The sequence below is a fragment of the Leptosomus discolor genome, chromosome 17 (assembly GCF_034619465.1).
Source record: "Leptosomus discolor isolate bLepDis1 chromosome 17, bLepDis1.hap2, whole genome shotgun sequence".
Lineage (NCBI taxonomy): Eukaryota > Metazoa > Chordata > Aves > Leptosomiformes > Leptosomidae > Leptosomus > Leptosomus discolor.
Genome location: NC_141407.1, coordinates 3,240,577 through 3,383,239, shown reverse-complemented (window position 1 = coordinate 3,383,239; position 142,663 = coordinate 3,240,577). Strand labels below are relative to the sequence as shown.

At 48.0% G+C, this 142,663-nt stretch overlaps 1 protein-coding gene across 1 annotated transcript; it reads left to right on the top strand.

The window, feature by feature from the left end:
• Window positions 1-41,202: 41,202 nt before the first annotated feature.
• Window positions 41,203-127,298, top strand: RALY (RALY heterogeneous nuclear ribonucleoprotein). Its single transcript, XM_086474688.1, has 8 exons — window positions 41,203-41,228; window positions 108,854-109,118; window positions 114,026-114,098; window positions 121,010-121,057; window positions 121,307-121,467; window positions 122,128-122,241; window positions 122,796-122,941; window positions 127,254-127,298. Exons 2-8 carry the CDS (start codon window positions 108,863-108,865, stop codon window positions 127,296-127,298), a joined length of 843 nt encoding a protein of 280 aa, XP_086330814.1. The 5' UTR covers window positions 41,203-41,228; window positions 108,854-108,862.
• Window positions 127,299-142,663: the final 15,365 nt, after the last annotated feature.

The following is a 142,663-nucleotide window of genomic DNA, read 5'->3' as shown; positions in this document are numbered from 1 at the left end:
TCAGCCTGGAAGGGAGTGCGTTACTGACTTGTTATTTAGGTGCGTGGTCACCCTTGTTCCTGTAGCACATTCCAAAATGCTGGTGAGAGGAGCTCCTGGAGGGCTCAGGGTGCAGAGGATTTTGCCCAACTGAAGGGCACTAAGTGAATGGGTGGTGCAGCAGCCTGAGCAGTGGGAGAAGAGGCTGTGTGTGCACTTGTGATACAGTCTGTCCTCTGCATTCCTTGCTTTTATTATAATTTCCTTCTGCAGTTCAATTTGCAGATGCTGTATAACCATCCAATTTTGTGTGCTTCCAGCTGATGATGTGTGCCTGTTCAATTACTGGTTTGCAAGAGGGGGAGAACACAGTGCTTGGAATTAATAGATTTTAGCCATATATGTATCATAAACACCTGTATTTTATGGTTTGTGAGGTATTGGTGCATGGGATTCTGTCTCAGCAAGTCATAGGCTTTTACCCGTTGTGAGTGATTTGTAGCTTGCTCAAAGTCTCCATAGCTGGGTTGCTGATCTATAGCGTGTATGGGGAGTAACTATTGTGTAACTTACACAAAGCCTTTTCTCTAGAAGTCCCAAAAATGAGGATGAAGTCCGTGCTTCAGCAGCCTGCTCAGGCCAAAATATTGTCATGTCTTGAGGCAAAATGCTGTTGGACAAAGTAGCCTGCCAGTATCTTATAAATACAGACACTTTATTTCTTTCCTTGGTTGTAACAGAAGGGGAGCGTTACCAAGCATCTCTGCAACCTGCAATGATGCACAGTGATATGAATGAGAAAGCTTTGTGCAATGATGGAAAACAGCCTTTAGATCCGATGAGTTACTGTTCAAGAAAAGAAAATGCTGTTGGTAGTTCGTGCCTGCTGCACTGCTGTTGTTGTCTGTAAGAAACAGGCTGATGCTGACACGGTGCTTGTGGCTGGTTGCAGAAAGTGAGGACTTCTGCTTCCGCTGGCTGGTTTTTAAATTTCCAGCCAAGAGCAGGCAGTAAGTTGGGATTATTTTTTTCCTTACTCTGAAGTTTGTCGACTTTTTATATCACCTTCAGAGGCTCACAGTCATGAGCAAGGGGAATCTCTAGCGAGTAGACTGAAGACTAGCTGATAAAATAGATGTAAACATGAATTTGCCTTATTATTGTTTATTCCGTGAATTTTGTTTGAAGTTTTCTAGTAAGACTAAAGGAAAGCAGGAAGTATTGATAAGGCTTCCCACCTCTAGAGTTACCACCATCCTGGTTCTTGTCCCCTCCCTGGAAAAAAAAAAAGTATTTTTTAACAAATATGAAAAATCTAGAGGACTTGCTAGCCACTCTTTGACGTCTTCCCTTACAGTAAAATGGTATCTGAAGCTCTGTGCATATAGCTCGTGAGAAGTAGTCATGGCTCTGGAGTTTATGCTCTAAATAGATAGAAGGTAGGAGGGCGTGTGACTTGGCCTGACCTTGGGTGGTAGCAGAGCTGGGAATAAAGCCAGGTCTCCTTGCTCCCAGTTCCCACTCTTTGACATTAGTTACACTGCTCTGTTGTCTGTCCTCCCCTAAAACCTGCCTGCAAAAACCTGACTTGCAGCTGAAGTGGGCAGCAATGTCCTGTGTGCCTGAGCCCAGCCTTCGAAGCCTGCTGCCTCTCCCTGTGATTCCCATTCCTAGGGGCTTTACCCTGTCACAGCTGATTTCCTCGCAGAGAGGACTGGACTCTGGGAAATGCATGGCATGTGATATTTAGCTTGGAGCAGGAGCATAGCAGCCATTTTGCAAGGCTTAATGTTGGCTTGTAAGGAGGTAACCCTCTGCTAGGCACCTTTCTTGCTATGAACTTGGCAAATCTGGCTGGAGTGCCCTAATTTTGTTTCGTCTTGCTGCATCTACTTATTTTCCTGCTTAAACTCCAGGATTCTCTTATGACACCTAATGCACTTGGGCTTTTGACAGGTCATCTGGATGCTGCAGAAGCAGGCAGCTTTTTTTTCTTAAGTAAAAAGGGTGGTTTGCACTAGTGCTAGAGCTGATCTAGTTGCCTGCTTGAGCAGATCCAGTGGTCTGTTCTTGCACTTGTGCCGTTAGCCATCATGCAAAACTGCAAAGGTCCCTGTGGGACCTTCAGACTCCTGTCCAAAATTAGCAGTGCTTTTAGTCTTGGTAACAAAAGCTGCGTCTTAATCCTGAAAATGATCCGTTGAAAGGTGTATTTAGAAAGATGGACATGGTGATACTGAGCTCCAGTCTGAAGCCTGCTGCAGCACTCCGGTGTACAGCTGGCTTTTGTTCCTGCACATTTCCAGGCAAAGCAGGTGGTGTTTAATTTTTCTGTGTTACAAAAAAAAAAATCTATGGAGTGCTATGTGAGGCTACTCACATCTGTGTGCTCTATGTAGGTCAGATGTGTGTTCACTTCTTTATGAAGACTAAACTTGACAGCATTTCCTTTCTGCAACCAGGGAGGGAGAATCGCAAAATTTGCATGCTGGCTCCATAAGGAATGTCCTTAAGGGGAGACCCCAAAGGGGATACGTGTGCAGGTGAAGTATGTTAGCTTTACCATGTGCTTCAGGTTTGTGACAATGGGCTTTATTGATGAAAGATTTATCTAAGCAGTGTATCCAGGGTTGGAGTGTCATATCAGATTAGCCTTACAGTTCAAAATACTAAATGCTTCTATGTCATGCTTCCAGCAGATGCCTCTTGCTTTTCTCAGACTAAAAAGCCTGTTTCCTAATCTCTGAAACCTGCATTTCTACTGCTGTATTTCTTAAAATGCAAATCGCTCTCCCTCCTCCTTTTTTTTTTTTCCCCCCAGCCAATCCTGTTCTGGTAATTCTTGACCTGTTCTGACTCTGGCAGTGGTGGAGGATAAAATGAGTTGGAAACAGACAACCTGCCTTGCCCGGAAGCACGTTAGGAACCTGATCTAACACCCTTTAAAATGGCTGAGAGTCTTCCTTTGCTTGATGGACATAGCCTCATATGAGGATATGTTTGGTCTTGTGGAAGATGCTCTTCTACTAGGGTGAAACTAGGGGAGATCAAAGGTGCAGTTCCTCCTAATCTACCCACTTGAGCGTTGTCCTCTGACCTCCTTAGTTTGACTCCAGTCTGTGGAGTAGGGGGCCTAAACCAATCTGGCTGGTTTCTACATGTTGCAGAGTTTCTTTGTTTTCAGTCCTGAAGTTATGTGATGATGTAAGAACTTTTTCTCACAGAAGGAAGCTTCTAGCTTTGTGGAGGAAAATCTTGAAAATATGACCCCATGGGATTCTGAGGATCCATTAAAAACTGATAAATAGAGGATCTAGGGTTTATTTTAAAGCTGAAGAGGGAACTGGCTCTGCTATCCAAATTATTTTTCCTCAGCTGAGATGACCTTGCAGGTGACCACGATTGAAACAGTGGCAGAGAAGGATCAGAGTAGATGAAGATGGATATATGAATGTCCTTATGCAATCCAGTGCAGCATGGAAGATATTTCTAGTATTAAAGCTCATCTACCTGCTCTACAAGACTATGAAGAGACATTTGAAATGAAAGAAGGGCTGCATCTATCACCTCCTTCCACAATGACTAGCATCTGCAAGCAAATGAACATCATCTATAGCTCTTCCTTCAGCAAATGAATGGTTGTTTACAAGCCCTGCCTCCTGGGAGACTCAAAATGGGATGTGGAGTTCTGTACTTGGAAGCAGCTGGATGGGTAGCCAGCACTTCAACTTCTCAGCAATGAGCAGATCTCAGTGACTTGAACAGTAAATTGCAGTAGGTGGTCTGCCTTGGCTGTGATTGATCTATGGATTTAGGAGCATCGGTCTTGGAAACTGGGTGTGGGTTGTAGCAGGCTTCCAGTGTGGGGAAGTGGACTCTGGACTTTGGAGTTGCTCAAAGTTGCTTGGAAAAGAGCAGTACTGGAACACTTGAAGGGAAATTGGAATAAAATTTGTCTGCCCTATTCTGCAAGAATTCTAGCTGGAATCCTGATTCTCAGTGTGTAAATATGTGTCTGCTGGAGAGACCACCTTGCTAATTTCTCTGTTGCTGTGCTCAGCAGGAAATCAAGGGAGGAGATGGTTCCTGTGACTGCTCTTTCCCTTCTTCCTGAATAAGATGAACTGTGCATTGTTAGGAAAGCTCCTGAGTGCAACCAATCTCTTAAGTCCTTGCTTACCAACTGAAACTAAGAGGAAACTAATGAAATCCCTACTGTCACAACATATTTTTTTTGACCTTTAAAACGAAAATGTGCTGGTGAGTCAGGATACCCACTGGGAAATCTGTTTGACTTGTTTTGAGCAGAAGGTGAGCTGAGATGCAGCAGTGACAGTGGTGGTTTAAAATAAAGGCAGAGATCAGAGCGGTGTACAAATCTGCCATGCTGTTGTCTTTGGTTTATGCATGAGCACAGAGGTGGAGTACCCAGAGCTGTTGGGTGTCTCTCAGTTATTCTGGTTATGAAGCAAACAGAGAAACTGAAGTGTTTTGCAGTTTTCTTCTGACTTAATTTTAAAACCAGGGTATAAACTCCTTGGTTTTGGAGAATAAAAAAGGGAGGGAGGAAGAATGCTGTTCCCTGACCTGCTTTCACATAAGAAATGAAATGACTGTTTTGGTCAAAACAAGTAATCTTGAACATTTTTATGGCAATAAGTGTTTTTGAGAAAGGTTTGGATGAAGTTTGTCTTTTAAGGGGAGTGAGCCTGCCTGACTCTTCCAGCAACTCAACAAATCCTTTATTACTTTTATGTAAATTCAGAATTAGGTGGGAGAGGATGGGATAAGGCTATGTTCAAGTGCTGCTAATAGCCTTGAAGTTTGGAGGAGAAAAGGATTTTGGTAGGCCTGTGCATTCATTAGGACTTCTAGCCATGGATAAGTGACCATTGCTTTACCTGGCTGGTGAAATACTGACTTGCTTTTCAAGTGTTGGAACTGGTTTTCTCCTACCAAAGATCTTTGGCTTGAAGGTCTCAGTTGCCAAATGTACAAAAGCTCAGGTGTTGGAAAACACAGCCTTTGGTGTACAGACACTTTCAAGACATCTGTCCCTTACTGTGGTTGTGGCTGCCTCTTTGGCACTGTTCTGGATCCAGACGAGCGAGTGAAGCCTGGCTCCGTGCTGTTACCAGTCCTGTGGTGGTGCATACCAGCTGTAGTTGCCGATGGGGTGGTGGGCATTCTCAAAGGAATGCAGTAACCAGAGAGCCTCTCCCAGTCCAGGGACTGGACAGGGCTGGTCAAGGCAGCCAGTCCTGTGGTGCCAGCAAAGCAGTGTTTGTGTGACACACATGGAAGCAGTTTGCTCTGCATCAAGCGTACATGTAATTACTCGGTGGCTTGGCCTCCGGGACCAGGCTGCTTCTCAAGCAGCCCATTTGTTCTCTTCCTCCTTATGACTAGAAGGAAATCGGTCCTGTGCTTGAGCTGTTGGAATAATTACCCTGACAACCAAGTCTGACCTCTTGGGTAGAGCAACAAGGGCCATAGAGGTCCTAGGACTGTCAGAAGTCTACCAAACTCTGCCCCTGATCCCACCAGCCGTGCTGTACGTCTCCAGCCCTTCTCTATGAAAGGAATTTATTAACCTTCTGCAGCTATTTTCTGTCTCGCTGCTCCTTGTCCAAAGCGCCAAGGCAGTGCAAGACTGCCTAGGAATGGGGGTGAAACTGCCCCTGCCTTTGAGGGTCTCTGTGGGACTGGGCGGTATGCCCCGCCTAGCTATGGAGCCTTGGCATATGTAGCCTCTCCATTGGAGCTGAACGCATCCCTGTTGCTGATTGAGGAGCAAACTGTCACAGTCAGAGTTCAGGAGGCACTTTTGTGGCTCCAGCATTTCACTGAGGTTGTCCCTGTTAGCTTGTCGTATTAAAAGGAAGTAAAAGTTCAAATGTGGTGCTGGGTTGGGGAGTCCTGTCTGCCAGTGCTGTCCTGCTGCCAGCCCTTTTGCTGATGCACCAAGGGTATGCTTTGATTTGTTTCCGTGCACACGTGGATTATTTTGATCTTAAATCACACGGGAATGCCACAAGAGCTGGGAATCCTGTGTCCCCTGCTTGCTCCGGTTTATTAAAATAACACATTCATAAACAATAACTCTTCAAAGCAGCGTGCTCCAGAAGCTGCAGTGCTGTATCATGCATAAAACATGACCCTGCGTAAACCAGCCTGTTCCTCTGTGGGCAGCTTGTAGTTCTGGCCATCCTTGAAATAATGTTCAAAACAAGGTGTCTCCTGGCTGTTTAGCAGAGCCTGAGACTCCTTTAGATAAAAATATGACACTGGATGTTGTCAATGAGACCTTATTTGTCCCTTGGAACAGGAATTATTTCCTTACAGATGTCAGCAGTGCCTCTTATACTGTGGGATTTGGCTGCAGATTAGCATGAGTTACTTGGTTTAAAGTAAGAGGGGGAAAAAAAAAGCCAGACCAAGCAATTTGACAAAACTTTATTTTTATCTGTATGGCAGTGACAGTAAGGAGCTCCCCCAGCCTAGGCTGAAGCCTTCAAGTGCTGGTGGATGTGTATATGTCACCCTGCCCTCCTTGAAAAGGGGCTGAGGAGATGGGAGAAGTAACTTTTTATGCTTTGTAAAGGGGGAGAAATGCGATGGTTTCATGACAACTGAATGATGTAAACAGGGGGAGGGCTCAGAGAGGCTGTGTGTGTGAAACTTCAGCAAGAGTCCTGCACATCTATACTGTCCCATCGCAATTGCACATTTCCCTTAGGTGGAATTTCGTGCGTTTCAGGGTAATAATCTGGTACAACCAGCTAAAAAGTTGAATCAAAAACTTTCTTCCTACTTGTGTTATTCCCTGGGTAAAATATCTTTCATTAACCTTTTGTTCTCCATTGACACATGTTACATTCTTGATGTTTTTGCTGCCCTTTTCTGTTCCAAGATAAATTCCTTCCAAATAACAAGTGGTCTCATGATTTCAGATTCGATTGGGTTTTTTTGTGTTGCACTTTTCTTTCCCGTCTACCTTTTGCTGCCTGAACTTCTCCAGGGATCTTTTTTCAAGATTTATTCTGCAAGATTTATTCTTGCAGCCATTTTAGCAAGATGACTAGGAGCAGAGTTAGGAAGAAAAAACCCAAACCCTCAGAATTTCACATTGCTTGACCTCAGGAGCCATAAGTGTCAAAAACTCAATAATAAACACTGCCAAATCTCTGAAGTTGGTGGGAGCTGGTGACCCTGTACTTTGTGTTTGGAGAGACTTGTGCTGCAATTCTAGGTTCCTGCTGCAGAGGTGCCTGCTGGTCTCTTTAAAGTGCTGTGTTGCACCTTTGCGTGTCATCAAAGCAAGAGGGTTTAAGTTTCTTTTTTTTTAAAAAAAAAAAAATAGTAGTATTCTGTTTTAGGCCCCAAGAGCCAATGAAGTCCTTGAGGTTCCTTATGGCTTTTGTGTTCTGAGTGCATTTTAATTTCTGTATACTCATTTGCTGTTACAGCAGCTGTAAAGCAGGTAACAGCAATGATCTTGGAAAGGCAGCATGGGAAAATGGTTATGGTAGATACTAAAAAGTTTCATTAACTGTGGTTTGGGGAGCTTTGCTGGGGTGTTAAGGGAGCATGCATCCTCAACCTTGCTCTCTGTAGGAGCAGTGCATGTCCGTGCTTTTTTACACTTTATGGGCGCTCCTTATATCCCCGCTTCCCATTCAATTTGGCTACGTGCTGTCCATGAGAGAATTGATGACTTAACGGTGGTGCTCTGATGCATTGTGTAAACTGAGTTGGAGTCTTATGGCTGAATTTCCCAGCTGAGCTGGTGAACAAGCCCCTCTGGTGTTGGGGGTGCAAGGTGGCTGCTATTGCTCCAGTGTGGCGTTCTGATTCAGGACATTGCTGGTGTGGGTATAATAAATGACTTCAAGAGAGTGGCTAAAATGCTGTAGGCCTGATGTCAGGCTTTTTCCATGTCTCTGCATGGGGCTTCACGTGGCAGTGCAGGAGCAGCATGCATGAAAATGAGTGTGGCTTGGCATTAGGAATGGTTCTCATGTCAGGATGATGTTTGAACAGAAACTGCACAGAGCAGGGTGGGTAGCTGGAGGACATGCTAGGTTTGATCTAGCCTCAACCTCCCCTTGCTGTACCCTTTTTGGCAGCATAGTTCACCTTGTTCCTAGAAAGGCGGATGGGATGGCAAACAGCAGAGGTGGTGTGGTGGTTTTACAGGTGTGACAATGTCCCCTTTGTGAAGACATGTCAATGAACACAGCCTGATGTTTATTTTGGTCCACACCTTAGCTGAAGGAGTTGGATGACTTTGAGTGCTTTTTGTGCAGGTGTGTCTTTCTTTGGATGTAGTGGCACCTGGACTATCCTTCTGACCCACACCATGGATCTGCAGGATTGGGATCTTGTCTGATGGGTGCTAGCACAAAAATGGCGGAGGAAGGTTCTCTTTGTTGAAGATGTCTAGAATGTTGCCTTTATCTCTCTGATAGTCCAGTTTGTCTTCAGAACTTGCCAAATTCTTGATCTTTGTGGTGACAATCTCTTCTGTTCTGGAAGAGAGGTATTAAGGCCAAGTTTGTCACTTGCCTCTCACATGCTGGAGCAGACAGCTGGCTGGGCAAGCCCTGGTAGTATTCCAGGGAGAGTCTTGGATGTCTTCATCTCTTGCTACCCATGATAATCTGCACTGCTATTTTGTTTGCCCTAGGTATGTGTTAGGTGTTGGACAGAGTGGAAGGCACGGTGCTCATCCCCAAAGGGCTGTGATCTCCCACTGCAGGCAGGGTGTCCAGGCAGGCCAAAATCCAGCTGATTTCAGGCTACCTGCAAAGGTGGTGTTGACATGGGGAGCCAGGTACATTATACATAAAGAGGTATTTCCTTTTATCAAGAAGATCTTATTTACTACGTAGCGCTTTCATGCTAAATCACTCTTAGAGCTGATGAGCCAAATTCAGCTCACTGATATTCTGGTATGAATTGGGAGTAATTCTTCTGATTTTGCTACAGCTGCTTTGATATACAAAAATGTAATAGAAGGGAGCTCGGTGACGAATAAATAGGGCCTTAGTGGGACAAGAAGAGCAGCAGGCAGTAGACCTGGACCACACTGCTCAAAAGAAACCTGACCTCATGAGGTACCCATAATGCTTTATTATCCTTGGAAAAAAAAACCCTCAGATATCTCCTATTCTTTCTCCTCTGGAGTCCTGTCCAAAGGCTTTCCTGCTCTTTGTTGTATGCAAGTTAGACCTCGTATTTCAGGGAGTGGGATAGCTACAAGCTTCTGGGGTGATCTGTGTGCCCCAAGTTTGTGAGGAAATCGGCTTTGTCACCTTAGTGAATTGTGAGAGGCTGGTCCCAGCTCAGTAGTAGTGCAAGTGAGCTCAGAGAGATGATCTGCCAAGGTGGATGTCCGGGCGCTGAAGGCAGGGCTGCAGGTAGGCTCTCCCACAGGATTCAGGCAGCACAGCCCTAGCAGGATGTGCATGTGTGTGCTGTTGTAAGAGCTTTGTTTATCGCTATAATGCTGCTTGGTCTCCACTCAGATGAGCTTATCCTGCTTGATATTGTACCAGCAAAGGCAATGGCACTTCCCAAGCTTTTATTTTGCAATATTACTTAATTCCTTGTTTTGAATGCACTGGAAGTGTTGTGAGTCTCTCTGATCCAAAGCTATTGAAGCCTTTGGAAAGTCTCTCACTAGTTTACTAATTCTTGGATGGATTCTAGATGTATATGGAAAATTTGAGGGTAGTCTGCCAAGCCGGTGCAGATTGGCCTGAAGTCCACAAGCAGGCGTTCTGTTCCCTCTCATAAACCATTCCCCCCGACGTATGTGAAAAAGGCAGGACGAACCAAACCGATGGGGTTTGAATTGTGCTTTGTTCTCCAGGTGCTTCCCCTTCCCTTTAGCATCTTGGATGTTTTCCATAGTAAAGAGGGTCTGCCCTTAGTGCCAGCAGCTTTCTGATGAGCAGAATCTCTGGGATGTGAAATTCAAGAATTAAATCCCTCCACATTCACAGACTCTTCTGCCATCCATCCAGGCCAGCTCTGGTCACAGCCGTGTTGCTTCTGCTCTTGCTAATGTTTAATGCTGAAAATCCTGAGCTATTTTTGCAACTACAATTAATCAAGGAAGAATACTTGTTTTTTTAAATATGATATTCACTGCATTTTTAGGGAGTAGAGGGGTTAGTGAAACTTCATTTCCTTGGGTGTCTTTGTCCTGTGGTTGATAATTATTTTTAAACTGCTTGTCATGTTGTGAATGGGGTTGTTGTAGAGGTTTCTGTGGTTTTTTTTTGCAGTTGTCAAAATGTCAATTCTAATGAAAGTCTCCACAGACATGCTGTACCTAAGTGATTTGAGCCTTTAGGCTAAGGAGGCTGCTGATAGCATTTTCAGATGAGTCAAAAACGTTTGCGTATGTGTCTTTTTTTAATATATTTGGTTGTTTGGAATGTCTTCATCAAAATTGGTGGTTGAAGGTTGTGGGTTTTTTTTTTTCCTTTTTAAAGGCTAAGCTGCTGCCTGTCAGCTTGTCACAGAGCTGTTTGGAATTCAGCATCTTACACAGCAGTCACATTGGGGAAAAGGAAGTGCCTGTGTAATAACAATAATTGAAAATTAATAGTAGATTAAATTAATACATAATTAGAAAACACTAATGCTCCCTGTGAACAAAGGCTGATTCCTATAGGAGTCTTATGAATTGAAGAGGAAAAGTATATGATGCTTTCCCTGGGCCCTGTCTGTTCCAGCCGCAAATCATTAAAGCAATTATAATTTCACAGAGGTTTGATCTGGAATTGATTTCTTTGTGATAATTCAATTTAGAGGCTTGCTTCCTCCAGGGTAGAAAATGACAGAAGATGAAGTGTATAAATCCTTAGCACTGTCCACAGGCACGTGTGAAGACTGGCACCCAGCCAGCGAGGGTTTGCTCTGAAGAATAGTCTTCCTTTGACTGCCTCATTGGAGTGTTGGACCTCTTAGTACTTGATTTGGAAATGATCGATACCAGCTTTGTGCCAGGCTGTGTTGTAATAGGGGCTGGGTGGGAGGTGTATAGGGGATGTATGCTGGGTTTGGGTCCCTTTGTGCTTGCTAGGGAGTGTATCAGAAAAATCTTTGGCCATCTAATCCGCAGCCCATGATGAAACCTTGGAAGATAATTCATGAGGGTGTTCTACCATGTGAGCCAAACTTGGTGTTTCCTAGCCTGTCAGCTGCTCTGGGCTCATCCTGATCAGCAAAAGCCAACTTAACCTTGTCTATAGCTGGTAAAGGCAGGACAGTTGGCCCTGATGATGCAGGGTTAGCTTTACCCATGTGCAAGGTGGATCCTCAGCTCCTCCACAGCTAGGACCACTGATTCAGCCTGGCTTCCTCTTGCTCCTTAAGGTGTTTCTTCACTGGGTCTAGCAGGATGTGCCTTCTGCTGGCTACCTTCAGTCAGTGGCTAGGGTGGGAGAGGTATCTCTGCTGCCCTTCCCTGGAGCAGGGAGTCAGGGTGGCTCCACCACACGCCCTGCCTCCTTGCTGGCTGGTGGCTCAGTGGCCAAAGCCATTTGAGTTGTGCTTAGAGGGCTCTGCAGAGGGACCGCTGCTCTCCTGCTTCCGTGTGCTCCTTACAAGACTGCCAAGGTGGAGGTGCCTGGTATTTTCAGGCACAGGAGGAGGGAGTCCTGTCTCTGACAGTCTGCTCCAGGCCTGGCAGTGTCCCGAGCAGCTCAGTGCCAGAGGAGGTGTACACGATGGAACAAGAGAAGCCACAAAGGAGATTAAACACTGTCTTACATGGACCATGCTGAAGTGCCACGTGTGCACGCACTGGTGGTTGTGCCACCTGCAGCACACTCCTGTTGTAGTGCATGCCTGGCATATGCATTGGTGCACATAGCTTGATCAGATCAATAGTGCATGTATCTTATGGCTTAATCTCCTGTTTGACTCTTGCCTCTACCATCTTTAGATCATCTGCCCTTGCTGTAAAACAAAGGCACGTGTCAGATGCCTCTTGCCATGTCTGCTCTGTGGCTTGGAGGAGGATGCAGCAGAGGAGAGGGGCTGCCTCTGTCTGCCATCCCCGTGTGCTGTGGAGTAGCCACACTGGGATCCAACAACATGCTGTCTTGCTGAGTTACTCTGGGCAGAGCCATCAACTTGCTGCTCCCTAGTCGTGATTGGGCTTGTGAAGGCTTTTTTTGGTAGCCATGTTGTGATAAAATGAGCAGAGAAGAGAGATGAGGAAGAGGAAGGAAGGAAAGTAAAGCAAAGCGGAAGACAGTATAATACACCAAGGCACAGTGGAACTGATGCAGCAGGGAAAATTAGGACCTCATGAAAAATAATGATAAAGTTTGCTAAGCAACTGCTGTGCTACATGCCTCCCCTCCCAATTAGATTGCATTAGTGGCTTGTGGGAAGTAGCACAGCCAGCTGAAACTAGTACAGGCAGAAAGAAATATCCCCTTGTTAATTTGCTTTCTTCTTGGCCCAACACAACATTTAATTTTTATTTTGTAGCTTTGTGCACAACCACCCTCCGTTCCACTGATCTCTGAGGCTCTGTGTTTGGGAATCCTGGCAGAGCAGCTATTCGGGCAGGGGGTTTGTTCCTGCTTATCAAATTGTGTTTGTTAAAGTTGTGACTTCAGTCACTGTTCCATTTCAGGGCTTTTCAGGAAAAAAAAAAAGAACTTGTTCAGAAGAAGGGAAAGAAATTAAGAGACTTTTAGCTTTAATTGCATTCATTAGGCTTGGCAGTGATAATAAAGGCATGTCAGGGAAAGATGAATAAAAAAATCCATGACTTCAATCAAAGGTAGGCAGGAAGAGTTCATGGTTGGGTTACATAATGCTTCTTCACAGTAGCGAGCACTTATTCAATGAATGCATTTATTTTGATCTATCTTACCTCTATAATTAGGGGCGGGGGGGGAAGCCATCTCAGCCCTGCGAGAGTTGTATCTTCCAGCATTCTTCCATGCCTGCTGTGCGAGCATGGAGAGGTGACATCCCAATTTAGGTCTTGTGTGATGGGTGCTGTTGATGTAGGGAACTGGGGGGCTACCCTGCCCTGCAGGAGGTTCCCCCAGTGCGGTTCCTGGGAGGGCAGAAGAAGCTTCCAGTCGTGGGGTCATGCGGGAAGCCGTAAGAGGGGGGCTCAAGCATGCAAGCCCGTGGTTAGGAGGTGTTGCTGCTCCCAGGTGCCAGATGAACGTGGAGAAGTGATGTGATACCCCATGGAGCCCCATTCCATTGTTATGATCCAGCGAGAGGCTTGGAGCTGGTTTTCTGTGAGTCGAAGTGCAGCATGTCCCAGTCTTTAAGAAACCAAACCAGCTGGAGCTGCAGTGAGGAATTTGGAGGCTGAAAGTCCACTAATGTAGAGGTGGACCTTTTTTTTTTTTGCATCTCTTGTGGATCCCTTTGAAGGAGTCTCCCTCCCCTTCCCCCCGTGGGCTGTAGCTGCAGAACGGTGTGGTGCCTTGAGCTGCTGCTGGTGAAAGGTCTGAGCAGCACCCCGTTGGTGTCTGCAGAGGGTCTCTGGAAATGGGAATCTGTAAGAGATTCTGATGCTTCAGTATCTGACGTTTTGGCAAGAACATCTGACATACTGAAAGTAGTAGTCACAGAATAAAAACGAATTTGGTGTTTTCCTCTTCAGTGCTGGGTCTTGCAGTACCATTGTAGAACACATTGCTGGGAATGTCAATAAAATAACACAAAAATGGGGATTATTTTGATGTTTTGAAATACTGGTTCAAAAAAAATCAAACCTTTTTGCTTTCACATTTCTTATTAAAAAAACATAATTGCACATTTTCTTTCAGGAAAATGGAAACCATTTTGTTGAGGATTCTTTCATATTTTTAAAAAAATGCAGTTGTCAGGGGTTTCTACGTGCTTGGGTGGTATGACTTGATTTTTCTCTGATCTGTATCTTTCAACTGCAGTTGTGGCTTCTTGTTTGACAAAACTGGCGTCATCACTCACTTTGCTCTGTCTGCTGCTTTCCCAGGAAGTAGCTTTACTGTTCCTGCAGTTTGTTCCTCACCTACTAATCTTTTTTTACTTATGGGATATGCTTAATCTTTTAAGAGCTTCCTCCTTTTAAAGAGAAGAGGTTAACATGATACAGCTAACATCTGTACCTTACATGGCTAAACTTTTTGACTGTTCCTGGTGACTCACATTAGAGCTGTTTGGATCTGAAGGAGGGAGGTGAGGTCTACTGCTCTTGCTGTAGTTGCTGTCACCTTTTCTGGGCAGTCATCCCTTGATAATGAAAAACTTTTTTGGCTTTATTGGTGTTTTTGTACACTTTTTGCAGTAGCTTTCCCTGTTTCTTCTTCCTTCCCCTCTTCCAGGGAAAATGGACAGAGTGGGACCATTTCTTTCTGCAGGTGAAATGCATCCAGAAAAGGAATTGTGGTCAAATGCAGGTATGTTGCTGGTTTTAATGTGCTGTGATATGTGAGCAATGGTAGCTCTGTGGCTGTCCCTGCTAGGGTCATGGTCTCAGTATGCAAAGCACACTATTAAACTCAGGTTGTGTCCTGAGCCAGTTATACGTGGAGTAGGCAGGCTAGAAAGAGGTGATGAGTGTCCGAACAAGCATCAACAAGCAGGGGAGACCCAGTGGTTGTTCCTGGCCGGAGGATCTCTTGAGTCCTGAGCTATAAACAGAAAGCTGGTCTTTCCTCCTCAGCTGTTTGCAGCTCTGCACGTTGTCACCCACATAAAGGATGAAAATGCATCCCAGAGGGTCATGGAGGCACCTGGAAAAGCTGCTCTGAGACAGATCATTTTTTACCTGGTGCCAAGATGAACTTGTGTGATAACAAGCTCCAATATATTAGAAAAATGTTGCTTAAAGCATCTGGGTCAAATTGAGCTAATTGGATCTAACCTCACTAATTCAATACCCCAATTAATTCACTGTGCTCTGAGAAACCTATGGGAGGGCTGTGCTTTGCTATTCTCTGGTGTAGGGCACAGCCCAGCATTTGATTGTGGAAAAGCAGCCAGACGTTTGGCAAGGACTTTGGGACCAAAATGAGTGATGGCCTTATATATATAGCTGCCTGGGGCTGTAAAGTAACTACATCAAACATGCTGTTTGATGAAAGGCAAAATGTTGGTGGCTATCTTTTATGTAGAAATCTGGGGAGGCTGTTTGCTTGGAAGCTTGGATGTTGGCGCTCTTGTCAAATGTTAACTCAGACTGGACCCTCCCCAATTTTGGAATGGAATAAGCACAGTACTGCCCCAGATACTGTCTTGAGCTATTGCAGATTTTTCAGCCTAGAAAGCTACTGCGAAAAAGAAACCATCATTGTGCAGAGGAGTGGTTCTGACTCTGCAGAGGGGTTCTTGTTTGCCAAGGACCAGTGCTTGCTTGTAAGTGGCAGTCCCCAGACTGGTCTTGGAAGTTCAGGTGCTTCGGTGCAGTCCCTTGCTTTAAGGCACCACAGAGCTTTGAATACTTTAGCTGAATCTCAGCCAGGCCATATGCAAGCAGAATCTTTCCAGTGCCTCCCTGAAGCCCTACAAGCCATGTGCCTCCAAACCCTTTCCTTCTGGCACTGCTCCTATGCACCCAGCTATACAGACCAGAGTAAGCTGGTAGGAATATGACCTTTGCTGTTGTATACACAAGCTTTGTTTTTTTCTGGCCCTGTGTGCATTTAGGGGGTGTGTCTGTCTGTGTTGGATCAAAATAAGATATTGTGCTGCTGGAGGCAAAGTTTGAATTTGATTGCTTCACCATTTGGTGAAATTAGAGGGCAGTGTGTTTAATGAGAGATTATGTGAATCATCTTGAGGGAACAAATGTGATGTTCCTAGCTTTACTGACAGGCTTGCCTTGCTTTGACGTGTTGATAAGGCACAGTATGGTTGCATTTAAGTGATCTGAAGTGCTGAGCTGCTTTTTAAAACTTTAAAGACAAGGAGACTTGAAAGATGGTAGGTTTAGGGGCTGAATCCTTTCTCTAGCTGAGTGCGACTCAGCTGAGCTTACAGAGTTTGGGGTGGATTCAGGGCAGCAGCTCAGGGCCTGATAGGGATGCTCAGGTCTCTGCTTGTCGCAAGCACTGAGTTGGGAGAGGAGGAGGTTGAGCCTATCGATTCAGGAGCTGGGATTTCAGCTGCTGCCTGTGCTCTGACAAGAGGAAAGGAAAGTCTCGATCACTTCCCTTTTGCATGCAGATCTGGACAAAACCTCTCCTCACAATTCACTGTGACCTTGTAAAGTGGTTGCTTTCGAGGGTTGCGTATGAAAGCAGCAGCCCTGTGGGATGCTGCATGTGCCCTGCCTCCGCAGAGCAAGGAGCAGAGATGGCCGCAGTGAGCGAGCGCTTGTCTGCTCTGCCTCCCGCTGCCTTCTCTGCGCACTCTTCTCCATTCCCTCTCCCTGCCAGGCTTTTCTGCTCCCTGAAATCTTCTGTTTGTTGAGTGCTCTCTTCTTGCTTTACAGTGGGTGCTTTTGGTGTTTGCAGCCAGGGATGTGGCTTTGCCAGTCACTGGGATCTCTGATTTAAAATGTGGGTACGAATTCATCTGTGGTTCAGCAAGCCATTACCCTGTTATTTGGCAGTGATCAGTCTGAGACCCAAAGAAGCCTTTTTCTGGTGTCACAGAGGACTTGCAGGCTTGTGGTGTAAGGGAATTGCTCATCTGCACAACTTTATTTCTGGCATGGTGGAAAAATACACATTGGAGACTGCTGAGCTAATAGACTGGAGTGACTGATACAGATACATCTGGCATCTCCACAGTGTTTCTGCATCACTGATGAGACAGGCAGAAGATCACAGGAAGGTTTGAGCTAGACTGGCAGAAAAATCCCCGAGAAGTACTCTGCTCTGCTGCAAATCTTAAGGAGACGTCACAGCCACAGTTTGGGTGAAAAGAAAGCTTAATATTGGATGATCTTTAGGGTCCAGGGCAAATTTAGCAACCTCTTCCCTATTGCAAACAGGTAGGGTGGAAAGTGTTTTTCCTGTGAGTGGGAAGAAATAAGGAAAATAATCTCTGGATGTCAGGAAGCTGGTAGGGTTCTGTGAACCTCTGAGTTGTAGAGGAGACATGGTGCAGCAGACAGGGAAAACATGTCAAGCCTTTGTCTGATCTTCCCTGTTTCTGTGACCTCTGGACTCCATGATTGGCCTTTGGGTGCTTGTCTGTGGACAGCAGTGCCAATGAATTAATCGTCTTTGCTATCTGACACTCTAGTAGCCCGGCACAGAAGAATGTCTAATGCAGTTTGGGTTTGGTTCAATTTTGAACTGATGCTATAGTTTATAAAGACTAAAAGTTTTGTGATATGAGAGAGAAAGATAAAAATCTTACAGGTCTACATGCAAGGATGGATACTGATGCTGAAGAACTACCATGTTTTATATCATACGACTTGAATGTGGCCAGTAAAGTGGCATTAAAACCAGAAAAGAGGGAAGCAGCTCTAGTGATTTTTAAGTACTTCCATTGTCCCAGTACTTCATCTTTAAACTAAATGAAACTTACACCCACATGCACTAGAAACACTGTAGGTTTTGGATTTTGTTGTGTTTGGGTTTTATTGGAGTAGGAAATAGCTGTGTGTCCATAATTGTTATTCCTCCTGCCCACAGACCCCAGGAAGGAAGCCAGCCTTGAACCGCAGTGGAGATTGTATGTAGAAGAGACTTTGGGCCCAGTAGACAGATGGGCTGAGAAACTTGGCTGAGCATAATGTCTCATGGAAACTTTCTCATTGAAAGATGATACGTTTTTTTCAAGAGGAGGGGCAGCAGAGACAGTAGGACACCAGGTGGGTGACAGGGATGCTGTCATGGTGGCACCTCTTCTGTGATTCTGGGGAAGATCAGTGCTGAACTGTTGTGGGGGATGTTGAATAACAGCCACTTTCTCAGTCCAGATATGCCTCTGCAGGTGAAGACAGGGGAGCATATGTCATGCTTGCAAAGTGTTCTGAAATGGGTGGCATAATGTGAAGGTTTGGGGGTGCTGCTTTGCAAGAGGATGCTCAGGAACAGCACACCGACTGTTCTGCCACTGCCTGCTGCCTTCCCTGGAGTACACCCGCTGCCTCCCTGGCCTGCGGGCAGGGCAGCAGAGAGGCGTTAACCCTTTTGTAGGCATCTCTAGCAGTATCTAAGTGGGATCAACTGGGTTTTTCTAGGTACAGCCGCACTCCAAACCAGACACAAGCTAGTACAGTTTGCAGGGCACTGAGCTTCTGCTGGCGAGCCCTTGGGGCAGACACTTGGGTTAGTGTGAGGCCAGCACATCCTCCATGTCCCCTGCCTCTGCCCTGGCACCAGTCTGGGCAAGTGGAAATCCTTAATGTGTCTCACCAGGTGGCTGCAGTCCCAGTGAGGTTCTGTAGTGGGGAAGATGCTGTGGGTGAGCAGGGTATAGCAATGCTCGAGGAGCTGGGTTCTGCTGGTGACTTCCCTGTGCTGTGGCCCAAAGGGCTGGGGCTTCTGGTAGCCTCATCACCAGAGCAAACAAAAGCATCATTGCTCCAAGCTCAGAAGACAAGAATTCATCTTCTGGTGTAAATTGCTGCACCAGATACTGTTCTTTGGCCCCAGTGGTTAGTTTGTCTGCTTTGTTTGCAGTAGAGGAGTCTTTAAGACCATTTCCAAGCATACTGGGATCACTTGGTGCGGCACCAAAGCTTGGTTGGCACTAGCAGTTTGGGGTGGGGAAGCTCTGCTAGATGTATTGTCTTCCTCGTCTTATAATTGCTGGGTTTCCACATCAGAGCAGATACGCTGTACTGCAGGTTTTATGAGATGGGTGAACTACATCTGCAAAAAGGGCACCCACCAAGTGCTAGCCAGGATGAAGCACAGAAACAAACTCTGTAACTCAGAGTTCTAAAGCAGGTGTGTTTATTACAGCGCTGGGTGCAAGGGGGGTCGCTCCTCCTAGCTTGCACACCAGGTCACTTTCTAAATCTCTATTTATCACACCAAAACATGCATATTCATGAATTAGTACAATTAGTTTGGGGAATAAGTGGGCATGCTGTTGTCTGGTGATCATCCTTTGGGGGCTTCTGGAGGAAGACTTGTAGTCGTCTTCACTCTGTACTTTTTACCTTTGGTATAGAATCCTGGATTGGCTTGACCCCAGACCGCAGAACCAGCTTGAACCTGGTGATTGTCTCACAAAGACATTCTCAGGCAGGCTGTTCCTGTTATCTTAAATATTTTGAAGGCTGCTTCTGCTTCTTCTATCTTATGCTAGGTTTGAACTGTCTAACTAGCTTCTGCTAAATGATGCTAAATTAATTCTTTATTCCCCAGATCAAGAAAGACTGTGAAGTCTTAAGGCAAAGAATAACTGTATTCAGCGTGGGGCCCTTGGTGTGACTCTGCACACCCCCGTGCTATGCAGAGCAGCAGTTTTACTCTGACATGCCTTGTTTCTGCTTGCCGGATTAGGCTGTGCCATGTATGAGTGCACTCGCTGATCCTTCACCTTGAAAGTTCTCACTGTGACCTCTTGCCAGTGTGGCTGTTGTGAAGCAATGGTAGCATGTGAGGTGCTGGGCCTCTGTATCTCTTCCCCTGGCATCTTGGCACAGGTCTGCTCACGAAGCCAGTGGGCTGGGGACTTGTGGAATGGGTCAGTTTTTGGGAGATGCCATAAATCCCACTGGTGTCTGGTAGAGGTGAGGGCACTTACTGCTTCTGTTTGAAGATGAGCACAATCCTCAGAAGTAGCTATCAGCACATTTTTCTGTCTTGGGACAGGACTGCCCAGGAAAGTGGTTGTGACTAGTCTTACCATAGCTGCCAGGGGTGATCCCAGAATGGATTTGGGCTGGTGGCTTGGGTGCCTGTAAGGTAGTTACCACAATGTTGCACCTCCCCATCTTGCTGTGACTTCCACTTTGCCATGTGGACACATGCTTAGCATCCTTTTCACTTCCTGAAGACAAACCAGTGATGGACAGTCAGTCGTCTCAGGAGGGGATGGGGAGCAGAAGGGAATAGTGTCAGGACTGCCATGGAGCAGGTCTTCTATGTCTGCTGGATGCAGAAGCAGAACCCAGCAAGTGGTGACACATTCCTATTAATCCATAGCACCTCCACCTTTGTGCAAGGACTGTTATTGCAGAGGTGACAGTGGGAGTGCCTCTCATTTACCACTCTGAAATACTATTTCCAGGATCCTCGATCTTGTATGTGCATGAGGTGGCATAGCCCTCTGAAGTACTGCAGTGCATGGTGATAGCTTGCTCTTGCTATCTGCTGAGGAGGAGTCTGCAAAGCAGGGGTGCCCAAAGGTGTTTGGGGGAAACTAGGGTGTTGGCAAAGCAAGGAGGAAAATGCTGGGGCTGTTCTGTTAGCTGGGTTGGTGTCAGGAGCTACTTTGGCAGAGGAAAGAGCTCAGGACCCAAGTTAGATCTTTCAAAGTGGTGGTAGATACTTCATACAGGAGGGAAGCTCATGTTGTGGTGCTGCCTAAGCAGGACCCTCTGCAAAATGTTTGGGTGTGTGCCTCAGGCTGTCTCCTCTGTGCACCCAGCTGCTTCTGTCTGTCTTGGCAAGGAGAAACCATGTGTGTACGTCAGTAAAGTGAGCCAGGAGAGCCCAGCTGAGAGCTGCTGAGCAAGCAGGGGACAGCTTTAGTTGCCTCATGGCTTTGACCCCAGCTGACCTGTCTGGTCCCCTCGCACACCACTGCTTCGCAGGGGAGAGCAGTTCACGTACGGGACAAGTGCAGAGCTGGATTTGGAACCACTGAACCGCTTTTGCTGCCGCTCTACTGTGGAGGATTCACACCAGGTCCCTGAATGTTAACCATCTGCACAATCTGTCACATAGTTAACAGGCTTTGTAAGCAGCTCATGTTTTGGATTTTGTGAAAGTTTTGAGTTGTTTCACAGACAGTGCACTGTGCTGAAACTGTGGGGGGCTGCAGTGATTCCTACAGCAGGGCTTGTATTACAGATAACACACATGGTATGCCGAAAGAGGGGCTGACGTTTCCTTTGGAGGTCTGTCATTCCCCGCTTGCTTTCAACAGAAGGATATTCAAGTGGCAGGGGATGCTTTATTGGCCTTCAGAAAAGCCATTCACGTTTATCTCTAAACAGTTAACATTCCCTGCTTGTTTGCCTGTTGTTCTGCAGCCTAAGGACTGCTGTCACTCAGACATCTCATGGCCAAGAGGAAAGTCCTGCTGTCCCAAACCAGTTCTCCTACCCTCTATAATGGAGCAGTTTAGGTAGGAGGGGACCTTTGGAGGTCCCTAGTCCAGTCTCGGAGTTGTTGCAGAAGCTGAAGGAGACTTGTCTGGAGTGGGGGGACATTGAGGAGTGGTGGTGTAGGTTGGTCTTCCTAGCTTAGATAGACTGGTGTTTCACAGCATACTAGCAGAGGGCTGCCTCATGCTTGACCCATGGGGTTCCTCCTCACCAGGCTTCTCAGTCTCTACCCCAATGGTCCTTTTATAAGGATCTCTCCCAATGTCTCCCTTTGAGCTCTTCTCCCCTTTTCACCCTTAAGGGTGTTGTAACTCCCCCTAAACATCCCTACATGCAGGCAGCACATGTCCAGAGCTCTGAGGCTATTCATCTACCATGCTGTACATAACTTTGGAGAGCAACACTCAGTTTGCTCATCCTGTTTGGATGGTGTTCAGCAGCTCCATCATTCTGGAGCGGTTGCCAGCACACCCAGTTTGTGCTGCAGGACAGAGCCAGGCTGGTGCAGGCTGTGTTTGGCTCAGTGCAGGGTTGGGGCTTTCATGCAAGTTAGATCCTGTGATTGGAAAAAGACACAGAAAAATCTGAGAGATGAAGCTGGTTTGCATCACCTGAGTGGTGAACATTCCCCCAGCAGCCACGGGAATTGCCAGTGACAGTGTTTCCAAAGCACAGTTGTCAGCAAAAAGGAAAAATAATTAAACCCAAAGAAAACAAAATTCCTGAGTGCACTGAAACAACAAATAAGTTTACCTTACTGGGCAAGGATTTTTGACAGGAATACAGACAGGGACCTATTCTGGTGGCCCTGTGGCACTGTCATTGTATTCAGCATGGGACATGCTGTTGGGAGCATGCATTTCTCCCAGAGCGTATAAAAAGCTGTCATCTTCTAATCACCACCCACTTACCGCCTTTTGATAAATCAATACTTACTCATCCTTGTAAGATTGTTTCATGCAATCAACCAAGAAGAGATCCTGAATGAGGAGAACTTTTTCATAAAATAACTTTTTTCATCAAATTTGATATGTTTGGAAAAATAGATGTGCTAGGAAAAACATTGAACAGAAAAAATGTTCCACTCAAAGGTCTGTTTTGAAAATTCAACTTTGTTTCAAATTTTGGCCTGTGATTAAGTCTTTTTTTTTAATGTTTTTTTTATTATTAGGACATTACGGAGAATCCAAGCAGTTTGTGAAAGTGACCCTTTATTTCAGCCCTGGTCAGATAATACCCATAGTTTATAGCAGAGGAAGCAGAAGATAAGCTGAACACTAGAGACACAGAGTTTTGAAAGTTTGAGTGTTTGAATATTCAATATTCATTCCTAGATGTTACAGATATGTAAGTTCAAGGGCTGTCTCAGCTCTGCAGACCAGATTTCTGCTGGGACTGGTTACTCGCCAGTGATTTGGCTTTTCCCAAACCAATTTCCCTTTTCCTCCTTTCAAAACCAGTCACCACATGTTTTGTGGACTGTTTTGATGAGTAGTTTTGGACCACAACTTGATATATCTCTGCTTAAGTGAAAATGAACTTCTGTCCTAAGCCACTTCACACCTGTACTTTGTTTTATTTTGCACTTTGTGTTGGGTGCCCCATCCTCTGGTGTTCAGCACAGTGATGCAGGCACTATCCATATTGGAGGGTACATGCTCCCACTCACGTCTTCAGCTCAAGCTGCTGCTGCTCATCCCAGCAGCTCTGAAGGTTGGCAGTCTGGTCCTGCTCACCAGAGGAGATGAGGTCCTCTCCCAGCAGCTGGTGCCTGGGAGGAGCTGGCTGTCCCAGGGTTGGCTAGGGCCAACATGGGGGGCAGAAACCAGTTTCTCATTGCCTGGTGACAGATGTGCTTTGTGAAACATCCTGGACCAAGGTGTAGGTGGTATTATCTGGGAGAAGACAGACTTGGAGCAGATCATCTCATTGATGGCTGCCTGAGATCTTTGGTACTGCCCTAAAGCTTAACAAGCACTAATTTTCAGGAGGAAGATGTGATACACTGTGAGCAGCTACCCCGTGTACTCGGAAGCTGTAACTCCTGCTTGATGTGGCTTCTCTGCACCAGCCACCACTCCAGATGTGAGGTTCCTCCTAAGCTTGTTCATCAAGTGGTTTTGATGAAGAGCTCTTGGAGTTGTTCAGCTTCAAAAAATGTTTGAAATTCAAGCTGTGCTGCTTATTTGTGATTGGCCTGAGAAGTTAGAGGGTTTCTAAGAGTCATTCAGGGCTGTGATTGCAAGGAGCACTTCTAGCCTGAAAGCTTGCAGGTGGGGAGGAAAAGTTTTATTCCCACACACAGGACTGGGAGAAATTCGTGTAACAGGGACCACATACCTAAGGGAAAGCTGTGGAAGAGGAAGAAAACAAGATTTTGCTTCATAACTTCTCTCACCTGGTTGTGCAAATAAACATTTTGTTTAAAGTAGTTCCAGACATGACTGCAAACATATATTAGAGGTCCTTCAAATGTTTGTTAAGAACTTTTTCTTTAAAGTGCTCCTTAATCAAATGCTCTTACCGTTGTATGTGAGTTGTTTGCATAATTGGTTCTCTTTTCCCACCTGCCAACGCTGCTGCTTGAAAAGCAGTTTACTAGGAAAAAAAACTCTTAAGGAGAAGGCTAAGATTTTAGGAGCTTTGTCACCTCTACTCATTAGAGCTGCCTTTTTCTCTCTCTTCCAGCTATTTTCAAATCCTGCCATAACTTGTCACAGCTGGAGCCGAGCCACAGTGTAGATGTTATCTTCTCAAAAGCTCTGGGCCATTTGGCCATCCATGGCCCAACCAAGAGAAGGTGTGGGCCGTCGCCTCTGGCTGGCAGCCTCATCACTAAGCAAAGCCTCACTGCGTTGGCTGTGCCACGCTGTCCCTGTTTAAGTGGAAGAAGTTACTTAAGATGCAAAGATTGCTCAGAGTGGTAAGGCAGCTGTGAGTAAAACTGATTTAAAGCTGGCTGTTCTCTTGCCAGTAGCTAACTCCATGGCCGGGGGCCATTTCTTGTCTCTGCTTCATTTCCCCAGCTGTAAAAATAGTCTAATGGGAAAACCTCAGGCTCAAGTCTCACAGGAGAGCATTTTCCTGTTGGTTTCCTGAACGCTTCATGCTTTTGGTGTTTTCCTCTAGGGTGCAGAGAGCACTCGGCCCATTACAGGTGCCTGGTGTCGTGAGGTGCCAACAGCTATCACAGAAGAAAGAGCTCAGAGAGCCTTAAGCTGCAATGCTGTGCGTTGCGTCCAGATTCTGCTCCTGGCTGTGCCACAAGATGCTTTTCTGCCTTGGGATGAGTAAAAGTGACTTTGAGTTTCAGTGTCCCCACCTGGCTGGAGTGCTATAAACATCTATATTACAGCACATGTGGAAATGTCTAGGAGGACCATGCACTGGCTCTGAAAAATAGACTTGTAGTATGTCACTCAACTCCCAGTGTGAACTGAAGAGGTGCCACCCAAGTGCCCAATAGAGGTGCCAGGTTTGCATGGTCAGGGTGTACCACTGGCATGTCCCAGTTGCTGCCCCTCATTATGGACAATATGTGTACTCAGAATTGGGGCACTTCCTCGCCTGCCTGGGAAGGAGCAGTTGATACTCAGGTGGGAAGAAGACTTGTGGCTGTTTCAGTAGGAGGAGGTGAGCCCCTGGCCTGGAGGTATCAGTTGTTTCAGGGGTCAGGGAGTCGTGAGACTGAAGGCAGCCAGAGTATCTGTGAACAGCATCTGGTCCTTTCCAAACAGGTGTGGAGATGTATGAGGCTGGCATTGCTCACTAAGCACTGTTACGTGATGCACATTAAAATGGAGGAAAAAAAATGTTGAATTTATGCTTTCCGGTGTCTTTCGACTGGTGTTTTTGCTGCTTACTCCATCCTTTGCTGCCTTATTTTGTGCAGTATACCAGTGGTGACCCAGTTAAGCCCATTTGAGGGTCAATGGGGCATTTTTAGTGGGTGGGTGAGGGTGCAAAAGATATGCCTGCCAAAGGGTTGCCATGTTTGCTCATCAAATGCGTTGACAGGGGACAAGCAAAGCAGCAGGTGATACCACCTTGGACTTCCCTCCATGTTTTTGGCCAAGCACAGTGGATGTTTGCAGAGAAACACCATTTTGGTGGCAGGAGACTAAGGCTCTTGGTGGTCATTCAGAGGGTGGTTTGTAGCATCACCCAGCCTTTCTCTTGCAGGGGCATTCCATCCATGTCTGTGTATGAGAAGACGTGTAGGCAAAATATATTTTGAGTTATGCAGCGTTGCTGTCAGTACAAGGCTAGGGGAAGTATTTTTTCAAATTTAAAAATATTCTTTTGAGAAAGAATGGATTTAGGGAAAAGCTCTATATTCAGGTATGTCTGAAGAAGTATGATCAGATGAACCTTTTATGTTGTAATGGTTTTGTGTTAGCAGTTTCTTGGGGGGGGCAGGGGGAAGTATCTTGGAATTAATAAATGCCTCCAAAGTCTGTGGTACCTGGGGATCCACAAGAGAAAGAGCAGGATGTTCCTCTAAAGAAGTGGCTGTTTCTGAGAGGGCAGTGCTGAGATGAAGTGTAGTAAGACGGTTCTGACAGGAGGCCATGAGGTAACTCTCTCTCATGCACGCACATACAGGCTCCAAGATAAATTCATATATATATGTATAAAAATATAGCTGTTCATTTTGTAACTGTACCTTAAGCAAACCTTAACAACCACCTTTGTTGGAAAAATGTCCTCTTTCTTCCATCATAGTGATAGGATGTGATGGAAGGGCAGAAGTACTTATGTGCAAATGACCCTGGAGAATTTTTTTTCTTTTCTGATTACTAATGCTGTAAGACAGTAAAAGCCAAACAAACAGACACCCCTTCACCCAGCTTTTTTCCATCTATTTGAAGCCTCTGCCTGGCAGGGCTAACTTGCAGCCACTGACATTGCTACCGATATACTTGTTTTAAGCTTGTTCCATTCCAGGACACCTGAACATTTCTCTCCTTAAGTCAAACTTAAAAGAAATAAGTGAAAACACTACTTCTTATATGGCAGCGTCATGGCTGTTGCATCCCAAGGCTGGGACAAGTGTGATGAGGCTTAAACTCCAAAAGGTTTTTCTTCCAGCTGGATGTTCATCATGACAGTCAGGAGGAGCTAGGGATTGTCTCTGAAGACTAAAACAACTAAATAAAGCAAGCATGGCTGGATCAGCCCCTTGCACTGGACACACTGGACTCTGGCTTGAAGGACTGCAAGGGAGCACCCAACCTGGGGAGTCTGGTTTTTCTGTCTCATAACTGCTCATGAATAACCCCAAACATAAACAATTGTCTGTTTTTTCTCACAAGAACCTTTGTCTTGGGAGAAGAGATGGGGAGCACCAGACAGCCCCTCTGTGCGGGTAGCTGAGGGCTTTATTGTTTGAGTCTGTTCACAGTCAGCTTCTGGCCATTTCTCCATGTCGCAGTCCCTCTGTTAGCTCAAATGATTTTCTGTCTGGCCTGATGCTTGCCCCTGTGGAAAGCAGCTCAATTGCCTCTCAGGTTTTGTTTGCTAGGATAAATAAGCCAAAACTGGGCAACCAGCTTGCTTGATACTTCCTATTGATGCTTCTCAGCTGGTGCAGCAATGGAGCTGGATCCGAGTCGTGTGGGTCTGCACCTCCATCTGCCTGTCTGGTATTTTACAAAAGCCTTCTGATCCATTAGGCTTTCTCCAAATGGCTTTCTCTGCATTTGGAATATGAATGTCCCATTCTTGTGTCCAAGCCACAGTGGTGACTTGGGGACATTACCTCCTCCTGGCCCTGTCCATTGCAGTGAGCCTGGCTGGGTGTTTGGGGCTGCTGCCTCCAGTGCAGCACCAGTGCCTGCAGCATCAGCCTCCCAGCTAGGCAGGTGAATATCTTAGCAGGAAAACAAAATACCAGTAGGAACTGGTCATGATATTTTCCCCTTGCTCTTACCTAATTTCTACATCTTAGCCATGCAAAACCTGCCAGACGTCAAGCGTTATGCACACCTTGTGAAGGTCTCAAAATCGAAGATGTCATTTGTTTCAGATTATCAGTCAGCTCTGGGAGCTACAGAGGAATCCTGTTGACATCTTCTATAACCCTATCCAACCAATATTTTTTTACACTGTGTGAAATAACTCAGTGAATTTCTAATTACACAAATCTAATTAAAGGCTGAATGTAATGACCATGCCTAATCATAATGATACACCCATTTAATTAAAAAAAAGAAATTGCTTGTGTACAACAAACCACCCAATTTAGTACAGAATTAATATCCGCCTCTCCAGCTGGAGCTGTGCAAGCACTGGCTCCTGTGGGCATCCCTGGGAGGTCCATGTGGCCAAACTGAGTCTCGTGTGGCTGCGTTAGAAATGCTGGCTCTTTTGTAAGTGGGTTCTCAAGAGATGTCTCTGTAAGATGGGGGTGCCAAAGAACCCTCCCACCTGGCCAAAGCATTGAGGGACTGTGGTCTGTGCACCATGACTCGACTGGAATTAGTGGATTTTGTGTCTGAACCTCAGCGGTGGTAAGAGGTGCACCTCTGCACCAAAGCGCAGCGGAGGTGCCTTTGTTTCGTTTTCATGTCAGCTCTACCTGACGATCTGCTCTGCTCTCAAAGACCAAAGTAACACCAAAAAAATCATTTATGCCACATTGGAGATCTTTCTACCTGTGATTTTCAGTGCACCGCACCAAAGCCTGGAAGGGATGGCACCCATCTGATGAAAGCCTGTTTTACAAAACTTCTTGGATCTGCTTTTCCTGCAAGGTGCACCCACTGTCAGCAGCGAGATAACAGTGCATAACCACTGCAGTGGGCAGAAAACGAACACCAGCCATGCTGTCTGGGTGCCAGGCAGCTTGTCAGGCCTCTGCTAACTGATGCCCTGGTCTATTGATTCTTACTTTGGGCTCTAATGCAGTGCTTGCTTTTACAAGAGCTCCAGCAATGTTCCTAGCAGAAGGAGATGGTTTCTTACAGCAAGATATGGACCTGAATCCATGCAATCGAGTGCAAGCTGCAGAGGGAACAGCTGCACTTGTAGGTCTGGAGTTTTCTATTGATATTTTTTCAGCAGTTTATTGCTGTAATCACTTTTGCAGAAGCAACTTTATCTTTTCCTTACCTTGGTGAATGGAGGAGGAAGTTTGTCTTACACCATGGAGACTGCGCCCAAATTTCCGGCAGGCCTGCAAGAATTCAGATATCAGAGGGAAGCCAAATGTGGGACAGAGGGAATAATATCAGGGCAGTGAGGTTAAATAGATAGATAATTGATTTTTTTTTTCAGTGCTGGTCTCGGGTGTAAATCTGTTGAGGTTAATGAAGTAAGGCAAATTGAGTTGAAGAGCCCTGTGTGGAAAGCTTAGCCTGGCATATAGCTGGTTTCAGAGGCTCCTCCTAGTGCTCCCACAGTGTTTTTAACAGCTGCATCTTGGCGTCAGTGTTTTGCTCATTTACGCTGGCTGAGAGGAGCTGAACTCTGATGGCTGCCACCGTTTTAACTCGCAACCAAGAAAGCAAACCTCCTGTCTTGTTTCTTTACTTAATTACTTGGATGTGTGAGTTTGGGTTTTGTTTCTGATCTACCTGCAGTTATTTCGTGGATCTCTGGACCGCTTGCTCTGATTGTGTTGCAGAGCCCCATGGGCTGGAGGCTGCACAGCCCTGAGCTTGCTGCATCTCAGCCCTGTGTTTCTGCAGTTCCCTAGGAAGTCCTCCAAGGCATCGTTAGTGGTATCGTTTGGATGAGATGTCAAATATTTGTCACAGAAGTGCTTGTGGCACTTTGGCAAGTGTTAGCTCAGGAACCTGAATTAAATTCTGATACAGATCGTTGTATCCTGGCAGACCTTCCCTGGGTTGAACTGCTGGGGGGTGTTTGACTTCCCAGCCTGAGCAGGTGGGATGTGGATGCGTGCCGATGGCAGCCGCACAGCTCAGGTGGGAGAGGAGGAGAAAGAGGCCTGGCAGTCTCTGGATTAACGAGCCCCCAGAAATGGAGGATCCAGCCATAAATTTGGTGGTAGAGGAGATGCTTTCCCTGACAGAAGGGCTGATGCCCAAGCTCACAGGTGTTGGGATTGTGTTGTGGGAGCTGGCACGCTGGCACTGGCACAAGCTGTGGTCTCTTGGACCCCCACTCTTGCACACCTCACGTCCCAGCTGAGCATCAGCCCAGCACGACCTGCCTCCCCACGTGCTGTGACACCCCCAGCATTCTACAGAGGACACTTCACTGCGGAGGTGCAAAGTGTTGGCCGTGCCTGGATTTCCAACAGAGGTGGCCCAAGAGAAAGGGTTGATCAGATGTCTTCTCAGGCCACAGAGATGCTTCACTGGTGTCTCTCCTGCTGACCTCAAAGCTTGTGGAAAGGATATGTGTCTCATTACAGAAACGGGTCCGAGGGTTCAGTCAGGAGCAGAAGGTCACCTGTCCTTTGCATCACTTATGCCTGGCCATTGTTAAATTTTAAGTGTCTGTCGGGGGTAATAGATCATACCCTGTCCATCCCCTGGCTGTTGATGCATTGCTCCATACTGCTAATTCAGCAGAACCTTTTACTGCTCATGGCCAGACTTCTGAAAGCTTCTTGAGTCCACTTAGCTCAAGATTTGCTGTTCTAAATGATGCTGAAAGTGAGCAGGATGCCTCCTCTTCCCTGCAGACGCCCAGCTGCTGCTTCCTGACACCCGCTGGGCTCTGGCACAGCACTATTTAACCTTGGTAAATGAAACTTCGCAGGTGTTGCTGGAGAAAAAGACTCTGCCAAGCAGCTCTCCCCTGGGTCTCATCCGTACTTGTGTTCTTGGGTTTTCCTTATGATTACCCAGACTCCTTCAAGAGCAAGACAGGAGCAAAATCAGGCTGAGAAAACCTGACTCTTCTCATGGCCTTTTGCAACATTTTTCTCAAGCTTGGAGATCTTTGGGAAGAACAGAAGAAAGCTTTACAGATCACAACTTCCATCCCAGTTAAACTTCAAATAAGATCAGCTCTGGTACCCCGATATGCACTGCTGTACTGGCGTACACTGCTATACATATGGCAGCTGAAATTGGACAGTGAGGGATGCTGTCCTAAATGCAGCAAAATATTTCTTCGAGCATATTTGTGTCCTCCTGCCCTTTTGTAGTGAAAGACTTTTGGTGAAGACTTAATTCCTGTGGCAGGGAAGGCACCTGCCCAGGGCCAAGGCTGATACCCAAACGGCTTGGCCATTCCCCTTGCCCAGGTCTTGGGGTGCGCTTCATTGCTGTGTGGCTGATGCTTGCGTCCTGTCACCCATGACCATCCACAGGCTGGTTGAGCTACCTGGGACGTGGCTGTTTCAAAGCAGGCTCAAGGACCATCCCTGTCCCTTAGGACGGCCACCTGCCAGCCACGCCACCTTGAAGTTGTATCCCGCTGCTTTTGCCTATGGACCTTTTCCCTGGAGCTTTGGCCCTTTGGGCTGGTGAAGAACAAAAACCCTTCTGCAGCAGACGCCCAGGTCTGGTGCAGGACAGGACCCCTGAGGAAGGTGCGGTGGGAACACTTTGGGCAACACAGAGCAGTCCAGTCCTGGGCTCTGGACAGGTTTGAGCGTGGACCCTGGTGGGGCTTGGATCCTGAGCTCCCTATTGCAGTGGCAAGGGGGGGAGAGTCTTTACCAGAGCAGTGATTTCCATCCCTTGCCATTTCGCTCTGTTCCTGCACGTTGCTCTGTTTCATGCAGCAGCTAAAAATAGTTGAAAGGCAGGCATGAGTCTGCAATGAGGGAAGGGGAGAGGGAACCCCTTTATCTGCATGAGAAATTGGACTCCTACAGCTGGCAGGAGCCTGTCTGTCACGCAGGCAGCATGTGTGTGGAGGTTTTAGTCTCTCTTGTCGGATAGTCACTGGCTACATAAATAAACAGGCTCTGTTTTTGTCTTCAGTCACACTACCAATGCCTCTTGCTAGCCTTGACTTTTTGGCCTGTCTCTATTTTTAGCATCAGGACACCCTGTCCCCAAACCTAGAGAGGACCTGAGCTTTCTTGTACCTTTCTAAACATGTGAAACCAGCTCTTGCCCTTCTTCATGTCCCAGTTTAGAAGAGGGGAGGGCAGCAGTGCAGCTTCTTCCCACTTGTACCAGTGTACCTAAACTGAGGACCTGAGATGTGAATATCCATTTGCCTGGGACTTTATTGATGGTTGTGCTGAGTAAGAATCTTTGAGAAAGGATGAGGAAGACATCTCTGTGAGATGCAGTGATATAGGGGTAGAGGAGCCCTTGTGTGCAGACTGGTCCATGGTTGCAAGGCAGGGACCCAAGGGTCAGGTGTAGACTGAAACTATTTAATGCAGAGCCTTCTGCATCGGCGTAGCTGGCGGTAGTACATCTCTGCGATCTGTAGGTCTGCCGGGAGCAGGAACTGGGGTGTATGTGCTCATCCAGAATGGCACGTGCAGGTGCCACTTGCACAAGAGGTCTGATACCCTCAGGCTGGGGCAGGTTCAGCATGGTGTAAACTGCACTTTTCACTTTGAGCCTAGAACTGAGGGGGCTGGATGTGATTTTCAGTTCTATCTTTTATCTTGTTCATATACAAAGAAGTGGAGGAAAGAAGCCCACACTTGATTAAAGTCAACAGAATTCAGTATTTTGTTATATTTTACTGAAAGGGGGATGAGTTTGGGAGTGTTTTCTCTTTTATTTAAAAGTACAAAATGATTTAGCACAATGCAAAATTAAATGTCACTTTGAATAAATGATCAAATGTTCCTCATTTGGAAAGCGCTGAAACGAGCACATGTTTTGTTGTGTGGTAGTTTCAGTCATGCTGAATCCACCTTTGCATCCTTCTCTACTCATGCAGTAGAATCCACCTTTTCAGCTAGCTGAGCCCTTAAATTTACCGAGTCCTGCTTTCGGAGCCCCCTGCCCCATCCAAGCATCTCCACCTTGGTCCTTATCACCGGCTTGGTGGGGCTGCGGGTCAGCTCCTCGCCATGCTCTTTACTCCCTCTTTCTGCACTGAAGCCCTCACTCAGATGCTCGCTAAGGCATGGACTGTGATTTAAGATCTGAATGGCTCCCTTGGTGTAATTAAGGCTATTTGTGTTCTTGGAGTTAAGTATGTGCTGAAGCACTTTGCTGGATGGAGGCATAAAAACGCACGAGCTTCAGCCAAGCAGTAAAATACAAGGAGCTGGGGGCTGCCGGCCCCGTTCCTTGTCCTGGTGGTTGCTGGTGTAAGATGAGCCAGGAATTGTGACAGCTCCCTGCCCTCCGCTGCTGCAGACTAAATGTCCTGGGGTCTGTTGTTTGCACTGCGCTGACGTGTGTCCCTGTAAGATTGTATGACCGCCTTCTGGCCTAGGAGAGACGTTCAAGGTCACGGGCTGCTTTCCAACGGCCAGCAAGCCTGCAGTGCCCATCCTCGTCATGTGCTACGGAGGTGCTGTTTCGGCCTGTCGAGGTGTTCCAAGGCAGGGGGGGTACAGGGGTGCTGGGAACGAGTCTCAGCCAGGGTGCCCCTGCATCCCCCTCCCCACATCATGGGTGCTGTCGTGGGAAGCAACACGCAGGGGTGGCAGGGTGGTTCTTATTTGGTCAGAGAGATAAAAAGGAGCCTGAGATGCAAGCCTAGGCTTTACTTGGTGTGAGCAGGCTCACGTGAGTCCAGCTGCTTGCCGGGTCCCAGGGAAGATGGATCAGCACAGCCACGTGTTTCCATTCTGGCAAATTTGGTGACAATGGCTTGAGCTTGCCCTTCTTGTCCTCTGCCAAGAGAGGGTGGTGTGGGCTTATGCTGTTGCCCCACTACAAACCAGGCTGGGACGAGGCATTGCATGCTACGCAAGGCTTAGCTGATTCTCAGTTAAAGCAGAAATATGTACGTATTTGGGGGGGTCAGCTTGACAAGAGGCTGGATTTGCATGGGCAATATTACCTGGCCTCCCTGTGCAACTGGTGCTACCCAAGCTAATAATTTCCTATCCGAGTGTCAATCTGAACAGCTGAGATACTTTGCATTTTTTAATGGCTCTCTACTGCACCTGAATTAATGGAAAAAAGGGCTGAAATTAAGATGAGAGTATTGAAGGGAGAGAATGACAAATTGGCTTTAGAGCGTAGCAGCAACAAGCACTGTCAGGGGTTCATGCACTGACCTTTATCTAAACAGAACTGTATGTAATAGATAAGAATATTTAACATTAAGTAATGTCACATCAGTGCAGAGAACAAAATTACTACATCAACAGGCAAGAAATCCACTGCAAATTACTCAAAAGAGAAATGTCAGCTTCTTTGTGTCTGTGACCTGCCTTGTGCTGATGGTGCTGGAATTAGACAGGAAGGCATGTGAGTAAAGAAGCTATTAAAAATGATTTAGGGACTGGGTAATATATACATGAATGAGAGAGGCAGAACCAACCAGAACAACTTCTGGACCAGGGTTGTGTAAAATCAAACACTAAACTGAGCTCATAATTGAGTAAGGGACAAATGTGTATAAAGCAGTGTTTTGACAGGTGGCTTGGGGTTTCCCTTTCCTTTACCTTCCATCTCCAGGGGGTCCCAGTGCACTGCGCTTCAGCAGACATCCCTTGCCCTGGTAGCCCAGTCCCTCTCTCTGTTTTATAGATGGGAGGAACCGTTGCTGACCGGGGATGTTGAGGGGGTTTTCATTATGTTTCTGAGTTGGGGTTGTCCCAGCTTCATGGGTGCTGTTTGGAGGATGCTGCAGCGATGTCTGGAGACTGGCGTGGGTCTCTGGCCCCTCCAGTCACTGTCACAGGCAGCGTCAATGCTGGACAAGCGATGAAGAGTAAAGCCTCTCGGTTTGAGCTCCAAGGGGATGCCTGTGTTCATGCTGCAAACTAGGGGACAGTCTGGAGTCCCTAATTTAATTTTAAAATGAGTGATGGTCTGTGGATGTCTGTTTGCCAGCAGAGGATTTCATCAGTCCAGATGACAACAAAAGTTGAGTGAGGAGTTAACCCCCTCTTGATCTGCCTCCTGCTGTGGAGCATCCCCTGGCCCTGCAGCTTCAGGCCTGGGGTGGACCTTTGTCAGGGTGGTTTGCATCCATCTGCCCTGGAGTAACTGCCTGCTCGAGCCATGGTGCAAAACTCACCTGGGCTTGGGAAATGCTTTGCCTGATGCCGTTATCAGTCCAGCTGTACAGATGCAGTGTGCCCTCTTAAAGACTTTTTGTCAGGCAATCTGGTTCAGAGCCTGGTAAAATTCTGGGGGAGGGAGATGATGCTTGAGCAGTCCCTGGTGAATCCCGCTTGCTCAGAGTGAAAACACTGTGGGCCCAGCCCTTCCACCTGGGAAAGTCTCCGTTGTTTCAGGGAGGGTGCTGAGTAGCTGCTGTTCCTTAGAAATATTTATTGCCGAAATCTGGCAGCAGGTGATGGGATCCTGGTGCTGAGCATGGGATTGACACCTTGCTGTGCTTTATGTATCGATGGCTGCAGATGCTGAGCTCATCAAGGTGTGATCTGCCCTCCTTGACTGAAGCAGGCTGTGCTGCCAGCTGAGAGACAGTGCCCCTCTGAGCCAGTTCTGTTCTCTTAAACTTCTGCACAAACAGTTGGTGTAATTCACTCAGCTCGGACTTGGGAAGATTATTCAGAAAATGCACAAATCTAGTAAAAAGCCTAGCTCTAGACATAGCGGGTTACAGTCATTCTTGGCTTCGTTCCCCTAAAGCCAGTGGTGGTGTAAGGGAAAAAAATACCTAGTTTTATTCTAAAAGGGCCCTTATGCCCATCATAATAAATTAATTTACGTTCAGGAAATAATATATCTGGATGACCAACTGTGGCAAATGTTACTAGCCTCAGTTCATAGAGGTAAGGTTAAGGCACAGAGCTGAGGCCCCAAAGTCATGAAGAGCCTGGGGAAAAGCCAGGAACTGCTCCTGAATCTCTTGAATTTCTGGCTGGTTCCTTGCAGGCCCGTCCTGTCTGCAATGCCTTACCCAACCTGCAACCCTGCTGGCCACTGATGAGTTTTGTTGTCAGCATTTTCCTAATGGGAGGAGGCAGCAAGGTGCCTCCAGATTAGCAAGGTTGTGAAAAATAGCTTTTCAACTGGCCTGGTGACCTTTTGATAGCAGGAGAGAATTTACAGGCAGAAGATGGAGACGTCGTGATTTAAAATTGGAAATGATGGGGAACCGTGTCTTTGCCTCTTGAAGTGGAACAGGAAAACTAACCTGTCCCTGATCCCATCCAGGGCTGGGGTTTCATGTCTATGTTACAGAAAATACTCTGGGCTGCCTGCCGTGGGCAAGGCATGTCTTGCTACCAGCCGCCTGCAGCTCAGGAGCTGCATGGCTCGTGGAGCAGGACTGCATGGGGCAGGGGAGGGAGGAGAGCCGGCTCCCAGTGCACACTGCAGGCAGCATCTCTGCGTAAAAGCTGCTGTGCGAAGTTCAGCTCCGCTGGCTCCATCAGTGAAAGTGTCTGATACGCTCAGCTGCTAAACAAACCTAGCCCAAGGTTGGATGAGCAGGTAAGTTCCAATTAGAGGATCTGAATATTGATTCACAGGGGAGAAAATATGACATTAAAGGATCACTGGAAGACTAAAGCTGAACTGGCGTATTGCTTAAAATGAAAGGATGTGAATTTGCATCAGAATATAGAAGCAGAGTTTTGACGACAATAGGCAACTGCTAATTAAAGTGCATCAGTTAAACCGAGTTCCCCCCTATTTTATCTCACATGGCTGGAAGTACAGAAAAGACACTTGTTAGAAAAATAGGCAGCATTTAAATCCAGGGTGTTACTGATACCATCCAGAAAGGCGCAAAGTGTAGAGATCTCTGCTCTGACTCCTATTTCAGGCATCTCTCTTTCTGGAGGAACATACAGTCGTGTCAAGACCAACCAAGCAGATAAACCAGGAGCCTGGGAATGCTTGTGCTCCGAGCTGAACTACTCTCTGTTTGTTTTGAAGACAAATGGTTTGGCAGGAAATGTGCAGAAACCAGTTTCTCCTAGTGCTGCGGTGACACTCTAACCGCAGACTTTGGAAGGCCCTGGAAGGCAGATGGGTGCCAAAACTGCAGGGCACAAGAAGGTCCAAGTTCTCAGCCTGTATGGAAAGCCCGTACCAGAGAAGATCTCAGCATGGAAGGACACATGATGAGTCTGATTTTGGATCTCCTCAGATGGAAAAGCCTCAGTGGTGGAAGCTGTTTTGGGAAGGCTTGAGCCAACTGGGCTGCCCTCGATCCCGTGAAGACTCTCTAGCAGCACAAAAGATGAACTCCAGGTCTCCTTTCCCTTATAACGACCCCGTGTTGTTGAACGACTCCAAGTGAGCAGCATAACCCATCCGCAGAGCTCTCTCTGCTCTTCCTTGGTTCTGCTGGCTGGAGAAGGTTGACTGAAACCTTCGGTGTTGACTTGACAAGTGTTTCATCACGTTGTTATTCCTGGTACTGGAGCATGGAGAAGAGGGGTTGGGTGACCTGAGGGAAAGCAGAAACCCTCTCCCACCCAACTCAACTCCCAGGGCAAACTTCGGCACCTTGAGGTCACTTCCATAGTGGTGCACTCTGGTTTCACCTGCAAGCAGCAGAGCCAGCCGGATGTTTTATCCAGGATGGCAAGAAGAGGCAAAGTGATACCCAGAGAAGAAGAAGAGGGAGCAGCAGATTTAGCACTACTGTCTTTGCGTCACATGAAGGCACGTGGCTGTGCTCACGTGTCCTCTATGCCAATGCCAGCCCTGCCCCACATTCTGCAGGGACTGTTGCTGTGCCCCAGCACACGATGCTGAAATTACCTTCTTTTCCGTTCGAACCACTTGGCTTTGCAAAGATGCTGTTTCTTCTCTCCCATTTCAAAAGGATTTTTTTCTGAGAAGTTTGAGGGAGCAAAGGAAGAAAGAAATGAGAGAGAAAAGGAGTTTTCAAGTTACACCATCTGATTCTTGCTGAGACGTGCTACTGGTGTCAACCTTTTTTATGTGCATCCGGAGCTGGAGCCATTTCACACCTGCTTCATGCTTGTTTTTAAATGACACGTAATTATGATAGGCAGTGTAAAAATGAAGCTTCATCCCCAATTATATTGCATTTTCTGTGTTTTCATTTCCTGCCCCAGCTGAGGAGGAAACCCCTGGAGAGCAAGATCTTTAAGTTTAATGAACTGGGAGGTGCCTGCAAAATTAAAGGTGATCTTGTTTATTAGAAGAAAATTGGTACTGATATATAGTGTTTCTAGAATATTGTGCTTCTGTGTGATGCCCTGGGGAGTGTTTCAGGTTACTGGAAATGTTGATGTAAGAATCTTGGGTCATCAGGTGAGAGAGCATCCAGTCCGTGATAGCTGCTGTTTGAAAACGTGTATAACCCCACTGCAGCACTGGGATGGTCCCTCTTTACCTCTTCTGGAGTCCCTGATAGATCCCAGTGCCAATGCAACGACTTGTGTTTGGCACATGGCCCTGGGGAGAAAGAGGGGCAGGACCAGTCCTGTGGGTAGGTCCCTGTGGGCTCTTTGGGTGAGCGAGAAGGGCTTGTCTCCTGTTTTGTACAAAATATGTTAGAAACCCCCAGATCAGACTTTCCGTTTCCAGATCTTCTGACCTCGTCGGTTAGCAACTGGGACAGAATTGTGACTTTGGGGAAATTACAAGATGTTTCCATTCGGGTCTTCATTCCTGCATGAGGTTTGGGCGTGAGCATGGTGCTGGGCTGGGATTCGCTGTGCTCTGAGCCCTGCAGGACTGCGAGCACCATATACCAACCCCACTGCTTCCCTGGGCAGGTTCCCTTTGCTGCTTCATCAAAATTCAGCCCACTGTGGCAAGTCCCCTGCCCTGAGGATGAGTCTTGGGTTTTTAAGGGTCTATGATATATCTTAGTCAGTATCTATGCTATTTCATCCTTTATTCCTTCCCCCAACTTCCTCTGAATGCCACATTTTGTGATTTATTACCCTTCAGTGTATTTTGCTTTTTGTTGGAGAATTTATATTTAATTTTTATGCCTGTTATCATTCAGGGAGAGAAGGGAAATGCTTTGGGAACCCAGAGTGAAAATAAACCGGCACATTTTAGTGCAGTTACTTTTTTTGAAAGATGTTGTTGTATTTTGGCAGAGTACTTACCTTCTTCCTCCTTCACTTTTGCATTGTGGGTTGAAGTGGTTCCAGAAAAATCACAGGACAGTGTGCTGTACTGGTTGACTCCAGCCTTTCAAGGGCTGGAGTCTGCTACTCCTGCTGCCTGAATTCATTAGGACTAATGCAATAAAGAGGAATTCTGTATAAGAGCAGGACAATTTGGTCTTTCATGCAGCTGTACGTTTGAGAAATCAGGGATTATGCAGCAGCAGAGGTGAACTTCCTTTTCTTAGCTCCCTTGATCTTGCTAGTGGTGAGGTGTTTCTAAGCCACTTTTCTAAGCTTCCATTTCAGGTTATCAGGCAACTGTGTAGATCTCATCTGGGTCTAACTTAACATCCTAAGGGACACAAAGAGATGCAGTGATTTGGTCCTTGATCTCAAAGAGGTGCACGGTGAAACCAAGAGCAGAACTCAAGAGCTTCTGATACCCCTCTGCCCCTCACCCTTCCCCTCCTCGCACACTTTTGGGTTGTTCTTACCAGCAGAAGGCTTAAGGAGCAAGATAAGCACTTTTGCCTCAGTCAAGGCATTTGGGTGAGTTTGGGAGGAGGATGGGGAAGGCATTCAGAACTTCATCCAGATCTCAGGTAAAATCTCTGTTCCTCCTTCCTTGCTGGGATTTGCTTCTGTAATTCTCCACCCATCCCGTGCTGTCCAAGAAATGGTGAAGTAGGGATGTTCAGGGCTCCAGCAGGTATGATTGGAGCAGGTCGTGAGCCATTTGCTTTTCCACATCCCTGGTGTCTCTGAGAGTTTTGGTGTTCAGGGCTCTGCTCAGACCTGATTTGACCTCAAGTTTCTCTTACTCTCTCCTCTCTTTTGCATCTCTCCTGAATGAAGGCCTGTCCTCACGGCATTGCTGTGCTCGTTGTTGATTCCAGCACTTTACATATTAAGTTGAACTGAGATGCTACCAGATCTCTGGAGAGGCTCAGTAAATGAGAATGATGGGTCCATTGAAATGGGGGAGAACTGAGGAAACAGCACTGGGAAGTTCATCATCTTGAATGATTGGTTGAGTTCTTGGATGATGGGAAATGTGGCCATATGGCAGCGTCCACTGCTTTTAGCCTTTGTTGCTGTGGTGGCTTTTTTATGCAGAGCTTTGAACCCCTGTGCAGGAGGGATGATCTGTCAGTGGACTGCCAGAGTGTGTGGAGACTTCTGCTGTGAAAGCCAGTATGTCATCTCTGATCAGCTCATTAGATATGTGTGACCTCATTGTTGGTTGAAGCCCAGTGCTTCATTTTTCTGACTCTTTAGTGTCCTCTCTGTTTTAATTAAAAGCTTCATTCCAGTTTGACCTTTTGCTGTGCTGTGGTATAACTGAGACTGAATTGAGCCTCTAAGTACAGAGGGTCTGTCCGGGCAGGCTGGGTGGATGAACTGTAACCGTTCACCCTAGTGTTTATGATGACTGGCAGGAGCCCAGACTGCCCCTCCTGTCCTCCCTGTGGGATCAGGCAGCCCACATATCTGAGTATTTCGTAGAGCAGGGTGGAAAAAGTATTGTTCTTTCAATAAAAGCCATGGTTACTCAGGGAACATTGCTTGGAAGGTAGAAGGGTGGAGAAAGCAGAGCAGGAATCTCGCAGTGATTTCTTGCCTGTTGTAGATCGTCAGTAGCCCAAGAAGGCTGATCTGAAGGAATGGGTTTAAATCACTGGACCTTGGTCATGGCTTATGCACTGGAGCGGGGAGACCTGGATCCAGTTCCCATCTGGACTGTGTAGGCTGTGAACTTGGAGGGGCAGTCCTTGTCCTGGAACCCATGTCTGGAGAGCACAAAGCACAGAAGTCTCACTACATCCCATCCATTCAACCACAGCTCCCAGCTCTTTGCTTGGAGTGCTGGGACCAGGGGAGGAGTCGGTGTGTGTTTGGTTGCAGAGAAGTTAGAATTTGATGAGACCTAGATCCCACCTCTAAAGCAGTTAGCCCAGTTCTTATGGGATGAGCAACCATGCTCCGCAGCCTTCCCTGCGAGGAGCACTGCCTGCCAGCCCGACTGTGCCGACACTGCTGTGCCAGGAGCCTGTTCAGTGGGCACGTGGGGTGTTGCCCAGCATAAAAATGCCATAAAAAGTCCTGCAGCTCCCACTTCTGAATTGTAGCGTCCTGGTTGCTTTTCTACTGGCAGGTGTCTCAAGGTGACACATCAGTGCACTGTGTGCAGTCCAGCCAGGTATCTCAGCCCATGGCAGGGGAGGGAAAGCACCTTAATTTAAAGTCCCAGGAGGTACCCTGGCAGCTTGGGGGACCCAGAGGAACAGACTTAAAGCAGAACGTTTCAATTGCATCAACAAAGTGTTTCCATTCAAGTTTGCCTGACCCAAAGCAAAATCTTCATTTTCAAAACACATTTTCGACACAGAAGAAGAAAAAAAAAAAAAAAAACACGAAAAAGTTGCTTTACTGTGGGATATTTCAGTTTCTTCAAACTCTGTTTTCCCTGAACAAATCCTAGCCATCGTGACAAAAAATTCTTGCCTATCTCTATCTGCTGGTTGCCTTGTTCTCTGCAAGCATTAACAGGGTGTAGCAGTTCTTGTGGGATTTGTCATGCCTGGGCCAGTCGGAACCAACTCTCCCAAGTACTCAGCCCTGTGAACACACTGACTGTCTGCTCTGGTTTGAGCTTCTTGCTAAGCAGCTCAGAGTCTTAGCTCAGAAAGTCCTGGGTCTGATCCTTGCAGACAACCAGCCAGCAGCTTTTCTTTCTGATACAGCATACCCTTCTCTGTGGAGAGTTAGAAAGTACTGGATTATCTGCTTACCACAACTGGCATAAAACCCCCTCTGTGTCCTGATTCTTGCAGGGTGAAGCTGAGACCGTAGAGGGGTGCTACGTCTGCTCCCAGGCCAGTGACAGGAAGGACTGACAAACCCCAAGTGCCCACACCAGTCCCGGTAAGTGTCTGTGTCTTGAGATATCTTTAGACATGAGGGATGGTGGGAGAGGTCCCTGCTGTTCTGCTGGGCAAGGCAGGACTTGGCAGTGAGATCTGGGGCAGCAAGGACACCTTGCTTGAGATGCTGAATTGTATGAGCGGGCTTCATTCTGGATTCAGGCTGAAGGTTTGCTGTCTTTGAGCCTGCTGGGAGTGGCCTCATCCTGGCCTGATATAAGTGTTCAAGGAGTCGAAGGTTGATGGATGTGCTGAGAATCTGCATTCTCTTGTGTGCTGTTGGCAGTAGAAACAGGATTGCTTTAATTACACCCTGATGGGCAGATTTTGATCACTTTGGACGTGGTGGGTTTGGGCATGTTTTGATTTTCGATTCATTGCTTTTATTTCTTCTAAAAGTTACGTTTACAGTTTGCTGTGAATGAACATGGATACAAGTGTGATTTTGGGGTAATGTAGAGGTGGACTCTGCTCTTGACTTTCCTGGTGCACACCCCAGAGCAAGGGGTTGCAAATTGAAGCTGGGGAGAAGTGCTGCGTATGAGCGATGTTGTGCTTGGGGCAGACATGCACCTTGCAGAGCTGGTGGTGTGGTGAAGGAGGGCGCCCAGAATTTGATCAAAACCCTGGTACTGCCTCTGCACAGGGTAAACCACAGAGCATCCTCTTGAAAACGGGCTGGAAGAAAGCACGTTCTCGGTATTTCCTTGAACACCAGCAAATCAGGGCTGTGTCCCTTAGCACTTCGGAGGAGTTCCACCATCCCCAAAATGTACAGTGATGTCCTCAGGCCACAATTTAGGAAGACTGCCAACTCCAGAGTGCCAACAGACATGATACTGTCAGGACATGAGCTTTAATGCCCCCTACACCTAGCTTGGCCAGGTAGGCTGAGCTGAATGCACCCCTTTAAAGAAAAGGTTGTGTGGAGAGATGGGAGAGGGTTTAGGGATCAGGTCCAGTGATAATGTGACCTGAGTATTGGGAAATGCTGGTCCAGGAATCGCTGTGGCTATTAGAGACTTGCTGTGCTTCCTGAACAATGAGGTCAATGGGGACCTGAGCTGGGAGATCTCTTCCTGGTTTGTGGGAGTTTTGTTTTAGTAAGAATGGAGTAATGGCACTTTAGGTGAATAAAACCTGGAGTTTGCTTCAGCAGAGGGTGTGAAGTAGAAGATTTCAGGATGTAATCATACTATGCACAATTCATGACGTGAAGATGGAGTGGTGTAATGTTTTTAACAGCAGACTTTCTCCTCCAGTTCCCAGACAGATGGAGAAAATCAGGTCCTCAGTTTCCAGTTTGGCAGGGTTTACAGTCCTGGTGTAACACATTTGTTTTAATTGGTATCGTGGATGTTTTTTTTTTTTCCTTGGGAACATATGTAGGAGGGAGAAAAAATAAATGTGATCAGGTAAAACTTCTTGGCATATGGGGGAGCTCAGCTGTTGCTTGGTGGACCCCAGGAGATACCACATACAGTAAATAAGGATCCAGGAGTGTTACACTTCTTACCTTATTTGGAAATCTAATCCAGGAAACTCCAAATAACAGAAGGGTAAAGATTCACCTGAACTCTTTCAAACCAAAATCAGGCAGCTGAAGGAGAAAGGGAATTTGGGTTTGCTTATGATTTGTTTAAAACCATTTTCTGCTTCTAGCTTAATATACCTTCCCTTAGTAGTAGTGAGAATATCTTGACACAAAGTAGGACTAAAAAATTCTGACATGCAGATATGTTAAACAAATGAGCTGGCTAAAAACCCTTTTCTGCATGAATAAGAGAACTACTGTGCCCTAATTCCATAGACCAGGATTTAACTTAGTAAATGAAATTATGGGATTCAGCAGCCTTGAAGAAATACCTTATTTTTTTACTATTCAAGGCATTTTAAAAAAGAATAGTGCCAGAAGTTATTGAAAGTTTTGTTTTGGCTGTTGGCATATTAAACAGTGCTTTAAACTATGGAGCCTTCTTTTTGTGCAGGGTATTTACTATAAATGGAGGAAAGTCTTTTATCCTGAGTGCACAGACTGCAGGGCTTGAACTGCAACACCTTCTCCAATCCATGAGCTCTTCACTTTCACAGGACTTCTGAACTTTTGAACGTTGCTGGTTGATTACTTGCTTTTTCATTTTTTACTTCTCTCTCCAATTACTGGGAGCACACAGAATAAAGGTTGATTCCAGAGGGAGCTGTGAAACTGCCTATTTCTTGAGGGATGCAGAAAAAAGTCATGAAAATATCTGTCATTCAGGCAAGTGGAGAAGAACATTGAGAGTAACTCTAGAGAACCAGGAAGGCTGATGAAAATGCCTACTATTCCAGCAATGCAGGGAGGGTCACAGAAATACCTGTTATTGAGTCCATCCATACAGGGTTGGAAGTGTCCCGTTGTGAGAGGACACAGAGCATCCTTGGGTAGCTCAACAAAAATGGGATGGATGAAATTTTCTGTCTGAAAACCCGTGTTGGAGCAGGCCATCACAGTGTCTAATCACAAATAAGTCCAGACTGTAATCGCTTGCTCAGGTCGTTTATCAGCTCCGGCAGTTCCTGTCCTTCCAGGATTAGGACGGCGCTCGGTAGCCCATTAAGCTACGATCTGGTAGTGACCTTCTTAGCACCTGTGGGCCAAGGAAGGAAGCGATGTAATGGGTTTCTTAATTTAGAAAAGGCGCTGCGGGTCAGGAGGAGGCGGCAGGTATCGGTGCCCAGCGCAGATGCTGGGAGATGCAGGCTTTGGTTAAGGGCTGCAGCATCCGGCGCGGAGGCGGCTGTGGGACATGAACGGTGCGTTCGCAGCATTCGTGATCAAGTCTAAAAAAGCCTAATTGTGGGACCACACGCCGTGCCTGAGATACCTTCGTCAAGGAAATGAACGGGCAGTAGGATAACTCGTATGTCTTACTATAAAGTTGCAGTTCTTCCTAGAGGCTCTATTGATGTCACGAACCATCAGAAACCAGCCTCAGCCCTTTGGGAGCAGCCGTAGTGCAAAGCTGTGAGAGCAGGGCTAGCCTCCTGTCGGCTGCTGGCTCTGCTGTTTGCAACACTCACTTTGCAGCTCTAACATTTCAACAAGAGTGAGCCAAGTACTTTGTGCCTGGCACAGACCGGCTTTGCCCTTTGTGGCTTGTTTTCTCTCTCTCTCTCTCTCTTTTTTATTTTTTAAATTATTTATTGCTTTGTAGGCATCTAGATGTCGGGACTTCTGCAGTGTGGATTCTGGTGTGTGCATGCACAAGTTCTTTATTTCTCTTCATAGTTTTGCAAGCATGTGCTGGGAAGATTATTGAATGCAATTATCTCATCAGCAACATCCCTTCCCAGCACGGGGATTACAGTGGAGAAGCAGGTGACAATGAAGTGCTGAGTAGTTCAGAGCAGGGTGCAGTGCATTTGGCGTTCAAAGCCCTGTTACCAGCCCTGTGTGTTTCTGACCATGAATAGACTTTATGAAATGTAAGTATTTGCAAGAGTGCGGTAAAATTCAGCTGACTTCAGTGGCTTGTGTGTTTTTTAAAACCTCGAAGGAAGGGAGGTGAAACCCAAGTAACTGAAACTACCCTCAGAAAGTTCCCAGTAGATAGAACAAAGTGTGTGGGTTTGTTTAGTGATAAAATGGAGAAGAGGCTTCAGCCCTGTCACTACCATCTGCTGCAGGGCCCAGAGCACGGTCCCAGCTGTGGGAGCGATTGCCAGCGATGGACATGGAGGTGCAGAAACTGGGGTGTGATGCCCTTTTGCACCATCCCTTCTGCAGATGGAGCGCTGACATGCATGCTGTCACCTGCAGCCTGCTTTGGCCGTTGGTTACAATGCAAACTGTTGAGTCAAAATAGACCTGTGTAAAAGACAGAACAAAAGAGACTTCTAGGCAAACTAAGAAGTGGAGGCAGGGAGAGCTGTTTAAAAAGCTGCCTGGAAGGTAAACCCAGGGTCTGTCACACCCATGCTGTCTCAGTAGACCCACTGACCTCAGGCTGTCCCAGAAAATGAACAGGGACCTTGAGGATAAGCAGATTCAAGCATGCAAACACCCAGTGTGCTCCAGCAATGGGAGCCTTGAGACCACCCAGAGAAGACAAATCTGTCTTGACACTTTCTGCCAGTGTCCTGGGGATCTTGGTGCCTCTGAAGAGTTTTGCTTTTGCTGTAGACTCAGTGTGGTGAGGCCCTCTGTGATAAGGCCGTAATTCCTGTCTCGGGGCAGAGCTGACATGGTGGCTGCTAACCATGGATGGGAAGAAGGGTGGTCTGGGCTGTGGAGGACACGAACAGAAATTCCATCCCAAGCTAACTTTCCCAGTTTTTATCTGCAGGAAATAAATGCAAAGACCCAGTTAAAAATCCTTTCTGATTTGACTTTCTGGAATGATTGCCCACATGTCTGTGCTGGAAATAATCTAATGGCATGCACAATATTTGTAAGCGGTTGGCTGGAGGATTTTCGCAGGCAGCTGGTTCATCTGGAACAGGTTTTGAGTGGGTTCATGCATGCAAGGTGAGAGCAGGCTGTGGAACCCACCTAGCAAATGCCAGGTGAGAAAAGCGTTCTCCTCACACAGAGACCCCAGTCCATGACTGCTCTCTGCAGGGAAGCAGATGAGTTTTGGGCTAGAAAAGCTATGTTCTTGGCACTAAAGTTTGTTGTGAAGGCAGAGCATGTCGAGGGTTGTTTTTGTTGAAGATGATTAGGAGGCATTTAGTGGTTGCAAGCACCAGGAGTGCAGTCTGCAAGCTCAGATCCTGGTGCTCTGAAGTTCTCCGTGATGGAGCCGTCCCCTCCCTTTGCCCCTACATTCATTCTGCCTATGCAGAGCTGAGCTTAGCTGGCTTTGAGTGGGAACCCTAGCAGTTCCAATAAAGGATCAGGTTCTCCAGCGAGAGCCAAGTCCTGTCGTGCTGAACTGCCTTTCTTCGTGCTGGAGCCTTCAGAGGTGAATGCTGGGCCGTGACCTTCACTGAGAAGCTGTTTCCTCATTTCTGCCCATGCCAGGCTCACATGGCTCTGCTGGGGGTGAGTTAGTGGAAGATGAGATGCTTTATAAACTGCCTCATTGCTCTGTCCCTGTGGTTACCTGTGCTTTTAAATAAACAAATTAATTGCGTGAAGCTCTCAACAGCTCTGCCAAGCCAGCAGGAAAGCTGTGATGTTTCCAGATGCTAAGTGATGGATTGCGTGACAGGCCATTGCCAGCCGCTCTTCCTGGGTGACCCTCCTGCTCTGGACCTTCCAGCTGATCGTGCAGTCTGCAAGTGAAAGTAGCTCAGTCATTCCATGGTGTATGAGAAAAGTAGAGCATTTGGTGTAATTTAAGGACAGTAAAGGTGAACAGAAAGTCAGAAATCTCTTCAGATAGCATACATGATCCAGTGGATTCTACTGTACCTGGTTTGAGATTTAAAATCTTGATAAACCAAAAAAACTCAAGCATATGTCTCATTTTAAACCTATAAATTCAGTCAAAACTCTTATGCTCAAAGAAAGCCATGGGTTAATAATACCTTCCTGAGTCAACGATTAATATCTAGAGCTGAGCTGGTTTCCTGTGATCAACCAAAATGTTTGATTCTTTTAAGAGCTGAGCAAGTGATTCATAATGAATACTGTATCTGAGAATTAAGTTTTCTGCAAATCTTGATCTTGTCAAAATAACATGTCAATTTTCATTTCTGGATTTGCTTTTTGAAATTATCCGTTTCTTAGAGCTTCTCAAGACTTGAATGTTAATTCAGATTAGGATAGTGTATGAATGGAAAATGTAAAATCTTTTCCCAAATAACTGCTTGTGTAAGCACCAGCTGACAGGTGATCATGCAAGTAATTTCTTCTGCTATGTTGAGGATAATGCCTGTGCTCAAACTTCAGGTGAAGATGTTTGCAGAATGAAACCTTAAAAGTTTCTGAATTGCTCCAGAGGGAAGCTCAAAGCTGCCCCAGGTATAAGTGGTCTATCACAGGTGCATCCCCCAGCTGTGTATGTGTTCATTGAACGGGAACCCAGCTGGAGTGCATTTGTGAAGAACTCAAGGGAGTGCTTACAGGCTTGGAGTGGCGTGGGTTGTATTTATTGACACCTTAAATCCTTCTCAGAGGAAGCTGGTGGCCAGAAGGACTGAGGATGGGTCCTTCTCACCTGTTTCTGAACTCCCAGGGCCTCACCATCTTGGCCTGTTTTCCCCATCACCTACAAGGTGTTTTCTGCCTCTCCTGTCAAGGACCAGTTGCTGCCCACTCAAGCAGTATTGTGCGTTATAAAGAGAATGGCCAGGGGACAGGATTTATTGCTAGATGGAGACAGGTTTAAGTGTTTGTCTCAGGGTGCAAGTTCTCCACCATAATTTTCAGAGGCTCCCGGGCCAGTCAGCTGGGCTTCAGCCATCAAAGGCATCCAGTCAGCACTGGGGAGCTGGGCCTGAATTTCTCAGTTCTCAGCCTCCAAAAGGGACTAGTCTTTCTGCTCCAGCTTAAACCAGTATTATGACCATGAAAACATTACTGCATGAGGTGCTCAGACACTGGGGACAGGAAACAAGTACCTTGGTGCTGCTCGTTCATTCTGTCCTCTCCTAACCAGGTGCAACTTTCTGGCTGCATCTCTGAGTACCAGAGCTGGGAAGTGAGTCAGAAAGCAGAAGTCAAGGGGGTGCCTTAGAATGAAAATACAAAAATAGATCTCTCTTTGCACATCTTTTCTCAACTTCCCTTTGCAAGGCTGAATTGGCGTGTGCTTGATGGGGTATGATGGCTCTGACCTTGTCAGATGCATCAAATATGACGTATGAGCGTAGTGTTTTGTGGTTTGTGGTTTGTTTGGGTTTTTTTAAGGAGAGAAACAAGGGTTAGCAAGAAATGCAGAAAAGACAAACAGACAGATGGCCACATTCCTTCATCAACAGAAATGCAGGCCTGAGATTTTCTTCCAGCTTGGTTTGAATTGGAGATTTCAGGAAATGAGCCAAAAAATTGCTTATTTTACTAACATCCCACTTCTGTAGCATTTCATTATCACATGTCCTTCTTCTATCAGGCACTGACCTTTTGCAGGCAGTGGTGTGACAAAAGATGTAGCACTAATGTAAGGGACCTTGTGCTGCCTGGAGAGGTTGGGCTGATTCCTTTCCCCCATCCAGAGGATGCTGGATGATGCCACGCACCTTGTGTTTGCGATGAGCTGTGTGGGATAGGTTGTTTGTATTTTTTTCTTCTAAAATCCTCTCATTTTTGTTTTCTTCCTGAGGGTGGATGTTCAACTGAAAAAAACAGGGTCAGTGGGTCAGTCAGTGGGTCAGTAAGGGTGACCTTCAGATGTGATGGGTAACCTTGGAGCACTCATATGGGTCTACAGCTTTCCTGTGATAGATGAGCTCTGTAGAGACAAGCTCTTAGTCATGAGCTATTCCTACCCCCTTCACAGGAGAGGGACAAAACAGGGGCCATGGCAGCCTTGGTCTCTTGCCCGTTCTTTTCTGTGTGCTAGGGGAGAGCCTTATAATCAAACCTTGTTTCATTCCTCTGCATCTTTCCCTAAAGGCTTGGGTTTTGCCACGCTGTCGGGGAACCAGGACGTGGCACCTGCGCCTTGTTCACCTCCTGTGGGTTGTCTGTATGAACATGAGGAAATGTTCTGTCTGAACATGAGGAAGAGCTTCTGTACTTTGAGGGTGACAGAGCACTGGAACAGGCTGCCCAGAGAGGACCCTCCCCAGACATGATCCTGTGTGACTGCTCTCAGTGAACCTGCTTTATCAGGGGCGTTGGACTAGATGTTCTCCAGGGGTCCCTTCCAAGCCCTACCATTCTGTGACTCTGCGATCTCATCTCATTTGCCTCGTTGTGCCTTGTCACTTGTTTGTGCATTTGTCTAGAAGAACACGGCCGCTTTTGCTTTTGTTGTGCACTGAAATTCCCACTGAATCTCAGAGCAAAACTGGCAGGAGCGCTACAAGAGGTGGGAAATGACTCCAGGGTTTGTGTTTATGGACTGAGTTCATTAATTTTAAGAAATGCACACAAAATAAGTACAGGCAGTGTCTCAGTGGAGATGCAGAGTGGGGTCTCAGGAGCGGCATGCTTGGCTCTGGATCCAGCAGAGGCTTCCTGTGATCAGCTCCACACGGTGCTGAACTCAAACTGGTATTTTGTTGGACTTCGTTATGTCTCTGCTCAGATATGTTAAAAAAGAGTGGAAATACACTGATTTCTTCCTCTGTTTACATTACAGCTTCCCTGAGACCTTACCTGCTTCCTGTTATGCATAGGGTACAATGAACTCTCACTTAGGTGTCTATAGTTTGGTTCAAACAGAAGTCAAAGAGGAGTCTGTTAGGGCAGAGAGAGGTTAGGGAGCCCATTTATTTTTCTCTGATGTTGTTAATTATCCATTACTTCTTGTCCTGCTCCCCTTACAAGCATTCGCTGGAGTGCCTGATCTGTGGCCGCTGAGACCCATGGAAGTCCTTGTGCTGTCTTCTGGGCTGGGTTACTCAGGCCCACGGTGATACTCTGGATCTGTTCCTTGTCTGGCTTTGGCAGCCGTTGTCAGCATATTGATCTTGCTTGTACTCCTCCTGGTATATCCAAAAACTCTGCTTTATTCTTTTTTTTCTTTTCTTTTTTTTTTTTTTTTTTCATTTGCTTGTCATAGCTTTGAATACCTTTGTTATTTCTTCTTCGCTCCTCTGGCATAGATGTCTTCTGCTTATAATCTTCTTAGCCATCTCTGGGCACCGAGGCACCCTGTTCATTTCAAAGAATGCTGCTTTAAAGGCACGTGCGATCCAGACTTGTCCAATTTTTTCTTTTCCCCTGTGATTTGAAGGGCCTGAAAATATTTGTGTAATCATTTCCCCCACACATGCCACAAATACTCTGGCTCTTCTTCTAAAAATTACATCCCTACTCCTCATGAGAAATCCTCTAAAAGCAAAGCACAACCTGCACTACAGTGCAATTAACAGCCTTCTAATGAAATACTGGTGTAGGGAGCTTTGTGGTGATAGGCAGTATCAGCTCACAAAGCTCCTTGCTCATGCTGACGTGATAACTGGGGCTCCTGTGGTCTTGGGCAGCCCTGTAAGTGCACCAGCATCCTGGGCTAAAAAGACAGACGCTTTTGAGGCCAGAAACAGGACTACCTGTCCCTGCCGAGCAGCTGATCCCATCCAGGCTGCCTGAGCCCTGACCACTGCAGAGGTGAGAGGGGGATCCTGAATTCCAAACCGAAAATCTGTCAGTGCAAAAATGGTGGCATTGAGATGCTCCATCCTGCTCTGCACAGAACTGATGAGCTGCTTATCCTCTGAAAACCGCCCTACCCGCAGCCCATGACTAATTGCTGCCTTCCTGGTGGTGTACCTGGGGCTGGGAAGCAGGCGATGGACCACAGGGTTTTGGGCTGACCCCACACAGCTCTCAGCAGTGGAGGAGCCCAAATTGGACAGAGATTTGGTGCTTTGAGACAGGGCTCAGTGCAGCCAGGCTGCTGAGTGAGGAGCCACTGGAGAGCTGCTTCGCTCCTGTCTCACAAAGGGGGACAGAAACGGGACTTCAGGGAAGTCCAGCTTCCCTGGTGCTCAAGTGAGATGCACGACTGCCAGGCTGCCAAGTCGTGCTCTGTCCATCCAGCCCCTTCATCTCTGGTTCTCCCAGTACATGTCATGACTTCATTCAAAGTGAAACAGCTTCAGTGTAAAAGCATGAAGGGGACTTACCCCAGAATGGCCCTTGAAGAAAGCAGGGTGCTCCCCTGTGCAGTCCAAGACCTGGCGTTCAAGTCCCCCATGGCAAATGGACCCAGCAGGGACCTGGATGTAAGTCTGCGCTTCCCACATAAATCCCCTGAGGCCAAGGCCCTCTGCGCAACACCCACAGTCTGCCTGTCCCATGAGCCTGAAGAAGGCAACAAGGTGCATCCACACCAGGGAAGGGGCTAAACTGAACTGCAGTGGCTGAGATGTTGGTGAGTTTTACTCAGGAGCCAGGGACAGCTTCAGAGACAGCTGTAGGGAGTCTGTGCTTCCATTTTGGAGAGCCAGAGCAGAGTCCTGGAGGCAGCCATCTCGAGTCAGACCTCTTCACCCTTGTCCTTGCATCTCAGTAGACATGCACTTAAGATACCCAGCTAAGATACCCATCTTGTGATGCCTCATCCTGCAGGCAGCACCCATGTCCTATCCTTTGGGGGAAGAGGAGTCAGTGGAAGGAGACTGCAGGCAGATGGCAGGGGTCAATACCCTGCTGCATTTTGGCTGTAAAAGCCTAGGAGTGGAGATTGGTATACCAGTGCCTCTGCACTAGCAACACCACCTTCTTCTGCGAGATGATTCCTTTCTTCTTCAATGGTTTCTTGCTTCTCATAGTCTTGAAAATGCATCTGCATTGTTTGTCTGACCCTCACATGTGGTCACAGCCTTTACAGCCTCTGCCTTGGCTCCTATTACACTTTCCAAAGCCTTTTCATTGCCTGGGTCCTCTAATCTTTCCACCAGCACCCATGTTTTATGCCTTGGTTATGCCTCCCTTCCTTTTAATTAATTTTTCACACTGCCTTGCTCATCCCTGTTGCCCTCTTTTATTTAATTTATTGCTCACTAGCCATCATAACCCCTGGGCAAGCCTTTAATTTATCTCTTCCCGCATCCTGTTGCCCCCCTCTGTCCTTTCCCTTTATTGATTTCTCTAGTTTGATTTCACCCTGTGCTTGCCAGCTTCATCTCCTACTCTTTGCTCCCCCTCAAAATTGCTCGGCTGAAATTCTCCCCCTGTCAGTGACCTTGCTGCCTGGTAATTCCTGGCCCAACAGGGCTGAGATTGCTGCTCGTTGGGTCCTCACTTTGCTTGTGCTTAGTTTCCACCCCAACCTCCAAGTGTCTCAAAATTATCTGTGGGTAATTGCCATCCAAGTTGCCATGATAAGGAAGTGGTTCTTTTCCAACGAGCCTCCTCCAAATCTAAGAAGTTCCATGGCCATAACCCAATGCACCTTCTCTGCTGAGTTGCCTGCAGGCAGGCAGTCGCTCCCAGGGGCAGGGATGGACTTGTTGGGTTGGACTCCGCCAGGTTTCAGCTCTGAGCAAGGGGAGAAGTTTGTGCTCTCAGCAGCTCTTTATTCCTGCCGTTATCCTGGAGATGAGCAAGTGTAGCAGTACCTGCCCTGGAGAGACTTGGCTGCTCACAGCCCAATTCTCTTTCTGTTCTGAAGGTTTTTCCTTGTGTACATTTAAATGGTGAAGATACTGTGGAAGGGTAGAGGGAATAAATGACTTTTCTTCTGTCTTTTAGCTGCCCTCTGCCTGCCACAGCCCAGCTCACAGGAGCTGGGTGTCCACAGGCTCAGACAAAGAGGGAACCTTCAGCTTTGCTCTATGATTATGAAGAATTGAATAGTCCTATTTACGATCCATAAACAAATGGTCCATTTACTTACAGACCAATTGCTGCTGTTACCACATTGGGTTTGGAAAACACATTACTGCAGATACACAGGTTATTTTGTCATCTGTATCCGCGTGATTTGCAAGCTGAGCCCAAAAGCAGGAGGGGATCAGAGGTGAGAACCATATGTTTTAAAAAACACACAGCAAGCCATTACCTGCTTGCCTGTAGAACAGGTATAGGACATCGGCATGCTGTGACTCAAAATTGTGATTGTCTACATAGTTCCCTGAGCTGTCCACACGAAAAAATACTCTGGTTAGATCTGTGCTCGTATACGTGACATCCATTTTCATGGGACGTTTTGAAACTGAGCTGGTAATGTCTGATGAAGGACCAGAGCATATAAAAAGTGAGTTTGAAACTGTCTCTAGCGAAGGACTCGTTTGGATATATCATCTCCTGTCTCCCAGGCCGTCATATTGGTAAACCCTTGAGTATGTCAGCCCTGGGATATTATCACCATGAGGGATATGGGGAAATGCAAAGGGTATTGCATGGGCCATGTAAAGCTTAGAAGGTCACAGGTAAGCATGGAGGAGATGGCTGAGCTCCAGGGCACGGCGTGTGTGGAACAGACAGGTCTGCCCAGCTTGGCAAGAGTGGCAGCCTGGCAGAGGAAGGTCCCACAAGTCCCCATGAAGGTCTATCCCCAAGAAACTAATGAAACATTGTTGGTTTAATTGGTGGGTAATATTTGTAATTCTGCAGTATGGTATTGGCATGGTTATATTTGGCTAGGAAATAAAATATGGGAACTGGGTTATTGAAATAGTCTGTCCTGTGCCCCAGGTGGAGCTGGCTGCCACATTCAGCAGAGGTGTGTAGGATGGGCCCTGAAAACTGGGAATTCAACTCCAGCATAAGGCAGACCTTCCTCCCTCCAGTGTAGTCTGAAGTTAAATGCCACAGCCCTTTGTTGGACTAGCTTATTCCATTGATTTTATTCTATTGATTCTCTTTTTTCTCTCTTTCTTTTTGGTTGTTCCTATTTTCCATTCTTCTGTCTTCATTTGAGTTTGATATCATAGGTAGGATCATCCTGTAAACTCTGAAGGTAGGTCATTTTCCTGATGCTTTCAGGGAAATCCATAGGTGTCTGTGAAGTGCTGACACTCTTTCCAAATTAAGAATCTTTCCTTGTCCATCTTTGACAATTTTTATCATTGCATGGGGAAAGTAGACTGGCTTCCTTCTGTCTTTGTTTCTTTATATCTACAGACACAGAAATATCCTTTTTCAATGTAGGAAGGGCCCCCCACCCTAACATATAGCAGTTTACGGCAGTTTGAGCTGGTAGATTTTTTTCCCCAAGCTGTAAAAGGAAACTTTTAAAGATGATGAAGACCATCTGGGTGGTCAATCAGTGATACAGCCGTATCCATTAGATGAGACTTGAGATTGAAACTTAGACGTGCCTAAATAGCAGTGGAAATAGAAACAGAGACAGCTCCCTTTGTCATTGCAACTTGGGCAAGCTTAAAAACCGAAGAGAGCTGTACTTTACTATTAGACCTAACAGAAAAGGAGGCTTTTGCTTTATTTTTTGCAAAGTTTGTATCGAGACAGTGACAGACAAGAATGCGTAACTGTTTAGATAATTTATCTTCTGTTTTGAATTGTGGTTCTTTTGTGAAATATCCCAGGCCCCTCCGCATGGTGATTGATTCAATATATCTGCCTTCCCTTGTGAATGGCATCTCATCTCGTCTCCATAGGCTCTCTGCAAAGAAGGAGCTATAAATAAACAACAATATCTGTATTTGCAGGGGGTGGAAAGCTGCACTGGAGCTTTTCCTTTGTACGTTGTAAACAAAAACGGACGATTAAGGGATACTGTAAGTCAAAGCTGTGCAGAAATCAGGAATGCACACAGATGCTGCTTTGTGGCACATGAAACCTGTGGTATTGTGAAAGCATGTGCTATTATTTTGTAGGTTGAGCAAAAAAGCGTTTAAGGGCGTGGGCAGTTTATAGTAAGGAATATCCAAGCCTTTCAGTGAGCTTTTTTTTTTCTCATGCCCACAAGCAGAGTATAAATGATGGCATTCCTGGTCCTGGAGGTTCGAGGCTTGATGGAGTGGCAAAAACAATGCACCAAGTGGGGGGTGAAAGCCTCTGCTGCTTGCTGCCCCTGGCTGGCCCAGGGGGCTGGAGAAAGCTGCAGTTGTCTTTACTGGCTGTGGAAAGTCTGCTGACGCCTACCTGCAGGAAGATTTGGGGAAAAAGCTTGTTGTTGTAGAGCCTTGTGCTGTGAGCTGAAGGTGGAAGCCTGGGTAATGCCTCCTGTATGCAATGATACAGGGAGGAATTAAGCGTTACACCTAACGTAGCAGCGTTAATTGGAGCTACTGGAAGGTTGCGTGAGCAATGTAAAATTTGGGTTCTCCTCTGATTTTTGGCTTTAGGACTCTGCGATGAGGGAATTCCTGCAGGCATCCTCATCCTGCCGGTGCAGCTCATGGGCACCCTCAGCACGGGAAGGTGATTTCATGGCTCACCACCCGGCCGGTGCACCTTACCGGGGCCACTGGGGCAGCATGCAGGGCTTGCAAACACTAGTGTGGCGGTTCCCATTGGCTTTAAAAGGATTTCCCAACCAATGGGTTATGAAAAGTGCCTAATTCTGTTTAAAAAGAATCTGGTTTAACACTTAACCTGCAGCTGTTCCACTGGGATTTTCCAAATCAGGCTTAGACAATGTTGCTGGCCACTTTGTGATGACCTACTTGACTTTTCAGGAGTACTACTCACGTTGCCCTGCAGTCACAGGTGCATACGAGAAGCTTGTGCCTATGGATAAGTCAATGGTAAATGTTTTGATCAGAAGGGGAGGCTGGTCTTCTGTTGGTCTTGATATCTGGCATGTGGGTTTTTATTCAAATGAGCATTAGTTCGAAAGCTGAAGGTCAGAGGCGTGCCTGGCTGTTCAAAACGTCCTGGATTAATTTGTGGCACAAGCCTAAATATTGGGACCATCTGCCTAGTTGTTGTGGACCTCAGAAGTAAAACCACGCAGGTTTGTTTTTATTTCTTTGGAGAAGTAGTTGAAAGCAAGCTCAGCCCTGTTTGCCTCAAAGCAAGTGCTGGTGAAGCTGCTGCGAGCAGGGTTGGGACATGAGCCTCGCAGGATGAGTACATCGGAGTTGCCCTGCTCAGAGCCAGCTGCCAAGTACCTCGCACTCAGTTAAGAGTCTTTCTGTGACTTTATAGGGCTGTTTTTCTAAGAGAAACGGCTGCCGAAAATGGTTCCCTGTGCTTTTCTTTACAGCAGTGGCATTTCTTCCTCATAAGCATCTTTCCACGGAGCTGTCTTCTTGGTAAACTGTAATCCATAGATCAGAAGCTCCATCGCAGAGCCGCATGTGGCATGAAAATCCTTCACCATCTCTTATCAGCATCTAATTCCATTGCAAGAGAAAACAAAGCCACAGGAGGGGCTCTGCCAGCGGCTCGCCACTGTCCTGTTTGCCCTTTGTCTGTCGTTTCAGTCCTGCCTTTTAAACTCCTAATGGTGGCATCCAGAGAGAGATGTCACACCTATCGCAGGCAGAGACCTAGCTGGTGTAAGCTCAATGTGCAAACTGGTAAAGCATCTCCTTGAGACAGCACTGCTTTGGAGCACAGCAGACCAGGCCCAGCGCCTCAGATGCAAGATGTAGTGGCCAGTGTCATGGTGTCTGTGCTGGAAACCTCTCGTGAAGGCAAGACAGGGAGTAGAGATGTAGCTCCTGCTTCTGGCCCTTCCCATGGACCCTCCCCACAGAGCTGTAGGGAAGCAGGGAGTGCCCTGATGGCTAAGTCCATCCGCCCTGAAGGGCTCTGATGGGACTGATGCTGCAGCAGCCCCAAGGATGGCAGTGGGGCTGAAGAAGTTCGTGAGGTCCATGATCATGACCTGACATTTCCTTGTGCTACAAAACCACGATGCTGCCTACTGCACTGCAAACTGGCTTCTGATCTGGTCAGTGGGACCATCTCATGTACACCTACCTTTCTCTGTTCCTCGATCCCTGTGGGCTGCCTAACCTAATTTCACTTACAGAAGGTTTTCTATAGTGTCTACAGTAGTGTGTCAGTCCCTAGAGTGTGTTTTGGGCTTCTTTGGCTTCATCTTTTGTAGCATCTGTGTCACTACCACAGTAACAGAGCTGCCTTATTGGTGCAGTGAAGCTCATTCTCGGGCAGCAGCATTGCCAAACTGGAGGAGCATCTGGCTGTATTCAGCTGACTTGTATTTTTTTCTTAAGCCTTGGTATTAATATCAAACTTGCAAAATTGCAAGGTATTAGGTTTTTATAGAGACGCTGCTCTTTGTGTGACAAGACAGCTGATGGGAGTCTTAATACTGCAGGTGGTGTGCTGCCAATCCATCTAAAGCTGTACTGTATTAGCACTCTGATATCAGAAATATCCCTCCTGATATCAGAAATATCCCTCCAACGGAGAGCTTTGGAAAGCAGAGTGCATTGCCTTTATGTCTGGGCATGTGTATGCACGCTGCTTTTCTGTCTTCATGTTTGAATTTGCAAAGAATCTGTCACATCAATAATGCCTCCTATGAATTTGGATATTAGTGTGAAAAAAAAAAGAATAACATCCCATTTCTGAAAATGTCAGGCTGCAAGACAGCTGCCGAGGCATGAGGAGGGGACACAGCTGAGGTAGCCGTTCACAGCTGTCCCTGTTGGGTAGTGTCTGCAGAACTGGGGGACACTCACTAACTAACAGCCCCATCTGATGAAGCAGCTCGCTGCTTTTTCCTCTACCCTCTTCCATATTCTTCTTCCATACTCACCTTCTCCCTTTCCTGGTGCAAGAAAAGACCGTGAGTAAACGTGGCCATAGTCAGGCTGGGGTCCTGAGCCTCCCCCAAGTTTGAGGACCCTCTTCCAGGGGAGACAGTGGAAGGGATGCGTGGACATCTGAAGTGAGATTTGGGCTGGTAACTAGACTACTGGTTTTTTAGTACCAAGAATTTGCTTTCTGTTAGGCCACTTTTCAGTTCTAAAAATAGGCAGAACAGTAGGCAGGAAACAAAATGTGTAATTTATAAAATGAAACTGTTACGGTTATTGTGGACAATAACATTTTTAGAAAATTCTTTTCTTCTTTTCCCACTAAAATTCTTCATCGTAAGAGGTGATTTTTCCCCACTTTGTTCCAATCAGAATACACAGCTTAGTTCAAGGTAAATCCTGCTCATCCCTACGTGATTCATCACTCTCACCCTGTACCAGATCCATCACTTGTCTCAGTGTTTAAAGCCAGGAGCATGGCTGGGATGGAGGGCTGGGAAGGGAGAGGTGCTTTGCTCTAAAAACTCCAGCTGCTATGGTGGAACTGCGTTCGGTGTGGTATGAGCAGTTAGGCCAAAGTATGCAAGTGATAAATATGCCATATGTTATATGAAGTAACTTGGTGATTCTCAATTAATACCCTAATTGCCTTCTTCTTAATTATTGACTCCAAAATTACCGAGCTGAGTTGCAAATGCTATGGAATATAAAATTGAAGGACTCTTTATTGACATTTTGGAATTACAAATTATGTTTGTTGTGAAAAAATGAGAAACTGTCTGCTTAATTGGTTGTAGGTTGCAATTTGTGTGCGCTTAGGTAAGAAAAATACAGCTATCTAGGGGATCGTTAAAGATCACTTTCCTTTGAGTCAGCAAAGTTCAGAGCTGGGAAGGAAGGAGATCTATATTCTATAAAACTTCAAACTAACAAGTAGCTCGGTCAAAGGGATTGCTCTTGGAGACAGGGAGAGGAAGAGGGGAGCGTCTGGGGTTTCAGACCTCAAAAAAAAAAAAAAAAAAAGCCAACTATCTTGTAGCTAAGGTGGCCTGACCTTACTTTGCATTACCTTCCGAAATGTGATGTGAGCCCCCTGGGTCAGAAAAGTTTCTGTCTGCAAGCAGTAATTTGGGATTCATCTCTCTAAAAAATAGATGTCAGTGGCTGACCTGCTTATCCAGGATGCCTCTCTGGTCTGTAGATGACAGCAGTGATTCCTCCCATCTTGCTTGGATTTCCCAAGAAACTGGAAATCTAGAAATCTAAACTGTTTTTTGCCTGAAGCAGCTCGTGTTTTCTGCACCCATGGAGGAATGTAAAAGCTGGTACACGGAACGAAACTGTGACACCCGCTGAAGTCACTGGAGGAAGATGAGGTCTCCGGAGCAGAACTGCTTTGGTCCTGGTGCCCCAATGCCATGGAACAAACAGGCGTGTATCTCAACACAGAGTGGTGGTCTTTGCTCTCCAAAATAGCTTCCCCTGGTGGGTACTGCGATGCTGGTGTCTTTCTGACAAAGACCTTGGGAAAACGCCACTGAAAGGTTGCTAGTGTGGAAAGATGCCTTACCATTAATTAGAAATGAAGCTTATACTCCAGGCGGCAGAAGCCTCTGGAGATTAAAGATCAACGTGTAGACTAAGAAGGGGATCTGCTCTTACTCATTTGATGAATCATGATATTTGGTACAGGATTTCTTTGCGGGGAAGGAAATCAGGACTGACCGGTGTCATCGTTTTCTGTTAGTGAGGAGGAGGAGGGAGATGCTGGGGGGATGGGTGTAAGAGCATGGCAGTGAAATGAGGGGCTGTGGGGAAGTGAGCAGAGGGCGCCAAGGAAAAGGCTTAAGTGGACAGAAACTTGGGTCTTGTGGCTACTTTCCCCTCTACAGCACATTGCTGCCTCCTGTCTCCGTACTAAGAGTGTCTCTGTGTGCCGTGGGGGTACAGCAGGGTCCTGCCTGCATCTCCTGCCTGCGCTGCATCTCACTGCAGTGCAGATGTTCTCTCCAGTGCAGATGTTCTCAGATGATACCTATGGTCTGCTAAATGCAACAGGAGGTTGGGTGTCTGCCATCTCCACCTTGTCACCAAGCTATCTCCTGTCCTGGTGAAAATTAAGGTGGTGCTGAGGTAGGAGGTCTTCATCTCTGTGGTAGACAACAACTTGACCCCGAGCGAGCAACGTGCCCTTGTGGCCAAGAAGGCCAAATGACATCCTGGGGTGCATTAGAAGAGTGTGGCCAGCAGGTTGAGGGAGGTCATCCTCCTCCTCTACTCTGCCCTGGTGAGTCCACACCTGGAGTGCTGTGTCCAGATCTGGGCCCCCCAGTTCAAGAGGGACAGGGAACTACTGGAGAGGGTCCAACAGAGGGCTACGAAGATAATGAGCGGACTGGAGCATCTCTTCTACGAGGAAAGGCTCAGAGACCTGGGGCTCTTTAGCCTGGAGAAGAGAATACTGAGAGGGGACCTTATCAACACTTAGACATATCTAAAGGGTGAGTGTCAAGAGGATGAGGCCAGGCTCTTCTCAGTGGTGCCCAGTGACAGGACAAAGGGCAATGGGCACAAACTGGAGCACAGGAAGTTCCACCTCAACGTGAGGAAAAACTTCTTTACTCTGAGGGTGGCAGAGCACTGGAACAGGCTGCCCAGGGAGGCTGTGGAGTCTCCTTCCCTGGAGATATTCAAAACCCGCCTGGATGTGATCCTGTGCAACCTGCTCTAGGTGATCCTGCTTTAGCAGGGGGGTTGGACAAGATGATCTCCAGAGGTCCCTTCTAACCCTGACCATTCTGTGATTCTGTGGTCTTCAGCTGGTGTCAGTTACTGTAGGTCTTGCAGCATGAGCAAGACAGATCCACCCTGCCTAAACCCCTGCAGTTGTCCTGGGGTCTGTGGGGTGGTGTCCCCTGGTCTCTGAGTCTGCTGCAGTTTTAAGGGCTTGTAACTGCAGAATGAGTGGTGGTGCAGGAGCAAGATAGGAAATGTCAGAGCTACAGCCCTCCATACGGTACTGTGCCATGGCCAGTGCTGGGAGAGGCCACCAGGACTCCTCAAAGAGGTAGAATGTGTGATGGAAGGAGGGATTGCTCATACGGTGTGCACCAGGACACTGCTCTCCTGCAGTTCTTATGGTCACCGATTGGCTTTGCGAGCTTGCAGAATAGTTTGCCTTTTTGGGCTCCATTTTCATGATCCTTCAGGCCATCTCTGCAGCTGTCTGAGTGCTGGGGCGGAGCATTGCCAGCCTACCACTGCACCCAACACAGAGGTCTGCAGAAACATTTAACCACTGATCCTGCACCTCTAAAGTCAAAGAGGGCTTTGCCATTGACTTCAGTGTCTGTTGTATTGAGCCGCAGCTGGAGAGTGTTAAATCTTTACCATCCCACTGCAACTGCCTTTGAAACAATATAATTAATAGTAATACCTCCTGCCTCGGGCTGAGATTTAGTAGATGAGCAACTGTAAGTTCCTCCTGTGATTATTTTTTTTTCTATTTGTTTTAACCAGATCTAATCAATGTTATAAAGGGCAAAGTGGCAGTATTATTTATTTATCATGGGAGCAGCACAGCAAACAGTCTATCACTTTGCAGTTTGCTGACCAACGCTACAGATAATCAGCGTTTTCAGTCTCTTTGCAGGGAAGTCCTGCAGAGTGTGATACATCAATAATGCAATGATTGTAGGGTTTGATGCAAAGTCCACCTTACATAGATTGCATAGCTCTCCGTAGCAGTAACATTGAGGTTTTTGTTATACAAAATGAAAATATAAAGGGTGAGTTCTAATTCAAGTTTTTTAGCTTAAAAAGTGATTTTTTTTTTCAGTGCAAATCATCATAGAAAGTATTTTATTACAAAGCTGTCGTTTTTTTAATAAGAAGAATGAAAGTTGTAACATTTAGTGAGAAACAATAAATTGTACTTGGGGTTTTAGTCTAAGAAAAAAGACGTAGTGGAAATATTTTTCTATAAGCTTTGTGATTTCATTTCACATATTTCACAGAAAACCCTTCCCATTTCCTGACCAGCTGCTCTCTGGCACTGTCAAGCAGGGAGTAATTTTCTAATAGATTTGAGAGACCCCTTTGCAACGCCATGCTCCAGGCGGCGGCCGTTTGTCCTGACCCGGGGTGGTGTGTCTCGCTCCCCAGAGGCTGCCGCTTTCATTCCAGTGAACACTTGTGCATCTCATTTGGAAGGATCTCTTTTCACAGCATACGCTTATTCTTCAAGGGCAAAATTTGCTTTCAAGCCCCGCCAGAACAGCATGGGCTGCCGAAGATAAGAGTGACAAATTGGCACGCGGGGAATAAACTTGGGTCCTTGAACGCCGTCGCCATACCCAGCATTTCCTCAGGTGAAGCACAAACAGGGGCACAGCACTTTCACAGATCACAGCTTATTAAATGCCCTCCTGAAGATGCTGGAAACATTTGCCTTGTTTCCCTAATAAAATGGTTCACCCTGTCCCCTTCATCCTTAGTGCCAGTCCACGACCCCGCAGCCTTTTTCCTCGAAAGATTCCTATTTATCCACCTCCTAATGAGCAGTAATTGCTTTGTCTTTTGGATGGCTGGCGTGGAGTCTTCTCTGTGTCCAAGCACAGGCTTTCATGCCCCTCAGCATAGTCAGGAGCCTGATGTGGGGCAGCCCATGATGCCCAAAGGTGGCATCTCTGGCAGGTCCCACCCCCCCAGGCCAGTGATGAGCAGGAGTGGGCAGGAGCACTCCCAGCCGCAGGGAAGGGGGACGGATCCAGTTACTGCCAGCAAGGACCTCTGGCATTTCGCAGGGGTGGGAACAACTGGCTTCATGAAGAGCCAAAATGAGCCTTGCCCAGTAGGTTTTATGTATCATGCCTACAGAAAGATTTTTTTTTTAAGTCTCTCACTTTGAGCTGGGCTTTTTCAGAAGGGAGTTGTTAGATGTTAGTTGTGTCCTCTGTGCTCAGGGGAGAGATTTGGAGAAATCCCAGCATCATCCTTTCACTCAAGACCAGCCTTGTGGCAGCCTCAGGATCCCCCCAGGAGGGTACCCTGAACTGTCCCCAGGCATGTCCCCCCCTTGTCACCCCTGTGGAAAAAGACCTGTTGGCCTTTGCTGGGGCTCTGGCTGTTGAGGGGCAGCCTCAGACCTGCAGCCACCCGTTGATCCGTCTCCCAATGATGCAGTTCGTGGTTAGTGGGACAGTAGGGGTGTAACACACAAATATTTGCTCTGTCAAGAAGCACTTGGCAGCCTGTGGGTAAATATTATTAGAGCAGTGACTACTAATACAATCCCAGAGATACAGGCGCATCCTCTGATGGCATGAATGAGTCCTGGGCTGAGCAGAGCAGCCGATGCCCTGCTTCCCCCCCAGAGCCACCTCAGTAGGTGACATATGTCTTTTGGCATCAGAGAAAAAAAATATATCTTCCTTGCTTCTTCAGCCACTGGAGAAATAACCACACAGGGTCTGCACTGCCCCGGGAAATGGTCTGGAGAGGAGGTAACTTGCAGAAGCACGTACCCCACTGATTTCAGTTGGGAGTCCCAGAGTATGAAGAGCCACTCACCTGCATCAGTCCATGGTTTTCCCAGTACATCACTGGGGCAGAGGGTGGCACCCATGTGCAGTGGCTTAGCCAGGGGTGGGATGCTGGACAGTAAGCGCAGAGAGCTGGTGGTGACCATGCACTGACCTTAGTGGGAAGCCTCAGAGGACCAAGCAGCTTGTTTGGTGACGGCGAAAGGAGAAGCAGCAGGGAAGGGCTTGCGCACATCTCACTGTAGCAGTCGCATCCAAGGAGGAAACCTGGATTTCGGTAAGAGGGTTTGCAATAACTCTGTAGCATGCAGATCAATAATATGATGTGCAGCAGCTGCTATCAGTAAAGTGTGTCAACGAGCCTCATTAGCGTCGGCTTGTGAATGCAGTTGAGTGTAATTGTTCGCTGTACTTAAAAACCAGAACTAGGAGAAATTGCCAGAATATATTCTCTGGGTGTGAAATGCTGGAAATAATGGAGCCGAGGGCTAGACATTTGTGTTTAGAGCAGAGTAAAAAAAAGCAGGGCTGTGATTTAAGGAAGCAAATAAAACATTTCACCTAGTGCTGTGGTTTTACACAGACAAGCAAGTGCTTGCAGCTTCTTCTGCAAAGCACGTGATAGAGCCCAGTGGCAGAGGAGGACTGTGTCTGGGCTGGGGTTCCTGTATCTGGGGTCCCCAGCTAGCATCGCACAGCAGGCTGGTGTCTCCCATGGGTGCCATGTTAACCTGGTTGTCTCCAAGCGATGGGAAGGTATCCCTGTGGATAGTTTTCCTTAAGAAGCAGCCTGGAGGGATCTCTAAGGTGTAGGCATCAGCCCATCACCATCACTCCGCCATTGCTTCTGCCTCCTGGTGTTCACTCACAATCTAACCCAGTGTGGCCAGGACTGAGCCTGGGAACCTATGCGTGAGTAAGGTATCTCTTTCAAAAAGAAAGGCGGTTAAGATGTCAACGGTCAAAGTCTCCCCTGCCCCCCTTGTCACTTGTACCAGTAGCTAATCATCTCCCTGTTAAAATTTGTGCCCTTTATCTCATTTGAATTGGTCGGGCTTTGGCTTGCAGCCATTTATTCCTGTTCTATCTTCACCCTTTTGATTAAAGAGCCCTTTCGTATCCGGTATTGTCTGCAGATGAAAGTTCTTACACAGAGCAGTCACGTCACCTTCCTGTCTCCTTTTTGATAAGCTAAACAGAACAAAGTCTTTAATTTTCTCTTTGTCAAGCATTTTCTTCAACCCTTGAATCATCTCCATGGCTGTATTTTGCATTTCCTCACTTTTTTTTTTTTTAATCCGTAGCGTTTGGATGTTGAATGGGTGTTTAAGTTTTCAAATCAGAAGTGCAAAAGTCCTCCTGACCCTCAAGCCCTGAGCGTAGAGACTTGCCGGTCCCATGGCCTGGATCTTACCCTCCACCACACAACCCCGTAGCCTCCGAGATCGCTGCAATGCTTGTCAAGCAGGAAATCCCCGAATGCCCAGGATTTAGGATCCCAAGGACTCCAGGAGGATGCAGCACAGTTCTGAGCAGGGTGCACATCTTCCAACCAGCCTTGCTAGAAGCTCACCTCCAGGTTGCAGCCTCCTGCCGTGGTCTTTGCACTGACGGGCGCCCTTCTGCCCTGAAGGCTGCAAGCACCAAACCAGTCCACCAGTGAGCAAAAAGAATCTCTCTTGTCCATCTTTAGAGCCACAGCAAGCACCACTGAACTCCAGTTGCTGTCTCTCCTGCTGAGGTCAGTATCTGGCCCCACTGGCCTGCGCTGACCCGTCAGTGTGGTTGTTTGTCGCACAATCACACCCATCAACCCTTTCGGACGAGAAGTGCAAGACACTGCACACAGCAGTTCTTCTCAGCGAGCAGCCTGAGTCTGGATTAACAGCTCAGCACTGGCTCTGCTCTGCTGAAGCAAACTGTAAAATCCCAGTCTGTGTTCCTCCCGTTGAAGATGCAGAATGAATTTCCGTTTAAAATAACATCAACCAATTTATTATTGCCTTTGTAAATAAGCCGCCGTCACCATCTCAGAGCCATTCCAGCAATGGTGCATCCTCATTTCTTTTCAGCAAACCTTACAGTGGACCCAAAGAGGGGTTGTGTTTGCATAGTCTTCACCTTTCTTTTATCACTCTCTCGTGATTTTTGAAAGCTTAACTATCTGAAGCGCTTAGCTCTGTGTTGTGTCTCATTAAATTTCAGAACCCTGCTTTCCTAGGCTCCGTTAATGAGGCACTTGATTGAAAGTCTAAATCTGAAGGCTTGGGTATTGACTACAGCTTTGCTAACCTAAGGTGATCTGTTCAGTGTAGTTAAAGCTTGCCCAGCCAATTTCTTTTCTTAACGTCCTTCACCCTACTATTAAACAGGCATCATAGATTGCTGGAAAACCATTGTGTTTCTCTTGCATTGGCTGGAGATAGTCTCTACGATTTATTTTAGCTCTTGAGCTCTGCTGTCACTTGACTTTTTTGCTGCGGTTGTTGGTTAAGAAAGACTGCCTGTCCATCTAGCAGGCAGCAATTAATGACCAGCAAGAATTTTGTCTTGAATGCTCGAGTAGCCTGTTGTTTGGTTTTTTCTTTTAAGTACCGTAGAGTATTTCATGTATTTGTGTAACAAACAAGGAGCCCACTATGAGATGCCAACATGCTTTTGATACCTGCAATTTAGGCTTCAGTATTTTCATCTGCCTGACACAGAGATACGTAGAGACAGTCTCCCCACGGACACACAGGTTTCCAGGTGGGAGTCAGGTACCTTATGGCTGATGGATCTGACCCTGTGGGTCACACACTGGTGCTCCTTTGTCCAAGCAGTTACAGGGTGTGTAGCAAGGACACTGGGCAGCCAAAAGCAAACAGCCTGCCTCACTGGCATGTGCTGCTCCTCCACCCCACATTGCTTTTGCATCAACCACAGGGAGAAACCAGCCAAGCCAGGAGAGCAGATGGAGAGAAGGACAGGAGGGCTGAGAGGTCCATGCTCTGTGCTGGGCCTGCACTGCCAGGCTGTGAGGAGGGGGCAGAGGAATACTCCCAAAATGAGCTTTCCTGGCTTCATGGCTTGGACTGGAAAGAAACAGGTGCTAAGTTAGGAGTGGATGGTGCAGAGCTCCCAGGAGAGAGCAAGGCTGGGTGATGGGAGACCTCCAAGGCAATGAATCTCAGTGAGCTGTTTGCAGGTGAGTCAGGGTTTGTGCGTGACCCGCCGTTTCTATCAGCCACATGCCAGCAGCACAACGAGACATCAGCCAGCTTTGGTATCGGTGGCCAGCTCCTTAAGCCAGTGCCATTTCAGAGGCAGCTGTAGCCGCTAACTCTCCAGCTTTCTGCTTCCCGGTACTGCTCAAATCAAGCTGTAATCTCCCTGCAAATTGCCAGGTCAAGTTGTACTACTCACCTTGCTGGGGACTGCTTACTGCTAAGTCTGTCTCGTGGTCAGTTTTGAAAGGAGTGACTTTTCTGGGTTTTGTTGTTCTAGACTCTCCTTGTGCATCTCATAATTCCTTTCTTTAAATTGTCTCCTGCAACTCATGTGTACCAGCTGCTCCAGTATTTACTCTAGGATGTATCTCTCCTATCTCCGATCCCTTGACACACAACCTTTTTCCTTCCCACTCTTGTCCTCCCCCCAACTCAACCCAGCTTGCTTCAATTGCTTGGCCCAGGTGGGCCTTCCTTGGCTTGCCCATTTTGTGCTGACAAAGGTGGCAATCAAGGTAGACTGTAATTTAATTGAATTTTCTTCTAAAGCTTTAAGTGGGATAATCCTAAAACTTAGTCTTGCCTCAAAGTCACAGCTGATGGCCTTGGTCACTTTTGAAAGTTGGGGGGTTTTACTTTCTTGGTCTAATCAGCATCTACATTCTTTACTGTCTTCGCACCTGATAAATATTTCTGACCTGTTTGTAGGCAGAGGATTGCTAAGTGTACGGAGCTCCCGCTCTGAGCGGCCCTGTGCATGTGTGTGCATAGGCAGAAAGACTCAAAAATGAATTTGGAGGTGAAAAATGTTACTACTCCATGCAAATGTATCATTTTTAGTTTCTGAAGATAGCAGGCATTGTCTGTTCTTCTCTCCCACATTAAAAGGGACAGATGCGAATGTCAAAGTACAAGTCTGCACAGAACTGTGTGCAAAGTAAAAAACCAAAAAAAAGACAAAAAACCCCCAAAAAACCAAACCAAACAAAATAAGAATTGAGCAGCCTCTGATGTGGGTTTGCTGTTCGCTTGTTGACCTTTGTAAAAATCTTTTCAGGGTAGGATCTGCTCACCCCGTGAAGGGGTGGCAGTGACATGCAGTCATAAACGGTTAATGAATTAGCAGTGGACGTGTGAGACATAGCTGCATTATCTCCATTTATAGATGGGAATCAAGGCCTGGGAAAGGTTAAATAGCTGCCTAGGATTGCACAGGAGGCCGGCGGCTGAATGAGGACCTGAATGCAGATCCCTACATTCTCCTCGGACTGTCCTCAAGAGCGTGCTCTGCTGCCACGCTGCTGGTCCCAACCTGTGGGACAGTGAGGCAGGAGCCCCCGTGCAGCAGCATCGCAGGGACTCACACCGGTCCGGCACTTGGGAAGGGCCGGGGTAGAGGAGGTGAAAGTGGCTTGGGATGAATGAAGAACTGGGAAACAGAAGAATTCAGAGCAGCAAAAGTTGGTGAAACCTGGTGGTATTGATGTGCAGAGCTTGGTTTCCAGTTTAGTGCTGACCACTCACAGCGACTGTGTTCAAAGCAGGCAGCAGCGTAAACCCCCTCTAAACCTGAGAAAGTACTGGTGGGAACACACAGGAGGAAGTTGCCATCTTGTGGAAGCTGAAACGCTGGTAGTTTCCAGCACAGCCAAGAGCCTGTGCCAGTGGAGAGGGCTGGACACAGCATGTCCCTGCCTCACCGATGCAGAAGGAGCCGCCGGCGCCATCCCATATCGCACCCACTGCCTTCACTGGCCTTTGGGATGTCTTCTCCTCTACTGTTTGGGATGGTTGTGAGTACTAGTCTCTGCAGCTTGAGCTTTGGGAAATTTGCTGGGTTTTTTGACACAGGGTTTGTTGAGGCTCTCAGCGAAGCCCATGGTTTTGGGGCTGTGTCCACTGGGTTTGCACTGTGTTCGCAGCTGTGCTGATGGCTGGTGATTACTGGGTCACCACCATAGCTGGAATCTTTGATGCTCTGCAGGCTAGGGGAAAGGTAATTAGTCGGTTTGGTCATTACAAACATGTAGGTGGGAATTCAGGTCTGTCTGTCAAAGATCTCAGGGTGCTGGGGAGGGTTGTGGAGGAGAGAGCTGGGGGATTGCTGGTAGATTAGGGTGATTCCCCTTTACCATCCTGCCTGCTGGGCAAATTCAGCACCTTCAATTTGTGCAGAAACCCCTTCTTTACATGTGCAATGTCTTTCCCCTGTGCTTTGTGTAGCTCCAGGTGAGGTTTGCAGCAGATCTGGAGGTGGTTCACATGCTCAGTGGACTGCAGGGAGGCAGCAGCTCAAGGACCAGCTCTCTGCAGGTGTGCACTGGTCCTTCAAGGCATCTGAAATCAATCAGAAAGCCTCAGTCACAGAATCTTATCCTTCCTTTGATGAAGCACAATTCAGTTTTTTTCTTTTTGACTGAAAAGATGAGACAAGGTTGATTCCTCTTTAGATTTCACGTCAACTCGACATTGTCCTCAGAGGGAGAGGGACACTGTGGGCAATGCAAATCTCCTCCTTCCTTACTTAAGACTGTAGCTCGCAGCTTTTTGGAATATAAATTGTAAACTGAGGAGAGCATTAGATAAAGGCCCCATTTCTCCCTCCCTCATTCCCTGTCAGAAGAATTTAACCAAAATCCCGCTGTATTCTGCACAGAGCCCCTGGCTTTATACTTTATATCAGGGAGCTGGTCCAGCAAAACACTCAAGCTGGAGGAGTGTCCTGTTGCATGTAATTAGGCTGCTCGTGTGCTTGGATTTAAGCAAACAATTAACTGATTTCCTGCATCAGCACCGGGGTACTGAGCACCCTGCAAACTTCCCCTTCTTCATGTTGTGGAGCGCAGTATTTCACATGGATCACGTTAGACCTCTGTTCTGCGCATCTTGCGCCTGGCACCTGGTTATCCCTTCTTCCTTGGTAAACACCAATTAGAAATCCTTAATTCCCCAAAAAATCTGAATACGTAGGTAAATCACGTGCATTGACTCTGCATTGTGACTAGTTACCAAAATCTAGCTCACAGAGAAGGAGAATTCATTGAAAAGTGCATAGTCATATTCAGAGGGCATGTTGAAATGTTTTGCTTTGCTCAACCAGCTCCTCTCTCAGCTCCTGCTATTAGACTGCAGAATATGATCTCGGAGATCCCAGCTTGGCTCCATCCACAGTCCCCAGCACTGCACACTAATGGGAGGCGTAGTCTGTATCCAGCCCAGATCAGAAGGGCTTGAATTTCCTCGCTGCCATGTGGTGGATGTTCAATGACCTGTGTTAAGCAAATGGGATCATTGTGGCTGAATCGTGAATGTGTGTTGATCCGTATTTTAAGATGGAGTTAATTAATCTACTCACTTTCTGGGTTTCATGAGTTTTTCACTCTGGGAGATATGGAAAGTGCAGGAAATGAAGGCTGTCTTGATTTTAGTGAGAGCTTTGTGGAAACGTTTTCAAAAATGTTTGCGCTTTGGGTAATAAGCCAGTTGAACAGTCTGTTTTCTGGGTGCAAAGCCTTGGAAAAAAGTCTGCAAGTCTGGGAAATTACAGACAAAGTGAGCATGCAAGGGGAACAGGGCAACTTTGGAAGGTGCTGCTGAGTGGGCTGGACAAGGCAGGACATCCATCAACATTCGAAATGACCGCCAGAATTATCCTGTGGATAGCAAGGGTCAGCTTATAGAAAAGACTTAGAGTTAAGATCCCATCCTATTTACCGTTTCCACTGAAGGAGCTGAGAGGGGTAGTAGGGTCTGAAGCTGAGAAGACGCTTAATCACAGAGTATTCTGAGACCAGAATTAAGACGCAGCCTGATCTGGTGGCAGCGCGCAGCCTGCTGCACTGACGGCCTTGGAAATCGATGGCAATTTAACTGAATACTCCGGGCTGCGGACGGCGGCTGCGGAAGTGTTGGCCGCTTTTGTTCTGCACTTGGGGAGTTTCAGCCTTCAGCCAGAGGGCAGATCTGTGCTGGCAGGGGGAAAAGATATGGCTGCCTTCTGGGAATTCAAATCTGGGAATTCACTCCACCAAGGAGAGGTTTAGACCAGGCAATATTTGAGCCCACATCTTATTTTATAGTTGAGGCCAGTGCTGTATTTTATTGTAGAAGCTGACATGCTAGGAAGCTTTTGAAGAATGGATGTCCTATTTTTTAATGCATCATACTGAGCAAGGAGTGGATTTAGCAGAAATAATGCCATGTTGTTTTGGATCTGATGTGTTATATGCCAGAGCAGCACCTGGACCTGCAGACGATTAAATCAAAGACCAGGTCCATGGTCTAGAGACTGCGCAGTCTGATGCCCGGATCCCTCAAAATGCTTAGTGCCATCGGTTCTCAGGCTTTCCCTGCCTCTCTGTGGGTGACAGTTGTGTTCAGGAAGAACAGCAGAAAGGGGAGGTCAGTCAGGACTTATGTCAGACAGCAGTGTGGGTAAAGAGAGGAAAAAATGAAGAGCTGGCGGTAAATAAAGTGTCAAGAAACTCTTCTACTGTTAAGGACGGAGGATGGCAAGCTGGAGTCCTTCCCGAGAAGGAACAGTCTGCAATAACTCTGCTTTCCCAGGCCCATTTTGTGGGACGAGAGCGTTGTTGCAGTGCCAGCATTGTACTGGTTAGATGCTGTGCCCAGATTTGGAAGGACAAATTGATGAGACTTCGGTTAAGAGCAGCAGAGCTCGTCAGGGTTGCGCTGGTAAGGGACCTCGCTGCCGTGGGTTGCGTATGCTCACTGTGTGCCACTCACGCAGGGAAAAGGGGGTAGGGTTTAATTTATTTCTGTTTTGCGTGGCTATCATCTCTTCTCTGTCACTGCTGCTGCCAGCTCTATAAGACTGCAGTCACCTGTTCTGTTTGCTCTGCCATTTTTCTTCAGTTACTCTATTAAATTAGTGGATATACTTGGTGTCATCCTGCACACACACTGTCCCATGTACTCTTCTCCAAGCCTCCCTTAGAGGCAGGTTGGATGGATCTTTAGTTTGACCCAAGCCAGCAGTTTGGAGGTTCTTGTGGTTGTTGGTGCTAGAAGATGTCATGTTTCTTCAAGTGGTTTTGAAGCTATCTGATGACTTTCTGCTGGGATTTTGAGGGACTGAAGGCTGTCTCACAACAGACATGCAACAGCAGCTTTGGGTTCCTGTTGAAACCCAATGAGATGGATGTATACATGGATCCTGTCACTGTGGCCCCTTCTCTGATCATCCTTACTGTGAATATGTGGTTTATATGGATACGCCTGGGACTAAAACATGGGCATGTTCTTTATGCTTTGGGTCCAGTGCTTTCTTCGTGCAGTGCAATACTGTGTCATGCTGTGAAGGGCACATTTTGTGACCTGTGTCAGTAAGACCTCTTTCTCTAGGCATTCCAGCAATGATCCCATACCTTAACTCTCTGAGGAAGAACTCTTTTTACCCAGGCTACATCTAATGTCTCTGTCTACTTAATGTGCCTGCAAAAATCCCTGGATAATTTCAGAAATCAGTGGGAAGTGTTCATTGTACAGGACATTTGTCTTTTTTCTTTTGTAAGTAATAGCACCAAAATATGTATTATAAGCCAGAAAGAGAAAGCTGCTCCCCAGAGCTTTTTGCTGGGGCATTCAGCATCTTATCTGAGGAAGTGAAATCGCAGCTAAGCAAACACAGGCAGGGTCAGGCAGCGTATGGAGCAGCTGGGAGCTGCAGAACAAAAGCCTCTTTGCACTCCCAATAAATTGGTCCCATAGGAATTTTGCTTTGAAATTATAATTGACCCAGGGAAGAAAATTATTTCGTGGACTTTGAACTCATTAAAAAACTCCATCATTCATCTACAGTTTATTCCTGACACTTAATCAAAAGAAATGTAATGATCTTTCTAACGAACATAAATTAACGTTGCTGAGACCGTATCTACTCCGAAGTACATGGCACTGATTGTAGGAGTGGAAGGTGTTTATTAGCTCTGTTTGTCACAGCTGCTAAGCACCTCTGAGGAATTTCAGAAGTTTCCACAATTAGGAACAATCATTTTGGCATCTTCTTTTAATCACAGATTTTTGTGAATTTGTGGAATTCCATCTTTCGTGGAATTTCATAGCTTTACAACCTTCTTTTGTACAAATGAAAAATAACATATAGCAGTAAACCCCAGATTAAGAAATATTTAGAAGAGGTTTTTTTAAATCAAACTTTGAGTGACAGTTTTAAATCCAACTTTGAGTACACATACATGAAATTCCAGGATGTTCATGGCACAGCAGGATTTGGCTTCCGCCAGCAAACCCTCTAATACGGCCCTCGTGTAGGAAAGCATCTCTGTTCGAGGAAGCATTTTTTGATGTAGCCAGCTTAAAGGGGGGGGATTAATTTCTCTTAAAGAACTGCTGCCATTTCATTGGCTTCAGGTCATGAAACCATAGTGTCCTGCCCTGGCTAAGTGTCCCGAGACATAGTCAGAGCCAGCGTGGGTGTCACGGACTCATGGGATACGTCAGTCCTGTGCCCAAAACTGAGGTATAGACATGTGCGTGTGCTGGGTCTTGGAGGCATCCCACCAGGACAGGGTGGGTGCGTGGAGCCAGGGGCTGGATTTCCCCTGTGCGTACTGGTTTTCCTCCTCATGCTAAATCTGGTTGACGTTCAGATTGCGGCCGCTGTGTGCAGCACGCAAGGGACAGGTTTGTTTCTCCAAGGACTTGGTGAGCTCCGAGGACCAGCAGGTCCACGTGTTCATTCCTGGCCCCTGCCGGAGTCCCAGCTGCATTCTGCAGCCAGCTGAGTAATAGCTGCTCTGTGCGAGAGGCATCCAGCTGATGTGCCTTCTGGCTGTGCTTTGGCGTCAGTACTGTGCCTCCATTTCTGGATGTGTTTCTTTTGTCGTTCATCAGGTTTTGATCAATGCTTTTATACCCTCAGTGAAAGTCAAAAACTCAGTAATAAATCACATGGGTACAGCTGGTTGAGCTACTGCTGTTGGAGGCCCATTCTTTAAGCAAGGCCCACTCCCCATTTATTTTTCCTGGCATTTAGCTCAGTGAGAGAGAAGGTGGTTTCACTCAGGAGGGTCCTCAAGGAGATACAATTTTGGGAAAAAAATTACACTTCCTACTCAAACTCGAAAGACTTGCAAGACCTTGTTTTTAAGTGCCTTCTAGGTGGTGGATTGTCTTCTTGAACAAGTGACTTAGTCTATATACAACCATGACGTTTGCTAGGTCATGCGGTACCCTGGACTTTTGAGAACTGTTACTGCCTCTAGTCAAACTGCCTGTATGTCACAGGATGTAACGTTTCACCCCAAATCAGGCTGCTGTGCTAACCCTGAGATTACAAGGCATTTTGGAGAAGGTGGCTAACATACATACCTGCTGTTTTCACTCATCCTGAAAATAGAAGTGTTTGTAAATCCTTTGGCAATACTTCTGTGTTAAATTTTAACTGAGCATTGTTACCTGGCAATGTTTTCCAGAGGGTGAATAACACCAAATAAAATCATCCTGCTCTTTCATTAAGGACTAATCCTGCTCCACTGAAGTTAATGGAATAGTTAATTGACTTCTGCAAGTGCAGAACACAGCCTGGAGTTCCAGGAGCAGCTGGTGCTACTGAAGCACATGCAGAGCAGCTTTTGGTCTCAGTTCATGGACTTTTTGACTGAATTGTGCCAAGGCTTCAGCACGAGCTGAACTCTTTCTGGATAGCAGTGGATCCAAATGAGTATGAAACATGAATGCCCTCATGTAGGAAGAGATTCAGACCTTGCAGAGAGGAGAGGTGGCCCAGGGAAACCCACCCAGCTCCTGGAGAGACATGGCCCCCAGTGTCTGGCCACCCTCCAGTGCAGGTGTGAGATAACACTCACACCTTCCCAGGCACAGCCGAAGATGTCACCACACTGCCCTGCGCCCTGCAGCAACTCTGCTTGCCTTGGCTGTGCCGTCACTCAACGAGCAGCGTGTTGTGTGCCTGGTGAGAAACAGGCCAAAATCATCCCAAAATGTCCCCAGACTGTGTCACCACACCTGCTGAGCTGAGAGGGTGCCTGTAAGAGGGGATGGGGTCAAATGTGTGTTTGCTTTGAGCCATGTGTTGGATTTCCTGCACATGACTGCTGTTGATCTCCCACTACCGCTTGCAAGAGCTGCCCTGTCATGAAAGATGCTTTCAGCTCTGTGCTGCACATGCACAAGTCACCATGATGTGTCTGGCCATGGATGCTGTGGGGGCCCTGAGAGGTGTGTTTCACTGGGGTGCTCAGGAGAGAGGTCTGGTTTTACTCTTAATACCTTTAAAATAAAATAAAAAGCATGCTGCCTGCTTGCCATTAGTCCTCAAGCTGGGTGCCCACGAGTGCATGTGCAGATGTGACACTGGAAACCAGGTCAGTAAATAGAAAATGACACTTTAAAAAGAAAAAATGTATAAATCTCTTAAGGTTTTCTTCCCCTACCCCTGTCTGTAAATCCTGCCTGTGCTGGGAAGCAGCAGGACTCCCCTCCAGTTTCTAAGCTTCTCAAAATGACAAAAATCCCTTAGTGTCAAATCCTAAAATTATTGGGGCAGGGGAGGTGTGAACGGCTGATCAGATCTGTATTGTCATATGCAGAGTTAGGAGATACCAGGGATTTATTCTGCCTAGCGAGGGGGATATTAAATAGATGGACATACCTGCTCCTTGAGCATCGCTGGAAGAGAAGAGGACAAGTCATTAGCCATAAAATGCCCATCACCCAAAACGTGCCCATGTAGGACATGTCCTATAGCCCCCTGGCCCTGCAGAGGAGCACTGCCAGTGACAAGCGATGGCTTATGAGCTTCTTGCACTGCTGGGCTCCCAACCACAGAAATCTGGGGGGCTGCTGAGCTGTCTCCCACAAGCTCCAGGCTCCATCTCCCCATACAGCCCCCAAGCTGGTCAGCAGAAGCTGCACTGTGGTTTAAACCTGGCCAGTCGTTGCACCATGGAGCCGCACACTGAAATGTGGGGAAGGCGGCTGTGAAGGGTGAGCTGCTCCCTTGCCATCCCAATGTTAGAACGATTTTTCTTCCTGGACATGGACACAGAGATACGATTGACCTGAGGAATGTCTTTGGGGGAGTCATTTGCTCTCCCTTGGAATGGTGATGCCTGATTTTTTTTGATTTCTTGTCTGGATGTCTTTACCCAGACAAATTAATTCGTTTTTTGGTATTGCAAGAGTGTGACTGATTCAGCGAAGGAGCCATGGAAGATAGCGCAGCACAGATGAACATCAGATCAGATTTAGGCTGCTGTTGACTGTCTACAGCAGCTGATACCGATCTGGGCTCTGCCAGCCTGCTTTCACTGAGGGGGAGATTGTCCCTAGATAACCAACAAGGTCCACTTCAAAAATCCTTTCATCTGATCCCACGCATCCTGTAGAAACCCCAGCTCAGTTATATTTTCTCTAAATGGAGGAATGTCTCCTATACGTTCATCCCACTACAAACAACATAATTGTCTACACGTGGCTTGTGCACAAAACCCTCAGATGTGTTTTGAACAACTGACATTTTTCCAAGAACAAGCAATAGGATAGTTGTGAAATGTTCGCAAACTTTTCCTTCCCACTTCCTAACCTCCAGGGAACAATCAGAAAATTTTCAGTGCTTTCAGATGTTAATGAAATTCTGTATTTTGAAAGAAAAAAAATAACAAACAGAAAAATAGCCCCCAGGTGACGCTGTGACTCTGTCCCTTTGTTCTGCCATCTCTGGTCACTTTGCTCCTTTCATCTTGTTGAGAAGTTCGTCCTTTTGTCACATGTTACTGTTTCTGCTGGTGGGTTGAGTAGCTGAATCACTTTAAACAGAAGATAATAAAGTTTACTCCAGTCTTTGCAGGACATATCCAGTCCATAGTGGAGATGCATGAGGGAGGAGTGGTACAGAGTAAGGACCACAGATCTGGGTTGAACTGGGGACCACTCAGCCCTGTAAGACACAACCTCTCCTCTCCTTGTGCATCATTTGCCATGTTGCCCTCACATCCCTTATTCTGGCTCCCAAAAGCAAAAGCACCATAAGTAATAACCAACAATAAACTGGAATGTGGTGCTTCTAATTTAAAAAGAAAAAAAGCAATGCTGGACACATCCATCTGCCTCCTCCTCAGTGTTGAGTGGAAAGGAAATTGGTTTTATCGTAATTGAATTCACGCTTGCTCCAGGTCTCTGGTAAGAGAGTGTCTCTTCTGACCCTGGTTTGTACTGGACAATACTGTCACTGCCAGCTTTGCTTTTTCCTGATGGATTTGATGTCAGAGCAAAGGTCCCAGCACACACAGCACCCCGAGCCCCGTGGTGCTGGGACCGGCAGCCCGGGGAGCCCGTGCCACTCAGCGCTCACAGTCCATATGTCTGTGAGACAAAGTGCAAGCTGTAGGGTGGAACCTGAACATCTTTTGTCTTTGTGAAATCAAGGCGGGTTGCTGGTGTTGGTGCGGATGGCAGTGGCTGTGCATCCTTACATGTAATGGTACAATCCGGGCTGTTACTATGGTTTCAGCACCAGTGGATCAGGTTGTAGGAGGCAAAGCAACACCTTAGAGAAGTAAATCAGTGCTGCTTTGGGAAGGGATTATTAAATATTATTTTATTATTATTGCTGCTTGTTTCGTTTCTGTAGCTGCTGGGGGTTTGCAGGGGTGGTAATTAACAGCAGCCCAGCATGGTGCACAGGCAGTTTGTGCCGTGCTGCCTCCAGTCCTGCCCACGGCCCCTGTAACCGCTCTGGGGAGAACCTGGGACCGGTCGATAACAGTCTGTGCCAAAATCCTATCAACAATCCCACTCTTTCTCCAGCACCTAAGGTGAGTCTGTCTGCAGGTGTTACCCCGCGGGAGGACAGCATCTTCACCCATTGCAAGGATGGGAAAACCAAAGCACAGAGCTGCAAAGGGACTCACCAGGGTCCCCATGGGGTCAGAGGCAGAAGCAGACGTCAACTCTACAACTCATGAATCTCAAGGCAGTGTTTTATTCATTTCATTCAACTGACTGTCTCTCTAGTCTGCTGTGTCAGCCGCTGCCCGTAGGTGTAATTCAAACCTTTGAGCTCTTTTGGCCTTGGAAGAGTTTTGTCCAAGATGCTTGCCTCTTCTTACCTTGGCCAGGATCTTGGGATCATCTGGACCAGTGTTTCTAATTGGGAGCCTTTAATCTGGCAGTAAATGGTGCATCCCTGCTGCAGCCTGTTGCTAATGCATTAGAAAGACACCTTCTCACTGCTTATTTACCTCTGCGTGTGCTTATGAAAGAAAAATAAATGCTAAGGGATTACTCCCCTAATGAACAGACCTGTGTGTGCATGCATGTAGTGCAGCATCTTACAAGTCCATCTCAGTAGTTTTTAGGTCTGAGAATGAAAGTTATAATGAGTAAAATATTGATTTCCCATAAAAGGGTTTTAATCAAATACCCTGACACCCCAAGAGGGACAGAACTCTGCTACAACACCAAATTGCGCTTCATACACCATCTATTTTTCAAACACTGTATAAATGAGCCTGCCCACTGGATGTATGAGAGTTCCCAGATGTCATATATCACAGGGAACAGGGAGAGCTATAAGGAGAGCCAGAGCTGTCTGGCTCGGGAAGGGGATGGTCTGGCAAACCTGCTGGAGACCTATGGGGAAAGTAAGGCTTGTTATTCCCTTCAGCAGGACCTGCAGCCCATGTGAAGGTCTGGCAGTGGGGTGCTTGCTCAGGCCTTTAAAGTCCTCGTGGCCCTGTTTCTCCTGAAGTGAGGATAATTGTTTTTTCCTTGTTGGGCACCAGCCAAGCTTGCACTGTGTGAGGAGCAGGACCTCACTGTGGGGACACCACCATTGCTCCACGGGACTTTTTACTTTCACAGTGCATTTGGCAGAGGCCTCAGGATGCATTTTGTAAATGCCAGCTATGACTGGTGATAGCGGGAGAAGAGATCCACGGTGCAGACCAGAGACCAGAGAGTTGCCTTTAATTGTTGTCATTGCATTTAGATCCATCTGGCCTTCGGCATCAGCTCAGGAATGAATTTTTGTGTGTGTTCCTTTTCCCCCTTCATCCTTTGCCTACATGGCTGTGGTTCCTTATGACCCTTCTGAGCTCTCTGTCCAGAAGGTGCTCAGACATCTCCTTGCATGGGGAGTGTATGTGAGGGAGATCTTTCTTGCCTGCTGAGAGCGATGCTAGCTTGTCACCTTGTCACAGATTATTCCCTTACACTTCAGGCAAAGGATGAGCCTTAAACCAGGATGGAAAGAACAGAAAGCAGCAGACCCCAACTATTAAAAAGAAAAAGAGAGAGAGGAAGAGGGTTAAGTGAGCAGTCCAGTGTCTCATAGCAATAGCAGCAGACAAGCCAACTTTCTGGGCTCACAGAGCCGATGGTGCTTGGTAATGAAGAAGCTCTCCTTGGACTTAGGTACAAGGATTTGGAGACACTGAGACGAAAGGCACAAGCTCTCTTCTGCATTCATTTGCTGCAGCACACTGGGTTGGTCACTGGTCTTCTGGAGGGCCTGAAGGGTCACCAAATTCAGCGGAGATAGCCCCTGTGTTTCACCATGCTTTGTCCCCCAGTGGCATTCAGGTGATTTCAGGGGGGGGTATTTGGGCATAACTGACTTCTGAGCCAAGGTTTGAAAGCCTTAGGGTCCTTCTGCAGCTGAACAGCAATGCAAACCCTCTTCTGGAGGCGCAGGAAGAGCCGAAAGCCAAAAGTTATGACCCTGAACTCTGGGTACACTGGGTCTGTGTACAAAAGAAGGCATGCTGTGTTAGGAGGCAAAGAAAGACTGCACCAAATCGGGTAATGAACCGTGGTGCAGTGCAGTGAGTGGTGAAGTGAGTGGTAAAATGAAGCATGCCTTTGAGAGACCAGTGGCCACAGTGCTTTAGCTCAGCTTCCCGTGTCCTGTGAAGCAGCATCTTCCCCTCTGCTGTACCTCATCCCAGGCTTGCATCAGGGCTCCCAGCTAGACAGGGTCAGGAGAGGAGTGTGGCCATAGCCTGTTTTAATGCTGGACAATGAGTTTCCTGGTTGAATTTTCTGTTCTCCGGACACTTTAGACACCCAAGCGCCACCACACCTTGGCACTGCCCTATGTCAACTCCCTTTCTTCCAGCACCTCCTAAGGGCAGCAGTGAGAGCCTTCCTCTTCCTTCATCCCGGCTCCTTTCCCTTTAGTCTTTCTCCACCAACTCTCCACTGATGATGCTCCAAAATGCCCTATGAGTACTCCTGAGTGGAAACTACATAAATGAACTCTCTTTGAACTCTTCTTTTTTACTGTTCCAACAGTTTATTTCTTATTCCCAGCATGACTTTCCTGTCTGTTCTTTCCCTAATCACCAGCACAGGACCACAGCAGTTCCCTAAAACTTTAGGACACGGGGTTTCTCTGCTGTTGCCCAGCACAAGGGTTGCTCCCTGCATCTTGTCTACTTACCATCTCTTTATACCAGAAATATGCTGTCTTGACTTCTGGCCCCTGGCTGCAGACCCAAGGAGGACCTGCTACAGCAAACAGCGAGCACTCAGCAGGTACAACTGCTGCTACATGGGGTGGTGTGTGCTGCAGGCCGTGTGTTCATACACAGCAAGCCCAATAAATTAAACCTGCTGCCCACATACAGAGGCTTCTGAGATGTGCAGTTGCAGGACCCAAAGCTTGCCTCACTTTTGCAGTGAACTCAAAAATACCTTTTTCTTTTTTTTTCAAATTTGAAATGAATTCTCCAAAATAAAGCTCCATCATTAAGACTCCACTTTTTGGAAAGCATCCAATATGCTTCTTGACTGATAAAAGTCAGCACATCTCTGCTGACTTCAGCTTACACTGCTAGAAATCTGCTTGCCAGTCCAGTCCTAACATTACACAACTCACCAGCCATAGCTAAATTTTCTGCCAGTGTAAATTAGTATGACGTATAAAGTCACCAGTGGTCCATCAGTTTGCATCAACAAAGCATCTGAGCCACAGGTCTTGCTGCTTCAATTGCCAGTAGGTTTCTATTTCTTGTGTCTCCATTAATATTTTCATACTATTCTTAGAATTGTAGTCATGAGAATTGTGTGTTTGGGAGGGGAACTTTTTGATAATAATGTTCTACTAGAAGCAATATTTGTTTTATGAATAAATTATTTCAATTCTGGAATAAATTACCCAAAGGGAAGAGAAGTGTCATGCTGCAGCCTTAGTCTCCTGTGGGTTTGCCCACCCTTGTGGTTCCACCATGGGCCTCAAGTCTTATTTTCTTAAAACTTCGTTTCTTAATTGTGAACATCTGCACTTAACTTTCAAAACAGTAGTAGTGTGTTTCTGGCCTATTATGGTGGAAAGCCTGAAAATTCAGCCTGAATAGGTCTTTAAAAAAGCAGAAGGTTAATGAAAACAACTCAAAGATATGTTGTTAAGATTATCAGAAGTCTAAGTCATGGAATTTTGGCTTGTAGAGGGAGCTGGGAGATGACATGGGATGGCAGAGATGGTAAAATATCCATGTTGCACAAACGGGATGGGAGGGGATGTTCAGCATTGTGTCACGCTGTATGGCAGCCCCAGATATGGGATCTAGGTTTTAAAATGAAGGGGGTTGTTCACAGTAGGCTCTTGTCTGGATTTCAGTCCATCCCACCTAATCTCTGTGAAGTCTGAAGAATCGCAGTGAGAGAGGGCTGGGCTGGACCCCAACCCAGACCGAGAAGGTGTGCTCCTCTGGCTGCAGGAGACCAGCATGGACCCAAGTGAGAGACCCAAAAATAAAAAAAAAATATAAAATCATGATGTGCTGGCATGGTCACCTGCATAGCACAGGGTGGGGAAGGGCGATGCCAGCCTCCTGGCTGACTCAGAGAGTGTCAAAGCTAAACTTGATTTGCTTTTCAGAGGATGGTCCAGTGCTCAGACCTAGCCTGCTGCTTGCATGATGTGCACTGTCCTCTCCTCATCCACAACCAGACCACGTGGACTTGGTCAAGTCACTTAAGGTGAACATGGCAAAAGAACATAGTGCTGGGCTCCAGGTTTTGTACCTTGTCATGGGCAAAGGCAAAACATCAAAGAGCCTTTTCAGTAGGAAGTCCTCTGTCCCCACAAAGCATGGTCTGCTTCATTCTTCACTTTCTCCAGGTGAAATGAACAGACTTAAGATCCAGCTGGTTTCTGGAATAGCTGAAGTTAAACAGACTTGAACTTGAAAGGCTAAATTTCAGCATCCGAATCACTGTGACCTTTCCAAATGGTCTGATTTAGATGCAGGTGGTGCCCGGGTCTTTGTTGAATGATCTGTATGGATATCTGGATCTCCAGTTACACAGTCATCTCCTAGATCTTAGATCTCTCAACCTGTTCCCGCAATCAGGTTTTTAACATGGGCTACTAACTGGTCTCCAAGTAGGGTTATTGCCTAACTGCAAATGTAGTTTGGACTGATAACGTATCCTCTCCTTCCACCACAAGAATATAAAAACCTCTCTGGGTCCGAGGTTTGATCTCTGCCAACACAGTGACAGAGAGGAGTTTGTTGCTGCTCAGGAGTCAGCTAACTTGAGAGGAGCTTCAAGGTGATGCTGTTGACCCCAAGGTTCACATTTCACTTGAGGAAAATAAACAGTGCATTGGAGACCCAGATGAAAGCTTTGCCTTTGGGAGCCGTTTCAACCATTTCTGAGAGCCAGTCATTCTCAGTGACTTGAATTATTGGCTTTTGTTTTCATTGCTTCCATAATTCCTCCCCATCCATCTCTTCTTCCTCACCTTACCCTACAGTTGGGAAGTTCTCATATGCTTTGGCTTAAATCAAATCACTTTGGCTTTGTAGCAGTGAGCCAGAAAATATTAGCACCAGGGAAGCGGTGTTCTGGAGGTGCGTTGCTTGCTTTCTGAGTACTTATTTATCCATCCTGGAGGTGAGGGTATGCAGTGTGTGTGCCCTGTTGTCCCCAGGAGCATCCTCCTGGCCCAGTATCACCCTCCAAATGGAGCTGGGTGCCCGTGACAGGGTTCTTCCAGGAGTTATCTGAACCACTGTTGTTTTGATTAGAGCGGTTTGTCCTTCCCTGTCACACATAATTTCTGTTACGATGGCTCATTTTTCTTGGCTGTAAGTGGAATTGCAGAAAACAGATAAGTTGTCTTGCTCTTCCCTGCTGATGAATCATGCCGCCTTCCTTCCCATGTCCCACACTCTCTAGGTTCACTGTCGTCTCTGCTCCACGATAAATACTTTCCTACCCCCAGTGCTCTGTAAATCTCACCCAAAGCCTGGAAAGTTTTAAAAGTGCTCTGTCAAGTCACACTGCTGTTGCTGTTAGAGCCAGCGGAGATTGTGCCCAAAGCAGGAGCATTTCAGCCTCCTCTCTGAATCAGTGGCGTTCCTCTGCTCAGGCTGGGGCTGGCTCTCAGCACGGGGCAGGGCTGAGCACTGCCAGCAGCAAGCGGGGTCTGTGCGCATGCCCTGGGCACTTTGAGAATCAGAGAGGCATGAGAACCACCCCCAGGGGGACTTTCTGCCCTAAGCCCCTGATGGTTGGTGTCACCTGGCACTTGAAATGGGGACACCCATGTTCGTCTCACTTGTGATGTGGTGGAGGGTGCTGCCTCTCCGAAGCCAGAGCCCCCTGGCACCCAGGGTGGAGGACCACTGCTTTCACACCCCCATGCTCCCCAGGAGCCACCGGCAAGTCCTCTGCAACAGCTGGAGGCCGTCTGGAAAGTGATAGGTGACAGCCCTGGAAATAAATCAGGAGCAAGTCAGGAAAGCAGCAAAGTTTCACCACCTCCAAAATCAGGATAACGAGAGAGAGACAGACCAGGAGCGCTGCTAGGATGTGATTACGGTGTTTATTGATTTTTCTGCATGAGCGAACTGCAGGTCAGATCAGGAAATACAGCCCCTTTCTGCAAGGTACAGCGCACCAAGTGAACCAAGGAACAATCTGACTCAAAAGACCTTGTGACCATGGTCAGGCTGTTGGGAGCTGGAAACCCCCATGGAGCATCCTCACTGCCCACATTCCAGGCTTTACGGCTGGGATTTTTTAGTTTAACTGAAAGACCCAAACCCATTGAATTCCATTAACAACCCTAATCTGTCTTAATTTCTTTGAACTTTGCATAGGGTTTTTGAAGTGTAAGTGAGTTAACAGGTTTAATGCTCCAGTTCGTACCCTCTGGCATGGACCTGTTTTCGTTATGGTTTATGACACTGCAGGGGAGGCTGAACTACATAAAAATGTCTGTCACAATTTATACCTCTCTGCACCCCTGTTGCTACTTTAAAACAAAACTAAATTATCTGTTTGCAATGGGTTGGTTATGTTAGTACACAGCAGCGAGCCCAGGACGCCAGCGTGGCCTTTGATGGGCCGCGGGACGTTTAGCTCTGCTGCTGCTTTTAGCGTCGGTGCTGTCTGTGGCCATCAGAGGCTGGTGTGTTCCTTGGTGGGACTGCATATAACATACCTACAATTTGCACCAGGAAGAGACTTAATGCTGTGTTAGCCACATGGATAGTGGAAGATCGGATCAACTAGGTTGAGGATGTAGAGGCTGTCTGATGAAAATCTGACTGTATCTGCATTAACACAAAAATCCTGAGTCAGTTAGAAAACACTGTTGTACATCTCGGACTGTCAGCCTTTCAGAAGTGTCACAAGGTTATTTACAGAGAGCCAAATCCTTACTTGCTACTTCCCTTTTGATGTCACATTTAGTGTTTACTCTGCACCGAAGTATCTGGACTTTGTGTGGTTTTTACTAGCAGAAGTGGTGATTGACTCCAGTTGTGTTCTGCTTCGAGAGGGTAAGTTGGTTACAGCTAGATACATCAAAAATCATTTAAAAAGGGTTTATTGCCTGGCCATTACACACCACCTCTCCTCCTCCCAGTCCAGCCCTTGGAGTAATTCAGAGGAGCTCCAGGGTTTGTAGATGGTCTCAGTGCCACCACTGCAGTGCTCTGCCCTGGGACCATCTCCCCAGTCCACTGTGCCCCATGACCCAGAGACACCAGCTTGGCCCAGATTCAGTTGCATCAACTTTCTGTGGCTTGGGGCAGTACCTTCACTGGGGGAAGAGCCCCTCATCCAGCCCAGCCTGGTTTCCACATGTGTGGATTCTACTTCCTGATGTCTGTCAGCATCACGTGGCTGCTCTGCCTTGCAGACTTGAGAGGGATGACAATGAGTCTTCTGTAGTAAAGTACCTTTAGCCCTGCATATATTAATCTCCCTCTTACCATTGTTGTTTTTCCTGTCAAATGCAGAGGAGGCTGGATGCTCCTTGGTACTGTGCTCACGTGGTGGTGGACACAGCAAATTCAAAGCATCTCTTCTGCACCACGAGGTACAGGGCTCTCAGGAGCACCCTTGGGACCCTGGGCATAAGTGATACACAAGCAAAACAGATGCCTGCAGAGGTTGGGGCCCTTTCAGACTGGCTCAGTGGTATTGCAAATGGTCTTGCTGTGAGTCCCTTTTGGTGCTGGGGTCTGAAGTTTTGAGAGGGTTTCTAGAAGTGCCGCAGCTGTGCACATGTGGGCGTTTGGAAACAGGCTTTACTAAACCATGAGGATGAGGCTTTCGCTGGAGGCACACACTGCCTGGCTTCCTGGCATTACAAAATTATCTGTCGTACACAAGTCATCAGGGACTGAGGGTGGAGAAAACCATGCCTGAAAGAGCCAGCGTGGAAAGACACCTACACTGGGAATTGCTTCCTCTTCTGCAGGAGCAGCGTTCAGAGCCAAGGAGAAACCTGCAGGAACAAGCCTGGGGAGGATGTCTCCTGGGAGCCTGTACCCAAGGCAGGGATCCTCCAGCCTCTGCAGGCTGCTCAGCACCACCCGTCCTGCCCTTTTCTTCACTGCTGGATCTGTGCCTGGGGAGAACGGAGAGACAAGAACATATTCTTGCCTTGTAAACCCCGCTTTGGAAAGCCTTCAAGAGCTCTTTCCACCCCCTGCTTTATACAGGCTCAGTTAAATTTTGTTTTAACCAGGGCTGGATACTAAACTGGCCCAAGCAACCAGTTTGTGTGGGAAATAGCACAACGCTCCTGGGCTAGGGTTGAGGCATGAAAGAAAGGATAGGGCTCAGCAGAGTGTTGCCAATGCTGAACTAAAATGCTGCCCACATGTCTGTGGAAAATAAGACGTCTGCACTTTATTCCTTCTGCAAGTGCTCCAGTGGGACTTTTTGCATGCTTTGGGAGTAGTGTTCAACCTACCCCGAAATACAATCTGTAGTCAATGGACTACTCATCTGGAAATGTGCTTCCTAGCTTTACTCTAGCAGTGCTTTGTTCATTGTGTTCATAAAAGATATTCTCTACCCATCCTACTAACCCCATTCACTCTCTTCACCTAATTTGTAGAGGAGCAAATGAGAGATGCCTTTGTCTCTGCACCATATAAAATATACATTAGTACTTTCACATGGGATGAGCCAACCATTTTACTGGTCAAATAACCTTGCTTCAGAATAAATTTTCCCACTTTCCTGTGGGAGAAAATCCTCACTCCATTCATTTTTTAAACATTGCTTGTAAATTAAGACCTTGGTATTTTCTAAAGCCCTTCACTTCCCTGCCTCATCATTTCTAAGCTTCTAATCCCTTTAATCTTTCTAGTCAGGAGATGTCCAGGCAGCAGGGAGCTTTGTAAAGGTGTGGAAATCTCACCAAATTCCTGTGTAATGCCCTCCTGCTCCGTGCTCCAGGTAGCTCTGCGGTGACACATTAACCAGCTGCTGGAGGCAGATCAAGGAAGGGCAATGCCAAATGTGTGAGATAATGATTTTATGAGTTGAAAGCCAGTTAAGAAGAAAGGGATTTCTTTCTAAACCTGCTGTGAGTCCCTTTGCCACCTTCTGGGAGTTTTACCCACCTCCATCACAGCACATTCAAGATGGACCATCCATCTCCTTTCCTGTACAGCACCAACAGGGGCCAGGGACAGTACTGCTGTGCTGTCCTTAGTAAATAGCAAATTCCATGTAACAAGCTCAAGGCATGATCTATGCAGAGTGTCAAGGTGGCCAAATTTGAGCTTGGCTGTATTTTTTACATCTGTACCTATTTAATGCTTCTATTTGCCCATCTCCTCCTCCTTCAGCTACACTGCATTTCGCAGAGGCTTAAATTAGGGAATTAAAGAGGGTGAATAGTGGAATTTCCAGAGTGCTTTTGCTGCCCAGATGGATGACTAACTCAAAAGAGTAGACCTGAAATGTGATAAGGCATGAATTGTCTAGTCCATGGCTTCATCATGTAGCTTCTGCAGAAGTCCACTCAGCCCTTTGGTTTGGCAACAGTAGATCTTTGTTTTAGCAAAGCTCAGTCCCAAATTCTAAGGAATTTTGCGTGAGTGAAGATCACAAATTTGGCAGCCCAACTCCCAGCAGCACTGTTGAGAGTTTGCCAAGCAGGTTGGCTTGGGAGGTCCTCCACATCAAGCATGTCCTGACTGGCCATGATCTGGCAGGTTGCAGGTGATATGTCAAAGAAACACAAGCATGACAAGGAAGCACAAGAGTGACAACAGGAGGATGAGGAATGGTCACCTTGATGGGGACATTTCTATCTCTTAGTAAGCTGCTGGGCAGGTAGCGAATTACCACCTGCCTTTCGTATCTGCTTGAGCTGGGGGCCATCCTTCGTGCTCTGTCAGCTGCGCAAGAGGGCCAGCTGTAAGGTCCCATTATCCTGTAGGAGCTTTGTTGGGCAGCCAAGCAGGAGCTCTCGCAGCAAGAATTAGCTAGGAGGGGCAGCTTCTTAAGCAACTGGGATTGGCTGGAGCTGCAGGAGCTTTGGGCTTTCTCTGGCAGCGGGGTTGCTGGCAGTGGGATGGTGCACCATGCTTTCACCATAGAGTCATAGAATCATTTTGGTTGGAAAAGACCTTTAAGATCATCAAGTCCAACCATTATCCTATCACTACCAAGCCCACCTCTAAACCATGTCCCTCAGCACCACATCTATATGTCTTTTGAACACCTCCAGGATGGTGACTCCACTACCTCCCTGGGCAGCCTGTTCCTCCACTCTTTCAGTGGAGAAATTTTTCCTAATATCCAATATAAATCTCCCTTGGCGCAACTTCAGGCCATTACCTCTTGTCCTGTCATTAGTTATTTGGGAGAAGAGACCAACACCAGCCTCACTACAACTTACTTTTAGGTAGTAGTAGAGAGCAATAAGGTCTCCCCTCCTCTTCTCCAGACTGAACAACCCCAGTTCCCTCAGCCACTCCTCATAAGACCTGCTTTCCAGACCCCTCACCAGCTTCGTTGCCCTTCTCTGGACACGCTGCAGCACCTCAGTGTCTTTCTTATACTGTGGTGACCAAAACTGGACACAGTACTCAAGCTGTGTTCTCACCAGTGCCGAGTGCAGGGGCACAATCACTTCCCTGCTCCTGCTGGCCACACTGTTCCTGATACAGGCCAGGATGCTGTTGGCCTTCTTAGTCACCTGGGCACACTGCTCGCTCATGTTCACCCGGCTGTCGACCAGCACCCCCAGGGCCTTTTCAGACGGACAGCTTTCCAGCCACTCATCCGCAAGCATGGGGTTGTTGTGACTGAAGGGCAGGACCCAGCACTTGGCCTTGTTAAACCTCGTACAGCTGACCTCAGCCCATCGATCCAGCCTGTCCAGATCCCTCTGCAGAGCCTCTCTACCTTCAAGCAGGTCAACACTCCCACTTAATTTCGTGTCATCTGCAAACTTTCTGAGGGTGCACTCGATCCCCTCATCCAGGTCATTGGTTAAGATATTAAACAAGACCAGCCCCAAAACTGAGCCCTGGGGAACACCGCTTGTGACTGGTCGCCAACTAGATTTAACTCCATTCACCACGACTCTCTGGGCTCGGCCATCCAGGCAGTTTCCAACCCAGCGAAGAGGGCACCTGTCTAAGCCATGAGCCACCAGCTTGTCCAATAGGATGCTGTGGGAGACTGTGTCAAATGCCTTACTGAAGCCCAGGCAGACAACATCCACAGCTTTTTCCTCATCCCCTAGGCGGGTCACCTGGTCACAGGAGGAGACCAGGTTGGTCAAACAGGACCTGCCTTTCATGAACCCATGCTGGCTGGGCCTGATTCCCTGGGTGTCCTGCACTTGCCATGTGAGCGCATCTAAGATGAACCACTCCATAATCTTGCCCAGTACCAAGATCAGTCTGATGGGCCTGTAGTTCCCCAGATACTCCTTCTGGCCCTTCTTGTAGGTGAGTGTCACGTTGGCCAGCCTCCAGTCTGCCAGGACCTCTCCCGTTAACCAGGATTGCTGATAAATGAGGGAGAGCAGCTTGGCAAGTTCCTCCACCAGCTCCCTCAATATTCTCGGGTGGATCTCATCCAGCCCTATAGAGTTGTGAGTATCCAGTTGGCATAGCGGGTCATTAGCTACTACTTCCTGGATTATGAGGGGATCGTACTGGTCTTCATCTCTGTCCTTCAGCTCAGGGGGCTGATTACCTGAAGATAACTGGTCTGACTTTTAAAGACAGGCAAAGAAGGCATTAGATACCTCAGCCTTTTCCTCATCCTCGGTGACAATGTTCCCCCTCACATCCAATAAAGGATGGAGATTCTCCCTGGCCCTTTTTTGTTGTTGTTAATGTATTTGTAAAAACACTTTTTATTATCTCTTGCAACAGTGACCAGACTGAGTTTTAGCTGAGCTTTTGCCTTCCTAATGTTCTTTCTACATGACCTAACTAAATCCCTGTACTTTTCTTGAGTAGCCTACCCCTTCTTCCAGAGGTGGTAGACTCTTCTCTTTCTCCTAAGTCCCAGCAAAAGCTCCCTGTTCAGCCAACCATCTCACTTAGGTACATCTCATTGCACATACATCTACTCCTGAGGTTAGTCATGCTAGCTCAAGAGACCCTCCTCCCAACTTACTCCCCTGCTCTTTGGAGTAAAGCCCCTGTGCTGCAATGTCTCCTTTCCCTCATGGCTTGGTGTCCTTCAGCAGCGTCATTAACTCTGTCTGCCTGTATAATGATCCACCAAAGGGAAATAAAGATGGAGGTGAGTGGTAGCAGCAAGACAACATTTCCATAATCCTCCTGGGTGTCTCAGCCCTGCTTCCACCTTCTAGGTTCTGCCTTTTTGTGTAGGAAAAATCTCGGTTAGGAGTTCGCTGTTCATCCATGCTGGCCTCTCGAAATGCCTGCCTGTCATCAGAACGGGCCATTCTTGTGCTTCAAGACTTGTGTCCTTGAAGGTGACCCAGGTACCATGGGCTCCTTGGGCCTACAGACCAGTCTTCTATTGGATTCTGCCAAGCAGAAATCTGTTCTCATAAGTTCAGGATCTGCTATTTTTCTTGCTCACTTCTCTTGGGATGTTCAGCTTCACAGTCTCATGGTTGCTGCAACCAAGACTTCGTGTCTTTGTCCCGTTCTTTTTTGTTCATAAATAACAGGTCCAACAGAGCATCTCTAATTTTCTGCCAGATGAGTCTCTGCACATCCCTGGTCCGGGCCCCCAGGCAAGCAGCAAACCTGTGGAGACGTCAAGTCACATTGGCCAATGAGTGCCCCTGTCCCTAGGAGGGTGTCTCCAGGCACTTTCACCTACAGCTTCCTTCTGGTGCCAGTGCTTGATTTAGCCTCTGTGGCTCCCATACCTCTCATCCGGATCTCGCTCCTCCTTACTTGCTCCCAAGGCACCAGATCTGTAATGCAGATGTGCAGAAGGAGAAGGCGCTGTCTGCTCCTGCTCACGCATAGCACAAGAGACCTGTGGCATTCATTGCAGCTCGTTCCTGTCCCAAACAGAAATTTCTCTGCAGAACGGACGCACTCCACATGCTGCTGCCCAAAACTGTGGCTGCAATTGCGTGCAGTTTGATATCACTGCATACTCCTCAGTTCGTCTTCTCCTGCGCTGCAGCCTGAGCAGAGCCAGGAGAAACCGCAGCTGAATTGATCTCAATGCAGGACTGTAGAGTGCAGAAAGAAATGGCATCACGCAGGGTTTCAGGCGGGAGGAAAAAAAGTCATAATGTTAATTCATGTTTCCACTATATTTTTGCCAGTGATCTCAACGGAGCAGTGATACTTAATTGCATCAAGAAGCAGTGTCTGTGGGGACATGCAGAAGGGTAATCGTTCATGAGTCAGGAAAGGAGCAGTTCAGAGCACCCATCTCCAGCTGCGTAGCTGGCCATCTGAAGTTTAAACCAGCAGGTTTTTGTTCCCACTGAATGAGAATTGAACCCTGAACAAAACATCAGAGTGGCTCTTCCCTGCTCAGTTTTAGTGATGCCAACAGCATCACTGGTGCTGGACTGAAATCAGGATTCATCTGTTGGTAGTGACTGTCAAAAAATGCATGAAAATCACAGAATCACAGAATGGTAGGCGTTGGAAGGGACCTCTGGAGATCATTGAGTCCAACCCCCCTGCTAAGGTGTCACCTAGAGCAAGTTGCACAGAATCATGTCCAGGTGGGTTTTGAATATCTCTGGAGAAGAAGACTCCACAACCTCCCTGGGCAGCCGGTTTCAGACACCCTCAGAGTAAAGAAGTTTTTCTTCATGTTCAGTGGTTGGCCTTCTGGTTATCTTGGGAGGCAGCTAAGGATTTAATTTCAAAGAGAGTTGAAAGTAGGACCTGAACGTCTTTTAAATGGGGAACCTTGTAATTTAACAGCCAAGGGCACATTCTTAAAGATTTTATGGGTCTAGATAAAGTGTTACAACAAACATTAGCTTTAGCAAGGCAACCAGATCACCTTCTGCTTCTGACAGCATGTCCTGGTGGTGGAGGAGGGAAGAGAACTCCTCTGGCAGTGAAACTTGAGGGAAACAAATGCAGCATGTGCATGAGCAGTCATGTGTGTGATAAGGTGCTGAATAAATTTATTAAATCAAATTTATCTCTTAATCTGACCACCTATATAAATCAGGCCTTGGGACTGCCCTGAATTCCATATTGAACTAACACATAAACAGTAGCAGGTTTTTTAGGAAAGTAACATGCCTTGCTTTAAGAACAATAGAGAATCCATCAAAACAAGTAGTCTCTCAGGCTGATTACCCCCAGTGTTGAACATTTATACCTTCTTTATAATCTGGGTTTGTCTAGCTTCATCTTCTAGTCGCTGGGTGCTGTCATGGCTTGGTCCAGCAGATTGATAAATCTGCTTGTGCTGTCCCTAATGGCACTTACAGCCCCTGGCCAAGTCACCAGGTAAATTCTTCTTTGTCAAGCAGTAAAGATTTTATGGAAAAGTGTGTTTTCCAGTCCTTGAATCATAGAATGGTTTGGGTTGGGAGGGACCTTAAAGATAATCCACTTCCCACCCGCCCCGCCATGGGCAGGGACACCTTTCACTAGACCAGGTTACTCAAAGCCCCATCTAACCTGGCCTTGAGCACTGCCAGGGAGGGGTCATCCACAAGTTCTTATGAGTGAGCTGTCTCTAAATTCTCTGTGTTTTCTTTGGGTTTTGACCGGGAATAGTTCTTCCAGAGCCAAAAGCAGAATTCTCAATGCCTCCTCAAAGCACTGCCTGGTCTGATCACCCTGGGACTTCATAAGCCATTTTGGGTCCAGTTAGTTTTCCACAGTAAGCTCAAGGACTTTCCAGAGTTCCTGCTTCCCTTACCCTGTGAGTCTAGCCCACGTGCTCTGCTGCTGTACCGTGCATTTGGCTGTGACCCACTCTGTTACTCTCTGCTCCCCCAGAGAGTGCAGACAGCACCAGTGATGGTTTGATGCCTTCCTCCAGGTCAGTAGTAAAGACAGAAAACAGCATGGGTGCAAAAACCGGCTGCGGTGAGGCCCCAGCAGCGGCTGTGTGCTGATGGTTGGAGACTTCCCTGTTTAGGTGGGTCTTAATCCAAGCTGGTATTTTACAGTTTAGATTTCTTAGTGAAAACACGTGCCCCAAGTCAAACATCTTAAAGAAATCGTAAGTTTACCTCTATAAACACAGCTTGGGATCTTACTGTGAAATGATCTCTCTTCACTTTGACAAGGTGTATATTCCATATATATGAGTTGATTGGCATTAATGATCTTACAGGCATTATATATAGCAGCTATCACTGTCATCATTTGCATTTACAGATTGCTTTTCATCAAGGTGATTTGCAGCCATGAACAAATCTTCATGACTTTATACTGAACCCAAAATCAACCCCTTTGTGCTGATGTGGACTATGGCACAGAGGGGTTAAAGATCATAGTGAAAGAAAGAGGATTTCTGCCAGCTTTCCCATGTAAGTTGTTCTCATGGGTGCTTCAAAGGGTGAGGTTTTCACCTCTCACATGAAAGATGATCAGCACCCTTAATGCAGTGCCCTCTCAATTTAATCTGTCCTCCTGAATTGGCAGCCAGTTGCAGAGACAAAAGCATATGTGAGCCATATGGGCAAGTTAAGAAATTAAATAGCTGTGGAGGAAGTGACTGCAATGATATTTACTCCTCTGTGCTCAGGAGCGAGGGGTCAGCCGGCAGGCAGCGCTATCACAAAACACCACTGCAAAGCCAGAAAGATAAACACGCCTGTTTATGAATTCTTCCTTTGGAAAAAAATGTTTTAAATAGCCTGTTGTGATAAAAGGTGACTTGATGCCCCATAAGCTGCAGGTATCAGAAAGCAAGCCATGTTTTATTCCCATCACATCTCTGGTCCATCCCAAATGCTCCCATGGGGCACTGGTCTCATGGAGCTGCAGAATGTACCTATGGGTGGGACATCCTGAGACAGTGGTTCTCTGTGGGGGGACCAGTTCCCTCAGGGCAGATTGAGACAGACTCCTGAAGTCAAACACATTCAGTAGGTGACCCTTGATGATGAGTCTCCTGAACCCACTCAGCCTCTTCTGGAAACTGGAGAAGGTTTCTTCAGGCTCCTGGAGATCACCTGCCTCACAGCAGCTGATGAAGAGAGTTCTTGCCAACCCCATGGTCTCAGCACCCCATCTTTCCCTACCTCACCTTCTTCCCTAGTTTGATTTGAAAAAGATGAGAATTTTTTTAAGTAAACACTCTTTTTCTCTTTATATTCCTGCCAAAGTGTTGAGGATACATTTGCTGTTCTCCACTGCAAAGGCACGGTGGGAGTTGTGTTTTGAAAAATCGAAACAGGTTTCACAATATCACCTAGTGCCAGGAGAAAATGCTGGTTACCAGTGGGTTCCCAATACAGTCATTAAATGCGAATGCCAAGTGCTGCCCCTTTGCCATTACATACTCCACCCACAAAGAACAAAACAGCTATCACTTTGATATAACAAAATTAAAGTCTTGTGGATGGACAGGGTTTAGGAAAACATTTAAAAATGAGTTTTCTTGCTCTCTCTGTCTCTAGTGTTGGTATTCTGCAGTAGTGAGTGCCTAAGCAGTAACTGCATGTTGTGGAGAGGTGTTGGCATGTTTCAGACTCCTCTATAAAATATAAATACATAACTTTATAAAACCTCCTCCTCGCCTTTCTCGGAATCAGACTCTCACAGAACCATTTGGCATATCACAAAGGTTTATCTGTGTCGTGGCTGTGGGTGCATCAGTGTGTGTGTTTGCCTTCACACAGCTAGCACCCTTGCAAAGTGGAAGATGAGGGAATGACTGAAACCCCACCACAGTGAACCATGAAGGTTTCATAAACCAGCTTGAATTCTCCATTTAACTTAGTCAGCTTCAGTTCATCAAAGAGCCAGTGGGTCTGGGCTGTCAGCACAGCAACAGCATGAACTCCCTTGTTATTTATTGCAAGGTGCCCGGTGGAACAGAGCAGCATAAGTTGCACCCGGCTCATTTACTATTTGCAGACGACCTCTAACCAGAAGAAGCGAGTGTGGGTTGGTTGCCCAGGGTTTATCTGTTAGGGTCAATAGCAGGTTCCCGGGGGGGTTCATCACCCACCAGACTGAAAGAAGCCCTGGGTGTCTTGAGCGCTAAGACCAAGTCTTCAGCATGTGTGGAAGATGCGTGGTGCGCTCTGTAGCAGGAGCAATGTGGTGTCTGCATTCCTGGGGGATGAAAATAATGCAGGCAGACTCATCCAAGCAGGGCAGGGGGAACTCAAGGTTATGAAAATGAAATCATTCTTCTTCTTTTGCTTTTCCAATGACTGCTACTGTTAAAATGAGTAATTGGGGAGCAGCCATGTCCAGACAGATCTGTTTCTGCTCACAGTTTTTGGTGATAGTCAAAGATGCCCTACGCAGCAAGGAAAGCAAACAGCAGCTGAAAGTCATGCTGACTTGGGTGAGTCTCCAAAGATCTGTGAATCAGTGATGGTAGACACAGTCCCAGGCAGCTAGTTTTGCTGATAAAAGATCAGATTTGATAGGGTTAAACAGGATAAAATAGAGTTAACAGGATAAATACCTGTCTACTTCTGTGGGTGATGGGGGGGGTGAATGAAAGATAATCAACCTTTGCTTGTGAGGGTGTCAGCCACACACTTCGGGGGACTCAAAGGCAGTTCTTTGCACCAAGGAGGCACATTAGTCCTCTCTGCTGGCATTAAAGGCAGGGGTTAGGTGTTGACCACTGCCAGATACACGATGCAGAGCTCTGACACAGCGGTCTAGTCCATTGTGACAGCTCCGTGACTGAGTCATGACTGCAGTGCCGAGTCCCTGCTCTGGTATGGCTCCTCCAGGGTAGATAAAAGCTTGGGGGAGAAGCTCATCCCAAAGATTTTAGTGAAAGATTTTGTTGCTTGATAAGGCGAGGTTTGCTATTGTGAATGCTCCCTCCACCATGCCCAACAAATTAAAGCCAAACAGGCAGTAAACTTCCATGGGTCATTACCCTTCTCACAGAGGAGGTTAAGTGTGATGAGGGCCAAATTGCCATTTAATGTGATCTAATTGATTTTATAAGCTGTTGTGTTAACATGAAGCTCTACAGTGTTCCCCTGACACCACCTAGACAGTCTGGTAACATCTAGTGTGTGCCCTTCCCCAGGGGTGGGCAAGCTGGTGGCGTCAGCTTTGCGTGTAACCCGCACACTGGGGCTGGTCCCCAGGGCAAGGGTTAGAGAAAGGATGCTACAGAGACCTGGAGAGCTTCTACCTTCCTGCCGTGACTCAGGGGCCAGTGACTTGGTTCTGTCTTCCCTGGGGTATTTGGGAGCCCTTTGTGGGTTGTGGGCACATGGGTTGCCCGTCTGGTGCAGGGAAGTTCTTCAGCATCCCATGGGAAAGGCCACATTGAGTAGCATGTGTTGGTGAGGAGCCGCAGGGTCCCCATGGAGCACGGGAGTGCTTGGTGGCAGTGCTGGCGCCTGCCCTAGCCGGAAAACTTGACTTCAACTGGATGCCTCCATCAGGATGATCTATGGGGAGCAGCTCCCTCATCCCAGAGCAGAGGCAATCGGCTGTGCCAGGCTCTGCTGGCTGGGATGAGAAAGGTGACCCTGTGTCCTGCTCTCCCAGCAAACACGGGCTCTCCATGCTTCTTGTTGCTCTTCCTTGTGCCACCAGGAGGAGCTTCCCTGGGTGGGGGGTGAGGTGCAGCGGCGTGAGCCGCGCTCTTCTACCTGCTGGGACTGGAAGGACCAGGGCAGATCACTGAGAGTTCTGTGTCTTCAGGGGTTTGTGGCTGCCCCAGCGTGAAAGGCTTCGTTGGAAGTGGCAGACAAGGCAGCCCGGCGCTGGGCACTAACCGTATCATTCGCTATTGTGCTGCAAGCAAGAAAAATGAGCAAGCTGATTTTTTTGTTTCATTTTTCACTGGGCTAGAGAGCTCTTCTGGCCCTGAACTACCACCAGGCTGGTCGTGTCCCAGTGGCCCCAGCCCTCAGCTCCTGCAGCCCTTCAGCCTTGTCCTCTGCTTGGGAAGCCAGGAGTTGCTCCACCTCCCCAAAGGTGGACCCAAAGCATAATTAGCGTTGATAAAGCCACGTGTGGTAGCCAGTGATGCCCTGCGTGCATCCAGAGTGTTATTTATTCCCAACTCCCCCTCAGCCTGATGCTGCGGCAGTGAAACCCGCCAGCTCTGACTAATGGTCTGCGCAGCTGTGTAGGATGTTTGTGTTGCTTTTCGTTTACAGATTCGGTGGGTCTCTGGTAATTGGAACGTGGCAACTTCTAACATATAACAGATGATACGGCGGTGGAGGGAATTTGTCATTGCTTCACTCCCCTACGGCAAGAAGGGCTCATAAGTCACAGCTGACAAATCTTTTAATGACTTTTAAACTTCATTTACAGAAAAGAATGACCATAATCAACAAACAATGATGGGTTACTAATCTTTCCATATTATTAAAAAGAGAGTCTATCTCTTTAGCCCCTTCTATGGGAGCTTAACGCTGTGAAGAGAAGGGTGATGTCGTCCCAGAGAAGGGCTGGCAGAGTGTGAAGGGGTAAAAACAGCATCAACAGGGATCCCTGGGAGTCCACACAGTCCTGAATCATAATCACGGTATGCAAGACTGGCACAATGATATTGATGGAGAATGAGAGCAGTAGATGGAGTACTTTCATCTTTGGCTTTGACCCAAAGCCTGCTGATGTCGGTGGAAAAATCACCAGACCATCAGTCACCTCTGAGCTTCAGGTGAACTGTTGCTGAGAGCAGCCCAGTGCGTGGCAGTGGGTGTACCCACTGTGAAACCAGCCTTTCTTTTGGCCTTTGCATCCACATAGAACCAGAGAGGCAAAGACCAGTAGGTGGGGAGCAGGATTTATTATTTTTCAGCATAGGTCTTGCTATAGTGGTCACCTTGAGCAGCTCAGCTGCTCTTCAGGTCTCCCTCTCCCATCACTGCAGGCTGCATCCTGCCCATCTGAGGTGCTTTCCTTGGGGTCAGGGTGCCTCCCCAGTCTCCGTGGAGCCTCGGAGGTGGAGTTTAGCCAACCAAACCTCAGAAAATCCCACCTGAAGTGAAGTAGGAGCCCACATCCCAGTGTCATTCTGCATGTGTAAAGTGTCTGAAATAATTTTGAAAGGCAATCGGCTGATACTTAACTCTGAGAGAGGAAAGGAGCATGTAAAAAACCTTTGCTGTTAAAGAATCGAGGGTTAGTGTGCCAAGGACCAGCACCTTTCTCTTGCTCTGCTCTCCCTAAGGCTCCCTAAGGTGCAGTGAGGTAGGAATCCTTGAATTCCACTCGGTCATTCAGAAAAACCAGCCGTAGCCTTCATGGCTTGGAAGAGGCAGCGACAGCCCCAGGAGCACAGCAGAACCTGGGGGATGAGCAGGACCAGCTTGGCTGGGAACAGAGCCGCATGTGCATGTTAAAGAAGCCATGGCATCAAGATGCAGGACTTCTGTTTAGAAGACACCAGTGGAGTTAAATAACAAGAATTGTATCAGTGAAGCTCCATCTGCAGCAGCTACTCTTTGGGAGCTGGGTGGCCCTAGCAGGTGATTATCTGGTGGTGGGTTGGCAGCATGAAATGGGGTACCTCCTGGAGCCCAGATTTCCCCCCGACTTCGACTTTGCCCTATGGTAAGAGGTCCACATGTCTTTCTCACAGGAACCTGCATAGTGCTGTATGTAGGGTGGGACATGGCCCAACATTGGAGCTTGGGAGTGCTCCTGAGGCCACCCATTAGACGTGGCCAGAGAGGTTTTATACGAGGAGGTGAGACTGGGCTCATGGACCAGGGCAGGAGGCTCTTCTGCGGCCAGACTTCCAGCACTCCATTTCCTCTCTGACGCATGCAAAAGGTGCAAAACAGAGCAGCAAAGATGCCAATTCATTAAAAGCTAAGAAAGTTCTCAGAAAGTTCACTTGCTTTTCCTCATAAATAAATCATTTGCTGTTAAAACAACACTTGGGCTGGTGGGGGGGGGTTGTTCATTAAGGAACATCAAGTCAATAGGCAGCTGATGAGAACCTGTCTCCACTGTGTGTGAGTGGGAGAGTGGGGGATGGAAACATTGTGTTTTCCTGTTAAGCTGTGAATGATAAAGAATTAAAGAATAATTCTCAAGAAATTAGTCATGGCCAGCCATTAATGAACATCTTGGTAACACACTAATGAGCTGGCTTCAGATGCCTGTAAAAAAAGGACTTTAATTAGATTAATACATGTAGCATTGTCCATAGCCCAGTAGGTAATCATCAGGTTTTGCACCAGTGGGATTACGGATGACATTCTATTTAATTGCTGTTTCCTTTTCATTTTCTTTCCTTTTTTTTTTCTTTAAAGATTCTTTCCTCCAAAGAATTTTGTTTCTGTTCTCAAACATAACCTATATGTTATCCATGGAATTCTGCATCTGAAAGTGCTGCCAGGCTGGGCTTATCTGATTCAATTGACCTTTAAAATTTATTTTGCTGCTGTCAAAAAGAATGTTAGTCTGTTCACAAGAGATTTCCAAGACGATTAAAAGCAGAGACTCCTGAAAAGCCTACTTGTTGCATATTCTGCAATCAAAAGATGATCCTAGCTTTTTATTTTTTAGGAGAAAAATACCTTAATTTAAAAAAAGATTTTCATGGAAAAGCAAAGTCCAGAGTAGTGCAATGTGAACGGGGAGTCCGTGTTCAAGTAGACAGTCAAAGAACTGCGGAGGAGCATCTTCTCATAGGGTGAAACCCAGGGAGGTGATCCATGGGCTTCAGAAGATGCCCTAATTCTTGCTTCTAGCACAGTACTGGTGGTGGGATTTCTTTTTTGGCCTCACATGCTGTCAGGACTCTCAGGTTTTAAATGCAATGTTGTAAGCATGGGAGTGGAACCCCAAATTTAACCCACCAATGTTGACACTTGCCTGAAAATTCTGAAAATCAATGCATGACAGGCATCCTTATTTTCAGAGGAATTCAGCTCAGAACCGGAGGGCAGGACTGAGGGTCAAGAGCACTTCGGATGCTCCTTGTTGTCACGTTACACTGCTGGTAGGACAACTTTTCTCTCTCTTGGCCCAAGGAGAGACTTTGGCTTTATCAAGCAGATGGGAGAAAGCCCTACCTCCAGAGCCAATGCGGGTCAGCAGCTTTGGTGTAAAGGCAGAGCATCATGACCCCACGGTGAGGAGCACGTGTATGGAACATACCTCTGGTATCTGCCTTATGGGAGCCGTGCCCTGCCCCACAGGGAGCCCTGTTACGCTCCAGCAATACTGCACGTGTGTGTGCAATGAGCCCCACATTTGTGGAGACAGGCAGGGTGAGGAGCAGTGCAGCTGCAGGGGCTGCTTGGATGGATCTCAAAGTTTCCAGCCGTAGGTCATCCCTTTATCACACTTATTAGGAAGGATTTAAAGCTCTAATGAATAGATTTTTAAGCTTTCTGTAGGCATGATTAATATGTAGGACAGCTGGTTACAAGCCACAGCTATAAACTATATGCTGACCTGATAGACTTTGTAACCATTGTACCTTTAACAACTGATTAAATACTTATTAAAGCAGCTATTGATTATGTATTGCTCCTTTATGAAGGATTTACCGGTTGTATTGAAATTTAAATCAAAGCCAGGTTTTCAAAGGATTGGCAGGATTTCTGTAGTTTGAAATGACTTGTTGTTTTAATTAAAAACTAAAAAAGGAGGCTATTTGCATAGCAAGACGGATAGTTGAAGGAAAATTATGAGGGAGCTAATTCTGTTCATGCTGCTGCACATTCAACATCTGCTCGTCTGGGCAGCAGCACCCCGCATCAGACAGGAATGAATCCCAAATTTGTGGAGAAATCCCTCAAAACCAGAGAGTTTAAGGAAACCAATTCTGCCTCGCACCCTGCCGTCCAGCACAGAGGCACCAGCGTCCCCATGCTTGCAGGTCCCGGTGCTTCAGCAGCAGATGACATAAGCCAGCGTGTGCTGGTGGTGGTGTGCTGCAGCTACGCCGAGCCCCAGGCAGCTCTGGGAGAGGATGCACCAGTGTAAAAATTCACAGCGGGTCAGACGTGGCATAAAGTAAGATGGATCGAGGGGACAGAGTCAGCCCCTCCTGCCAGAGCCCTGCAAAATGCAGAACTCGGCATCTGCCACAAGCTGATGGTGTCGGTCTGGATTATTTGCTTACGTCCTGCAGCAAATGTGCTTTAATGAACCAGATGTGGCTGGTGTTTTCTTTCCCTCCTGCTCAGTAGCTTTATTTTTTCCTCTGTGCAGTCCCAAGTGCGCAGGATTACAGAACCACAGAATGTTAGGGGTTGGAAGGATGGGTGCAGCCTCCAACTAAACAGGGGTGAAGGAGACCAGAGATGGGGAGCAGTTACTCCTGCCCTTCACCCACCCCATAAATTGAGACTGGAGTGCTCAGTGGAGAGCAGGCAAGGAGGTCAGGTTATAAATGCAGCTGTGACCCCCAGCTCCCCAGGAGTTCCCAGCGTTCTTGCAAAGGCAGTAATTGCTGGGTGCTCTCCCATGACCCGGGGTGGTGCAGATGCACCGCCGCGTGGGTCATTACAGGCAGTCCCCATCCGGAGCTCTTACAGCAGCATGTCAGGTGTTAACACGATTTCATTCTACCAAGGAAAATACAATGTGCAGGGTGGAAACTGGGCTGAAACTGGGCTCACTGCCTGAGCCCGCAGAGCCTCCGGTGCTCAGGAGGAGGAAACGGTGTCCTCAGGCAGAAAGCAGTCCCCCCAGCAGAAATGTCTGGTGGGCTGTGGGGATGCACGATGGGCTGTGAGGCAGCGTTGGTGCTTTCTTCATCTCTGCTCCAGCCACGCAACCCTGGTGGGGTGGCCTGGAGAGTGGCTAAGGGATGGGTGACAGCGGGGAGTCCCAGGCTGGGGCTTGGCACTGGTGTACAGAAGAGATGGGCACCTCTGCGGTGTCAGGGAGCCACGTCAGTGATTGCCACCGATGAAGCCTGAGCCTGGGCAGGTCTGGGCTGACTCATCTGGAAGGTGGAGCCCTGGGAAGTGTTTGGAAAAATTCATATACACTGCACAAGCAGCCCCTTGTCCGACGGGAGGTGGGGCAGCCCGAAATAGCACTCGAGAGGCCCAAGGACCCTCTCTGTCTGCAGCAAAAGCAGCCTCCCTTACTGAGCTGTGCTCAGCTGCACTTTACATGGGGGAAAGATTTGCAAAGGGAACCCACAGCTTCACAAGCTAGTCTGGCTCCTGCTGAGCTGATCTCCAGCCTTCTGGCCCTTCCAGCTTGCTCAGCATAGCAGAGATTTCCCCAAAAGACAGCCCTATTCCTGCAGAACTAGCCTAATAATGGTGACAACTCTGTCTATCCTCTTTTTTTAATAACTTTCTGGTCCCTTAACAATCACATTTGGGAGAATCAAAGCTATATTCCCCAGAAAGCCCAAGGACTGGTTTCCTTCCAGTTTATTCTATATATTGAACCACACAACAGTGAACAGGGTCTTTCCACTCTCCAGGAGGAGGGCTGAGCCCCTCTGGGTTTCTGCGCAGGACTTGTTGGGGACTCGGAAGTTATTAAAAAGGTTGCAGGGTTTGTGTTAGTTATTAAACTAACGCTTCGGAGCTTGGTTCTGGTGTTTGGGGACTCACTAGCAAATTACTCACAGGTCTCAGGGGAGGAATGATTGGCACTGGGGGTAGTAGAGATTTTGCTTTTAAATGCGTGTGTGTTTCTGTGCTATCGATGGTGCTGTGGCAGTGCAATCAGTGGAGTCCCTCTGTCTTGTAGCTGGCCGTGTTTCTTTTTAAAACTGGGGGGGGGGGGGGGTTGGCTAAAAGGACAGTTTTAGTCAGAAACCCCTCAGAGCCAAGCATCTGGGTTGATCACTGCCTGAAGTGAGATGCGTACCGTGTGACAGCCATGCCAGTTCATTTGTGCTAGAACATGTTAACTGCCCTGTTCCTCTCTAAAAATCATCTTTCTTCCCCCTTGCAAGAAAGTGGCAAGAAAGATGTACAGACATTAAAGGTTTGGGATGAAAGCAGGGGGGCAACCTCCTAAAAGCAGTGAGGTGTTGCAGAATTGGGATTTGTCCTATGCAAGAGTAGACGAGATGGTTACAGAAGACCTGAACCAAGCTGTGTCGTTCAGGCCTCCGCCAGCGTGTGAGCAGGGGTGCACCGGCCCTGGCACCGGAGCTGGGGACCACCCAGCTCTCACCGAAGCGTAGTGGGTGCACCATGGACTGTAACATCCATCACGTGTGCTGGCAAGACACAGGTGTGCTGGTGCTTTTTTTTGGCACCCCAAATGCTAAATTATCCCCAAACATGGCAGGGAGTGCACTTGACCCTTTGCCTCACACCAGAGGTCCCCACAGGATGTCTTCTTTTGTCATCTGGCTCTCCGTGGAAAGCTACCAAATTGGGAAAACTTGTTACTGGATGGATACAGGGACAGGATGAAAAACTGCATCTCCCCTCTTGTGAATAAGTGTGATAAGAGGAGAATAACAGCCTGGCTGCGTGTTGCCGTCACAGTGAAATAAAGAGAGCTTTCTGCAGGAGAGAGTGGTGGGACTCAGTGGTTTTTCTTTGCCTTCTTCTTCTTTGACAGTTCGTCACTAAGACAGAGGCCCCTGGGGTTTTCAGACACCTGGCTCTCAATTAAACAGCTAATCTGTGAAGCAAGGCACTTAAAGCAGGGAGGAAAAATAGCTTATCAAGTAAACCAGCTCTGGCCTTGGGCTGTTACCGGATTGAATATCAATATTTTTAAGGGATTCCTAAACATTAGTGGCAGCAGGAACCATGACATTGTTTCCAGCCATGCTGTCCTAGGAAGAGAGGAGAAGTGCTAGTGGGGAGAGGACTTTGTCAGTGGGCGTCTGTGCACCTCCGAGCACTGCAGCATCTGGATCAGGGGCATGTCCAGGCAGACACAGCCTCTCCTCGAGCGTGGGAGCTTCGTGGGACCTCAGAGCGGTCCTCACCACCTCTAAGAAATGGCACAGGGGATCCTTTTCGAGATCAAACCTCGGTTAATCCTATGTTGTGTTTTATTCTCAGCCTGGCAGTGGCAAACAGGTTTCCTTGTGCCATGAATATCAGAGCGGTAAATTCACGGAGAACAGTGGTCCCGGGGTCTGTGGTAGGGTCAGGTTGCAGGGGTGATGGTCAAAGGGTGGTTGGAGGGTCCTGGGGCAGTGCAGCCTGGGTGCAGATGGATGTGTTTCTGGTGTCACTGTGGTGTGGCCCAACTGCTGACCCCTGCAGAGCTTGCAGGGTCCCTCCCTGTGCAGAGGGAGATGGGAAACACAGGAGGGAAGGGGGGAAGGAAGAAACTTCTGGCAATCTCATCCTAAAGTCTCCATAAGCCTCTTTATGTCTTCGGGGGCATTTGGGAGTGGGAGGTGTTGTTATGATGTTTATGTAAGCTTTGGTGAGGCCAGTGGCACACACCTCTCTACCCCAGACCTCCCCTGTCTGGGCTTCATTTTCGCTTGCAGAAAACAGGGATAATCATACTAATCTGTCCTCAGTGTTCGCTGGGGTCCTTTTATACATTCATTTATCTGTGTCCAAGTATTATTACTAGTTGTGTTTTGTCTCCTCTTTTCCAACTCAAGTCTGTCTTGCTGCAGTTGTGGGTTGGGGGATGAAAGGTAAAATAATAGCTGAGAAAATGCACTGAAGACAGTGACAGTTATTAGAATATTAATCTGTAACCAGTAATATGTGTCTCTGCTGTGTATATTTTTCTAATCAGACATATCGCTAAGATACTCTGCTCTGACTCATGCCCACTGGGATTTATGTGGTGTATCAAGGGGATGGTGGCTTGAGAAGACACTGCACTTCGTAGCACTGCACTGGTGAGCTGTATTGTTTCACATGGAAAGGATGCTAAGCCGACGTGGCTGATTGCTGTGCTGGATTTAATGTGGGCACAGCACAAAGTGCTCTGCTGGAATGCAGTTAGGTGGAGTATGAAATATTAATATGCGAAGATTAAAATGTCCTTTTCCAGTTGTTACAGTAAAGGGGCCAATAAGTGATGCAAAATGGATATTGTGTCTAAGAGGAAACCCTAAATGAACGGGACAGAGAAGGCAAGGGAGGCTGTTTTCTCCAGGGAGTGCCAGGCTTACACAGAGCAGCAGAAGACGACTTCGCACAGGGTTTTTGAACACACGGTGCTGACTGTTTTAAAAGCTGCAAAATGAGAGCCGTGCAGGCCACTTGTTAAATGGAGGACATCACTGATGGTTTCAGAGCAATCTAGAAGCCCAGAGTCCCAACTCCCCAGCCTTGGACAATGCTCCCTGCCAAAGCCCTCCTCCCTGCCTGGGCAGTCAGTGGGCAGATGGCGCTGGGAGAGCATCCCATCTGCAGAGGCGTCGGGTCCTCATTGGCTTCCTCCCAAGTCTTTCCCAGCAGCGTGGCCATCACCTTGCCTGACCTTGTGTTTGCCATCTGGTGGCCCCATCCCATCGCTCATCAGCCACAGGCACATCTCCTGCGCAGACCTGCATTGTCCTGAGATAGCCTCTAAGCCACTGGGGCTTCCACCTGCTGAGGAAGGTGGATGCTGAGCTCCCCACGCCGTCACCAGTCCCTGCAAAGAGCGGTGAAAGTGACTTCTCCCATCTCCAGCTTCTACAGCAGCAGGCTTTATCAGATCCGTACCCAGCATCCCAGGTGGGGAGGAGAAGAGACAGTACAGGGGACAAGCATGTGCTGGTCCCACTGCAGGAAGCATGGGGGAAGGTCACAGGAGCCAGACGAGGAAGGTGCAAAGTTGGGATGGGGGAGCAGGGATCTGGAAGAGGCAGGTTCCCCTTCACCCCTCCACCTCCATGGCGGCCAAGGTCATACCTTGGGAGATGCCTTAGGAGATGTCCTTCTGCAGGTGAAGATCCATCTGGTGCTTTAGTGCCCACCTGAGAAATGCCTCAACTTCATTATTAAAGCAAACCCACAGAGTGGAGAGTCCATTGACAGCAGCAGAGCTGGCTCATATTGCACCTGCTGAGAGGGGACAGCCCAGTAGATCTGGGGGAGAGCATGTGTTTTATGCCCCCACGCACCCCCATCCTACCTGAATCCTCCAGACAGCCTTTTCTGTTCCCGTGCACAGAGGCAGCTTAGCACACATCCCTCCTACACAGGCTTAAGGAGCTCAGCACCCCGATGTAATTGGTGTTTGCAACTGCAAACAGCTGGTCGGAGATTCAGAGTATTGTAAATAACACCCTTCTGGGTGGTTAGCGTTTGGGCAGGGTTTGGGCAAACAGCAGCCTGGGGTTTCCCTAAGCTGGGCCTGGGGAGGTAGCAGCAGTAAAACTCTTCGGCGATAGGGTATGAAAACAGAGATGGAGTGTATTTTATTTGAGTGCTATATTTTATTTTGAGGAAGAGAGCATTCCTCCTGCCTGCCTGTGGCTAGGCCAGACCTGGAAATTGTATGGCCAAATTTGACCAGCTACTCTCTTTCTGTGGCCAAGCGTGTGGCCAGGGACATGACACCGGTAACATCTGCCTTAACTTCAGGAAGGCTTTTGACATGGTCTCTTGCAGCATCCTGGCATCCAAGCTGGGACATGGCAGTCCGGATGGGTGGCCTCCCAGAGCAGTGCAAGCTGGCTGGTGGGGTTCCAAGGGCAGTGATAAGGGCTCATACTCTGCCCAGAGGCCAGCTGCAAGAGGAGTTCCTCCAGGGACTGGGGATGGGGAAAGGAGGGCCATGCGTAGGTAGCAAAATGGGTTGGAGACGTGCATTAAACTCTGGCAGATAAACAAGGGTGGAAAAGTGGGAGAGCATCATCTAGAGGGGAAGCAGCTAAGTGGGTCAGGGATGTCCATGTGACATGGCCTAGTGTGGGTGAAAGAGGTGCCAGGGCATCAGGAACTGGAAACTCCAGGAGTCACCAAGTGTAAAGTCACATGTTGAACTCAGCGTCCTGCAACATCACTGAAGCCCCAGGACAGGGAGAGCCATGGGTTCATAACAGGTCAGACGTGTCCTTGGGTACCAAGACCATCCAGGGCTACCTGGCTACAGATACCCTGCATCTGTGCAGGCTCTCTGAAGGTCCCTCACAGCCTCAGCCAGTCCCAGCAGGTTTAGGATAGAGATTCCCTGGGGCCTGGCCATCCTGGAGCAGCCTTCAAGCCGGGCTTTGTGCAGATGCTCAGGATTTCTGTGAAATGAGTCCTTGAGGCTCAAGCTAGGTGCCCAAAGTAACCAAAACCAACTGAAAACAGCTTTGGCTCTTCCTCTGTTTCTCCACCTCTGCACCAGGAATGGGCATAGTTTCCTTTGTGAACCATTTCCAGACTCCACTGTTAAAATAGATAGCATTAAATAAGTGTTATTATATAGGTTGGAGCTTGGAGCAACCTCAAGAGGATGGGCAGCACTTTTCAAAGATGTGAGAATTTAATTCACTTAGATGCCTTTAAAGTCCTGTCCTTTGATTATTTTTTCCAGTGTTTTTAGGAACACTGTGTCTGCTAGGAATTGTTTTTAAGGTATTAAAACAAAAGTCTCTGTCTCTTTTAATCTGTAAGGGTGAAAGGGAAGATATAACAAGCCAAATTCAGACAAAATCTTAACTTTTTTTTGATTGGATTTAGCAGAGAGATCATTTCCAGCCTCAGTGGTAGGTTAGTAGAATCACAGGGGTTAGAGCCGGACGAGATTTATTGTGCCATCGCATCTTCCCCCTGCTCTGCATAGAGGATCAACCTTGCCAGGTATCTCCAGCACTCTGTATGGTCTGGCTTTAAATGATGAAAGGAATCGAGTGTCCAGTCCTTTGTGCTCTCAGAAGTAAAAAGGCGACGGTCAGCACATCGCAGTTTGTTCAGAGCTCGTTGATTGCAATCGGTGTTAAAAGACTCTGTGTCTCCTCGGGTCAGGCTGCAAGCACCATCTGCTTGTGGGTCTGGGTGTCTCCTCTGTTGTCTCTTTACCTCTATGCTGGGCTGAAGTTTCAAATTCTGGAGGTGCAGAGCCAGTGGCAGTGAGTGTTGATGCTTGTCTGTAGGGGTGGAAGTACCCTCAGGCAAAGTGGGACTATGGCCAGGAGCAGCCCCTGCTGAGTATCCCAAGGGGCTGGTAGCTCAGAAAGACATCCGTCACCCGAGGAGCCAAAATGGGGCTCACCTGGCGAAGCAGTGAGGTAGCTATAACGAGGTTATCCCGCCTCACAGGTTTAAGGGGGGATTGAAGCAACCAGAGATTTCATGTCCTGTGAGGAAGCTCTGTGCAAGGGGAAGACAAGGAAGAAGGAAGACTTTGGGGTTTCTGAGTGTCTCGGGTGCAACCCCAAAAAGCATGACAGAAAATGTTGTGGGTTTTTCCCAGGCTCTGCCTGCCTAGGGAGGAGCGTAGGAAAGACTGACTGTGGTTTGGGGCTCGGCAAAGCCAGCGTTTCACACGCTGCCAGTGTCGGTGCCTCAGGCAGGCTGGGCTGCAGGGAAGCAGAGCCTGCCAGGGCTTGGGGACCAGGGTGACTGGTTCCACAGGAGCTGCACCCATGCAGTTGGGCAGCTTCCCCACCTTGGACCAAGCTTCTCAGGCAGACTTGGGCTTTGAGCCCAGACAGCCAAAACCCCAAGGCCAGGTGGTGCTTTAGCTCTGCCCAGTGCCAGGGCAGACGCTGGGGACTAGCAGGGAGGGGACACCATGGCCCTGCAGTAGCAGCACGTCCACTGTGCCAGGCTCGGTGACCGCCTGGAGTTGTGGACACCCTGGTGGCATTGCCCCGGGTGCTGGGAGTACCTGTGGGCGCTGCTGGTAAGGGGCTGGGGAAGAGCAGCACTTCAATATGCATCATAAAATACCTTCCCTAGCTCTGAGCTGACTTTTCCCAGGTAAAAACCCCACATTATGCATGCAGCACACAGTAGTGATCCCAAAGCATCCCCTCTGTTTCTGGAAGATGAAAATCAAACTGATGTCTTTGGACAGCTGTAATTTTTGCTGCAGAAATGTGAGCAGGCAGCCTGATAGGCAGCCAGACTAGCTTTAACTTCACACAATTTCCAGCCCTGTCCCTTGGTCCTCCTAGTGCTCAGAGGTGAAGCCTGCTCTCGGGGGCTGCCCAGGAAATAGCCCAAGCAAGAGACTTGGAGGATCATGCTTTGCAGCTATGGGAAGCGGGTTGGAGTGGCTTCCAGCTGATCTGGCTGACGGTGGCTTAGTGATTTCCAGGCTAACAGTGACACCTCCTGTTTGCACAAAATTCAGCTCAAAGCCCAACATGTGCACAGGCCGGCAGCAGAGTGCAGATATCAGATATGAGCACATGGGCTGCTTCGCCACTTAAATCTCTTCATTTGTGTCCAAAAAAGTCGAGTCCTTTTCCAGCTGCAAGTGTGGATCTGCAGGGACGAGGCTGCCCCTGTGCATGGTGAGAGCTGGCCTGTGCCAGCAAGTGCTCAGCAGGGGAAAGCCCAGAAAGGTGGGCATGAATGGGTGCTGAATGCAAACTGCTTTAAAACGAGCAGACCTTTGAATTGTAATTAAGTATAGAGAGGTAAAAGCTTTCATATAATAACATTAATGCTTTTACTTAGATGTAAAATTTATTTAATTTTATTTAAATGTTGTTTTGTCACCTAAAAGTAGCCTGATAAATGGGGTTTCAGCAAGAGTTTTGCTCTGGCTCTGACAGTCACCTCCCCAACACACAGGGGCTCTCTGGAGATGGGACCCCCCGAGCTTTGACTAGTTGAAGTTGAGGAGCTGGTTCCCTCGCTCCAGGCTTGCTGGGAGGTTTATCCCCCACTGGTTTTTCTAACACTGGCAATTCCCTTGCACAACTTCCTGACTCCTGATTTGTTCACTCAGGTGTTCAAGATGTCATTGAAGGTGCAGACGAGCAACATCACAAACAAGAATGACCCCAAGTCCATCAACTCCAGAGTCTTCATTGGCAATCTCAACACAGCTGTGGTCAAGAAGTCAGATGTGGAGACCATTTTCTCCAAGTATGGCCGAGTGGTGGGCTGCTCCGTTCACAAGGGCTACGCCTTCGTACAGTACTCCAACGAGAGGCACGCACGTGCTGCTGTCCTGGGCGAGAACGGGCGTGTGCTTGCTGGCCAGACGCTGGGTAAGTTGTTTCTTGAGCCATTTTGTGTGTCCAGGTGCAACACATGTTGGTTGCTCCATAGAGGATGGTCAAGGGACGAGCAGTCCAAGGTCAAACTGGGACATTGATCTGCAGACCAGGGTCAGGTCCAATGATGGTGAGCAGGTCAGACACAACCCAGCAATGACCAAGCAGATCCGTAGTGACAAGGCAGGTCTGGGGCCAGGCAGGGAAGTCAGCCAATAGGTCGGAATCAGCAGGGTCCATGGCCAGGCACAGGCGCGGCTGTGACAGCGCTGGAGACCAGCACTCCTACAACACAGCTCAGGTAGGGGCTGAAGGCTCCCAGGTCCCATGTGGGAGGGATCGCAAGTGAGTCTGGTCATGGCCATTCATGCATATTACTGCCCTCAGGGCTGTGACATTGTGGCCCAAAAACTCATGTTACAGGCTGTGATTGTAGAGGCTAAAACACAATTCTGAATCATCCCGTGTCCTGGTCCTTGATCTGGTGGGGAAGAACAAGGGTGGGAAAAGACATTGCCTGGATCCCTTTCTGGACCAGGCCTTATCATTTGCCTGCCAAGATTGGTGATAGTCTGACTCAGACTAGCTCAGACTATAGCCAGCTGATGTTAAATGAGGTAACTCCCCGCCTAGACTCATGAAAGTCTCTTGTCAGCACTGCTGTGTGATAAGAAATAGCAAACAAAACCACCCCGGCTGCTCCCAGCTGCATCCCTATTTTGCAGATAGCTCTGAAGTGTCACATGCAGAGAAGCTCTTGTCACCAGTTCTAAGCTGAGAATTGGAACTGGAGACAGTATTTTTAATAAAAAATTGTTATTTCTGGGCCTGCTGCAGGCAGTGGTCACTGGGCACCCAGGAAAGCGATTTGCAGCCCATTCCCACTCTGCTTCTGGCACAGCACTCTGAAATAAAAAGTTCCATGCTAGAGATGATTTTTAAGACGGTGTGCTGTTCCCATCCATGCTTTATTCAAATACAAGAAACTTCTTTTCACTTCTCGTATGGTCCAGAGAGCGGAGCTGCAGACCGAGGCAAAGCGCGATGTGCCAGGGATGCTTCCAGCCCAGGCATTGCCCACGTGTGCACAGTCCGTAGACATGACAAAGAGAGCCTTGGGGAGCAAAGGAGCTCCTTGTGATGCTTCAGGCAGATACAGAACATGCAGCTAAGAGACAGGCAACTTTTGGCCACTTAGCTGAAGAGAGAGAAGAAGGGTTTATCATGATAGGAACCTCTTACTTTCCTTTCAGTGCTGGTCCCAGCAGGCTTTCCTTTGCTGTTCATGGACCAGTGTAAAGACAGGGATGCTCCCCTTTCAGGAGAATCCAGCAGAGAAGAAAAGCTGAACAACGTGGTTAGAAAATGTCTTTGCACAAAACAAGGTAGAAAGTCCCCCCTTAAGAACAAGGAGGTGATGGCCACATAGGAATGTGGAAAGAAAGGACAGGATGGGACCAGCAGGGGACATGGCAGACACATTGCTGAAGAGGCTGTCGCTGCTTTGTGGGTAGGGTTTTGGGGGGGTCCTTTGAGGTGATGATAGAACTTCCCTGCCCAGGTGGGCAGCAGGAAGGTAGGCTGCTTTCTGCCCTGGCAGCTCCAGCCAGTAACTTCAACAGGGTACAGCCACGCAATCCTGGGGAAGAGCTGCAAACCGCGACTGCCGGGCCAACAGCTGCGTTTGGCACGGCAGGAGCTCCTGGGGAATCACCGCCCGCGCGGTGGGGCAGCGTGGCTCAAGACAGTGTCCGGTGTAGGGGCAAAGTGCCCCCAACCTGCTCAGGGGCAGCAGCTTGTCGATAGGGCAAGGCCGCCTGTCCCCAGTACCAGCAGGGGGTCACTCAGCAGGGCAGCATCCCTGCCCGAATCCAGAGCCCCTCCTGCACGGCAGGCACTTGCTGTAATGACTTGGTCGTAGCGGCCCTGCGTGGCACAGTTTGAGTGAAACTGCCTTTCCTGCCTCAGCTGTTCAGGTGGGAAAGAGAATACAGGAAAGCGGTCGTTTTGTGTGATGTGAGTGCTGTGCCTGCCTCTTGTCTGAGTGGACACGTAGTTTAAGGCTCTCGTATCTCCTCCAGCATCTGTCCAGGCTCTTGCAAGTCCTTCTAATAGATCACAGAAAAGCTGGTCCTTGCAGACACCCTTAAATGAGCGAATCCAGCTCTCAGTGGTACTTGCCTGCTCGAGCACAGCGGGCTGCGCTGCCGTGGGACAGTTACACACACTGGTGGTGACAGGAGTGTTCAGCCCTCTGTTCCTGGGTGCCAATGATGATTTGCAGGTGACATTTTCCAGCACATACCAGAATGTATAAGCAAAGCAAGCAGCATCTTTCTAGCTCACATCTCCCAGCTAAGGATCAGCTCTCAAGCTAAGTGATTTAATAGCATTTCTTCATTTTTTCTTTTTTCTTCTTCCTTCATTACCAGCTATGCAAACAATCAAGCTTGCACTTCAATTGATTAGCAAGATACTGAGTACATCGCAAAACAGAGGTGCTTGAAACCGTTGCTGTAGCCCATCCTGTGGTAGGACATGGACTGCTCCTCCGGGCAGGTCCGGACAACCTCTTCTGTGCTTTCTCCAGAGGCTCCCAGACACCCCAGAAGGCTATTACCGTTCCAGTGGGGGAACTCTGTGCTAGAAGCTGGAACCACACCATAACCCAAGCCTACCATGTTGGCTAGACAAAGCACAAGCTCCCCATTTAGTGTGGGCAAAGATGCCCAGATATGTTCAGGAGGGGTAGATACTGCCTTGGAGTAGGCGGATGGATTCAGTGGTGCAGAGGAGGGAGCCAGAATGGGAATGACATGCAAAATCCGTGCGGGCTGATGTGCATGCTGAGCTCGTTTCTCCTTGTTCACTGTCAAGGGAATCCTGAGGGATCTGACTGCCCGTCACCACTGTAGGGTGAAAGTATAAATTTCCTGGTCTGTCTGCACACACCGATGAAGGTTCCACTGTGCTATTTCTAGCAGTGTGAACCAGCAAATTGAGCTAATTGTTGTCATTATCCACCATTGGGCTTTCGTTGTGTCTCCCTTGAAGGGTGTTAATCAGCATGGTGCTGTCATTAGCTCTCCATTTTGCAAGAAAAGTGACTGGCAGCTGGCAAGATGCACCCTGACAGCAAAAAGGATTCACGACGAGGGAGCTGGAGCTGAGCAGGGATGTGTTCTGGGATGCACCAAGGAAGAATTTATTCCTCCCTTCCTTTGCAGCAGACAGCGTTGCCACAAGCGTTGCGTTGCACAACAGACTCAGAAAGGCAACCGCACGCATAACGTTCACATGGCAGCAGTTGTCCGTGGACCTGTGCTATGGCCTTGCACATCCTTGCCTGTGTTCAGGCTCCGTGCTCTTCTGCGTTCCCCTTAGCAGCTGAGTATGGGAGGATGGAGGGTGAAAGGCCGCAAAGAAAACACCCACCCTGAGCTGGTTGTGCCGCCAGAGGAGCATTCAATGTAATGGCTGAGTGACACCCTAATACCACACTCATTGTGCAAGCTCATAAATAGGCTAAGCTCCAGCTTCAGTAGGAATGATGTCTCTTGCTAGACCCTAAAAGGCAGTCTGAGGGTTTGCACAGCAATTTGTTTGGGCAGTGGGAGCATGTCTGTGCTCTGTTGGAGCTGAGGTTGTTTCAGCGGTGCTGCAGCTTTCCTGTGCTCCTGAAGATGGTTTTCTTGGTTAATAATGAAGTCACCAGGCTGTTCACTTCGCATCCTTTCCAAGCTCTTTATTTTGATGGTCCTGTCCACATTTCTCCATAAAGTCCTTCCATGCAGCATGAAAAAAGCAACAATTAGCAAACTTAAACCTGCTGAGTTTCATACCTTTCAAGTCCTGAAGATGTGAGAATTTAAATAGCCCAGTTAGCAGTCACAGATGCACAAACCCTGAGCCCCAGACAGAGACCTGCAAATCCCCTGGCACCTCAGAGACTGTAACTTAGCACGAGGACCAGTCCCAGTGCTGTGGGACAGCCCGTGTCCAGCCCCATGAAATGGTGCTTTTGGTCTGCTTAAGGGATTCCTGTCTTGCTTGGCTCAGATCTGGCATGCCCAGGGGTCTGACATCTATTTAGACAGGACCTGAAGAACAGAAAAATCTTGGGGCTGATTGGAGAAGCCAGTAGTGAATTTTCTCACTCCTGGGCCAAGAAACAAAGAGGAGGTGAGGCCTCATGCTCCCAATAGCTCATCTCTCTGTGGTTCTGGGGCCACACTCAGTGTTAGATGGCCAGGCTGTCAGCAGCCCCCATGAAATTGGCTGTACCACTTTATTCTCATGTCAAAAGCACGTTTGGCACCAAAGCCGAGGAGAGAAATATCCTCAGCAGATTAGAAAAGCTCATTCTCGCCTCCCCTGGTAGAAGATGCTCCTCTGAGATCAGCTGGGGTGGCTGCAGGCGTGTGCCTGCACCCCGTGCAGCTTTTAACAGCCCAGTCCACAGTGACACTGTCTGTCTCATGCTTAGCATTCATTTTTATTCTAGAAGGAGCAAGGGATAAATTGTTAGCTGTTAGCAGCATGCAGCAGTTTTATATACTGTCTGTGCCTTACCGTAACAGCATGGAGTTCTCCTGAGCAGCCTGTCCTGAATTGGCGGGGGGGCGACCATGTGCGGCGTGTTGACTTCAAAAATAAATGGTTAGTGGCCTTGTAAAGGAAAAGGAAGAGGCTTGCCAAGAGCAAGAATACATTTGCCTTCCTGGGGAGGTCCAGCAGGGCCCCAAACATGCTAAAAGCAGGTGGGAATGCAGTGGGAGGTGTGGAAGAGTTTGCTTCTGCCGGTGGCAGGGCTGTGCACAGCCTCCCTTGCTCCATGGTCGGGTGCAGCGGCCGGTGAGCGCGGACGTGCCCTGTCACAGCTGTGTGTCCGTTCGTTGCAGATATCAACATGGCCGGGGAACCTAAACCCAACAGACCTAAAGGGCTGAAGAGAGCAGCCTCCGCGTTGTACAGGTAGGTCTCCACCGCGGCACCTCCCTGCAGTGAGGTCTCCGGGCTGGTATTTGCCTTCTGGCTGAGGCTGATTTTTCACACCCCCCTGGGCTGCTGCCCTGAGCTCCCTTGTCCCTACCCTAGGCAGCCCTGAGCTGCTGCTGCACGTTCACATCTTCTCCTCCCCTGGGCTTCTTGTCCTTTGCAATGCCCCTCAGGGCTACGCTGCAGGGAGGAGAGCCAGCGAGAGCGTCAGCAGCAGACCCAAGGTTGGCCACTGCCTGTAGTGTGGTGGGACTCTGTCTGGACATGGTCCAACCTGTGAACAGTGTTGGACCTGGAGATCGTTGGAGAAAGGTGGGCAGTACCTGCTTTAACCACATCAGAGGTCTTGAAAGAGGTGTTCCAAGAGGAGCGCTCCCCTGCAGTGGCACATGCTGGGTGTTGGGCGAGGACAGGGAACAGGGATAACTTAGGGTAAGATGCTGGAGAAAAGGGCAAGAGAAGAATGACAGGGAAAGGGAGAGAAGAAAGGAAAAAAGTGGGAAGCCCTTAAGGCAACACATGGAGGTGGACCAAGGAGGCGGGCAGGGGAAGCCCCAAGGGAGCCTGTGCTGTGGAACTGTGATCAAGGGATCGAGGAAACGGGAGGGACAAGTGGGACATGGAGTAGGTCTGGACATGTAGGGTGTTACAGATGTCAGAGTGAATCTTCAGTGCTCCTCTTGCCAGCTCTAGAGACTTTATCAAGATTTTCAAAAGAAGTGAAGATTTTCATTTAAGCCCCAGAGTCTGGAGTCATGGGAATATGGGAGAAACTCATTAAGTTCTTGCTCCTGTGGTTGGAGAATGGAAAACATGAAAAGGTATTTGGAGAGTACCCTGCAGGTTCAAGAACCCAAAACCAAATAATAAGATCCCAAAATGTGTTTTATTTATAAATTCTCATCATTTTTATGCCACTGTCATGGTGTGGAGCCTGGGACACTGAGTCAGGATTTAGGGGGTGTGATGTTGGGAATAAAAGACTAAAATCACTATCAGGGTTATAGATGGGTGTAATAAAAAAGCATATCATGAGAGAGCTGTAGATTTTTCTACAAAAAGAAAAAAAAGTGAGAGGGATGAAAAGAAATGAAAAAAACTATGGTTCAGATTCAGCCACACAGTCCAACTCTGGCGTGCTACGAAATGGCAAACGTCAGTGTTGGCCACGCTCTTCTGGCATAGGCAAACCCACCAGAACTTCAGCAACCCCCCCCGCCCCCACCTGCAAAGCATCTGTTGAGACCTTCCATGAGTCTCTCAGCTGAGCTCTTCCTTTGAAGCTTTCACCAGGCAGATTTTTCCTTCTGCCCTGGGCGAGCTTGGACCTTCACCAGAACTTGGCCCTCTGGATTCAGAGGGGACACCAGTTGAGGGGAAGTAGACTCTGCATTACCCACGCTGATGTATGGAAATAGAGATGACACAAATCTGTCTATTTAGCTCCGTGTGTACGACTTACATGGTGCTGGTAGCCATAGTGCAAATCAATTCATCCCATACATCTTGCATTTCATTTGCCGTTCATCCGTGCCTTGACTGCTAATCCATTTCTGTTGAAATGACCAATATTTCAGACTTCCAAGCTGCCGTGTAGATGAAGAGAAAGCAAACAAGAGATATTTGCTTCCTCCCACAAATACAGATATGCTAAAATGTGGGCCAGAGAGCTACACTGCTCTGCGCTTTAGCAATATTTTATCCCAGATTGGCTGTCAGATTTAAACTTCGCCATCTGGACTAGCAGAACTTACGATATCTCATGGAAAGCAGGGAATCCAGGTTTGCAGTGAGCCGTGGTTATAACTTCCCTAACAAACATAAATTTTTCTAAATGTTAGACTTCAAAAATCACAGCACTATGATTTATAGAAATGCTGTGTTAAACCCATAAGATTATTTTTTCAAAGGTTGGGTTTTACTTTGCCTCACTCCAAGTCTATATGAGAGAGTCAAGGGGAAGGAAGGGGAAATCTCATTTTGACATAGAGGAAGCAATGATCTTGACAGTCGTCTTGATCCACCAGCCCAGGGAGGTTTCTGGGTGTTTAATAGAAATCCTTTGGGGTGTAGCCTCACATCTACCTCCAACAGGTAAAACAGGTAAAACAAAAGGGTAAAACCCAGGTTCATGCCATCATACATTTTCTCAGGTCTCTCCACAAGAGGGACCTTCATCTACTGTAAAACCTTGCTATCATCACTGCTCTTGCCGGCACTCTCTGGCTTCAGGGCCTCCCTCCCGCTGCCTCTGGCATTTGCCAGAGCATCCCTTTGCGCATGGGAAGTCCCCTGGGTGGTCCTGCCTGGCACCCTGGCCACCACTGCTGAACACAGATGTGCCTGGAGATACTGGAAATGAGTTAGTGAGGATGGCTGGGAAATTAACTTCTATTTTGACCATCCCCCAGGTATTCACATACTGTGTCTCAAAACGTTTTGCCTTCTGGCAGCACTTTTTGAGGCATAGTGAGCATCTGGACATTCCTGGGGCATTTTGGGCCACGTTCAGGTCGGTGCCCGTGATCCTGCTGTGCTGTGAGTTGGCTTCTTGTGGCCATGGGCTGGGAAGGGAAAGTGGCTCTGCCCCAAGGTGGGGGGGGGGTTGCCAGTGCTGCACTTGTGCACAGGCACAAATCTCTGCCCTTCCCTGTAATGCTGGTGCTGATGTTGCTCTTCAGCCAAAAGGACAGTGAGGATATCCTAAGCGAAAACTGTCCAAGAGCATCCAAGTGTCTGGCAGCTCAGTGTCTCAAGGAACTGTCTCCGAAATGGTGACAGACACAAATAACTGCTGACTTAATTTCGCAGTCTACAGATGCAAGTGGATGATGTCCTTCCAGCTCAGCTGGCATTCACATCCCTTGTTATACCCATTACAATCCCTGCAGAAAGCTGGTCTCAACCCGTCTCCAAACAGATCCACACTCCCACGTCTCGGCAGCGGTGCTGGGAGCAATGGCACCCCAGCAAGCCCTGGTGCCAAATCCACACAGACAGGGCTGAGAAACAACCACGCAGCAGAGGAGGAGGTGAGCCATGGTACCCAAACCCAGCAGACCCAACACTGGCAGTAAGGACTGGCGTGCAGTCCCAGCCTACTGCAGCATCTGGAAATGCTGGGCTCCCTTCCCATGTTTCTCTCACGGCTTCCCACTACCTGGGCTGTTCGCAGGAGGAAGGAATCTCACACCAGGTACACAAGATCGTAAAACCTCACTGTTTGATCAATGCCAGATTTTCCAAATAGCTTTCCAGAAGGTATTATTTCTACTGCTGCATTAATTAAGGTTGTGCAACTAGTAGTAGAAGGATGTGAGCTGAGCACAACATGTCACTTGTGATTATCTGTGCGGGGCTGTCAGCCAGTAATTAAGGGTACAGCTGCTCAAATGTACATTTGCTATTCAGGTACATACTCAGAAATGGCCCCACAAATGTAATGTAAAGGCAGCACGTACAAACTTCATAGAACTAATTGCCCTTCAATTATGAATATTTGGATTTTGACCCTTTGTGAGTCATTAGTAAATGTTAATTACTAAAGAAAAACAAAGCAGAAGAAACACATCAGGAGGTGGAAGCATCGTGTTACTTGACACAGCCATACAGCCCTCTGCTGCCTCTCACTCTGATTGTGCCTGCTTTATTTTTAAAGGGTGAAATGTCACCAGTGGATTGAAAAGGGACAAAAATTATTCCTGTACGCAAAGGAAGGCCTGCCAGGTCACTGAAAAATGATCCATCAGTCTCAGGAAGGTTTATCCTACCTGCAGTGAAATTTGCAGGCGATGTCCAGATAAATCACCCAACCCAAGGCACTCACTTTTACTAGTTTTTTTTTTCTGCATTCATATTGGAAGGACCTGCCTTTTGGTCAACGCTTGACTTCCAAGGATGCTGGTAAAAGCATCCAGCCACTGCTTCCCTGGCATCGTCTGTTAAGCCATGACCTGACTGGCGTGTTGTAGCAGTGTCATACAGTCACAGACTTCCAAAAATCCCTTCTTTCAGCCCGCTGCTTTCCTCGAGGGCTGTCTCATGGTTAGCACGTACTGAAAGCAGTACTGCCAGAGGCTGCGATCAGAGCAGCTGCTGTCCAGCACCGCACTGAGTCTTAGGGTAAATTAATCTCATGTGAGTTCAGCCCTTTACGCTGTCAGGGCTTTTATGTGGTCTGGTTGTCTGGGCTCCCTTTATGTTTGCTGGATAAAAAACCAGTTCTTCACCTGACAGTATTTTAGCTGTCTGCCTTTGTGTGTGATGTACCATGACCTGGGACTGCCTCTTTCTCCCCTGGCTTGGATTCATCTCTTTACATTCCCAGTGTCTGAAGCCGAGTGAGATGAATCCCTGTTTTTAGGAAGTCAGGACCGGTTTCCCAGGATAATTATGCCCCCAATTCCTGTTGAAACTGGTGGAAGTGTCTCCAGACCCCTGAGGATTTGAGGGAAGGGCAGGAATACCTGCCCACCCTCTTGCTTTTCACCCACAAATATTAGTAGATGCTCTTGCACCCACTGCCCTGCAGATCAGGCGTGTTGTAAGCCAGCTCCACTGCCTCTGCAAATATGCAACAAAACTGGGCCAGTGGTGATTTCCACCAGCAAAACGCAAGGCTGCCCAGCTTTGCTCACACGTTCCTACTGCAAATAGCCTAATATGAGGGGAGCTATTTTCTTGGAGATTTTCTGTATTTCCAGGTTTCGTCCCAGGTTAGAAAGAAAATCAAGTTACCAGTCACAAAAATCTCCGTGAAAATACATTTCCTTGTTCTACGCTGCCCATCTCCTCAGCCATACAAACAGGCTGGTTATATTCCAGCAAGGGCTGACGTAGTAGGAATTGCCTTTCCCTGTCAGTCCAGAAAAGCACGTAAGGGAATAAATGCAGATCACGCAGCGGGTGGGATAGAAGGCTGCCGGGATATTCATTTCTCCTCTGTAAGCCCAGCGGAAACATTGTCTGCAAGTCAGGTCAGAAGGGGAGGATGCCAAGGCTGAAAAGATGTTGAAATTCTTCTATGCTGAGACTGTCAGCAAAATGGCTATTTTTCATCATGCAATTGAATTCGGAAGGCTTATGGAGATAACGCCTCCATAGTCACATCTCCCCCCACACGCACCCCTCTCCGCCAACGCTGCTTGCTCGGCAGCGAGACCCTGCATCCAGCATCCTGGCCAGCTGTGGATGCCGTGGTCAGCAGCTGCTCGGAGATAACATCCAGCTTTATAAAACTTGAAGTCACCGTGGCAGTGCATGATGGTGGCAGCAAACCCCAAAAGAGGCAGCAGATGCAAATGCTGTCTTGTTGCCCTTCACCCCTTGCACCAACTGCCTGTGGCCCCAAAGGAGCCCTGGTGTCTCCACCCATCCAGAGAGTGCTTCAGGTCCCCCCGAGGCACAGGCCCAGGCTCTACATGCTGCCACAGGCTTTTGAGGAACCCAAGGAGCATCCAAGGAGCATGAAAAAAAAAAAAAAACCCACTTAAGAAACCAGACAGTTACTGAAACTAAACATTGGGAGGGAAGCCCAGTGCCAGCATGGGCAGGACGGATGTCCTGGGTCAAGCCTGGAATTTCTGGTCCAAACCATGCTTCCCACTGGCCATCCTGGCCAGCCACACGTTCTTCTTGTCCCTTCTTGCCTAGGCTGCAGGACACCAAATTTACTTACATATACTTGAGTGCTCATCCTTCCCTCTCCCCGTGCCCCAGTTTCTCCGGGGTCAGAGTCCTTCCCTCTTCCCATCACTCTGTCTTTCTTCCCATTAGTTTTTCTTTTTTTTATAAGCCACTTCAAACAGTTTCAAGATGCAGGACAGACTCTTTGCTTTCAAGGGCTGCAATAACCATTCTCTTTGTTCAGAGCAGAGAGGAGGGAACATCAGCGTAGCTTCTTATTTAACCAGCATTAATTCAGGCAGCAGCACACAAGGGAACCAGATGCTGTGTTTAGCTGGGGGTAGCTGGTACGTTCAGCTGCGTTGCTCTTCTCCACTGCTGAGCGTGTGCTGGGGCATCGGGCAGCACCGGAGTGGGTCTTGTCTCTGAAGATCTGTGGTTGCTCGCTGTAGCCACCTGGTTTGTGTTGCCTTGTGAAAAAGCAGCTGCAGCAAGAGGGAAAGTGTGTTACTGGGTCTCCAGGGAGCGAGAAATCATTTGCTCCAACTTTGGGTTAAAATGCAGTTCAGGCTTAAGAAAACAGGACATGGGCAGTGTCTCACTGGGAAGAGAGAGGTTTAGACATCTTGAATATCAAAGATGTTAAATTAATAAATATCCCCTTCTTCCTGACCTCAACAGTTCTATATGGTGTGAAGAAAAAAATCATACGAGGGTGGCAGCAGGGCAGTGCCCTCCTGACACAGCACAGTCCTGCTGTACAAAAGGCAGGGCGGGGGGATATCAGCAATGCCATGAGAGCAGTTCAGCTGCCACTTTGCAGACACAACCCATTAGCCATACTTGCAACCTCTCTGCACGGCCAGCTGGGGATGGAGGGCTGGTCCCCGCTCCCCAGACTCAGCCATCGCTTCAGCAGACATCCCCACAGGGTGTTTGCGGACATTTCTCCCCACCCCAGTTTGTAGGTTTTAATTCACCTGCACATCTTGCTCCACCTTGAGATAACCAGGTTAACACTCTGCTGCCAACATCACCCTGTCCAGTGCATTCACTCCCCCAGATCTTTCTCTCCAGGCTCAGCCCACCTCCCTCGCAGCCGGGAGGATGAGTGTGCATGTCCTGCCAGGTGGAAGGACAGGGGCTCCCCTGTGGAGGGGGAATAAATAAAGGACCTGGGAGGTTGAGCAGGCAATGAGGGAGTAATAATAATAAATTGCCAGCCCTAATTAACCCATGCTATCCTGACTCTGTCCCTGCAGCGGCTACGACTTCGACTATGACTATTACAGAGACGACTTCTACGACAGGTGAGCAGGGGAGGCATCAGCCAAAGGGGTTTTCTACAGAGCTAGATTCCCTGCAGCATGACTCCTGCCCTGGGGAGCAAGGTGGGGTGCAGGGTGGTCCAGCCCAGCCCAGTGCGGTGGGGTCCGGTGGCCAGGCTGTGCCCCAGCTCACTGCCAGTGCTGCTTGGGCTCCAGTTGTGGCACCACGATGGCCGGCACGGCAAGGCTGCAGGGCTGCCTCAGCCCGCCCCATCCTTGCCCCCGCTCCAGGCTCTTCGAGTACCGGGGCCGAGTCTCTCCAGTGCCCAGGGTGGTTCCTGTGAAGCGGCCGCGGGTCACCATCCCCCTCGTCCGGCGCGTGAAGGCAACGCTCCCCGTCAAGCTCTTTGCCAGATCGGCCGCCATCGCCAACAGCTCGGCCAAGTTGAAGCGTGAGTGTGGGCGTGGGGGGCAGCGGGACGGTGCGGAGGCTGGTGTGCACACGGACCTCCCTTCCCCGGGCATTCACCCACAGGGCCAGATACTCCCAGGGAAAACATTAAAAAACCCAAAACGTCTGGAAACAACAGCCCAAGCGAGGGCCTTCCAGAAGCCCACAGTCTGCGAATGCGGCGGGGGAAGATGGAAGTACAACCGGCGCATGCCAAAGCCTGGTGTCAGCCTCCACAGCGTGCCTGACCAGCGCACACACGGGCTTTTTTGATTGCATACGACCACCCTCAGCCCCTCACAGCTTTCCCTGCCAGTGCCGTTTCAGGCAGCGGGGCAGCGAGGGCTGGCGATGGAGGAGGGCGCCTTGCGGCTCCGTGCCAAGGCAGCCTCCCCTCGCCTGCCCGCCAAGCCCCTGGTGGCTGTGCTGGGTGCCCTGCACGCTACCCACCGCGGCTCCTTCCATCTCAGATACGCCACACAGCGAGGTGTGAGCATCACTGCACGCTGACCGCAGGGATGCAAGGAGTACATTTCTAGCGTGGGGTTTCTAGTTGATTTTTTTAACCTGCTCAGCAGGTGACTTGGGCCAGGCAGAGGGGTGAGGCAGGCACCTTGGGTGCTCTGAGAGGCACTAAATGCCTTTTTTTCCTTCCTCCAAGTGAAGTGCAGCGAGCTGCAAACAATCAAAACGGAGCTGACACAGATCAAATCCAACATTGATGCTCTCCTGGGCCGACTGGAGCAGATCGCTGAAGAACAGAAGCTGTCTGCAGGTCAGTTGGGTGCACACGGATGCCTCGGGGCCAGTCCGAGAACAGGCAAAGGGTGCAGGAAAGCATCCTGCAAAGCTGGCCTTGAGACCATCACAGCTTAGAGCAACCTCTGGGCTCGTGAAGTGTCAACCCCCAGGTTCCCAGGTAGAATCACAGGCCAAAATTACATGCCAAAATTCCCCAAATTATGGAATTGGGGTTTAAAATTATGAGATTTTTTTTCTTTGCCATATAGTTTGTATTTTTTTAGTTTGCTTTTTTGTTCTGTTATTCTGTTTCTATTCTATTTCTATTCTATTCTGTTCTGTTCTGTTCTGTCTGCCTCCCACACTCACTCCAGAGGGATGCAGAACAATGACCTGCTCTGCCCTCTCCAGGGTTGCTTTCAGACAGCTTCCTCAAAATCAGCAAAACTTCCCATTGCAGAAAAAAACCCTAGATCCATTATTTACCTACCAGCTGAATTTGGGGGGCCCACTGAACTGGTGTCGTCAGGCTCCAGACATTGCCTTCCCCAGCCCCTGATCCTGGTGGCTTGGCTCCTGTTCTCACAGAGGTACGGAAGAAGGCGGAGAGCAGCAAAAGCGAACTCTCGCAGGAGGACACGGCATCAGAGGCAGAGGTCAACACGGAGGAGCCGCTGAACGGGGACGAGGGTGAGGAAGAGGGTCTCGCACGGGATGAGTGTGAAGATGAACTGGTAAGAGAGTTTGAGTAATACATCCCTCCAGCCAAAGGAGTTCACTAGTGGACCACGGTTTTACTAAATCCCCAGAAAAAGAAGTTTTTCTTTCCTCAAAAGAAATTGTTGTATTTAAGTCCCATGATTGTTCACAGCTTGTTCCTTCAAACTGTTTTGCGGCTTGCAAAAGCCTTGACCTGCCAAATGCATGTGGAGATGCTGAAGAAACATGGTTGGCTCTTGAAATTTGGACCACATTTGTCCTTGATTTCTCAACTGTTAGTTAATGGTTAAACAAATTGCTCTGCTCCCAAGTGATTCTCAGATGGATTGACGCATATGGCGAAGACAGGCCATGTGATATTAACTGCACTGCCCTAACAACGTGCATTGGCAGTGCCCTTGCATCTGGGTGGACACCAAATGGCATAAACCTGGTTATCAGGTCTGAGCAAGCCACAACCTCTGTGCCTGGAGCTGTACATCCATAGCAAGGGCACCACTTGGGCATGGCTGACCCGATGTCATGCACACGTCAGCCCCATTGGTGTTAGTCCTGCCCCGAATAAGGACACTCCCAGTGAACCCCATGAGCAAATTTTGTACTTAAAAAGCATCCGGATGGGAGCCCTGTTCTTGGGTACCCTGATGGTAAGGGTGACACAGGGCACTGTGTTACCCCTGGCAGCACTGTCATGTAGCCCAAATCAAGACTCCTCTGAGAACAGGATCAGCTCCAGACCCAGACAAAGGGCCACAGGATGTGGGGTGGGTGGACAGCCCTGCTTGCTGCCTTCTCCGCAGGGCTGCAGCCCTGGGAAGCTGGGTGGGCTGGCGGGGCTCTCCTGGGGAGGGTTGGGGCATGTCGGGGCAGCCCCTGAGCCTGTACTGGGTGTCCTCTGCAACAGCTCCACTCCTCCCCCCCTGCAGCACTGGTGGCAGCAGAGGTGAGGGTGAAGCTCAGTGTCCTTTTCCTCTTCCTCACCCCCTCATCGCTGGGGTGACCACACCACGTTGCACACACGTGGCACGCTGCCTATGGCCAAAAAGCTCCTCTAACTCAAAAGACTTCCCAGCTTGTTGGTACTCTTCTACTCTGCCCCACCTTAGTCATGGTGGATGAGGGATCTGAATGGGGTCTTTCAGCTGTTTCGGTTTCTGGGGCCTCATAGCTGAAGTCCGTGACTCCTGCTAAATCTAAGAAGAGTTGATTAAGGGGAGACATCATAACATATGCTATAAAGAAGAAAGGCAAAAGCTGGCCTTCATCTCTCTGTCAATTAGGATAAGGAAGGCCAGGTTTGAATTACATTAAGGGAAACAGATGGTAGAAATTAGGGGGAAACTTGCTGATGCTAATGATGATAAAGCAGCACACAGCCTGTCAACAAAAAAATGTGGACTTTTCTGCCACTAGTGGGATAAAAAAAACAGAGTGGACAGACATCTGCTGGCAATGATTTAAGAAGAGCTGGTCTTTATTAAGAGTAGATGAACAAGATGACTGTTTCAGCTCTCTTCCTTCTCTATTTTGTGTAACTCTCTGGTCCTAAAGTGGCACTGAGATCAGAAATATTTTACTGCCTGCATCAGACAGGCTCACATGTGCTCAGCATGGGGCAGGTTAATGTGTGCAGTTCATCTGCGGGGATGTTCTCTTAAACACTGCAAGGCAACTCACAGAAGCCATCTTTATATTTTGCTCCTGACCTTACAACACTGAACAGTTTTGAAGTCTTTCTGTTTCCTGGAGAGTGACTGCTTTATCCCACGTCTCTGGCTTACACACATCAGTGTAGCCTTCACCCCCTGCTGTCCATGGACATGGTGCCCACATCGGTCCCTGAAAACATTATCTACCTTTGGCTCTGAGAGGCAGTGCTGTTGCAGAAGAGTCAGAGGCCACTCAGACAGATCTGATCTAGTAGTTAGTTTATTGAGTTCTAATCAGTAAATTTAAGTGTGTAAACTGTTTAATGAGTGCAGTTGGATTGGCTGTCAATACTCTACTATTTACTGCACTTGGAGTTAGTATGGGATACAAAGATTATCATGTAAGCTTACTTTACGTATCTTAGGTGTTACAGGCATGCAAAAAATGTCACTTACCAGCCCATCATGCCTTTTCCATGTGCTTTGTCACTAGGTCCCTTGGTCCCCTACCCCACTGAGCAGTGAGCTTACACTTTCTTTAGCCTTCCTTTTGCTGCTGGTATACCTACAGATGCTCTTCTAACTCCATCACAGCACACTGGAGGGATGGCTCTGTATTCCTTCTGGGTGGCTCACCTCTGCTTGCCATCTGCCAAGCTCTGTCTTTTCATGTAGGAAAAAGCTCATTTGGGAGCTTGCTGTTCATCCAAGCTGGCCTCCTGCCACACCTGCCCAACTATCATCAGAACGGGCCATTCTTGTGCTTCAAGGTGGGTGTCCTGGAAGATGACCCAGATGCCCCGGCCTCCTTCGTCTCCAGAGCAGTCTCCCATGGGATTTTGCCAAGCAGACCCCTGAACAACCCAAGTTCAGGGATTTGATTCTGCTCTTTATCTTGGTCACTTCTCTCAGGATACTCAGCTTCACAGTCTCAACGGTCACTGCAGCCAAGACTTCTCTCCTTCACATCTTTGACCAGTTCTGCCTTGGTCATCGGTAACAGTCTGGAAGAATGTCTCCCCTGGTCACCCAGTCAGTCAGCTGTGTCAAGAAATTGTTCTTGATGTTCTCCAGAAATCTCCTGGGTTGCTTGCACCCAGCCCTGCTGCCCTCCCACCAGATGAAGTGCCCCAGGAGTACAAGGGCCTGTGATCAAGAGGCTTCCTCCAGCCATCCAGAGGAGACTTCGTGTCAGGTGGTCTGTAGCAGATGCCTGCCATGATGTCACCGGCGTTGGTCTGTCCCCTGATCCTCACCCACAGGCTCTCAGCTGACTCAACACCTGTTCCAAGGCAAATCTCTGTTCATCTGGGCTGTTCCTCTGCCCAGAGCCCATGCCACCTCACCTGGCTTTCCTGAAGAGCCTGTTCCCAGGGCACTACCTGCTCTGTAATTGCAGAGAAGGAGCCTTTTTTTTATTGCCAGAAGTCACAAGCCTCCAGACTGCCCTGTCTTAGGAGTCTCCATCCACAGCTCCTTTGAGCATAGTCTCCAGCTGTCCCTTCTTCAGGCATTGCAAGCCTGAGGCCTTTCCCCTGTAGGGTCTCTGCAAAGACCCTGTTGGTCTCCCTGACTGTAAAAATCTATTATCTCCTCCAGTGCCCTGTAAACCAGCCTGCTGCTGACAAGGTCGGGACTGAGCTCCCTTGCCTTTCCTTTCAGATTACCTAGCATCCCCTGCAGACGTCTCCTGGATCCATTTCCATCTCTCAAATATTCACCACAAAATTTGGCCTGTGCAGGAGATAAAATACTACTGCTGAGCACCTAATTCTTTTAGTGACGCTGCATTGCAGAAGGGCTCCAGGAGGGGGACTCCCACATGCTGTGCTTTCAAAACTACTGTTACACTGGGAGTGGTTCAGCATGCCGGCACTATGATTGTGGCCTTTGAAGTGATGAATAGCATGAGTGTTATCATTCTGGATGATGAGTTCTGCTGCAAACTGGGTCCAGTTTCTGTCTTCAACAGTGGAGTCATTACATCATGCACGATTTGCTGTCGCGGACTGACTGAACCTTAGCATCGTTGGGCAGTTCCAGTAACGCAGGAACGCCTGTTCCCTGGTGCAGGCCATCCCTAGGTCCCAAATTAGCTTCTCACAGAGCTACAACGAGGCATGAGCTGTGCAAGCACATGCAGCAAACCGAATGAAAGTGCTGAGCGTGGACGTAACGTGGCCATGCAGAAATTGGGTGTGCAGTCTAAGCACGGCACCTCAGGCCACCGGCTCAAGACCTTCCCTGGGACATGCCCACTGGAGGTGCTGACTCTGGTGTAGCCTAGATCAGACAGCTGACTTTACAGAAGGGAAGGTGGATTTAATTTCATCCCGCTCCCTTTGAGGTTCAGCAGGAGCCAGACTTCAATATCCAAGAGGGAATCACCCATCCCAGGTCTGTTTGGCAGAACCCCTACAGAATAAGGAGCCAGAGGAAATTTCTGGGTTTCCCCAGGACTGTGTCTGCCCGAAACCACAGCCACAGCACCTGGTGGCCACATCAGGTGTGTTTTGTAGCCCTTCCATCACACTGAGCAACCTGACGCTGCTCGCAGCGTGCAAGCTCTCCCACACCGTGGTACCAGCTGGTCACTGCTTGGGAGGTGTCACAGTGTCCCAGGCAAGGCAGCAGGGACACGTGGTGATTTACTGTTTCTGGTTCCTTTTCCCTCCAGGAGAACAGCCATTACACAGATGTGGAGGATGCCAGACTACAGTAACCAGGTACATCTCACACTGCTTTTTAGAGGCTGATCCTAAGCCAAAGCTTTTATTCCATGCGCATTGGGGTTGGGGGGGTTGCTGCTTCAGAAGATGCTCTTTTCCACTGATCATCTGTGTTTTCGTAGCACGGACCCTGGCCGGTCAGCTGGGTCACTGATCAGCCCCTTGCTCCCTTTCCTAAATCACAAATCTTTAAGGTTCAATGCAAATGATGTACCTTCCCCCCCTCCCGGCCCCTTCTCTCCTTGCAGCCCATTCAGAACAGCAGTGAGCAACAGTGTGAGGAAAGCACAAGGCTAAACCCTGTCCTGGCACGTTGAGCAAGACAAGCTGAATTGAAGTACTGCTGTCATCTCTACCTGGCATTCAAAAGGAGAAACATGGCCCAACATCTTCCATCCATCTGTAAACAAAGACAAAGAAAACTCATCATCCCAGTGAATCCCCACTACCCCGTGCAATGGATTTGGAGCTCTGCAGCCAGCAAAGGCAGGAGCCAAACCCTGCACAATCCATAACCATCACTGACAGGATAATGGGAGAGCAGTTGTGTCACCAAATGAGTCAGAGATGTTATAGAGTTTTTTTGTAGGAGAGGAGGGAGAACTACACCTAACCCAATAAAGACGTTTTTTCCCATGCTAGGTGAGAGCCAGAGCATTTGCTGACTGGGGGAAAAGTACTGTCTCAGTTTGGGCAATTTGTGTTCTCATGCTAAAGGTCATGTTGAGGAAGAGGGTGTGGGGTGAGCTGTCATCCCAGAACGGTCACCTCCTGTCGTGTCTCTTTTGCCCCGTGAGCTGCCGCAGGTACACGGTCACTTCCAGGTGGAAAGGAGTCGGTGCTGGTGCATGTGCTGTGCTCTCTGCAGCTGCTTGAAGAGAGGGGAAGGGGAAAGGAAGCTACCTGCAGGAAAGCCAGTCATCCCAAGCAGGAGAAACAAAGCAAACATCATCTTCAACAGTCTGGTCTCCTCATTCTCTGCTGGGAAACCACTATGTAAAAGCTGAGCAAGTCTCTGCAGAGTGAGGGGGTGCAAGCATGTGTGGATGAGAGCCTTTTCTTGGACCAGATGCTCCCTGGAAGGGATTTAATTCACCCGCTTCTTCAGCCCAGTGCCAGAGACATCAGCCCCTTCCCCAGGGTGCTCACGTCTCTTTCCCCAGCATTTGGTGGCCACATGTGGGTCTTCATACCGACCTGGCGTGCCAAGAGAGCGGCACAACAGCTCCTGCTCCTGACTGCGAAGGCTGTCCTCCATCACCAATCTGAGGGGTCTGCACAGCGTGGCAACTTGCCTGAGCATAATGAGACTGGTAGCGGTGAATGCCCCGAGCACGATGCATGTGGGTGTGCAAGCACCTCCCCTGCCTACCCAAATCCAAGCTGCTTTTGACCCGTGCCATGTCCTGCAAGCAGAGGGCTGCAGCAGCCGGCATGCAGCTTGTCATGGGAACCACCTTACACCACAACACCCGAGAGGTCTCTCAGCCTTTCTCTTCTTGTTTGTTCCTCCTTCGTGGGCTTACCCTGTTTTTCTGAGTTCAGGGGTAGATGGGACTGAAACCCATGCAGCACTTTATTCAGATCAGATGTGTCCTGCCCATCTCCCCTTTTCCCCTCCAAAACACACGCGCACATCAGTGCTTTGAATCCAGAACAGCATCCACACCTTCTCCTTGGTCAAACCTTCCCACAAACCACGTGCCCCCCCACCCCCAGGTCATATAGCGTGCTCTGAACGGGGGCTCCTGCGTTCTGCCCCAGTGCTCAAAGCCAGGCCTCATCTACGGCATCTCTCTTTGAAGGGTGAAGGGGAAAACAGGTCCCAGGGGCAGCACTTCCCTCCCCCAAGGGCCATCCTGGAGCAAGCATGGCTCTTGAAGCACAATGTTTTATTTGCATTTCTTATTTTCAAATAATTCATGAGGGATTAAAGGGATAACCGTGCTTTCCCCTACCTTTTTCCGGTTCCTGTACAATTTATCCATTGTGTTGTACTGAGCCGTTGTAGAGCTGTTTTCTAGGCTTTGAGAGACGGGCTGCAGTTTTTGCTATGAACTGACTGTCATGCTGATGTTTGGGAGAAAGGTGACCTTGTACATACGATCCTGTATAATAAAAGAAAGAAATCTAATTTGCTTTTGCTTTACGCTCTGTCTGCCACATGTCGCGTTCAGAGTAAGGGCGTGCCGTTTGCCGGTCAGAGCCCCCCCAGGGACTGTCACTGAAACAGGTTCGCAAAGTTGCAAACACAGGTCATTGATTGAGGCGACAGATACAACAGGTACGGAACTGCCGTTGATAAAGGCCCTTAGTGCAGTGGCGCCAGTCTCCTGTAATAATGCTGGCCACGTTTTCCCAGGAATTCTTCGCCAGGGACAAAGGCGCAGTTCTTACCGAGAAGGTGTCCCTGTCTTGGGTGGAGGAAGAGGAGCACAGCCCGTCGACCGGCTCTTCTAGATCTTCAGTTCCTTTCTCCCAGTTTTTACCCCTTATTCTCTTTTTATTCTCTAATGCTTTGTTTCCTGTCCCACAGGTTATGTATAGCATGAGTTAGGTGGAGAGTTGAGTGACACAGACATACGTGTATAGCATGATCTGTATAATGCTCATTATCTAAGCAGGGGTGTTAACTGTGATATTAATTTTCTAGATAATTAAGCAGAAGTTTCACTCCAGGGCATCGTAGCCTTCAGAGTTTTGTGCTGAAACTGTTCTTCTGCGTGGTTCCTCACTCTTTAGCGAAAACAGAGCCGTCTTGCTGCAGCAAGGCTCCCTCTTGCAGCTGTTATCTCCCCTCACAAGGTCTGTAGAAGGGAGAGCAGATGCCAGCAATCTTAACCTTTCACTGGTTTTTGCCAGATGAGGAAGTTGCTCAGCTCTCGCCCTTGCTCTATCCACGCCACGATAAACACGTTGCTTTACTTCGCTTCAGTGACACCTTACGAGCCTGGCGTTTCTCCACACCATACATATACACACACCCACACTTTTTTCCTCTGTTTCAGACAAGTAAGTCTTCTTTCCGTTTCTAAGCTTCAGTTCTGCCCACAGGATTTGCTTTGCTTTACACAAAGTGTATCCCACCAGGCTGAGCAAAACATCTGGGTCCACAGGGACTCAGGGACTTTTCCTCTGGAGGGCTGGAAACGCATTTGATGCAGGAGAGCAGGGGACAAATCCAGGCCTTTAATCTCTGGACCTTGCACTGGTCAGGCTCACAACAGACCAGAAAGATGAGGCTGCTGTTCCAGTTTGCACACCCAGCAGTGCTAATAAATGCTTCTTAAGCACAGTGTCTTCTGGCCATCTCCCCAGTCCCTTCCTCAACAGAGCTCACACCATGTTGCCAGTTGTGCATGAGTTTACTAGAGATCCAAACCCCAGCACATTTGGCACCTGAACTGTGTCTGGAGGGCACTAGTGACCACATGGGGAGAAGGCAGCTGCTCCCACACTTTTAGTGCTTTTTTAAATTCCCAGTCCTGAAAAGTTGTCTGCTGAGCCTGGCCTGAGCCGTCATCCAGCGCTGGAGGGGAAAGCTGCCTCTCGCACGTGTTCAAGTTCATGGTGCGTCTGAGGATGCTTGAACATCCATCCATCCGTCCATCCACCCTCCATCAGTCACCAGGTCATGCCAAGATGAGGAAAGACTAATGGCTGTGGCTGGGAAGAAGGAGGAAAGGGCAGGGGGAGGAGAAAAAAAAAGTGAAATGTTTGGCTATCCAAAAGATCAAAATCAGCTCAACCTTAGGTCCGTTCAGCCATGTACCTGGGCTCTGAAAGCAACTGTGTCTCAGTGTCTTGGATCTTCCTGTTTCCCTGCTCTGTCCCCACCCCGAGCCCCTGCCTCATCAGCCAAACACTCAGCCTGGTGCTGGGCTGGGTGATCGCGGTGCCGTGCAGCTTATCAGCTTTAGGCCATCAGAGTGTGGTCGAGGGCGCCTAGCAAACTGCTGTGATTTTGTTAATTATTGGGGGGGGGGGGGGAGAGTGAGGGACTTTGGGAGCTCTTATGCAGGCCCCTCTATGGAAATGAACTTTGCTGTTGGCTGTGATGGGGCCTCAATGAAATGAGTTCTGGGTTTTTCATGCTCATTGAATTCTGTATGTGACCACCCAGAAAATCTTCACATGAAGAGGCGAGGGCACAGCAGGGGGTGGGAAAGGGACTGCACACTGCCCCTTTCACCCCGTAAGAGCATAAAGCAGCTGTAAAGCTTCTTGCTGACTCAGCCAGGTCCATCAAGAGAGCACTGCTTTCCCAGGGACAGAGAAGGAGGGCAGGGGGAAGGTGTGCACAGCAGGGACACAAGGCACAGGGGCAGAGCTTTGGAGAAAGAGGCAGGTGAAAGCTCACGGGCAAGAGCAGCCAGGGCTGTAGAGGCTTGAGGACTCCAGAGGCTTTATAGTGAACACAGACACAGAGTGCGGACAAAGCCATCAGTGCTGTTTAGGTGTGCACCTGATCACAGTCAGCTCCTGTTCCCTGACTCCCCCAGCCCATCTTTCCAAGCGTGAACACACCCATGAGAGACAGTGGTGGGTGCTGCACGCTGAGGACATAACCACAGCCCATCCATCCTCATCCTCAACCCCAGCCCAAACCACGCTCTGCTGTCGCAGGGGAACAGGCTGCAGTGGCGAGCAGAAGCCCTGTTATTGGGCTTATCCTGGTTAACGGACAGATGTGTGGTCCTCCCCAAGGCAACTTAAGTACCCATGACACAAAAAGATCTGTCAGATCTCATTAGCTCTTAAATGAATATAAAGGGGTCCCACCCTGCATGTACCCAACCTCCTTTTTCATGATCCAGTGTCCCCATAGAGTCACTCCATGTAAATTGTCCCTGCCCTGCTGGGATGTGGGAAGATGAGGGCTGGGCCACTCTGTTCTCTCCATTCCCCCCCATCTGCACATTCTGAAGAAAAATGACCAACAGAAACTGAGCAACTCAGCTGAACATACATGCAGTTTCCATCTTGAGAGAAAAAAAAAACAACAACACACTTTCGTTAAAGCCTTTCCCCACCACCCACAAAGGCAGGATCTCATTACCCAGCGTCCTGCACCTTGCTCGGCTTCTCACATTTGCTGCTCTGCTTGTTGCCTTCCTGTCCGCCTTTGGTGGCAACAGCCGCGTGGCCTTTGTCGGAAATAAAACCAAAGATCTCAATCCCCACTGCCTTGCCTGCACCTCTGCAAAGGGAACATGTATGAGGTTGCTGACACACTTTGTGCTGCTCTGGCTGGGAACAGCAGATGTGCAGGAAGTTTTGGTGCTCTGCTTTTTCATGTGCTGGCCTTGGATGTCCTTAGAGAATAGAGCAGGGTTACTCCAGTCCCAAGTCCTCCTTTTATGTGCATCTGGACATGGCAAGACAATCTGTCGGGCCAAAACGCCTGTAATCTTGCATTCAGTTTGAGTCGGAGATGCAACAAAAGCCCCCACTGACTTTAATAAATCCTATTAATTTTAATGAGCGTCCCAGCTGAAGTTCATGCAGCGATTTGGAAATACTCCAGTTATTGCAGCTGTAATAGGATCTATTCTTTGGGGAATTTGTAAAATCCAGTTGCTGTCTCTGTGACAGTTGTCATATCCCTCCTGCATTGTGTTCCCATTATCTGCAGGAGTTTTAATTCTTTTTTTTTTTTTTTTTTTTCCTCTTCTCAAGAAAGTTGTGGAAACATTTGGAGACCCCAAGGGCTCCTGGTGGAGTCTATCCATTCTCTGCTGGGAAAACACACACAAGCCTTGGACAGGAATGGTCCAATGCCAAAAGGACTCAGCCATATCCGAAATCCTCTGCATATGTCTGGCAGAGGGGCTCGAGCCGTTCCTGCCTGCACTAAGCCCTGCGTCGCCAGCACTGCTCACATACCCATCGTGGTGGCTTGTGGACAGGCAGTATCAGTACAGAGGAGCTGTACCAGTTTAGCAAAACCCCCCTCAAGTTCAGCACCTTTTCATTGCCCAGACTTACTTCCTAGCAGGTGGATTATTTTCTCTGACAGGTTTGAGAGGGTTGCTCAAACACACTTTCCTATGGATCCCAGTTTTCACCCCCTCCCTGGGCTCACAGCCCCAGTGATTCGCCCAAATGAGTTGCAAAGGAGACCCAGAGAAAAGTGTGATCGAGATAGACAAGATGTGAGAGGGGGAAAAGGGAAGGATAGGGGAGAAAGATGCAGGCAGAAGCAGGAACCCAGGCTCCCAGCCCTGCCTGCAGAGCTGCCCGCAGCGTGCGAGCCTCCTTGCTGACGCCTTTCCTCCCGTTTGCAAGCAGCCGCCGCCGGGGTTGAAGCACAGACCAAACTGCAGCCTCCCCCAGCTTCTCACCGACCGCTTCTTCCCTCCTCCCGCCCCGCTGCTGTGCAGCCACCGCAGCTCCTCCGCAGCCACCGCAGCGAGTTCACCGCGCTTGGGAGCCGGAGATGTCCCCACGGGGCTGTTGGGGCGGCTGCGAGCGGCTGGACGGGGATGCTCTCGGCCTGTCAGCAGCTCTGCAGCACAGGCTGTCGCACGCTGAGCTCAGCATAAGCAGCTCCTCTAGGCCAAGGTGAAAATCTCCTGCATTAGGGCCACAACTGGGAACTTTTCTGGGATATTTTATCTGTACAACTGCTTTGGTAAAACTGCTTGAGGTGCAACAAGGTGAAGACACTTAAATATATCCATTTAAACTGCTTAAAGACCCGTCTGGCTGCAGGGCACAGGGACCCAAATGGAACATCCTACCCCATCATGATGCAGGAACCCAGCAGCACAGGAGACTTGTCCTCTTAGGCAGGTCCAGCCCTGACCACGGGTCCGCACAGCTGCATGAGCAGCCCCAGACCGCACATCCCCAGAGGCCAAAGTGGTGATGTCTAAGTGCCACCAGAGCTGGCCATTAACGCTGTATCACAGAGGGAGAGAGCCTGTGCACATGCTGATAACACAAGAAGTTAGGAACCTGTCTGCATACCAGCACCCGATGCAGCGTTTCAGTAAATGCATGAAGAGTTGCATTGATGTGAAGGGAGATCAGGCTGGGCAGGAAGCAGCAGCCAGCAGGAGGAATAGGGACAAAAGTAGAATAATCTTAAACATACCATAATGAATTATCTTGGTACCTAAAAGCTCTTCTAAAGTAATTCACAGACACCTGGCTGATGGCGTATGAATGAGGAATCAGAAATCATTTCTACGGGCTCAGAGCACTTACGGCCAATGCAGCCACCTGGGACGTGCATTTGCATTCAAAAGCCTAAACTTCAAGAGACACTAGAGAGATAAAAGGAGAAACAAAGATCTGTTAACAGCAATGTGGGAAGGAGGATTTAAACTAAAAGAAAAAAAAAAAAAAAAAAGAAAAGGAAGACACATTAGTAAAAGTAACAGCACAGGCACCCAACCCTCTAGGACACCTACAGCCCGAAGTGTGACCCAGCAGACAGGTACCCCTACGACATTTTTCAGTTCGCACGGCTCGGACACCTGGGACATCCTAGGAAGCAGCAGCACAGCAACTTGAAAGGGATCCAGGGGTTATGTTGAAGCAAAAATATAATTCACACCGGTTTTCCGTGTAGTTATTTGCTCTCAGTCTATTACAAAATTGCACCAACAGGGCTGTTCCCACCTGCACTTGTCTGGCACGGGGTGGGGGGGAAGCGAACTGGCTTGAACCCAGCAGCCATGGACTGGCCTCTCCCCTTGCAGAGCGCGATTCCTGAGGACGTGGCGAGGGGAGGCACCTCTTTGGGGGCCGTCAACAACGGCTTAATCTCTGGGGCAGGCGAGTGGCTGACCTTTCAGCTGATGTTTCTCCTGCTCTGGTTCTCCTCTCCCAACACCAAGCAGTTGATTGAGCAATGCACCCTTGCTCCAGCCTCACCGCTACCTGTCCCACGGGACATAGCTTTCCCAACAAGGCCATCATAAAAATTTCTCTTCCTTCCTTGCAACCCCAGGAGCGTTGCCCAGGTTGTGGAGCTCAGCCCTGGCCAGCACAACGCTGCAGGCAGGGGCAGAGGGACCAAAGCGGCGCCGCCTTCACGGGGACTGAGACACTGGTGGGAAAGTGGCCCAAAACATGACTGAGATGAACAATGCTGGTGTCGCAAAACCAATACTACAAGTCAAATGCTTCAGCATCATCATGGCAAGAATAAGGACAAAAGATGTATTTGGCTTCTCTAATTCACTCCAGATCCAGCTTTCAAAAATCAAGCACTGCTTTGGCAATTCCTCCTCACCGCTTTCAACTCATGCCTTAATAGATCTGAATTATTCCCTCAGCAGGGTAAGCATTTCCCCAGCAGTAGAACATATGAAACCTGCAATGAGTTTGGGAGCGAGGTACTGAAACTGGCTGGAAAAAACACAGAACCAGCCGGCAAAACACATAGCATTCACCTGCAGGAGGTACGTTTCATCTGTTGTGGTTTTAGGACTATTTCTGTCTCTCATACCACTTCACTATAAAAAAAAATTCTGGTTTTATTGCCACCGTTTCAGCTGTTTTCCTGGTAAAAGACAGCTTTTTCAGTTAATTAGATATATGTTGACAATAGTCAGTATGGTGCTGTCTTTCTACAATATCACAGTAGGTACCATTTCCCACATTGTAAATTTTGCTGTGGGATCATTTTCCAGCCCAAGACAGATCTCTGCTCTTTTCTTGCCAAACAAAAAATAATTGCATTGGCAAACAAGCAGCAAGGCTCCCTGCCTTTCCAGCCACCAAGCCCAGATGTATGGGAGAGCCCTGTGTCCTCCCAAACCACAGCCAGGAACTACCCTAACAGGATGGGATTTGCATTTAGATACACAACTTAGACCTTGGTAATCCATCGCCACTGGTTGTGTATGGATGACGTTTGCCTTGGAAAATTGCTAGACACATAGCAGAGAGCAGCTCAGAGCCTGCTGAACTTGAGCCAGTAGAGAAACTGTAAGAACACGACCACACAGAGGCTATGCAAACAGCAAACCAACGTACAGATGGCAAAACCCTGCTCATACTGTAAGTCATATGTGGTGATATAAAACCTGCAGAGAGCGCTGGTGAAAAAAAAAAGAGTCTATAGTCTAATCCCTTCTGTACTTCAGAAGACAAGGACTGGCCATAGTGATGCTTGGCAGAGCAGTCAATGGGAACGCAGAGGGATGGGCTGTCGCTGTGGGCTCTATTAGTTCCTACCACCGTCTCATTCCCATCAGCTCTGCTCCTCACAGCCCTCCCCTCTGCCCCTCCTCTGGTTCCTTGCCTCCTTTTAAGCATTTCAACCCACAAGGCTGTGGATATCCAAGACCCACTGTGAATACCGTACTCCTCTGGAAAACATTCAGTGCAAACAGGCAAAGCGTGGTGCACTGGGCGTTACAATCCAAATTAGACAGGTAAATCTGATACACACAATCACGTTTTTAACAGCAGAGCTCTCAAAAGCCAGTATTTCAAGACAGCAGGAATACTAACCCAGAAACTGTGCCTCTGCACACACAAATCGACACCTTTCTGATTGCATTTCACAGTTTTTCCTCTACGGCATTTCCATACTTGCCCAATCCTCACCTCTGGTTATTTCTATGCAGTAAGTTTAATCTTATTTTTTCGTTACCTACGTATTTCCTTTCTATCTTCAAGAACCCTTCAGTCTTCACAGCAAAACCACTCTCTGCTGCACGGGGACAACTGCAGTTCCATCTCTGGTAAAATGGCAGCAGGACTGCGTGGTGGCAGCAGGAGCTGTGAGATGTCAGCGCGGCGGGGCTCAGGCTGCAGAGGGGAGGGTAGCCCAGGCAGGAGGGGCTTGGGGCCACAACGGTGCTTGGAGTTTCCTTCTGCTGGGTGATCCTGAGCCATTCGGGGAGAGGAGGACAGGTCTGGCAGCATGGCTGGGACATCCAGTCCTGATCTTCACCCTGTGCTCCAGCTTGGTCCCCTCCTTACTGCTCAGAAAGGTCCCCCTCATATCCACACATGCCAAAGCATCCTGTTTCCTGATTTTGGCCAGCTCAGAGGGCACCTCTTTGCCTGTAACACTTCCACAAGGTGCAGCGCGGGCTCCAGCCCCAGCACACTCTTCATCCTTCAAGCCCAATTATGTTCTTGGTCAGGGGAAAGATTTAATGGCCACCTCCCTCATCCAGAACAAAGTGTAGAAGGAAACAATGTGTTTCAGCACACAGCTTAAATGAATTTGAGAAAGTGGAGTAGGTCTGGAATTAAAAACAAACTGTCATGTCAAAAACAAATAAATTGGAGACCACATGGCCAGCCCCAAGCAGCCTCCTGCTAACAGGGAAACCTCAATGGCAACCACAGCCTCAAACCTAAATATCCAGTTCAAGAGAACCCAAGAGATCTTTGCACAGCTCCTTCAGAAGAAAAAAGAATGAACTGCAATCCCCCCCGCTGGCTGGGACTCGCAGGAAAACAACCCATTGTTTGAGGGTGTCCGAAAGCGGAGACAATGCAGCAAAACGTTTTAAGCTTCATTTGAGATTAGTCACATTTCCCAGAACTTGTTTTTTCATGTCCATAGTGGAAAAAAGCCTATTTTGGTGCTGAACAAAAACATATCACAAGGCCTGCAGCAGGCTACGAGGCCCATGAGCAGTATAGAAAGACACTTCAGTCCACAAAACTAAAAAGAACTGAAAATTTGTTTACTTGCCTTGTTTTCAAAATGAATTGCATCTAGCTTTTCTCTCTGTAACAAAGGCAATAAAACTCCCTTTTCTTTTCCTTTTTTAATGAAAATGAATGTTATCAGAAGAGGACTGTAAGACCACATTAGAAGTACCAAGATCCAGCCGTGTCACCTAATGCTGGTGACAATTACGGCACAAGCATGTTTTGCCAAAGTCACACAGTCCTGCTCCACCCCAAGAGCAGTGTTTCCACATGGAAGAGAGAAATACACAAAACCTATCAGATAATTACCCAAAGCAAGGCAAACGGGAAGAAACAAAGGTTTTAAAGCTAATTTACTTTAATACAGAATGTAGAATTAAGGACGCTGCTTCTGTGTTAAACCCAAAGTCTCCGGTAAGCCCAGAGACCCACTATGGAAGATGCAATGAGCTGAAGAGGGAGGACCACACATTTCTGCTGAGTATTTGGCAGAAAAGTTATTAACAACAGATGTAGAGTCATGACTGTTTATTTCAGAAATACGTAGTTGTTTGCAATATGCAAAAAGGAAAAGGATGAACAGCAAGCTTGCACAGCGAGGAATGAGCCTGGTGCTACAGTCACAAGCAGAAGGGAAGGGAGGAAGTATTTTTTCCCCTGGAAGGAAAAGGCAGTTCCTCGTGTCTATCAGGCAGCAATGTGTTTCCAGGGCCACCTTAAATTTCTGCCACTGCATGAAGAAGTCTGGTTGCTCCCTTGGGCTTGTGACAGAGACTACCAGCACAGGTTTCAGCCATATTCCTACATGCAGGATATATAAGAACATACAGTGTAGATACATATGACACCTATGTGAATATGTGTGTATAACTTATCTATATTCATCTATGGTGAAATACTTACAGTAAAAGCACAGTCTCCCTCGGCTCTTCCTAAAAACTAATAGACTGGCTGAATTGCCTCTGGAGGCATCTCCCCGTCTCTGTTATTCACTATAGAAAGAAACCAAAAAAACCTAGATTTCTTAGTTAAGGGACTGGAGCCAGGTGAGGCCCCTTCAAGCCAAAGGCTCTTACAGGTGAGATAACACATGTTAAAGATCAGCAAGAGCCCTTGAACCTGTTTGTCTCTAGGATTCCACAATTTCCAAGCACTATCTTATTTCAAGCGCCTTTTTTCCTCCTCCTGTCACAAGGTCATTTAAGGTATCCATCAGGATCAGAGCAACCTTTCTTCTCCATCAGTGTCTGCACGCGAAGATGTACTGAGGGAAAGGACACATGGAGCTGCGCTCCCTTCTCTGCCACGGGATTCTACTGTTAATCCCAAATCCTTTTATCTATTAGCCCAAACTAGAGCCATTTGAGAAGAATTTTCCCAAGGCTGACAGACACCTGGGACTAGAGCAAGCCAAGACTTAGGGTCTCTGCCAAAATGCCCCATACATGCAGAAAGCAGAACGCGAGGTGGAGCCAGAGGTCCAGCCTAACCCTGGCCGACCCCATGAACATTGTGGGTATCCAAACATGTGCAGACTGTAGCTGTAGCCCCCCCAAACACGTGCAGACTTTAGCTGTAGCCCCCCTTCGCACTGCTGGAAAAGCCCAAGAGAGGCTTTCGTCAGGACACCTCGTCCTGATACCTGAGCACTCTCTCTAACCTGGGTGTTTCTGGCCATTTTCCTCCAGAGACACCAAATTGCCCCTTTTGCCATCATTTGAGTCCTTCACGTTTCTAGGGAAGAGGGAGCTCAGTGGCTGGAAATACACAACAGTTGACAGGACAGCTCGGCAGCAGGGTAAGCGAGCTGAGCTACCATCCAGGGTTACAGCCCGGTCCATCCAGGCCGATGTCCTGCCTCTGGTAGGGGCCAGCGACAGGCTGCTCGGGGGAGATCTTGCACTGGAGCAGCCAGGGTGCAAACCCACGTATGGCGAGGGGAGCTACTTGTCAAACGGAAAGCTACAGAAAATTATATTCTGCTACTCAGGCAATATGGGACTAACCTCTACTATGGCAAGAACAATTTAAAAACAGAAAAGCAAGGAATGATTCTGTCAGCTGGTGTGGCTTTGCAGTTTGTTGTTCATAGGCTGAAGCCGAACTGGTAATTCTGGTGCAGCTGCTAAACATCTGCCTTCAATTATTTCTCAAAGCTTGGCCTCTCACTTGCTTGGATACTCTTCTGTTAGTCTGGTAATCTGGAATAAACCTCTAGGAAAAAACTGAGCAGCGGGGCAGAACAGGTATCTGGAGAAAAGTTACTTAAAAGATTAACAGACAAGTTCTAATGAATCTGAGCTGCCAGCATCCCACTCAACTTCTCTTGACTTTCAGAGCTTTCCTGCCGTTTCTATTTCTGCACCTCCTCCACTAGATACCATCACACTTGCCCGACTACAGCAGAACATCCCATGAAATTCCTGACAAACCTTGTCCCGTTTTCAGCAGCAGCTTCGAAAGTCTTTTTCTTCTCCCTGCTTACCATCTTCGGTGACCAAGTTCCCTTTCAAGCGGGCCCACACCTGACACAAACCCGGGATTTTAGGGTGTGGTGTACATGTCTGGAGGACACAATGCACGATGACGCACAGCAGCAACCAGAAATCCCCCACTCTCAATGGAAACTTTTTACCAATGCCGCTTCTTTACACCATTTCTGGTCATAAAAATACTACTGCTCTGATTAAGTCCTTGCTCTGGCCAGAAGCTTCCCTCAAGAGTTTAATCTCACTTATTTTCATAACAGTAAACAGTTATTTCAGCAGAACAGAACTACACCACCTCAAAGGCAGCTGATCCCACTGCGTCCATAGAACCAGGGAACTAGATAGTTTTCACCTTACTGCTTATTTTGGTGACCTGACCACGGTCACCTCACCCTTTGAGTTCCAACCCTCAACTACACAATGGAGACAAAAGCATTTACCTGGCAAAAGCGGGTTATGAAGAGATTACTCTTCTTACAGGGCTATCAGTGCATTCCAGGCGATTTGCTGTTGCACGTTCTACGCCAAAAGATGCGTCGCATCTTCACTGCTGGAAAGGAACGGCTCAGAGTGCTTCGGTGAGGTGTAAGAGAAGCCCGGGCATGGCAGGAGCCGCGCGAAGGAGCAATCCAGCTGCATCACCGTGCTCGTTCTTAGCTCCCAGGCTCCTCCCCAGCCGTTCAAGCAGTGATTCCATTCCGCTCTGCAGTTCTTCAGTACCCAAAAAAAAAAATCTGGCTCCCGCATTTCCAGCAGCACCAGACAGCAAATTTTAAGCTCACAGAGGAAAAAGTACGGAAACACAGTCCTGTCTGCCTCTGACTAGAGAGGCGCCCGCACGCAGACCCAAGGCAAACAAAGCTACCACCTTATTGTTAAGAACTCCATCCTTAAGCTTACATTCAGCTTAAATATAAAACTCTACTTTTTTTGCCTCCAAGCACACGATTGTACTTCAAGCTTAGATCAGCCTTACAAGCAGCAACGGGTATTCACGTTCATACACTGGTGGCAGACTATACTCCTCTTTGAACGTACACTGGAAGATGTTTGGGTTTTTTTTTGTTTTTAAAAAAGTCAACTGCGATCTGTTCCTAGAAACAGAAGACACTTCATGCATCAGTGAGGTTATTCCACAGGTAAATGAGAGTCTGCAGCTCAAGGTGTTTCACTCAAATACAAGTCATGAAAACCAATGCCTTTAGGATTTCACGCAGACTCAAAACACATCTTAAAACACACCTCTCCTGTGAGCCAGGAGAGCTCACAGATGATGGGTTTGAACAGTTATTGATTAACTTGATCTCTTTGATCCAAATACACTGAAGTCAAACTTTGTATTTAATGCACTAAAACACAGCACCAGCTCGAGGCCATACTGTATTTTTTTTTAAGATATGTTAAAGCTATTTGACCCAGGAAAAAGCATTTAAAAATAGAAAGTATCACTCAGCTATTTCAGCGTGTCCCAACAGCAAGTCACTGAAACAAAAAGGCAACTAGCACTTCTCCAAAAAGTTTTACTTCCAGCAGGAGAATGCCTATTCGCTAGAGAAAAAAACAAGAATACAACAATGATGTTACAAGAGGCACTGATCCTGGCTTTATTCACTTAAAGATACATCCAACATTCGTTATAGCTCACTTGAAATTCAAAATGCTTTTAAGAAACCAACCATAAAACCTTGATTTTTGCCTTACAGTGCTGTTAAGTTTTCAAATAGCAAGTAAGTGACTTCCCAGCAAGACTGTTCTGTATTAACATAGATACAAAGATTAAAACTTGGTAGAAACCCTTCGGTCTCTGATATTTGATGAATCGCACTCAGAATAACCACCGTTTTCTCTGGGGAGGAGGCTACTTGCCTACCTGCAGGGATGGGTGCCCGGGGTCCTGAGCTACTACACCTTGTCCTGACCCTGTGCCATCCTGGCAACTAAACGAAAACTGTCCCCCCTTAGGGCACTCAAGGGGGACTTCACTCCCCTTTCGCACCTTTGTACTTGGCAGCTGTAACAAAACCTCCACAGCTCTAGAAAAACCAGTTCATGCCGCGCTCCGCAGGTCCCCTGGAGATCACCGATGCCGACCGCCAGCGAAGGGCACATTAGGATCAAGAAGCATCACGTGTTAATTTGGAACTCAAACTACTTGGCAGTATCTTCTGTAAATTCCATATATATAGAAGACAGTGTTTTGCAGCCATCATATAATGATTTTAGCTAGATCTTTTTTT

What these genes read in the sequence shown, in the direction of transcription:
- RALY (XM_086474688.1), top strand. Translation starts at nt 108,863, where the DNA reads ATGTCATTGAAGGTGCAGACGAGCAACATCACAAACAAGAATGACCCC. An exon ending in AGAGACGACTTCTACGACAG is followed by an intron (nt 121,058 to 121,306) that starts GTGAGCAGGGGA and finishes CCCCCGCTCCAG; the next exon opens with GCTCTTCGAGTACCGGGGCC. An exon ending in ATGAGTGTGAAGATGAACTG is followed by an intron (nt 122,942 to 127,253) that starts GTAAGAGAGTTT and finishes TTTTCCCTCCAG; the next exon opens with GAGAACAGCCATTACACAGA.